This window comes from Pongo abelii, chromosome 3 (genome assembly GCF_028885655.2).
Source record: "Pongo abelii isolate AG06213 chromosome 3, NHGRI_mPonAbe1-v2.0_pri, whole genome shotgun sequence".
NCBI classification, from domain to species: domain Eukaryota; kingdom Metazoa; phylum Chordata; class Mammalia; order Primates; family Hominidae; genus Pongo; species Pongo abelii.
The window spans coordinates 29574164-29718342 of NC_071988.2; positions in this window are offsets into that span (position 1 = coordinate 29574164).

Genomic DNA, 144179 nt, shown 5'->3' on the forward strand with positions numbered 1-144179 from the left:
TAGTGAGCTTCTTTACTTCATAAAGTTGTTAAATATTGTAGGTCTTTGGGCAGAGGGGTGTCTCACACCTGTAATCCCAGCATTTTGGGAGGCCGAGGCAGGCAGATCACTTGAGGTCAGGAGTTTGAGACCAGCCTAGCCAACATGGTGAAACCCCATCTCTACTAAAAAGACAAAAATTAGCTGGGCCTGGTGATGCACACCTGTAATCTCAGTTGCTCAGGAGCCTGAGGCATGAGAATTGCTTGAACTCGGGAAGCAGAGGTTACAGTGAGCTGAGATCATGCCACTGCATTTGGGCCTGGGAGACAGAACTAGACTCTGTCTCAATAAATAAATAAATAAATAAATAAATAAATGTGTAGATTTTTTAACACTCTATTTAGATTAGGAAGGTAAATAGGATTATTTCAATACATCAAATATATATATTAAATACTATGATATATATGAATGTTATCACATATATGTACTCCTTTAATAATTAAAAAATAAAAATAATGGGAAACACATAATTACATTTATTTTAGAAAAAAATGTATGTGTGGATAAATGTTACATATGTAGACATTAAGATATAATAATTTATTAACAGGAATTTTTGCTTGAACAAATCATGCAATCATACTACTGGTAAGACATTTGAATGCTACAAAGAGAATCAAATAAAAATGTCCATTGCCCAGATGATAATACAATAATAAATAGAATAAGATCCTGACATTTCAAATGAATGTGTTACTCAGAAATATCAAGCCAAATGCTTAGTTTTTTATTTTTTTGTGTTTTCATATTTGGCTTAAGATTTTTTAAATTTTCGTTTTACTTACTTCTTTGACCCATTGGTTATTCAGGAGAGGGTTAATTTCCACATATTTGTAAATTGCCCAATTTTCCTCCTGTGATAGACTTCTAGTTTCATATTATTGTAGTTAGAAAATATGCTTGATATGATTTTAATCTTTTTAAATTTATTAAGTATTGTGTTTTACCTAACATATATGATTTATCCTGAAGAAAGTCTCATGCGTACTTGAGAAGAATGTGTATTCTGTTGCTATCAGATGGAATGTTCTGTATAGGACTGTTAGGCCCATCTATTTGATCTATATTGTTGTTCAGGTTTGCTGTTTTCTTATTGATTTTCTGTCTGCATGGTCTATAGATTGTTGAAACTGGGCTATTGAAGTTTCCTACCATTATTGTTTTGCTATCTATTTCTTCCTTCAGTTCCTTTAATACTTATAGATTTAGCTGCTCCAATGTTGGTGCATTTATGTTTACAATTAGTATATCTTCTTGACGAATTAACCCTTTATCATTATATAATAACTTTCTTTGTCTCTGTGACAGTTTTTGACTTTCAATTTATTTTGTCTCCTGTAAGTATAGCCATCCCTGCTCTCTGTGGTTTACTATTGGAATGGAATATCTTTAACTATCCTTTCACTTTCATAGCCAATGTGTATCCTTAAAGCTAAAGTGAATCTCCTATAGGCAGCATAGAGTTGGGTCTTGTTTTTGAAAATCCATTCAAATAGTCTATGTCTTTTGATGGTCTGGAGGGCAGCAAAAGCAGTTCTAACAGAGAATTGTATAGTGATAACTGCCTATATCTAGAATAAGGAAAGATCCTAACTTTACATCTCAAGGAACTAGCAAAAAAGCAACAAAATAAGCCCAAAGTTAGCAGAAGGAAAGAAATAATAAAGATCAAAATAGAAATAAGGGAAGCAGAGCTTCTTAAAAATAGAGAAGATACATGAAACTAAGAGTTTGTTTTGTAAAAAGATAAACAAAATTAGCAAACTCTTAGAAAGACTACCTGAAAAAGGCAGAAGACACAAATAAAATTGCAAATCAAAGAGGGGACATTAAAGCTGATACCACAGAAATATAAAGGATTATAAGAGGCTATTATGAAGAACTATATACCAACCAATTGGATAATCTAGAAAAAAACTGATTTCTAAAATAAAAAACCTCACCAAGACTGAATTATAAAGAAATAGTCAGTGTGGCGATTCCTCAGGGATCTAGAACTAGAAATTCCATTTGACCCAGCCATCCCATTACTAGGTATATACCCAAAGGACTATAAATCATGCTGCTATAAAGACACATGCACACGTATGTTTATTGCGGCATTATTCACAATAGCAAAGACTTGGAACCAACCCAAATGTCCAACAATGATAGACTGGATTAAGAAAATGTGGCACATATACACTATGGAATACTATGCAGCCATAAAAAATGATGAGTTCACGTCCTTTGTAGGGACATGGATGAAATTGGAAATCATCATTCTCAGTAAACTATCGCAAGAACAAAAAACCAAACACCGCATATTCTCACTCATAGGTGGGAATTGAACAATGAGAATACATGGACACAGGAAGGGGAACATCACACTTCGGGGACTGTTGTGGGGTGGGGGGAGGGGGGAGGGATAGCATTGGGAGATATACCTAATGCTAGATGACGAGTTGGTGGGTGCAGCGCACCAGCATGGCACATGTATACATATGTAACTTACCTGCACGTTGCGCACATGTACCATAGAGCCTAAAGTAGAATAATAATAATAATAATAATAATAATAATAAAAAGAAAAAAAAATTAAAAAATAAATAAATTAATTAATTTAAAAAAAAAGAAAAAAATAATCTGAATGTAGTAAAGAGTCCATATTAGAGACTGATGAGAGTGAGGGATAGAGTTATTTCTTACTTTGATGTTTTGCACCTACTCACATTTTACAATTATATTGTATATATTTCCTATAATTTGTCTGTATTCCCATGTATAAAAAGTGAAATTAAAAAAAAAAAAAAAGAAATAGAAAATCTGAACAGAACAATAACAGTAATCAAAAACCTCCCAGCAAATACCAGTCCCAGGATCAAATGGCTTCACTGGTGAATTCTACCAAATATTTAAAGAAGTAGTAGCGATACTTTTCAAAATCTTCTAAAAGAAAAAAAAATAAAAACAAGGAAACTCTTCCAAACTCATTTTACAAAACCAGTGTTATCTCAAAGCCAAAAGATAATCATTGTTTGCAATGATGTGGAGAAAAGGGAACCCTTGTTCACCGATGGTGGGAATGTAAATTAGCACAGCAATTATGACAAACACTATGAAGATTCTGCAGAGTTGAAAATGGAACTACCATATGATCTAGCAATCCCACTGCTAGGTATATATCCAAAGGAAGTGAAATTAGCATCTCAAAGAGATATCTTTATCCTTATGTTTATTGTAGCATTATTCAAAATAGACAAGATATGAAATCAATCTAAGTGTCTATTGTTGGAGGAATGGATAATGAAACTGTGATATACATACATAGATAGATGGATGGATAGCTAGATAGATTAAATAGATTGATAGATGCTAGATAGATAGATAGATGAGTAGGTAGATACACACACAATGGAATATTATTCAGCATTAAATAAATTTAAAAAACCTATCATTTGTGACAATGTAGATGAATCTGGAGGACATTATGCTAAGTGAAATAAGTCAGAGAAAAAATTGAAGGATCTCACTTATTTGAGGAATCTAACAAAGTGAAACTATAGAAGCAGATGGTAGACTGGTAGTTGTGAGGGGCTGCAGATTGGGGAAAAAATGGAAAAATACTGGTCGAAGTGTATAAAGTTCCAGTTATATAGGATTAATAAGTTCTGAAGATCTAACATACAGCATGGTGACTGTAGTTGATAATACTGTATTGTATACTTGCTATGACAATCGATCTTAAATATTCTCTCCACAAACATTAAAAAATGGTAACTATGTGAGGGGATGGATATGTTACTTAGCTTGATTATGCTAATCATTTCACAATGTATACATATAATAAAACATAATGTTGTATACCTTATGTGTAAGCAATTTTTGTTGATACATCTGTAAAGCTGGAAAAAATTAAAAATAAAAATTAAATTACAAATTATTTTTATTAAGCAACTTATATATATTTCCTTTTCAATGTAGTGGTTTAAAAATATATAAGAGAAAGCAGGACATCTTTAAGAAATCATCAATTATTTTTGTCTAGTAAACTATCTTGAAAACTAATATTTTGCTATGCCATTAACAGCCTCAGTAACATTGAAAATATGCATGAACCAAAGAAAATAGAGTATCTCTCCTTTCATAAAACACAATAGATTCAAAGGCTAAAAACTATATCCTGAGCAATGTTATTGAATTTTTTTGTTTTTGGCAAGTTTAATCATATTTAAGGAATGGATTTTCTCAGTAATATCATCTTCTCTTAAACTGAAACTGGCTAAGCGTGGAAAATTTCAGGCCAAGTACCATGTTTCTGGCATTAGAAGGCCTCCATTTGGAAAACAATGTCATAGGCTTCATGTAGACAGATGGATAAATGAACAAAAGCAAAATAACGTCTTAAGTTTTCTTCTTCTTCTTCTTCTTCTTCCTGCTTGGTCTTCTGCCAAATGGAACTATAATTCTGTAGAAAACTGAAAAAAATATATATTCTAGCACAAATTTAACTCTTCCTATGTCAATTTTCTCTCTGAATTTTATCTTCTCTGGCATATCTCCATTTTATAGAATTAATATATTAGCAACTTGCTCAGAGAGAATATTTAAGCAAGTTCTCAGTATATAAATTATTCCTTGGGAGAAAGTTACATCTATATTTAACTACTTAATTGTCTGTTGTTGTGGGCTGAATTGGGTCTTCCTGAAATTCATATATTGAAGTCCTAACCTCCAGTATCTTAGAATCTGGAGACAGATGTATTAAAGAGGTAATTGAGTTAAAATGTGGTCATTAGAGCAGATCTTAATCAAGTATAAGTGATGTCCTTCTTAACCAATAAATGAAAAAAACAAGAGGGAAATATTATCATTAGAATTTCTTATTAGTACATTCACTGTACAATAACCTAGAAAAATGGACTAGAGGGGGATAATACCAGAATCTGAATGTATGACAAAGACAATGTTCTTAATAAAAACAGTTAGTTATAAAGGGAAGGATATTATTATTATGTCTAGGGAACAATCAAGAGACTTGACTTCCTATACTGGAAACCACATGTTGGATAGCATTAGAACCTTTTGATTAGATAGTTAGAGGTTAGATTACGGAGGCAGAAGTAGAAGGATTTAGAAATGATAGAGGAGAAAACATGAAGGCTCCAGTGAAGAGAAATAGCATGATCAAAGTAGTGTCTAGAAAAAATTCACCAATCCAGGCTGTGCCTTTCCTCTACATTTTAGTTTTATGCTTGTAAATCAAGGATAATGAAATATGATTTATGGAGAAATTGGGAGGATTAATTATACAAACTAATGTTTGTAAAAAGCTTTAAGAAATGCTCAATTTAATGCCTTCTTGCATCAAAGCTCAGAGAATTTGCATTCATTCTTTGATAAATTTCTATTCATTTTCTCAATTTACTTTAGATTGCGCTCTAATGAAAGTGGTTTCTGAGAACATTTTCTGAAAGTGAAGCACCTGAGAAGAGCAACCAGCAGAGCCAGACCATCTCAGAGGTATAAGAAAAGACAAATTCCCATGATGCAAGGTCACTAGTTTCGTTTCTTTTCTTTTTCTTTTTCTTTTTCTTTTTTTTTTTTTTTCACAGAGTTTCCCTTTTGTTGCCCAGGCCGGAGTGCAATGGCACGATCTCTGCTCACCGCAACCTCTGCCTCCCAGGTTCAAGCAATTCTCCTGCCTCAGCCTTCTGAGTAGCTGGGATTACAGGCATGTGCCACCACACCCAGCTAATTTTGTATTTTTAGTAGAGACGGGGTTTCTCCATGTTGGTCAGGCTGGTCTCGAACTCCCGAGATCCCTCTGGTGTTCCGCCTGCCTTGGCCTCCTAAAGTGCTGGAATTACAGGTGTGAGCCACCATGCCTGGCCACTAGGAAGAGTTTCTAAGAGAAATAGAGATCCTCCAACTATTTTTCTCACCAGGTGTTCAGCCGCTCATGTTTTCATTCTCAGATTCCAGAGTAATAGTTCAAGTCACCCCATATGAAAATTAACAGTCATAGGGCTAATCCAAAACTGATTAAGAGATTAAAACTGTCTATTAAAGTTTTTCTATAAATTTGATTATAATTAAAATTACACATTATTTTGGAATAACCAAAAAAGGTTTAAAAGAGAAGTTAGAAATGTGAGATTAAGCTGTCTACATGTACAAGCTATCCACATGTAAAATTCTTCTTATACAAAATACATTAGACCCTAGAAAATTACTACTTATTTTTCCATAGATTTTTGTTTCACTGTCATGGATCATATTTACCTAAAAAATGTCCTCACAGAGTACCAAAGCTTTAATACCTGCTATGATATGGTTTAAAATAATTATTCATTCATGGCACTTGTTGCGGTCGGTAGTGAAGACTTTATTGTATGGGGGAAAAATCAAAATAGGTTTGGGTACTACTGCCCTGGACTGTTGCAGTGAGGAAGAAATATTGGGTTCAACTTCAAATACAGCAAGTAAAAGTGGGGATTTATAGCCAAGAAACATGGTGGAGGTCAATGGGTGAGAAACTACTAAGAACAAACATTAAGGGTAAAGGGGAATTCTGGCTTAACCAACCAACCATGATTCTTGCTGAAGGCAGGCAAGGATGATCAGGCATCACCGGAGGATGGTGGAGTATGAGGAGCCTTATCAGATAACGAGGATAATGTGATATCTAGGATGGCCAAACTGACTTGGCAGGATTCTTGCTAATAGTGGACAATGCAGAAATGAACACAAAAGTCTAAAAGTCAAGACAAACCTGAAAAAGATTTTAGGGGAAATTGGCTAGAGTTTGGTCAAAGAATCCTTGCTACCATTTAGTCACAGTTATTGTCAATCAGAGATACTCAGAGGAGTACCTGGAAAATACTGTATCTCAAATATATAAACAAATACTTATTTGTTGAACAAAAGCATTGTATTATTGGTAGTAGTATTATGAGTAAGTGGGACTAAAATGGAGGTTTTTTTCAAAATTTTATTTATACATATCTATTTTTTAATAAGTGGGTATTACATGTATGACCAAAGGTATTAAATACTATTATCCTTGTTTGTAAGTCATTTTTCTCAGCAATATTGCCTTCTATTCTCATCTTGGGCTCTTCCAATTAAACCATATATTCACTCTCTTAACAATGCTTACCTTTTCATCATTAGCAAGTGTTAGAAATTTACCCTTTGCATTCTATCCCTACCCCTACTATTGTAATCAAGCCTCTAAATTATATGGTCCGAAACTGTATTAAATGGCTTTCTGATAGAGCTTCCAAATCTACTTTTTCTTCTTTTCTCCCTCATGATATTCAGTCTGTGTCACTGTGCTGTTTGCTAAATATAAAGAACAATGGCATGGTTGTCTGGAGATTTGGTTCCAAGTTTCATTTCTATCATATTTCATCAGTTTGTTAGTGTCACTTAAAGCACTAGATCTTATTGCATCAACTTGAATGGATGGAGACAGTACCAGGATATTGCTGTCTTCCCTACTTTCCGTAAACATTTTTGATGCTGATACTTTTAACTATCTAGTTGACTATTTCCTCATTCCCTGCTACCTAATATTTTAGTTTTTCATCTCTATTATCCCACTGTTATGTGTTTTGCTTTAAATAGGTTAACACACTACAAAAGCTTCTTCTTCGTTAAGTCTTTCCTCTATTTCTCTAATTAAACCTATTTTTAACCTCAAGATCCAATATAATTCTTTTCTTTCTTAGAGTCTTCTACAACTATTCAGACCATTCCTCTTTTCCTTGTTTTAGCTGCAATAGCAACTATAATCAGTTCTGAAAACTCCTATAATCATCTTTTAGTTGCTTTATGTGAATCATTAATAGAGAATTTGGTTTTAGTTTTTTCTTTCAATAATATGTAGTTCAACATCGGACATACAGTGGAGGCTCATTAATAATTATGGATTATAAGAAAAGATAATTGAAAATTAACTGTTTTGTGCACTTGGTGGAATACTTGGCATTAAAAAGTGAGGACTATTTATTTTCTCTTATTGTTCTGAGATGGTAGTCGGAGCTTTGTCTCCTGGGGGATTGGATTTTCTGCCTTTTATTCTGTCCACCTACCAAATTCAGGTGCACAGAAACTAGGAAATGACATTGGGGATTAATGGATAACTGACAGTGGGTTTAGGCTCTGGATGAGGTTCAGAGATATCTGCAGAATGTGTATCGTTTTTGTTATTGTCAAATAAAGCATATTTAGCTTTACTTCTTTTGTGATAATTAGTGTCCCTTTATAAACTTACTTTATTTTTTTCTTATAAGAAATGTGTGTAGATACCACACAAATCAGCAAAACAAAACAAAACAAAACAGAAACAACTTGTGTGAAGTATATGTGTTGAATTTAAACATTAAACCAAAGCAATGAGGCACACCAGAATAAACAAGAGATATTTTTCTTCTCTCCCTGTAACTCACCATATTATGTCATGTTTCAGTTGCCTATCTCAAAATGCTAGAAAATGTAACTAAAAGTGGCTTAAACAGTAAATGGATTCATAAGCTCAGACCTTCTCACATTCTGAAAATTTGTCAGTTTAAGTCTATTCTTTCAGCAACTTGAAGTGGTCAGAAATCAAGGAAGTTCCCACATGCAGATCGGACTCATGACAATTTGGCCTTGGTCATCATGCTTCCCCCTCATTATTATAAGATTGATCATGAACTCCAAACATCATCTACTTGACCCCAATAATGTTAGAAGCCACAAGCCAGAATATGATATGTTTGTGTGATCCTTTTTAAGTGCAATAATTTCTTCTTCAAATCTCTCCTTAGAAATCAACCAGTAATCAAAATTGTATTATATTCTCATTTCAAAACTACTAAGACGAAGAATGGAATCATTTTGCTGTCAATACTTAGCTTGATTCACTACATGAGGTAAAGGAGAGACACAGATTCCACTAAAGCACAGGACTATTTGGTACCTAAAAAGCAAGTCAGATTCTGTACCAAGGATGAAGGTGAGAGGGTTTAGAAGTGAAATAATATATTATGTTTAGCATGTTCCCAAACTCTTTATCAACAATTTTGAAAGATAGAAGAGGAGAAATATAATTTACATTGGCATAATTGCTTAGTGAAAATAGAATTGGGCTGGATATTGAAGTAATAGAATTTTGTTTCTGACTTATTTTGTAATTCCTGTATGTGATATTATTGTATTTCATTTGAAGTCAGTTTCTTTATGTATTAACTTAAGTTTTGCAGAAAGGGTTCAGTAAACCACAGGTTTCTGGTTAGGGCATTTCTATGGGAATACCTAGGACTCATAGTTTTGGAGGTTTTATATAATTCCATTATATATATATATATTTTTTTTCCTTCTTTTTTTTTTTTTTTTTTTTTTTTGAGACGGAGTCTTGCTGTGTCTCCCATGCTGGAGTGCAGTGGCGCGATCTCGGCTCACTGCAAGCTCCACCTCCCGGGTTCATGCCATTCTCCTGCCTCAGCCTCCTGAGTAGCTGGGACTACAGGCACCCACCACAACACCCGGCTATTTTTCTTGTATTTTCAGTAGAGACAGTGTTTCAACGTGTGAGCCAGGATGGTCTCGATCTCCTGACCTCGTGATCCACCTGCCTCGGCTTCCCAAAATGCTGGGGTTACAGGTGTGAGCCACCTCACCCGGCCCAATCCCATATTTCTCAAAGCTTAGTTTACTGTTTTAATTATTTATTTATTTTGTTATTTTTGTCTGATGTGGTTAATTTGAAAGACCTGTCTTCGAACTCTGATATTCTTCCTTCTGCTTGGTCTAGTTGTTAAAGCTTTTGTCTATATTTTGTAATTCCTTCAATGATTTTTTTATTTCCAGAAGTTTTGTTTAATGCTTATCTCCTTAGTGAATTTTCATTCATATTCTAGATTGTTTTTCTGATTTTTTGTGTGTGTTTGTTTTCAACTTTCTCTTGGATCTCAATGAGCATCTTTAACATCAATATTTTAAATTCTTTATCTGATATTTCAAATATTTCATTTTGGTTAGGATTTATTGCTGGAGTTAATACCATCCTTTGGGAGTGTAATAACTGTTTTTTGTTTGTTTGTTTGTTTGTATGTTTTTCATATTACCAGAACTGTTTCTCTAGTTCCTTCTCATCTGACTAAACTATCTTTTCTTCTTATTTTTGAATTTACTTTCATGTGGATGAGTTTTTTGTTTTTGATTTTGTTTTCTTCCTTTGAGGATGTGACTATGCTGTATGTTGTGTATTGTTGTTTGGTTTCAGTCCTGGGTGCTTTCAGTGGCAATGACTCCACATTTGTTCCTTGGTTATAAATGACCTCTGTGCAGTGGCTTTCTTAAATGCTGATTGTAATAGCGATGTATGGGATGTGTGATCAGGCTCATTGCCTTCTGCGGGACTGGGATGGCAGAGATCTCAGGAAGGTTGTTTCATTCCCTAAGGCTGCACTTGTCAGCAGATTTTGCATTGGGCTGTGCAGTTCAACCTCTAGGCCACTAGGTGGTGCTTACAAGTAAGAGCCAGCTGTAACTTTGCTTCTTTCTGATGACAGGCTTCTGATGTCTCTAATCAGCCATCTTGGAAAACCAGAAGAGAATAGTTGGAAGTTATTTATAAAAATATGTAATATTTGAAGACATTGGGCAAAGATAAATTATTATTCCAGAGAGATCGAATTTAGAATTTCAAATAACACCAACGTGGAGACATGGGCATAGTTAATGAAGACTTTGCAGACTATATATAAATTTTTAGTATCAAAAGTAGGTCACATAAAAACTATTTGGGGATTTTTAACTGTGTTTTGGTATTTTTTTGTTTCATTCATTACTTGACAAGTGTACAAAACTGATAGTTTGAGAAATGTTTTCTTTAATGAATGCTAGAAATATGTTTTGGAAAAATTTATGAGTCAACAATTTTTATTATAGTTTTGTTATGGTAAGAAATACATAATTTAAAATTACCATCTTAACCATTTTAAGTAGTGTTAATTATATTCAGATTATTGTACAACTTTTTCAATTTGCAACACTGAAACTCCATACCCATTACACAGTAATTCCTGCTTCCACTCCCCCCAAACTTGGGGATCACCTCTCTTCTTTCTGTTTCTTTTATTTTGCACATGTTACTGATTTTACTAATCACATTTCTTAATTTAAAGAATTTTAATTGTAGAAAATATTTCCTGGCTTTTTATTTCTGATTTCAGCATTCTTTGTTTGTTTGTTTTTTTCTCAGCTGCAAAATGTAATAAATCCAGGAGTTAATTTTATTTTCACTAAATAATTTGTCTGTAAAACGCATAAAATTAGAAAGATAAATGAAAAGATAGTGATCATTGCAAATCAGATAGTAAAATTATGAATGTCTGTATGGCTCCAACAAGATTTCAAAAATCTCTGACACTAAATTTTGTGAGGACTAAATAATGAGTTATGAGGTAATTGTTTCATGTTTAATTTGAGCTTTCCTGTCATTACTCATTTATGACTTTGCACACATGACATTTTGTTAAAGAAAATAAAATTATTTTTTTTTATTTTTAATAATGATTTAAAAACCTCTTTATTGATTCAGAAAGATACTGCAGGGGTGGACATTTATTGATTCATCCATCCATCTTTCCAGACATTCATTAAAAAATATTATTACAACTTTACAAGTATTAGAAAGACAAACATGTTTCTCTTTTTCTTTTCTTAAGAATTTTCCAGCAGACTACCTAACAAATAATTCGTACAATAAATGCTTATAGAATAAAAGAACAAATTAAAGTGATAATTAAGAGTAAACATGGACTTGCACTATAAACTATAATGTAGTATGAAAGTTCTATAACAAATGTCTGAAAATATTGCTATGAAAGCACTGCATAGGCATAAGGAGGCTTTGGAGGAACAGATGACCACTGAAAGATCAAAAAGTAACTCATGCAAGGCACATATTTAGAATTTAAAGATGAGAGTAAGAGTAAATATGACAAATTAATGATTGAATATAGTTTATACTTGATCTGAAATGGCTTGTAAAAGAAGCTTTGTTTACTGTATCCATTAATTTTTTTTTAAATGTGTATCTGCTTTAATTTCACAGGTCTTGCATTTCAAGGAGTGATTGTGACTTAGTCAATAAACTCACTTGGAGACAGACATGCAGCAAATGTAAGAGATTTCATTAAAGCATAAAGGATCCAATACACTTTTCTGACAATACAAAGCACTTTGTAAAGTATGGAAATGCATAAATGTGAAATAGCATTAAATATTTGGAAAATAAACATTTGGAAAATGTTACTACTGGAGGGAGGAAAAACTCTTACTTCATGAATATACAATTTATTCTCACTGATTGCAGATATTAAGCAGACTTTTTGACACTGGGTACTGATGTGCAGACTTTTCCTTTCTTTTCCTTCCTTGTAAAAGGCTGTGTTCGTATGCATCTGTGTCATGAAATACTAAACATATCAACGCACCAAACTATGCTTGAGTATCATTAAGTAGATTAAAATGAATGATAAAAGCTCCCTCTAATAAAATGAACACTGGTTTTTTTCTTGTTAATTGTATTAAGCAAAATCCTCTCTCGGGACAGAGTCATTAAATTTATTTTCTCAATCTATAAAATAGAGCCATTAGATATTCAACTTGATCAATATAAATGTCCAATTAAGGCAATTCAGATCTAAATACATTTCCTACTCCAACGCTATTTTGTTTATTTAATCTACCAAGACTGCTTTAATAAGAAAGAAAGCATATTTTCTTCTTTTCTACATGCTGGAATAAGAAGCAAAATGAAACCCATGACTATTTCTCAAGCATATTTGCATCTGTTTCTGCAAGAATCCCAAATATGGATAAATTGAATGCCTAATGCCCAAGACATTAAATACTATTGAATGATGATATGAAGAAACACAAATATCTATAATCGAGGCAGGTAGAATGAAACATTATAATGGCCTCTGGTGGATCAAAGTAGACTTTTCGTTTTCTTTTTTCTTTTTTTCTGTAGTGGGACAGGAAAATCGAAGGCAATCGCTAAATAAACTCATAATAAACATTACAATAAAATTAATCTTTACAAAGTATAACTACTAAAATATAATCCTCTTCCAAATATTTAAGAATTCTTTATTTTCTTTCCATTAATCTCAGAATTGAATGAAAAAAATTTTGAAAATTCAAAAAATCAGCGAAAAGGAATCTTAGGCAGGAAGATCTTCCAAAAAAAAAAAAAAAAGAAGAATCAGAAATGCAGAACATATTGAATGAATTTTATGGAATTTCAAGGGTGAGTCAAAGTGCTTGAAATAATGTTTTAATGTTATACCGCTTCATGTATAGGAACCTCACAAAAGTGTTCTCATTAGATTGATCTTTCGAAGATATGTTTTTGTAGATCTAAAATAGCTTCTAATACTCAGGTTAGGTCTAGTTAAACTTTACTCCTACTCTTAGTTTTATTGGTATATCTACTGAATACATTAGCTGATACTTAAAGACTTCCATTCTCGTCAATCAGAAATAAAATGTCTCTTAACCTTGTGCCAGCTCCTCAGTAGATGTTATTTCCCTGGAAGTTATATTTGTTCTGAGCCTTGTGGAATCTGATTCTCTACAGCACATCTTGGCATTCAGTCAAGGACACAAAAGCAAAACTTAAACAGATTCTTGGTTTTTTTCTGAATCAATTTATTTTCTCTAGAGCGCTACTCCACAAATTCTGGCCATGTCAACCTCTCAATCTTATATATCTTTGCTTAGTTCTGGAAGGTAATTCTGGGTTTTAACTCCCCTCCTGATGCTATGATGTGGTTAATACCTCCAAGTAAAAATCCTGGACAATTGTGGGGGCTCACCTCATCTGTTTCTCTCTTTCAGGAATCACTTCTTTGTAGCCAGTTGTCCAAAAATGAAAAAACTTGTTTTCTTCTTTTCTCCAGTTTGCTAGTTGTTTACAATGGAAAAACTAGCTGGTAGCTGTCATGACCAGAGACAAAAACTTAGATTTTATGACTAAAAGTAAAGTAAATGTTTTATTTAAATATAAAGCCTCAAATAACTGCATTGGTTGGACAATTTGGAAGGAAAATTTTGTTGCTATAATTTTGGTAGGAATTTTATATAATATGGGTCACCACACAGTATGTTATTATTACTAAGTTACAGTATAAAAGATGTTCACATAACTAGACCTTTCAAATGGAGTCACGCAAGCCAGCAATACAGTTACACGAAGGGATAGGCGAGAGAGCTGTGTTTGTAAAGACAGTGAAGAAATTGATAGAAAAAGCGATATCACAATTCCACTTAATAACAAGCGTAACAACAACAAAAGTAAAGAATAATATTATCATCGACGTGACCCATGTCATAAAAAAATGAAATAATGCAATTATTTTGAAAATCAGTTTGAACATCTATTTCAATTGCAGTATGGACAAATCCATAAAGTGGAAGAATTACCATAATAACAAGACATGAGTAAAAGGATATTCTCTTGTTTACTTAGATAAAAAAGAGGAACCACAGGAAAAGGAGAAATAGGAGCAGAAAAAGATAAGAGTGCATAAGAGGAAAAGGAAGTGATTGTCAATGGCACATAAAGCAGGTACTTCAAGCAGGTGAAGGCATGTACCACATACATTGTTTTGGACAATGAGGAACTGTATATATGACAGTGTTCTCATAGGATTATAATGGAGGTGAGAAATTCCTATCACCTAATAACATGTTAGAACTTCCAGTGGGAAAAGATGCGGAGTTGGAAAACAAGTGATATTTATATTCCTTACCCTGTGTAAGCCTAGGCTAATGTTTGTGTTTGTGTCTTCTTTTTTAACAAACAAACAAACAAAAAGCGTAAAAAGTAAAAAAAAAAAAAAAAAACATTAAATGAATAGAAAAAATATTATAGACTAAAGATATAAAATATATACAAATATATGTTTGTACAGCTGTACGATGTGTTTGTATTTTAAGCTTATTACAACAGAGTCAAAAAGTTAAAAAATATTTAAAAGCTTATAAGAGTTATGGTAAGCTAATGTTAATTTATTATCGAAGAAAGAAATTTTTAAAAATAAATTTTAGTTTGGCCTGAGTATACAGTGTTTATAAAGTCTACAGTAGTGTACAGTAATGTCCTAAGCCTTCACACTCACTCACCACTCACTCACTCACTCATCCAGAGCAACTTCCAGTTCTGCAAGCTCCATTCATAGTAAGTGCCCTATACAGGCATATCATTTTTTAAATATTTTATGCCACATTTCTACTGTACTTTTTCTATGTTTAGATACAAAAACATAATTATGTTCCAATTACTTACAGTATTCACTACAGTAAAATACTGTACAGGTTTGCAGCCTAAGAGCATAATAGGCTATACCACATGTTTAGGTGTGTAGTAGGCTATGCTCTCTAGGTTTGGGTAAGTACACTCATGACCTTTGCACAAGGTTGAAATTGCCTAACGATGAATGCTTCTCAGAATGTATCCCCATCATTAAGTAATACATGATTGTACATTAGTTTGCTAAGGCTGCCATAACAAAATACTGGATGGCTTAAACAAGATAAATTTATTTTCTTACTATTTTGTACCTACAAGTCTGAAACCGAGGTTTCAGTAGGATTGGTTTCTATTTTTTTTTTTTTTTCAGATGGAGTCTCACTGTGTCACCAGGCCGGAGTGCCTACAGAAATAACCTATTTTTATTTAACATAGATGAAAGTAGAAGGTAATTATTCACTTAATTCATTTTTGAAAAATAAGCAATGATGATTTATAAAACAATATACTATTTCAATCCCAAGAATTATTGCAAATTTTGCATGCTTTAAGATATGTTTATTGAACTTAATATAAGCAGCTCAGTTTAAGGTTTGTAGGTCAGTGATAGACAAAGATAGGAGGAAAGTAAGTTGCAGAGAAAATTAGCAGAGTTATCTATTCAAAACTTTCCAAAGTGTTTATGGTGGTTTTGGTTTCTTTAAAAGATGTTAATGGATTAATCAATAATTTTTCATGTACACGTTCAAAACAATAACCTCAAATTTTCTAAATTCAACTTAATTTAGAGAATAAAATATGAATTACCCTTAAATATTTTAATATTAATATTTTTACTCTTACATAATTTTATGATGATTAACTTGAAAGATTTCTGTGATTGTGATGTACACTCTTCCAAATTAATATAATATTTAAAATTCTATATACTGTGCTAAAATTAGGTGAAGCATGTTTGTCATTCTTAAGATACATGCTAAAGGAAAATTGCAATTTAATCCAACTTTTATTTTTGATATTTTACAGCTAAGAGTAAAGACTCAGAACATTTGAGCTGCTTATGTCATATTCATCCGTTAATAAGTGAAAGTCCTTTTAAGCCAAAGCTAGTATTCTTTTCTCCATTTATTTCCACAAAAGTATTTAGATAAGAAAGTTGGGATCCTTTTATACTAAGTACTTTTATTTATTATTCTTAATAGGAAAAGTATTTCCAGTTTAGGTTTGTCTAGCTTAACAATATTCAAACTGTTCCAGATACATCATCTCATGTTTTCAATATTCACAAGCACACATTTTAGTTATATTTATTATTTATTTATTTAACAAACACATACTATTGATGCCAACTGATGAGATACATATTATTATTTTTCACATTTTAAAGAAGCAGAAATTGAGGCATGAAGCTTTATATATTTGCCCAAAGCACGTGGTAGTTGATGAAATTAGCATTTGAATCCAGCCGGTCTGCCTCCAGAGTAAATAAGCTTACCTACACAATATTCAGGTATAAATGTCAATCAGCCAAAGTATGTTGGGTACATAGACACAACCTGCCTATGCTAACATATGGAAAAGAAAGATGAATAGCAAAGTGGATGAGCAATGCTCTCAAAACTTTTCCTAGATTGGACATTTGTGTTGTCCATTCAAGGATGGTTTCACAGGCCTATTGCAGTATCTTTTGAATGATAAGTTCAAACCTTCTTTTATTTCTTGAGTTGTATTGAATTATACCTGTAAAGATATTTTCTCTTCCATGACTTTTTTCTTTACCGCTCCAAGGACTACAAATATTTGTACCTAGAATTTACTTTGCCTATATTCTATATTACCACTTTATCTCTAGATGTTTATTGAACACATTTAGTTTTTTTTCCTCTCTCTTGGCATGGTTTACATATTCATTGTTTTGGGGCAAGGTTAGGCTCTTAAAATGGGTTTTACTGTTTATTTCCCTACCAGCTGTCATTTATCTTATTTATTAACAGTAAAGTAAAGTATTTCACACATTTAAATCTCACAGCTCTCATTTTGGGGCAATTAAAATTTAATAAAACAAATATTGAAGTACATGACAACTTAGGAGAAGATATATTTGAATATCTTATTTATATTTTGGAAGGATAATACATGCTCCTATATTATATTGTTTAAAATTTTGATTCTTGGTTTATATGATTATGAATTAGTGTTTACCCTTTTTCTTATATAAAAAAAGAATGAAATAGTATAATGTTTGAGGTGTGATATTCAAGATAAATACTACTCCTTGGTTCGTTTTATTAGTTTAAAAAATTTTTCAATGATAAATTATAGTTACTTTTTCTTAGAGTATGTTATTCAAATTCACAGAAACTTCTCTGATTTCTACCTTGTTTTTCACCAGTATTTTCATATGTGCATTAAATTTTAATTTTCTCTAATTAATCTGTTATTTGAAATTCTTAATCATTTATGTTGCTTATTGCTTCATCCAATTTGTCATCAATCTTCTGATATTTCTTATCAGTGTGTTATCTAAAGTGGTGAATTTTTAGGAAAAAATATAGAAAGGTGTAAAAATGAGTTTAAGTTTCTGCGATGTAATTTTGTTGATTTATTTATTCTTGTAAATGTGTAAATTCTTTGTGTGTAAATTTTTTTTTACTAATTTAAAAGAAATATGTTTCAATTCCTATTCCTATTTAAATTGTAGAACCATTGATATTCTTTGAAACATTAATTCTGATAACATTGGAATTTTCAAAAAATATTTTTAAACAATTCCTATTCTTATTTAAATTGTAGAATCACTGATATTCTTTAAAACATTAATTCTGATAACACTGGGATTTTCAAAAAAAATTTAGACAATTTCTATTCCTATTTAAATTGTAGAACCATTGATATTCTTTAAAATATTAATTCCGATAACATTGGAATTTTCAAAATTTTTAAAAATTTATTAACATAATATAAAATGGGAGCAATAAAACACACAATTATGTGCAAAAGGCTTAAAATTATTATGTATGGAGCTTATAAAAGAAAAATTGATGTCACATGTGAAAGTAAATAGCAGAATTAACAAGTTTCATCAGAAATATAAAAAAGAATCTCCATGTTAGAAGTCTCACAGTCTCCTAGTCAAAACATGCCACTAGTTCTGTCTCTGCTGAGAGACTGCTTGTAATGGGATGCTCATTGCCTCTCCTTCCCACTTTTCTGTGACGACATTTGAAGAAAATTTTTCATGGAGCAGGGCTGTCAAAAGTCGAGAAGCTGACTTTTACCTCTCAGTATCAGTTATTAATTAGCAAATGTACCTGACAACATCCCTTCACTGGATAAAGCTTTTAAGTGACATTTTTCTGCCAGCCACTTCTTATTGTCTGTTTCTTATAGTTGCCCATTCTCATCACTCCTAATTTATTTCTCTTGAAACAGTGATTTAAATCCTGTAGAAGAAACCTTGAGTTGTAAAATGCCTCTTTCACTTCAACTGATTATTTTCCGAAATGGACCCCAGACCACATTAGGCTAGGTTAACTACACTATCATACATACCAGGATGACAAGCCATACACATAGTTTGATATGATTGTGCACAAATATCAACTGTTATAGAAAAGCCTTATTTAAAACATTTTCTAACCAACCACCAAAAAGAATTTACAAGGATAATCTTGTAAAAATCTTTAGTGAGATCCTTTGTTATTATTAAACTCTCCAAATTAATCTAACAAAGTTACTTTTCCTTTGCTTTTATCTATCTCAACTTCCAATTATTTGTGACAAATCCTGATGGTATTTGACTTACTCTAATTTTTAACAAATCATTTTATCTTTTTAAATACATGGACTACAAAGAAAATATTCGGGAGAAAGTATGTTCACTAATGAATTCATTTAGCTAATTTCCCAGTATCAATATTTCTAGGAGTTGTTGGGTTTTCTTCTCATAATGTGGTTCGGTCATTGCACATCTAAATTGTCTGAAAATGTAATTCTATCTGAAGAATGGTAATGCTAAAATTAAAAAATATATATTTTTGCATGGAATTATGATCTTGAAATATCTTTAGTGATTATCAAGTGTCTATCTAGTTTACTGTACATAAATGTGTAGGAGTTTGTTGAAGATGACCCTGAAATACAATAACTGAAAATAAATGTTAAAAGGATGTGTTGTGGATATGGTGAGAGGAATAGAAGAGGAAAGGTAAGAACTACATGGATTCAGTCACAAGGAGCAATTAACACATCTCTAGTTGTCTTGTGGAAATGTGACATACTTTTACTTCTGTGGAAAAGAGGCGATAACCTGAATAATTGTCTTACTTTGCGTTACTTGCTTTAATGACCATGCTATGTATAACCTGCTAATTCCCACGCCTAAACAAAGGTTGTGATGAGGCAAAGGTATATATAACACACTTCTAACTAGAAAACATATTTGAAAACAGAACTGTTAGTAAGAGAGCAAAGTATCAGACAAATGCTTTATTTTAAATACCTTCAATCTCTTCTCTAATATTTCTACAACTTATATTTATCTAAGAAAAGTGAGAACAAAGAAATCTATATTTTCAATATGATTACATCTTAATTGTTGGCTAAAAAAATACTGTTGTTATATGGATGAGAGGAAAACATTTTCTGAAGAAAACAATTAAAATTAGTTTTGTATAAAAGAATCTAAATAAATGTTTGATTTAAAATTATATTTATTTAATAATCCAATAGAAAATATTTTCTTTGATCAATAGTTACAAAAGGTAGATTTTATCTAAGGTTCTTCTGAACACACCAGAAATATAAACAAACTAGAAGTCATTTTGAATTATGTTTTGATTGGACTAGATGTAGTGATAAAAGTTAAAATATGAGCTTTCCATTTATTTTTAACTGAGATGTTAAATATGCTCTATTTCTTACATTCCAAATAAAAGTTTTCAGTTGGGTTGAATACTTTATTTGAAAGACTATAATTGTAAAAATAATTAGACATATTGGTAGAAGTTTAAATAATATTATAATTATAGTTTATATTGCCACATCTATCCAGTGCAATCCTGTTTCATAGTAAATCATGCATTTAATAGGTTTTATTTATAATTAAAAGTTTTACATTTGAAATTTAATATTCATAATTATTTGTATTTTTCTTTATTTGCAATACCCTACATAAGTTTTTTACAGACTGAACTGTATTCTCCCCAAATGTATATGTTGAAATCCTAAACTCCAATGTGACTGTTTTAGGGCCTTTATACACGTTAAATAGGTCAGAAGGGTTGGGCACTAATCCAATATGAATGGTGTGATTATAAGAAGACGAAGAGATAAATACAGGGAAGGGCATACACAGAGGAAAGGCCAGGCGAGAACACAGTGAGAAGGTAGCTATATGCAAGCCAAGGAGAAAGGCCTCCCAATAAATCAAATCTGCCAACATCTTGATCTTGAACTTACAGTCTCCAGAATTGTGAGAAAATACATTTATGTTGTTTAAGCCACTCAATCTTTGATATTTTCTTATGGCATCCCTAGCAAAGTAATACAAAATCCTAAAACCAAGTTGGCAACTTTCCTTTTTTAGGACAAGGAAAATGCTACATATAGAAATCTATGATTTGTTACTTTTGCTTAAAAATTCAAAATACTTATATACCTGAAACCAAAAAGGTATTGAGTTTTAATCTCAGACAAATGACTGCCTAAGACAGGGCAGCCAGATGTTTTAGTTTCTTGTCTAAAAATAAAGCACAATAAGATATAGGAAATCTTGGGCAACCATAGATTTCTATACAGTGTTAGGGTTTGAATGTAGAATGCAAGAAAACTTAAAATCATGTGTAGTTTGATATATGTCCACTCCTATTAGGAAAATGGCTGGTTGTATATAAAGAGTATATCTGGTATTTGAAAATGTATGCAGCTAAGCAGGCTATTAGTAGTTTAGATAAACCAATCAGAACAGGATTTTAGAACTACACGTGCACTGGAGGAATTTCAAGAAGCTGTGTTGGATATAGTCCATTGAGCTGATCCACTTCTACCACCTCCTCAAGGCACTTTTCTGTATGGTGAGGGCAGAAAATTAAAGACTTCATTTCATAGATTCCCTTGCAGTATTGGATGTGAAGGAGGTTCTATCAATTAGATAGGTTCATATGAGAGTTTTGAAGGGAAAATTTGGGAGGCAGCCCTTTTTAAATTTTACAGAATTTTTGGCTGTTTGATGGCAAGCAAGTTATGAAAATACGATTATAGTGTGTTTGGATATGTTGGAGAGGTCAGTTTCCAGCTTCACTGGTATTTGTGTATAGTTCTGGGACATCAGCCACCTTCTGATTCATTAAGAACAGTATGCCAAACTCAGAGGTCCGGTGGTAGCCCCCAGATGATTTTCCACTTCCTTTGTTGGGTCAGAGGCTATAGCTCCTTTGGTTGGTCAATTTGACATATAGTATTCTAAAGTGTAGTTCGAAGCCTTCTTTTCCAATAATGCTTTGGTTTGAATCTCCTACTGCTCATAGTATTTAGTGTAATATCTGACTGTAAGAGAAACCAAGAAGTAAATTTCAATTTTATGTATAAAATGAATTCTATTGGCTTGTGGAAAAGTAATGTATTGTATATATTCTGACTTTTATTTAATATAAAATGCATAATCAAGTATAAACCAATATATCTCCAAATGTATACATGAGTAGATAAGTATAACTTTTCCACAGACATGAATATGACTCTAATTTGACACAGTTTCTTTTTTCCTTAATCTACAGATACGTTCTTATTCTACCCTTCATATGTGACATACATCTACTTAATTGATGATCATATCAACAAAGAGATATCTCTGGTTTCATTGTCAGTTAGTCACAAATTTGCAACACAACATATCTATACACATACACCAAAGGCATTAAACCTAATCTTCCCAGGACCAGTGACAACAGAAAACGTTTATGAAAGGAAAAAAAAAGTTACATTATTGTTTCAGTCTTTTCTTCAATTCAATCACTTTCCCTCCTAGTTCCAAGACTAAAACTGCATTGAGGTACAAAACTGTTCTTTCATTGCCCTAAGAATATTTATTTGTTAAACCTGAAGGAAGCTTTTAAACAGAATTTTTAAAAAATTATTTTAATGAAAAAGATATTTTACAAGGAGGGGTAAAAGCATGAATTCCTATGTTTGTGCAGCCATTAACTAGAAAAGGGCACTTCATTAAATTCTGCTGGGACTTAAGTTCCACTACAATTAAAAATCAGAGGTGACCTAAATGATCTCTTCAAGTGCTTCTAGTTCTAAAATCCCAGGCTTGTCTTCTGGCTACACTGTACTAGGAAGGAATATTTAAAGAGAGTATTTGAAATGATCTGTTAGCTTATGGAAAGAAAATGCTAAATTAGAGCCCATTAATTAAACATGCATAGAAATAAGGGAGGAAATAAGACATTTTCCAAAAGAAAATCCATATACTAATGCAGATTTTTATTAAAATAGTATCACAAATTATCAATACATATTTTGAAACTTTCTCCATAGTGCTTTCTAATCTTGGACGTATCTCACTACAATCCTGTAGGAGAAATGCTGGTGCCTATCTCCATAGCACATTTAAAATATACTTATCTGCAAAGTTATGTGCATTTGTTTTTCTGTATTAAAAAAATGAAAATATCTTGAAGTCATTATTTTGTAGGTTATTATTAGAGAAGCACAATAGTGAGGAAATTCTGGCTGTTCAAAAGGTATGATATGATAGCAATTTACCCAGGCCATTTACTTTTATTAAGACCTGTGGCTTCACTTTCTTAATATCTTTAGGGCTGAAATTGTTTTAGGTATTAGGAGGAGATAGCAGTGGCAGCAACATTTTGGAATTTATCCTGAGTCTATCTAAAGTAGTTTTCTCGAGTTTATTGCCTACATAAAAAAGATAAAGTCCTCTGAAAAAAGCTTTGGAGTGCAGATTTTATTATAAAATTTACAAATTATGCCAGGCACAGTGGCTTATACCTGTAATCCCTGCACTTTGGGAGGCCAAGGTGTGGGCGGGTCACCTGAGGTCAGGGGTTTGAGACCAGCCTGGCCAACATGGCAAAACCTCGTCTCTACTAAAAATACAAAAGTTAGCTGAGTGTGGTGGCACTTGCCTGTAATCCCAGCTACTCCAGAGGCTGAAGCAAGAGAATCCCTTGAACCCGGGAGGCGGAAGTTGCAGTGAGCTGAGATCGTGCCACTGCACTCCAGCCTGGGGGATAGAGCGAGATTCTGTTTCCAAAAATAAAATAAAATAAAATAAAATTTTAAAAATAAAATTTACAAATTAGTTGAATTAGCAAAATCCATTCAATATTATAAATTGCTTCTCTCAAGTGCATGGTACAGTGCATCGTAAAGTGCATCGCCAGTGGGTTATGTGCAGTGTTTTCCATGGGCTGGGTTATACACAAATTTTTCAATTATCACAAAAGTTCTAGTAAGTTAAAACGTATTTGTAAGTCTCCAGAATTTGAGAAAAAATAGTCCTTTTAACAGTGTTTACATTAAACAATCAGTTTGGCCATTTGCCTTATTGTACTGGTCAGCGTGGACATCAAATATAGCTGATTAATGCAGTGAATTGACCAGCTGTGTGACTGAACTAACCAAAGAAGCTATCCATTTAATGTGAAATATGTGCAGTTTAACTGTCATGTAATTCATTAGTTCCATTATTTTGTTTATGCCCTGGGAGCTCTCTGACCTTCTCTGCTCTGAGAGATAGCACACTTGACAACTAAATAAGCTGGAGGCATCATGATTATAGAAGGCTTTAATACATAAATTCATTGTCAAAGCAAACAGGTAATTACAGAGAATCCAAATTGGTTTTCTCTTTCTCTTTCTTTTCCTTCTTTCTTTCTCTTTCTTTCTTTCTTTCTCTCTCTCTTTCTTTCTTTCTTTCTTTCTTTCTTTCATCCTTTTTTTTAAACTTTCTCCAGTGGAAGCAGGCAAATAGCTTATGGTGTTAATGATTCAGGTTACTAATTTTCTTTAGGCAAATATCGTTGACATGAAATAGTACTTTTGAATATTGGAGGGCAGAAAGACAGTTTCCAAGCCAAAAAGGTTTTTATATACAAGGATTATGGATATGACACTAGACAGCCTCATTGGTACTGGCCTTGTACTCAAATAGGCACATGAACACTGCAGAAAAGTAGGGATAAAAAACCACAGGCTTTGAGTCTGACAGAGCTAGTCCTCACATTTTAACCAATTTTATTTTATTTGACGCTAAACAAATGCTGTGAAGTGTAAAAGTAAGGTGTCTTCCTCACATGAGATAAGGAAACTCATATTCAGAATGAATATGTGGCTTGCTAATAATCATATAAATAATAAATATCAGAGCCATATCTAGTATCCAGATGTTTTTATTATTAATTTATTGCTCTTTCCTTCCACTAAACAATAAGAAATCTTTCATAATTCATTTGCAAATGATCAAAGTGCCAATTTAAACAAAAGTAATCCCTGTGCCCAAATAGTTGGCAAGTAGGAGGTTGACTGGTTTTATGTAATCAGGGAGTAGAAGTGATTTCTGGTATTGCTGGATCCAGAAATCCAAACAATAAGCAACTGGTTATGCAATCTCTTCCTCTCTCATCATACTTGTTTACTAGCACTTCCTCCTTTCCCTGTTTATCTCCATATGTTGGCCTCATTCTTTATTATTTCTGACAAATGCTTCTTACCTGGCAACAATTATGACAATTTCAAATCAATATTCTTTACAGGTTTATGCCCCTCCTCACTGCTGCCTCCCCACCCCTTTTTCTTTCTCCTCCTCCTTTGTCTTTGTCTCCAATTCCTGGCTTAGATCACAGGTCAATCTGCAGATTCATCAAGGATCCCAGAGAGGAGGTACCTTCATTGTTCAGACTTGAGTCATATTTAATACTCTAGCCAAAGAAAATTTGACCAGAAATCTTAGGAAAAGCACATGAAGAAGTGTGGTGATTTTGTCCAGACACAAACATAAAATGTTTCTCAATTATATCATGTTGTCCAATAAAGAACAGTCTTAAGAACTTTCAAGGAATTAACATGGCATACCAATGCATCAAATGCTGGCATTTTAACAGAAGTGAATATATTGGGACTAAAAGGACTTTTCCATATACATTTGACATCTAAAAAGAATAGTTGCTAACTAATTTCAATCACACCTGCAAGTGAGTGTGGAGCACTTTAACCGATACATTCTGTCAAGGGCAAGGAAATGTATTTTTCTGGTTAAAAGGAGCTTTGGGTAAAGCATGGTCCTTTAAATACAGATTCTCAGACTCAGAGGAACAGCAGAATTCCATTCGTAGCTTCACACTACAAGTAAAGTTATCAAAAGAAAGGTGGTATTTTGAGTTCGGTCTGCCTTTTTTCTGTCTTCTTGATTTAAAACTGGAACAGGAAAATAGAGCTCTGTTATTCATTAGGCTCCTGTAAATCCGCAAGAAGATCATTGATTCTTGTCTTTAAAATTTAAAATTATTAAGTCATAACTGGATTGAGATATACTAGTTTCTCATATTATTTGGTAGTTTTTCTTGCTTTTTCTTTTTAAGTTCAAAAGTGATTTTGAAAGCTTCCTTCTACGTAGAAACTACGATTGTTGTCTCAGTATTTTCCTTACTCAGTTGAAATAGAGGCCTTTAAGAAGGAAAAGTAAGCAGGAAAGGCATAGCATTTCATCCTAAGCAACCATCCATCAAAGCTGCTCTTAGTTTTACAGGCTTGTTCTCCCAAGGTAGAATGGTGGTTAAGATTATAATTGTGCAGTGTCCCTGAAGACACAGCCTGAATAAATTAAGTTTTCAAGCATAAAGAAGATATTTTATTCTCCCAAAGGACACAGGCTTTTCACCACTCCCAAGAGAAATCTAGCTGTTAACTACAGTGCTCACAAATTACTTAAATAAAAGAGTCTTCCTTAGTAACCAAAGTTAAGTCCTAGCAACATTCATATTTACAGGCAAACCATTAACAAAAACAGATTCTCACGTATTATTAATTTTATAAGAGCATTTATACTATCTTTGGATTGGTATAGCTTCATTCCTGTTCAGGAAGTAAGCGGTGATATTGCCAGGAGAAATAATACATTTTAAAAGAAAATAAATTCTTTCTCTATGCATACATTTTATGTTTTCACAAAGTGCCACTGACATAATGATCTTTGATAAGCACTAAGAAAACACTGAAAATAATAAATAATGGATTCTTGCTACAGATTAGCTTACTTATATTGATAAAATTTACCAGTAGTTTTAAAAACTAGCCAGAGACTTCTTTCATACATGGTGCTAAATGCTGAGGGAAAAGACAGTTATTGAAAGACATCTGCTTTAAATAAAAACAAATTTGAGCCCTAAATATTACTTTCGGGCAAATTTTAGTCATGGGTAAGTTTACATTGCTTTAAGGAAAAATCTGGGTAAAACTTGCTACATTTTATATTGCACATTTTAAAATGCTTGGCTTTAATATTGCTAAAATAAAATCTTGAATTCTTATTTCCAACAACATTTTTTCTTGCATTCACAAATGCATTTATGTTATTTTACAATTACAATACAGTACTCAGGTGTTGCAAATCAAACTATTTTTTCTAGAACTTTATTCAAATGAACCGAACATATAAGCCTTCATTTCTTCCTATAGAGAAAAATCTCTAAAACTTTATCTTGCCAAGGTCATGAAAGCAATTCCAATTTTAAGTGTGATCAATTCAGATATCAAATTGATTCAACTCAAGTTTATTCATTTTTAATTTCTCCTGGCTTCCTTGGGGTTTTCTAAGTCTGTGGTCAGGAGTGGTACATATGTATTATTCTGGCATTAAAGAGTTGTACAGTTGTACCACGACTGAGTCTTACCCACTGACCTCTACCATAGTTCATTTTTGTTTTATCTGCTCTGATTTATTAGACAGTATGACAACTGTGGTTTGTGTTCATGGATCGACCAGTGGCCATCAGCTTCAAAGTCAGCCACACACTCTGAATCCTTGTCTCAAATGATACCTTCTGGATCTACCAGCTCACAGCAACTTTTCATTTACTCCTTCTTACCCCATAGGGATATATGAGACTCTGAGCTTTGCCTGACACACATCTACCTACATACCTTTCACGTGGAGTGTCAATGTTCAGCTTGTATTATCCTGAGCTGTACTCAGAGTGACTAGTCACAAATAGGACTGTTATCAGATTGCCTAATTAACCTATCACAGACATAGATTCTCTCCTTGATCAAACATTAGCTCTCTGAGCCCTCTGTTTCACTAGCCCTCAACCTTGACCCTCATCCTGTCTTTGGCCTGCCCAGCTCAGTCTTCACAAAGAATCCCAATTATTCATACCCTGACACCACTCTTTATATCTTATCAAGTTCTTCATCCCCTACCTTTGATGTCTAAGTCTTTGGCCTGGCTTTAGCAAGAATCTTGTTAGACAAGTTTAGCAAAAATTACCCTACCCTTAATGTCTCTTCTCTGTAATTTTTTATCCACTGACCATCCTCTCAGTCTTTGGCTACATACGTCCCTATTTGTCCTTGCTTTTTTCAGAGTTGGACCCAATCTCCTGTTTATTGCAGTAGAGTTGACCCCTATTGTAATCATTTTGAATAAAGCCTTCTTTACCATTTTAACAAGTATATGAATATTTTTCCTTTAACGTCATCCTACCCACTCTCCCCACCAACCCCACAGCAACCTTAAGTAATAGTTAGGTCTTCAAAATGATTTGCATTTCTCTGATGGCCAGTGATGGTGAGCATTTTTTCATGTGTCTTTTGGCTGCATAAATGTCTTCTTTTGAGAAGTGTCTGTTCATGTCCTTCGCCCACTTTTTGATGGGGTTGTTAAAACAGACGTCTTTCAATAGCTCTCTTTTTCTATAAATTTTGCTTCTGTTTACCTCTCTTATTACACAGTCTTCCAGGGTAAAGGCAGGACTTTGAACTTCAGTCTACATGCTTTGTGAAACTATTGGTATTAGTGTTGGCTTGATGAAACCTCTGTGTTCAGTGTGCTACGCTGGCTCATTTGTGGCAGACAATTTGAGTGAGACCAAGAAACAAAAAAGGGAGTATTTTCTACCTTCTACTGAAGAGTAGAGTGACTATAGTTAACACAAATGTACATTTCAAAGTAGCCAGAAGAGAGAACTTGAATTGTTCCCAACACATAGAAATGATAAATACTCAAAGTGATGAACAACTCAAATACCCTTGATCATTACAGATTCTATGCTTGTAACTAATTAGCATACGTCCCCTATGAATATGTAAAATGTGTCATTTTTTTTTTATAGAGAAAGAGTAGTTTGAAAGGGAGAGCTCTACTCAGATAGTTACTGGAATACTGCAGGCTAGAAAGGATAGTGACATGCACTAGAGAAGTAGCATTGGGGTAGATAAACAAGGTCAAAGTCAAGATTTTTTAAATGCAGAAACAATAATATTTATTGGCAGATTGGATGAGGGGCATGAACAGATTTTGGAGTTTAATGTGATTCCAGGTTGTGGTCTGAATAACTCAATGTAATGTAACCTCACTACAATGGTGAAAACTAGAAGAGGAACACATTTTGAAAAAATGAATCAAAATTAAGAAAACACAAAAGGATAAGTTATCGTCTTTCAAACACTGGTTTCATAGCTCCTTTGTGTGAATTACAAACAGCAACACTGGACATCTTCTATAAATATTCAGTCCTCACACCAGGGCTCTGAAAATTCTAACAGTTGACTCGTTTATCTGAGCTTCCGGAGACTCCTTTATCTGAGCTCCTTCATGTGGCACACAAACAGCACAACCATACAAAACAGAAGACCTGTGGGTTTGTAGCTAAAATTAAATAAATAAGATCTCCTATATGATAATTATGATTAATAAGGAATGAATCTTATTCTCCTATAAGGCAAATAATAAACTTAACAGATTAAGGTAGATATAAAATGTACCTAATCGATTGAAAAATTACACATTTCAAAGCCCAGGGTGTGTGGAACACTTGATAAAAACTGCTGATTTAGAAGGATTCTGTGCTAGTATTCTTGCCATTAATCCCTATTCTGTCCATTTTAATAACATTAAGTAGTGTGGAAAAAAGAACTATAACCTTTTATGTTTATTTGAACTATCACAGGACTCAAATACCTCCCTGATTCTACTTTGCTCAGTCAAATAAATTTGAGTCGTGTGTAGTCACTTTGGGGGAGTATTATTTTTGTTGAAAATAAAGTTTTAAAAATGTTAAGGTCATATATAGTTAATGTAATGTTCAACTTAGAGAAATTGAAATATGCATAATATCTAGAGACAAGAAGAAAATCCTTCTTTTGCGTCCCCAATAATAGAAATATGTTTTCCATTTGGAAAGTTACCAATTAGAGTAAATTTATTATTTCACCTAAATCATTAGAGGGGGTAACAAGATGAATTTTTGCTAACATAACATCCAGGTTTCTGTGGTCTTAGAAAATAAGGAAACCTATTAAGGTTTAAGCATTTCTATATACCATAACTAAATGTAGCATTACTCCAGGCTACAATTGCTAACTACAAAAATATCTTAGTTTTTTCTAGTTTTGCTATATTTTTGCTGCATTAGTATGAGAACAGCTTATTCACTTCTGATGTGCCAATTTGGGGTATAATAAACTACTGTAAAGCAAGATTTATTTCTGAAGAAAGAATTAAAAAATTACAAAATTATATCTAATCTCAATGTTGTTCAAATGAACATGCTTTCAGAGGCAACTTGATTCTTAAGTTTCTCTGAATCAAGATAGATGAATAGATAGAAATTAGCCAAAGGCCCAGCCATTCCTCCGAAAGAAACTACTAAGCTAGGCTACTAAAAAAATATAAAAAATAAATGAATAAAAAGCTGAACTCATTTGTTTTAAAGAGAAAGTTCAAACAACTTTGGACTTGGGCCTCCTGCCTGAGGCCCAAGGTGGATGGGACAATAGGTAAAAAGTGCTGGTCAGAAAGGATGGTGTGTGAGTATTGTTGTCATTAATCCCTACTCTGTCAATTTCAATAAATAGATTTCTTGTCTAAGGAAGTATTTGTTAATAGCTTTTCAAGTGAACTGCTCACTTGGATAGAAGAGAAATCCATTTACCACATCCACTCATTGCCTTTATTTTTCCAGCCAACTCAGAAAGTACTTTTAGCAGCAAGTATCAGCACATTTTGAAATACAGGCATGACTGAGTCATATTTCCAGAACTTACTGGCTATAAGATCTCAGGCAAATCACTTAACCTCTCCAAACCTCAAGCTATGTTCCCGTAAACTCTTAAACTCCGTAAACTCCAGTTAACTCTTAAGTAACATGGGTTTAAAATGCATAGAACACTTAAATGCAGCTTTTTTAATAAACATATTAGAAACTTTTTGGAGATTCGTAATAATTTGAAAATATTTGCAGGCAAACAACATAGCCTAGAAATATTTTTAAAAATTAATGAAAGGGTATGTCATGAAGGCATGAAATATGTATGCATAGTAGCCTATTTTATTATTTATTACCACACAAATTCATTACAAAAAGTTAACATTGATCAAAACTTAGACACATAAATGCAGACTGTACATGGTGCCATTTACTAGTAGAGAGAAATGTAAACAAATATAAAGATAGAGTATTAAATAATAACTGCTTTAAAATAACTATAGTACCTATTATACTACTGTAATAATTTCATAGTCGCCTCCTGTGAGCCCAAGTATTGCAAGTATTCGCTAATCATCTTCACATGAGCAGTTCGTCTCTCCAGTAAATTGCATGTTGCAGTAAAAAGTGACCTCTCATAGTTCTCACATATTTTTAAATCATATTTAGTGCAATAACATAGACCTTGAATAATACAATGAGACCCACATGAAGTGCCACTACTGATGTTGGAAGTTGTTGGAAGAAGCAGAGAAAGGTCTTAACTTCACAAGAAAAAGTTGAATTGCTTGATACATACCATAGACTGAAATCTGCAGTTGCAATTGCCTGCCATTGCAAGATAAATGAATCTAGCATAAGAATTATTGTAAAAAAGTAAAAAAAAAAAATTTGTTAAGCCATCATTGCAGCTATATCAGTGGGTGTAAAAACCTTGTACTTTATGTGATATACCTTTTTATCTAGTATTGAAATTCAGTTTTTATATGAGTGAAAGATGGCTGTAAGAAACAAATACCTATAGACTTTAATACATTTCAAGTAAAACAGAACTATTATATGATAACTTAAAGCAAAAAAATAAAGTGAAGGCTCTGAAGCAGGATAATCCAATGCCAGCAAAGGATGGTTTGATAATTTTAGAAAGAGATTTGGCTTTAAAAATATCAAGATAACAGGAGAAGCTGTTTCTGGCAACCAACAGGCAGCAGATGATGATTCAGATGCTGTTAAGAAAATCATCGAAGAGAAAGGATATCTACCTGAACATTTTTTTTTTTAATGCAGATGAAAGTACCCTATTCTTTGAAAAAATACCACAAAGGACATTTATTAGTAAGGAGGAAAAACAAGAACCGGGATTTAAGGCAGGAAGCCATAGGCTAACTTTACTGTTTTGTGCAAATACAGTCCAGTTCATGATCAGGATTTCTCTTATAAATAAAGCTGCTTACCCTTGAGCTAATAGTCTTTTGGTGGTACAAGAAGGCCTGGACAATGAGAAAGTTTTTTTTCTGGATTGCTTACATCAATGTTTTGTCCTTGAAGTCAGGAAGTATCTTGCTAGTAAGGGACTTGCCTTTTAAAGCTCTTTTGGTATGGAACAATGCCCCTGGCAACCCAGAACTCCATGACTTCAACACCAAAGGTGTCAAAGTGGTCTACTTGCCCCCAAACACAACATCTCAAACTCAGCTTATAGAAGAGGAGCTCATAAAGGTTTTTACAGATTATTATATACAGTACTCTATGGAAAGGATTGCCAACCATAAGGAAGGGAACTCTGATAGATCATCATAAAAGTCTGGAAGAATTACACCATTGAAGATGCAATAAGTGTTACAAGAAGATGTGAAAATCATCAAGCCTGAAACGATAAATTCCTGCTAGAGAAAACTGGGTCCAGATGTTATGCATGTATTCACAGGATTTACAATAGAGCCAATCAAAGAAATTATGAAAGAGACTGTGGATATGACAAAAAGATTAAGGGTAGATATTAATCTTTAGAGATATTAATCCTAGAGAAATTCAAAATGAATTACATACCACGCTAGAGGAATTAGTAAAAGATGACTTGAGGGAAATTAGTGTTTCCTAACCAGTGCCAAACAATGAAGAAGAAGACATACTAGAAGCAGAGCTAGAAAAAAAATTGATATTAGACAACCTGCCAGAAGGGTTCTGATTAGCCAAGACTGTCTTCGACTTAGTTTATGACATGGACTCTTCTATGATACAGGCACTGAATCTAAAGCAAATGGTGGAGGAAGAATTGGTATCATATGGAAACACTTTTAGAGAAATGAAAAAGCCAAAATTTCAAACAGAAATTATGATGTATTTCCATAAAGTTACATCAAGTGTGGCTGCCTTTCCTGCCTTTCCCTCCACTTTATACCTCTGCTTCCCCTGAGACAGCAAGACTGGCTCCTCCTGTACTTCCTCCTCTTTAGCCTACTCAAGGAAATGAGGATGAAAACCTTTATGATGATCCACTAACACATAATTAATAAAAATATACTTTCTCTTCCTTATTATTTTAATAATTTTTCTTTAGCTTACTTTATTGTAAGAATACAGTATATAATACATACAGCACAAAAAAATATTTTAACACATTTTATGTTATCAGTAAGATTTCTGGTCAACAGTAGGCTATTCGAATTTTTGAGGAATCTAAACTTATATACAGATTTTTCAGTGTGCAAGAGGTCAGTGGCCTTAGCTTCTGCATTGTTCAATGGTCAACTGTAATTTTATTTCTTTATTATGGCACAATAATCTACATATAGAAGATATTCCATTAATTATTAAATAAAAGACAAAAATACTGTACAATAATACACTTTATTTCTATAAATTATTAAAGTAATTGATATAAAACATTTGATTGTTTGCATAAATATGATATTTCCCTCCACTATTTCAGCATTTCAACATAATGCCACAAGCATAGGATTTGGGATTAGACATACTAGAGATGAAATTGGATTCTGTTGCATACTCATCTTGTGATTAGTATCAACTGCTTAATCTGTCTTATTTTCTGAAATTGAATGCAAATGGTTCATTTCTTATTGTAGATATTAAAGACAGTATATATTAAGTGTTTGAACTATGTCCTGACACATAGTAAGCATTCCATAAGTTAAAGATTCCATAAGTTAAAGATTTTTGTTATTGCTACTAATTATAAAACACCTATTCACCATTCTGGCATCCCAGAGACATCATTGTAAGACTTCCAGATAAAGGATTGATGAATTAAGGATTCACTCAACATTTCACAATAGTAATATTTTTATAGTTTTATATTTATATTTTTATATTTTTATAGTTATAAATAGTAATATTTTTATAGTTATATAATATAAAATATAAAATTCATTCTATTCTGTGTTAATAGCTTTGTAACCAACAAGGAATTTTACTATGCTAAGTGAACCACTAGTTAGTTCATCAACAATTAGTTACAGAAATTTGAATTTGTTTTCAAGCTTATTAGCCAAATCTTCAATAACCTAAGTAGTTCATCAAGGTAGCAGTTAATCATAGGTGGGTGAATTGCTAATTCTTGATGGATTAATAGAAGGCGGTCTAATAAATATTCACAATAGCAAAGACTTGGAACAAACCCAAATGTCCAACAATGATAGACTGGATTAAGAAAATGTGGCACATATACACCATGGAATACTATGCACCCGTAAAAAATGATGAGTTCATGTCCTTTGTAGGGACATGGATGAAACTGGAAATCATCATTCTCAGTAAACTATCACAAGGACAAAAATCAAACACTGCATGTTCTCACTCATAGATGGGAATTGAACAGTGAGAACACATGGACACAGGAAGGGGAACATCACAATCTGGGGACTGTTGTGGGGTGGGGGGAGGGGGGAGGGATAGCTTTAGGAGATATACCTAATACTAAATGATAAGTTAATGGGTGCAGCACACCAGCATGGCACATGTATACATATGTAACTAACCTGCACATTGTGCACATGTACCCTAAAACTTAAAGTATAATAATAATAAAAATAAATAAATAAATAAATATATTGTTAAATTATTAATATTTCTTCCAACTGAAAAATTTGTCAAGAGTGAATAAAATATCAAAGTCAAGTTAGAGTCTCCAGGAGAGCTTACGTGTTTCTTCTTTGTTCTGAAAAATTTCCCAAATGGGAAATACACATAATGCATTTTGCTGATCAGAAATGATTCTAACTTTTAAAAGTACAAATAAAACTTTGGGACCCATGGGAAAATGACAACACCTGATTCAAAAATCACCACTTGATCAAGATTGTCTGGGAGCCAAGAGAAACCCCAATACAGGCAAAGGGTGAGAGAGCCTCAGTGAGCTTCGTTCTCACTCCTGGAATCTTAGCCACTGAAAAGTCCCTTGGCCCTCATGGGCCTTGCAACTAACATAGGAAGCTACTGGAAGATTCTTTGATGGCACTGCCCCAGGGAGAAAGCTCAGGCTGAGACTGTCACATTCTCTGAGACCTTAACAACTATAGAAAAAGAACATTTTTAAACTCTACAACCAAAAGACTGTGCATTATTAAAGATTCCAGTGGTACTGGGGCTGAGGTTTAAAAGAAGCATGAGCTGCTGCCGCCAAGGTTTAGATATAAACAGCCACAGGCTACCACACCAGGGGTGGAAGCACACCACAGGCCTTTGCACCACCTTTAAGATTGAGGAATGAGTAAGATGCCATTCTAGAGCTCTGCCACCAACAAATAGTGCACTGTCCTGGAGCCCTGCCTCATTGGGGCTGAGGCACAAGAGAAGAGCTGGCTGCTGACTCTAGGGCTTAGGCATGAGTAAAATCAGGCTACTGCACCCAGGACTGAGGCACAAGCACCACTGGGTCTGAGGTATGACTAGTGTGTGTGTTCCCTACCCACCAGTTTAGGCTGCTGTCCCTGAAGGTGGCATCACCCCTTACCCAGTGTTAGAATAGCAGCAATACCACTGCCATCCCCAGCCTAAGCATTCTGCTGGTGGCCTGAGGATCACCTTGCCACTGCCTAAGATGGCTAGTACCTGTACATACCATTGGCGTGGATGAGGACAAGCCAGCCCAGCCTGGCTTCACCCTTCCTCAACGTGCCAGGGCACACAGTCCAGGGACCCAGGGATTGCCCAGGCCAGATCAGCACCATTGGTACCTGAACACTTCTCCTGGGGACCTGAGGTTTTGCTGTTATTTCCATAGCTGGCATCTGCCTGCATGCACCACCTGCATGCCTGGAGACTGACCTGCCTAGCCTATTACAGCCACTGCCAACACAAGCATGCACCACTCAGGACTCAGAAAGTCATCCTGCCACTGCCACTGTGATTATCTATGCTACATTGACTGCTCAGGGGACAAAGGACCTGCCCACCTACTATTCCCATAGCTACCACTATCTGAGCCACCTAGAGCTCCAAGAATCAGCTTTCCAGAAACTACTAACACTGGTGACAGTGTATGACACTTGGGGCCTAAGGACAGGCACACAGCCTCCAGTAAACACTGGAGTTTACCTACCTGGTGTCCCAGTCCCCAATAAATCTGTACCACAGCCTTTACTAATAACTGCACCTTAAGCCACTGAGAAAATCTCAGATGCCAATGATGCTATTCACACACAAATAAATGATCAGACACTACACTGTGGAATTCGCCTAGAATCAAGACCAAAGTGCTGTACTCAACCAACACCATACATTCATCCTCAGGAAAAATCCCTTCCCTACAAAAGCAAATTCAAAAATTTTGATACTAATACATCAGATGTACAGATATTAATCTAAGGATACAATAAACATGAAAAAAATTATTACAAACAGGAACACAATAATTCTCCAGAAACAGATCCCAATATTAAAAATTAGTAAAAACCCAGAAAAAGAATATAAATTATTGATTCTAAACAAGGTCAGTGAGATACAAAAGAATTTCTAAAAACAATACAAATAAATCAGAAAAAATTCAGGATGTGAATGAGAAATTTACCAGAGATATAGATATTATTTAAAAAAAGAACCAGTAAACTATCGCAAGAACAAAAAACCAAACACCGCATATTCTCACTCATAGGTGGGAATTGAACAATGAGAACACATGGACACAGGAAGGGGAACATCACACTCTGGGGACTGTTGTGGGGTGGGGGGAGGGGGGAGGGATAGCATTGGGAGATATACCTAATGCTAGATGACGAGTTGGTGGGTGCAGCGCACCAGCATGGCACATGTATACATATGTAACTTACCTGCACATTGCGCACATGTACCATAAAACCTAAAGTATAATAATAATAATAATAATAATAATAATAAAAGAAAAAAAAATAACCAATAATAAAATTAAAATGACAAAAAAAAAAAAAAGAACCAACACAAAATCTGGAACTGAATAATTTATTAAATAAATTGCAAAATCCATTAAAAAACATGAACAACCATCCAAATCAAGCAAAAGAAAGAATCTCAGAACCTGAAGGTAGGTCTTTTGAAATAAGACAGTCAGGTCTTCCCATGGCATATTATAGTAAAAAGGTCTTCCCATGGCACATTATAGTAAAAAGGTCTTCCCATGGCACATTATAGTAAAAAGGTCTTCCCATGGCACATTATAGTAAAAAGGTCTTCCCATGGCACATTATAGTGAAAAGGTCTTCCCATGGCACATTATAGTAAAAAGGTCTTCCCATGGCACATTATAGTAAAAATGTCTAGAGTTAATGACAAAGAGAGAATTGTAAGAACAGCAAGAAAAAAGTGTCTAATCACCTATAAAGGAACCACCAATGGACTCATAGTGAATTTCTCAGCCAGGAACTTACAGTCCAGGAGAAGACGGTGTGATTTATTTAAAGTGCTCAAAGGAAAAATAACTGTCAGCCAAGGATACTTCATGCATAAATATTGTACTTTATGTGATGGAGAAATAAAGTATTTCCCAGACAAGCAAAAGCTGAGGGAATTTGTCACCACTGGACCAATCCTACAAGAAATGTCCTAGAATGTCCTAAACATGGAAGCAAAAAGAAAACAATCAGAATCACGAAAATACACAAAAGAATCAAACTCAATGGTTAGACAAACACACAAAAAAGAAAGAGAAAGGAATAAAATGGTGCCACTATAAACAACCAAAAAACCACAATTACAAACAATAAGAGAAAAAAAAGAAACAAAAAATATGTCCCCAAAACCAGAAAACAATAATATGACATAAATAAAACCTCACATATCAATAGTAACCTTGAATATAAGTTAATTCTCCACTTAAGAGATATAGATAGCCTGAATGAATTTAAAAATATGATTCAACTATATGCTGCCTATAAGAAACTGACTTCACCTGTAAAGACACGATTAGACTGAAAGTAAAGGGAGGAGAAAATATATTCTATGAAAATGGAAATCAAAGTGAGCAAATGTAGCTATTAGATTGGTGCAGAAGTAATTGTGGTTTTTGCCATAATATATTTACATCAGATAAAACAGACTTTAAGCTAAAATCAGTAAAAAAAAAATAGGCAAAGAAGGTCATTATAATAATGACAAAAAATCAACCCAGTAAGAGGAGATAACAATTCTAAATATATATGTACCAACACTGGAGCACCCAGATTTATAATTCAAATATTCCAAGATCTAAAGAGAGAGATAGACCACAATAAAATAATAGTAATAGTGGGGAATTTCCATACTCCATTCTTAGCATTAGACAGATCATCAAGACAGAAAATGAAGAAGAAAACATTGGGTTTGAACTAGACTATAAGCCAAATGGACCTAATAGACCTTTACAGAACATTTTACCCCACAACTGCAGAATACACATTCTTTTCATCAGCACATGAAATATTCTGCAGGATAAATACTATATTAGGTCACAGAAAAAGTCTCAATAGTTTTTTTAAAAATCCAAATTACATCAAGTGTCTTTTCAGACAATTGAATAACACTAATAATCAATACCAAAAGGAATTTTGGGAAATACTCAAATCCATGAAAAATAAACAACATGCTCTTGAATAACCAATGAGTCAATGAAGAAATGAAGAACGACCAACGGGTCAATGAAGAAATGAAGAATGACCAATGAGTCAATGAAGAAATGAAGAATGACCAATGGGTCAATGAAGAAATTAAGATTGAAAATATTCAAATACATGAAAAATAAACAGCATGTTCCTGAATGACTATTGGGTCAATGAAGACATTAAGATGGGTAAATGATGAAATATAAGATTACAAAATTAAGAAATTTGGCCAGGCATGGTGGTTCACATGTGTAATCCCAGCACTTTGGGAGGCTGAGACGGGCAGGTTGCTTCAGTCCAGGTGTTTGAGACCAGCCTGGGCAACATGGTGAAACCCCATCTCTACCAAAAATATACAAATTAGCCAAGTGTGGTGGTACCCACCTGTAGTCCCAGCTACTCAGGAGGCTGATGTGGAAGGATGGCTTAAGCCCAGGAAGTCAAAGCTGGAGTGAGCCAAGATCATGCCCCTGCACATCAGCCTGGGTGACAAAGTGAGACCCTGTCTCAAAAAAAAAGTAATTAAGAAATTAAATTTTAAAAATTCTTAAAACAAATGAAATGGAAACAAAACATATCAAAACCTGTGGGATACAAGAGAAGCAGTAGTAAGAAAGAAGTATATAGCAATAAATGCCTACATCAAAAGAGTGGAAAGTTCCTAATAAATAATCTAATCATGTACCTCAGAGAAAACTAGAGGCCTATATCCTTGAGAAACATAGAAGCAAAAATCTTCAGCGAAGTACTAGCAAACTGAATTCAATAGCACCTCAAAAGACATTACAGCAAGATTAAGTGACACTTTTAGTAGGGATACAAGGATGATTTAACATACACAAAACAATAAACGTGATAAATCAAATAAAGATAATTAAAGACAAAAACTATATAATCATTTCAATTGAGGCAGGAAAAGTATTTGATAAGCACCCCTTCATAATAAAAACTCAACAAACTAGGCATATAAAGAAAATATACCATAAAGGCCACATATGACAAACTGACAGCTAGCATCATATTGAATGAGAAAAAGTTGAAAGTCCTTCCTCAAAGTAACTTGGTTAGTTCTATACTTCCCCACATTCTTCAATATGGTTATATTATTCATATGTAGCCCAGGTGCTTTCCTATGTGACATTTTAGCTTCCTCTCACATACTGCTTGAGTTTTCATCCTGAGATAGTGCAGTTCATACAAATGCCAATTTACGTTTGTAGAGCAAATGGATGGGTGGAAAGATGGATGGATGGATGGGCAGATGGATGTAAAAATATTTTCAAGAAAGCTTCTCTATCATGTCTCTCAGATCATATGCTTATTTTGGTGATTAACAGATATGTTTTAACACAGACTTTAAAGATTATTGTGCATAAATGATCTCTCAGTAGTGTGTGTGTGTGTTTGTGTGTGTGCTTGTGTTTGTGTGAGAGAGGGAGATGGGTGGGGGGGGAGTGAGAGAGAGGAGAATGCAAAAGATGGAGAGAGAAGAATACTTCAGATTCTGGTGTTTTTCTTTTTTATTGTATCCTCTGGCCAAGTGCACCTAGGCCTTTTTTATTGCCCATGTCTTGAGAACATGAAAGTATTTTTCACATAGCATACCAATTCATTTGCCCTTTTGGAATGAGTCAAGCTCTGAGAGAGAGTTGACTGTTGCTATGTTCCTGGCTTAGTTCTCCGTATTAAACTTCCTACTAACATAATAAAATACATTTTTTCCTGAATATAAATGGCAACATTCAATAACTTCAGTTGCCAGCAAAGACAAATTTTGAATGTGAAATGCTGGCTGAGCAAATAGATTAATTTTGCTGCTTCATGGCCTAGACACTCAAAGTTTGTCAGGAGAGTAAAAATTCAGATACAGCAAGAGGAATGTGAGGGGAGTGAGGCACTTGCCTCAGTCATGAGATTTGAAAAAGGAAAAGTATACTTAGTAATTGATGTAAATAATATTTTAATTTAATAACACTGAATGTTCCATTTACCCAAGGCTCAAACATAGTTAATCAAGTTCCTGTTGTGGATCTAATCAGGGTCTAAATTTTTAATATTTTTTCATTATGAATTATTGTAAATTAATTTTAATGTTTAAAATATTGCATTAAATGTAATTTATCTTGAATGCTGAGTTTTCAAGGTAGCCCCTTAAATTTTGCCCCAGAGGTAATTTTCTCATCTACCTCACTCACCTGACTAGCACAGCCCTGCCAGGAGCCTTCCTTTTTTACATACTTGATAATTATAAGATAATCCAGAGTGTGTGTGTGTTTGTATGTGTGTTTGTGTGTGTGTGCGTGTACACACATACACATGTAAGACTAAAGGAGAATATCAACACAAACTAACGTTTGTCTCCTAATAAACTATTTCTTCTTACAGAATATGTCAGAATATCAAACATTTACAAAATATTTGAGTCAATTCTTTCAATAACAAATAGCATAAATCACAGTACCCAAAATCAAATAAAAATTATAAAAGAAAATTTTTTAGGCTTTTGTAACTTTTTTGGCAGAAACATATGAGAATTCTATTATAGAAGTGAAGACATTAATTATAGATTTCTTGTCAGGAGAGATGAATGCATGTCTAACAATGATGTAAGAGGGGTTCCGCATTAGCCAATTCTCTTATCCTATTCTGCAGCAATTTTCTTTTAAGTTTTACATTATTAATGATAAAAAGAATACAAATCCCTGGCTGCCCAGATTGCTAAATCTTACTTTAAATACCACCTAGATACTTTGAAATCTCAAGTGTCTTATGATTAATATCATTTTCTGTTACAGTAAATTAAGAAGTTGATACTGATCCATTCTGCTTCATTCTGCCCCAGCTTCCCACCTTGTGATCCAACAATCTTGCCTTAAATAAAATTATGTTTACCCCTACTAAATTGGCTACAACTAAATATGTAGAGAAAAAAGTCATTTTCTTATAGGCCTATTGTTGATCAATTTTATGTAACTGAGACAGAATTTCCTCTGATTCATTCCAATACTTAAGACCTTTAATTTCCATTTTAAAACAAAATGAAAATAAAGTGCTTCCCTTAAAAAAGTGTTTTCTAAATTGTTATTAAATGGGAATAGTACAATATCAACATCACATGACACCTGAACATCACAGAAAGTGGCAGTTTTGAAGCTCAAGAAGTTGTTCCCTCTACTGAGACAACTACTGAGCTGGTAAGAACTGTGAAGTAACCATTCTGGAATTCTAGAGTATAATTGAATACTTGCAGGATGCCAGGGATTGCTTGATGAAGAACACTCAGAAATATCAGTGAATTTTGAGCTTCCTATTCTGGCTACCATACCCCATCTCCAGCCCTATGGAGATGTCAGGCCACACTGTAGCGTGACACGCTGGTGTCAGGGTTAGAAAAGGAATTTATCCTCCAAGAGTTGAGGTTTTGAATTTTGATTGCTGCTATTGATTGTGAAGATGCTGATACAGATGCAGACCACTAGTTTTTCATATGGGTTGAAGGAGTCATTGGCGGGAGGGAATTTAAAGAGACAGACACTATTATTTAAATTTTTCTTTTTCTTACTTGATAAGTATTTAAAGAAATCAGGTTATTTGCTGAATGAGGACACAGCACAACTGAGGCTTCAGTGGACCACACACAAGAGAAGCATAGCCTTTCCAAAAGTGGTTTAGAAAAGTCAATAAACAAATTGACAATTTGAGCATTCATCAGTTAACAAGAGTGATCCTAGGAGAGGGGGAAAATTCTGATGTCCAGTGTTACCACATTACAATATTCAAAATGTTCAGTTCTCAATACAAAAATTATAATGCATACAAAAATCATGAAATTATGAAATTATGACTCCTTCTAGTGGAAAAACAAATAAACCACCCATGAGAAGTTCAGACATTGAATCTACTAGACAAAAACTTTAAATTATCTGTCTTAAGTATGCTCAAAGGTATGAAGGAAATCACAGACAGAGAAGCAAAGGAAATTAAGAGAAAAATAAATAGGCATCTAGGGAATGTTAATAGATAGATGATATTATAAAAAGGAGCAAAATAATACTTCTGGAACTGAAGAGTACACTATTCAGATAAATTTTCACTGGACTCGTTCAAAAACAGTTTTAAGCAGGCAGAAGACAGAAGCAGAGGATTTACATGTAAGACAAATGAAATGATCAGTATAAGAAGAATTCAAAAAAGAAGAATAAAAGAAAAAAGAATTAAAAAAAACTTAGCCTAAGGAACTTATGGGACACTATCAAGTGTACCAACATACATATTGTGGAATTTCCAGAATGAGATTAGAAATAGAAAGTGTAGGAAAGAATATTTGAAGAAATAATGGATGGGAAATTCACAAATTGTATGATGGATGCCAATCTGCACATGCAAGAAGCTCAAAAAATTCCTAGGATAAACTCAAAGAGATCCACACCAAGACACACTGTCAAAATTCAAGCACAAAGAGAATTTTGAAAGCAATGAGACAGAAGCAATGCTTCATAGGCAAGGGACTCTCAATTAGATTAACAGCTGATATATCATCAGAAACAATGGAAGAGAGAGGGCAGTGGGATGATACACTTAAAGTGATAATTAAAAAAAAAAAACCTGTCAAACAAGAACTATATATCTGGTAAAATGGTCCTTCAGAAGTAAAAGAGAAATTAATATATTCCAAGTAAAAGATAAGAAAATTTACCATTAGAAATGCCCTACAGAGAATGCTTCAGGCTGAAATGAAGTAACTCAAACCAATATGAAGAAATTATAAGATTAGGGATATAGTTAACTGCACATGTAAATATAAAACTAGCTTCATTGTATTTTTGTATACAACTTTTTTTTTTTGCTATATGTTTCAACAGACCTACAGATGAAATGACAATGGCCAATCTATATTAATGGACACAAAATGTGTAAAGATGTAATTTGTGACAATAATAGTGCTAAGGAAGGAATGATGTTAGACAGAAGGAAAGTTAATGTATGTTATTAAAGTTAAATTATTATAATTCAAACTAGATTGTTATAAATGTAGGATATTAGCAGTAATCTCCATGGTAATCTCTACAAAAATAACTAAAATTATGCCAAAAGGAAATAAAGAGGGAATCAAAATGGTACAGTAGAAAACATCAATAAAATAAAAATGATAATATTAGAGAAATTGAGGAACCAGAAAATGTATAAGAAATATAAAAGACAAATACTAAAATGACAGAAGCAAGTTCTTCATTATCATTATTCATTTAAATCTAATTGTATTAAACTCATGAGTTAAAAGAGAGATTAACGAAAGGATAAAGAATATACTTCAACAATGTGTAGCTTACAAGAGATTCACTTTTGATTGAGAAACACAAATAGGCTGAAAGTCAATGAATGGAAAATATATTTATGCAAATGATAACTAAAAGAGTTAGGGCTATATTGATATCAAAAAAAGTAGTTTTTAAATAAAAAATTGTAATGGTTTTAACTAAAAATGACATTTTTATTTATAAAAGATTCAATTCATCAATAAGATATGACAATTGTATACATCTACATACCAAACTATAGAAATATGAAGTAAACATTTAGAATGGGAGCCCAATAAACATTCAGACAGAATTGAGGGAAGAAATAGAAGTCTCTTTAATAATGGCTGGGGCCTTCAATACCCTCACTGTTAATGATTTACAGATAATCTGGACAGAAGATCAATAAGGAAATAAAAGATTTAAACAACCCTATAAACCAATCTGATCAAATGTACATTAGGCCCATCTGCAAGGAGATTGGATCAGTTATCAAACCTCCCAAAAATCAAAAATCCAGGACCAAATAACTTTGTAGGTGAATTTTCCCAAACATTCTAAAAAGTATTAACAACAGTTCTACTCAAACTCTTTCAATAATTAAAGAGGAGGAAACACTTTCTACCACATTCTCTGAGGCCAGAATTACCCAGATGCCAGAGCCAGATGAAAACATCTTAAGAAAACTACAGAAGATCAATATCCCTTATAAATATAGACAAAAACATTATAAGAAAACTCCATAAGATCCGAATCCCTTATAAATATAGACAAAAAAATTTTCAACAAAATATAAGCAAACTGAATCAAACAAAATATTACCTTGATTACACACTATGACCAAATGGGATTTACCAAAAAATGTAATGTTATTTCAATAAAATAAAATCCTTTATTGTATGCCCATAATTCCCATGTGTTTTGGAAGGGACCTGGTGGGAGGTAATTGAATCATGGGAGCAGTTTTTCCCATACTGTTCTTGTGATAGTGAATAAGGTTCACAAGATCTGATGGTTTTAAAAAGGGGAGTTTCCCTGCACAAGCTATCTTCTCTTGTCTGCTGCCATATGAGAGGTGCCTTTCGCCTTCTACTACAATTGTGAGGCTTCCCAGCCATGTGGAACTGTATGTCCAATAAACCTCTTTCTTTTGTAAACTGCCCAGTCTTGAGTATATCTTTATCAGCAGCATGAAAATGGACTAATACAGTAAATTGGTACCAGGAGTGGGATGCTGCTGAAAAGATACCCCAAAATGTGGAAGCAACTTTGGAACGGGGTAACAAGCAGAGGTTGGAACAGTTTGGAGGGCTCAGAAGAAGACAGGAAAATGTGGAAAAGTTTGGAACTCCTTAGAGACTTGTTGAATGGCTTTGATCAAAATGTTGATAATGATATGGACAATTAAATCCAGGCTGAGCTCATCTCAGATGGAGATGAGGAACTTGTTGGGAACTGGAGCAAATGTGACTCTTGTTATGTTTTAGCAAAGAGACTGGCAGCGTTTTGCCCCTGACCTAAAGATGTATGAAACTTCAAACTTGAGAGAGATGATTTAGGGTATCAGGTGGAAGAAATTTCTAAGCAGTGAAGCACCCAAGAGGTGACTTGGATGTTGTTAAAGGTATTCAGTTTTATATGGGAAGGACAGCATAAAAGTTCAGAAAATTTGCAGACTGACAATGTGATGGAAAGAAAATCCCATTTTTGGAGGAGAAATTCAAGCCAGCTATAGAAATTTGCATAAGTAATGAGGATTCGAATGTTAATCTTCAAGACAATGGGGCAAATGTCTTCAGGGAACCTCAGAAGGCTTCATGGCAGCCCCCCCATCACAGGCCCAGAGGCCTAGGAGGAAAAAATGGTTTCATAGGCCAGGCCCAAGGTCCCCCTATTGTGCACAGCCTAGAGACTTGGTACTCTGCATCCCAGCCACTCCAGCCATGATTAAAAGGGGCCAAGGTACAGCTCAGGCTGTTGCTTTAGAGGATGGAAGCCCCAAGCCTTGGCAGCTTCCACATGGTATTGAGTCTGTGGGTGCATAGAAGTCAAGAATTAGAGTTTGGGAATATCCATCTAGATTTCAGAGGATTTATCGAAAAGCCTAGATGCCCAGGCAGAAGTTTGCTACAGGAACAGGGCCCTAATGGAGAACCTCTGCAAGGGCCATTCAGAAGGGAGATGTGGGGTCAGAGCCCCCACACAGAGTCTCTACTGGGGCACTGCCTAGTGGAGCTATGAGAAGAGGGCCACCATCCTCCAGACGCCAGAATGGCAGATCCACTGGCAGCTGGCACTGTGCACCTGGAAAAGCCACAGCCACTCAACACCAGCCAGTGAGCGCAGCTAGCAAAGCCACAGGTGTGGCTCTGCCCAAGGCCATGGGAGCCCACCCCTTGCATCAGTGTGACCTGGAGGTAAAACATGGAGTCAAAGGAGATCATTTTGGAGCTTTAAGATCTGACTGCCTTGCTGGATTTCAGACTTGCATTGGGCCTGTAGACTTTTTGTTTAGGCCAATTTCTCTTATTTGGAATGGCTGTATTTGCCCAGTGCATGTACCCCCATTGTACCCACGAAGTAGCTAACTTGCTTTTGATTTCACAGACTCGTAGGCAGAAGAGACTTGCCTTGTCTCAGGTGAGACTTTGGACTATGAACTTTTGAGTTAATGCTGAAATGAGTTAAGACTTTGAGGGACTGTTGGGAAATTGTGATTGGTTTTGAAATGTGAGGACATGAGATTTGGGAGGGTCCAGGGGTGACATGGTATGGTTTGGCTCTGTGTCCCCTCCCAAATCTCATCTTGAATTGTAATCCCATAATTCCCATGAGTTGTGGAAAGGACTCAGTAGGAGAATCATGGGGGCAGTTTCTCCCACACATTTCTTGTGATAGTGAATAAATCTCATTAAATCTAATGGTTTTAAAAAGGGGAGCTTCCCTGCACAAGCTATCTTCTTGTGTCTGCTGCCATGTGAGATATGCCTTTCACCTTCTGCCATGATTGTGAGGCCTCCCTAGCCATGTGGAACTGTAAGTCCAATAAATCTCTTTTTTTATAAACTGCCTAGTCTTGGGTATGTCTTTATCAGCAGCATGAAAACAGACTAATATACCTTTATTAATAGAAAGAAGAAAAATTAAACAAGTGATAATCCCAGTCAATGTAGAAAAAGAATTTGACAAAATTCAACTCCACTTAATAAAATAGTCTGCAAACTAGTAATGGATGGAAACTTCTTTAACATGATAAAAAAATTTTAAAAATTATAAAAAATTCACAGTTAACATTGTAGTTAACCATAATAATTTGAAACTTTTCCTTTAAAATTAGGCACATTTTACTTACTGCTATTCAACATTGTAATTGAAGTACCAGCAGAGAAATTAGACAAGAGAAATAAATAAAAGTTACCCAGATTGGAAACAAAGAGAAAAAATTATCTCTAATTATAGATGGCATAACTAATAGAATACACAAAAAACTACTAGAGCTAATAGTCAAATTGAGAAAATTTGCATGGTTCAAGATTAACATACAAAAATCAGCCATGCTTCTAAATAGCAACAATATACAAGCCAAAAGAGAAATTAACAAAGCATCCCGTTTATAATAGCATACAAAAGAACAAAATGCTTACTAATAAATTTAACCAAGGAAGTGAAAGACACAATGAAAACTACAATCATTGCTGAAAGAAATTCTCAGTTCTAGAAATGGAACAATATTTTATGTTCATAGATTGGAAGATGATATTAATAAAATGTGTGATAGTTAATTTTATGTGTCACTTTGACAAGGTTAAAAGATGGTAAAACATTATTTTGGGTGTGTCTGTGAGGATATCTCTGGAAAATGTAAACATCCTAAGATGCCCTCTTATCAATATGGGTATCAGAATGTGAACCCTCATTAAATCTGTTGAGATAGAACGGAAAGGTGGAGGAAGGGCAACTTCTTTCTCTCTCTCCTTGAACTGAAACATTCATCTTCTCCTGCCTATGACATCAGAGCTTCCAGTGCTCAGGCCTTTGGACTCTGTGAATTACATTAGCACACCCCATCCCCATTCTCAGGAGTTTGACCCTCGGCTGAAACTTAAATCAGCTTCCCTGGTGCTCAGGTCCTTGGACTCAGATGACATTACCCCACCAGATTTACTGGCTCTCCAGCTCTCACATGATTGTGTTTTCTTGGAGAACTCCAACTAATAGAGATTTTCATACTCCTCAAGGCAATTTATAACTTCAATGTAATATCTATTGACTTTCCAATGGCCTTTTTTGCCAATATTGAAAAGCAAATCTTCAAATTTATGTGAAAATTCAATGAGTCCCAAATAGCCAAAAAAACCTTGAAAAAGAATAAAGAAGAAGGACTTACACTTCATTTTTTCCAGATTTGTAACAAGGATGAAGTAATCAAAACAGTATAGTACTGGCTTAAGGGATGTCGTATGGACCAATGGAATAAGGTTGAGAGTCCAGAAATCAACCCAAACTGATTCTCGAGAAGAATGCTAAGACCATTTATAGAGAATAAAGTTTCCTCAATAAATGTTGCTGAGACAGCTAGATTTCCACATGCAAAAGAATCAGTCTTGATCCTACCTAACTTGATGTCTTAGTCCATACTGGGTGCTCCAATGAAATATTGTAGACTGTGTGATTTATAAACAACAAAATTTATTTCTCATGGTTCTAGAGACTGGGGCATCTAAGATCAAGACACCAGCAGATTTTGTGTCTGATGAGAGCCCAATTCCTCATAGACAGCTGTCTTTTTACTCTAATGTCACATAACAAAAGGGGTAAGAAGTTTCTCACAGACATTTTTAATAAGAGAATGAATACCATTTATGAGAGCTCTGCCCCCATGGTCTATTAATCTCCCAAAGCCACCACCTCCTAATACCATCACCCTGAGGGTAAGGATTTCAGCTATGAATTTTAGGGCAACGTACATATTCAGACCATAGCACACAACATACAAAAATAAACTCAAAATTGATCAAAAACATATATAGATGCTAAAACTATAAAACTGTTAGAAGAAAACACAAGTGTTTTCACTAACCTTGGATTTGGCAGTGGATTCTTAGTTTTAACACCAAAAGCACATGCCAAAAAGGAAATAAAAATAAATTGCACTTTAAAAATCTCAAAGCTTTCAATCAATAAAAGCCATTAGCAAGATTTTGAAAAAGAAACACACAGGAATGGATAAAATATCTGTAAATCAGATATCTGGTAAGGGTTTAGTATCCAGAATATAGAAAGAGCTCTTACATTTAAACAACAAAAGACAAACAACCCAATGGACAATGGAATTGAATAAGGATTTCTCCAAAGAAGTTATACAGATGGCCAACAAACACATGAAAAGGGCAACCATTGATCATTAAGGTAGTACATATTAAAACTAAAATGAAATACCACCTCACACAACTCATATGGCTTTAATGAAGAGTGTGAAAAGAAAAAAAAAATGATTGGTGGTGATTTCAAGAAACAGGCACATTCTGGTGGGAATGTAAAATCATGTAGCCACTGTGCAAAATAGTTTGATGATCCCCTAAAAAGTGCAACAGAATACTCGGCGCATTATACTTGTAGATACATACCTGAGAGACATAAAAACATATGTCTACACAGAAATTTGTTTACAAATGTATATAGCAGCATTATTCATTAGCCAACAGGTGAAAATAACTCAAATATCTATCAATGAACAAATGAATAAAGCACGGTTTTCTCAGACAACAAAATATTCAGTCAGAAAAAGGAATAAAGTACTAATAAAGTAATAATACCTGTTACAACTTGGATAAACATTAAAAGCAGAAGTTTCTTTTTTTTTTTCCTTTTTCCCTTTTTTTTTTTTTTTTTTTTTGAGATGGAATCTTGCTCTGTCGCCCAGGCTGGAGTGCAGTGGCGTGATCTCCGCTCACTGCAAGCTCCGCCTCCCGGGTTCATGCCATTCTCCTGCCTCAGCCTCCCGAGTAGCTGGGACTAAAGGTGCCTGCCACCATGCCGGGCTAATTTTTTGTTATTTTTAGTGGAGACGGGGTTTCACGGTATTAGCCAGGGTGGTCTCAATATCCTGACCTCGTGATCCGCCCACCTCGGCCTCCCAAAGTTCTGGGATTACAGGCGTGAGCCCCCGCGCCCGGCCCAAAACCATGTGTTAAGGAAAGAAACGCATTATAAAAAGTCACATATTTGTATGATTTCTTTTATATGACAACACAAATTCCTAGAGACAGAGAAAAAAATTATAGGTTACTAGGGCTAAAAGGAATGGAGAATAGGAAATAATTACTCAATAGGTATGGGGTGCTTTTACAGGTATGGGGTGCTTTTACGGGATGATGAAAAATTTCTAAAATTAGAGAGATCTGGTGTTTTCAGAACATTATAAATACACTACTGCTGAATGGTACACTAAAAACTGCTGAATCACAACTTTAAAATAGCTTGTTGTAATATGAATTTGACCTCGATTTAAAAAAAATTAAAAGTCCCATGATACACAGTATTTTTTGATATAATCTCCACTAAGCTTAGGAGCAATTTTATGAGAAGAAATTGGATATGTGTTTTACCAATTATTTTTATTCCTCTGTCTCAATTGTTTAATTGGCAATGGAATCAACTCCAAAGCTTCCAGTAAATTTATTTTGCTGAGAAGCAGAATTTTCAAAAGATAATGTCAATTCTGAAGGCTGTTTTCTTTATTAATTCTATGTGTAGCAGTAATTATATTCCTGAGATACCAAATGCAATAGAAAGCAATGCTGGTCACTGAATAACATTTATCAGAGATTATTTAAAGACGAGCTTCCTAAAATTCCTATCTTACTCTTTATTAGCTGACAAACACATTCAAAATTATAATTCTGTTAACTTGTTTTCAAATCAAAATAGAATTAAGTACATTGCCTCCATTTTTGTATATTTAACACATTTTACAAAAGATTTTAAGTTTTATTGAGTTGACACTAGGAAAGGGAGCAGTCAGAGAAATTCATTTGTTATTTAGAACTCATTTTAAATGTTCTATGAAAAATAATCTAAGAACAGTATGTGTTTAATTAGAAAAAATCAATGTTATCTACTTCTTAAAACGCATTTTAAAAATCATAACTTATTAAGCACTACTAAAACTTAGATACTAATATAAGTGCTACTCTATTTTTTCCTAATAATTAGTTTAAATGGTACCATTTTATGAATACTATATATTCCATGGAATACTATGCAAACATAACAGAAAGAGATCCTGTCCTTGGCAGCAACATAGATAGAGCTGGAAACCATTAGTTTATTCCCAGGTGAACTACTGAAGAACAGAAAACCATGTACCACTGTTCTCACTTATAAGTGGGAAATAAACATTGAATACACATAGACACAATGAAGGGAACAGTAGTCACCAGGACCTGTTTGAGGATGGAGGCTGGGTGGAGGGTGAAGATCAAAAAACTATTGGATACTATGCTTACTACCTGGGTGACAAAACCATCTGTACACAAAAACCTCACAACGCAAAATTTACCTGTATAACAAACATGCATCTATACACTTGAACTGAAAATAAAAGTTTTTTAATAAAGAATACTGTGTAATGAAAACACACCAGGTGTGTGTATATATAAAAAATTAATATGTAGATAGATCTAATTTTTGAATCAAAAGGTACCATTACAGGTTTCATTATTAACATTTCTTATGTTATTTAAAGAAATTTCAACAGATTTAAGATTATTTTCTAGTAAAATAATTTGTACATTGGAGAGATAATGTTAATAGAAAAAGGAGACTAGAATGAATTAACTAAATATTCAAATAGTTTTTAAAGTCTCCAACTGAAGTAATTTGTAAGTGCTGGTAAATGAGACTCAAGGCAGAAAATTGGAAAAAAACACTTCGGATACAAATCTCAGTTCTGTCCCTAATAAGATCACATCGGACAAATAACTTTAAAAGGGGGACATTAGATTAGATTAACTTTAACATCAATCCTCTTTCATAACGTTTTCCAAAATATTTTATATCACAACAAATTATTTCAAGAAATTATAATTTACTAGACAAAATTTATCTTTTTGCTGTGACATGCTTTTTAAGAATTTTAGAAATTGATACTAAGACATCTATAAGGTTTGCCAATCAGATTTCAATAGTTTTTTGATCTTCACCCTCTGCCCACCCTCTATCCTCAAATACTTGTACAGTTTTCCTGACTATTGTATGTCTCCAAATACGGAGTTTTCACTTAAAAAGTTAAGAATAACCAATATTGAAAGTTTGCTGTATTTCAAATGTAGCTCTAAGTACTTTATGCTTCTCAGCTTATTTAATCAATAAAACAACTAATTAGAAAGGTATGTAGTAAATACACCTTAATAATTTTCCTGCATAGTATAGGGTCATATATAATACTTACACTACGTGAATATGTGAAAAGTAAAAGAGACTAAATATGCAAAGTACTTATCACATTGCTATGGTACAAAATAAAGCACTTCAAACTATTATTGCTATTATTATTATTTGAGATGGAGTCTCACTCTGTCGCCCAGGCTAGAGTGCAGTGGCAGGATCTCAACTGACTGCAACATCTGCCTCCCAAGTTCAAGTAATTCTTCTGCCTCAGCCTCCCGATTAGCTGGGATTACAGGTGTGCGAGACCACACCCAGCTAATTTTTGTATTTTTAGTAGAGATGGGGTCTTGCCATGTTGGTCAAGATGGTTGTCTCAAACTCCTGATCTCAAATGATCCATCCACCTCAGCCTCCCAAAGTGTGGGGATTACAGACATGAGCTACCATGCCCGGCTTATTGCTGTTATTGAAGTTATTTTAATATACTTTCAGATTGTAAGAGAAGAAGGAGAAAAGTCTGGGAAATGGCAAGGTGAGAGAATGTGACATTTAAGGCTACCACAATTAACCACAGGTAGAGATTAGGTAATCTGCCAATAGGCAGTCCTAGATTTACACATGACAGAAGCCATATTATATAACAGTTTAAGATGTTGCCCCAATATGCCATGGTATTTATGACATTAATCACAAATCTATCTGTACATCATATGTATTAAACTATATACTGTGAAGTTATTAATAATTAATAAAAAATATAATCCTTCAAAAGATAAAATAACATTAAAGGAATTTTAAATTAACATGATAATGGTGAGAAGAAAGTTGGTGATGATTTCTTTGTTTTGTTTTACTTTAAGTTTCAGGATACATGTGCAGAATGCGCAGGTTTGTTACATAAGTATACATATGCCATGATGGTTTGCTGCATATATCAACCGTCATTAGGTTTTAAGTCCCCCATGCATTACGTATTTGTACTATTGCTCTCCCTCCTTTTGCCCCACAGCCCCCAGCAGGCCCATGTGTGTTGTTCCACTTTCTGTGTCCGTGTGTTCTCATTGTTCAACTCCCATTTATGAGTGAGAACATGCAGTGTTTGTTTTTCTGTTCCTGTGGCAGTTTGCTGAAGATGATGACTTCCAGCTTCACCCATGACCCTGCAAAGGACATGATCTCATTCTTAATCGGAAGTAAAACACACCTCAGCAAATGCAAAAGAACTGAAATCATAACAAACAGTCTCTCAGACCACACCACGGTGCAATCAAATTAGAACTCAGGATTAAGAAACTCACTCAAAACCGCACAACTACATGGAAATTAAACAACTGACTCCTGAATGACTCGTGGGTAAATAATGAAATTAAGGCAGAAATAAAGAAGTTCTTTGGAACCAATGAGAACAAAGACACAATGTACCAGAATCTCTGGGACACAGCTAAAGCAGTGTTAAGAGGCAAATTTATAGCACTAAATGCCCACATCAGAAAGCTAGAAAGATCTCAAATCAAAACCCTGACATCATAATTAAAAGATCTAGAGAAGCAAGAGCAAACAAATCCAAAAGCTAGCAGAACACAAGAAATAACTAAAATCAGAGCAGAAATGAAGGAGATAGAGACACTAAAAATCCTTCAAAAAATCAATGAATCCAGGAGCTGGTTTTTTGAAAAAAATGGCAAAATAGGTAGAATGCTAGCTAGACTAATAAAGAAGAAAAGAGAGAAGAATCAAATAGACACAATAAAAAATGGTAAAGGGGATATCACCCCTGAGCCCACAAAAATACAAACTACCATCAGAGAATACTATAAACACCTGTATGCAAGTCAACTAGAAAATCTAGAAGAAATGGAAAAATTCCTGAACACATACACCCTCCCAAGACTAAAGCAGGAAGAAGTCAAATCCCTGAATAGACTGATAACAAGTTCTGAAATTGAGGCAGTAATTAATAGCCTACCAACCAACAAAAGCCCAGGACCAGACGGATTCATGGATTCACAGCTGAATTTTACCAGAGGTACAAAGAGGATCTGGTAACACTCCTTCTGAAACTATGCCAAACCATTGAAAAGGAGGGACTCCTCCCTAACTCATTTTATGAAGCCAGCATCATCCTGAGACCAAATCGGGAAGAGACACAACAAAAAAAAGAAAACTTTAGGCCAATATCCCTGGTGAACATCGATGCAATAATCCTCAATAAAATACTGGCAAACTGAATGCAGCAGCACATCAAAAAGCTTATCCACCACGATCAAGTCGAAAGTTGGTGATGACTTTGATTGTGAATCTTGAGAAAGCTAAAATTTGAGAGGGGAGCAAGAAAAAGAGAAAAACAAGGAAAGAGGAGGAGAGAAGTCAGAGCAAGGAAATAAAATGAAAGGAAGGACAGGTGGAAGGGAGAAAGAGATGCAGGGAGGTAAGAACATGAAGCATTAACTTCAATTTGAGATAGGAGGGCAATGGTTAGATTATGGTTCTGGTTGTAAAAAGATGTAAGATTATATTTCTGGCTTGGCTACTGACTTACATTGCCCTTAGCCTCCTGTACCTTGAACATATCTTGAGATGTCTTTAATGGACTTTGATCTTATCTGAGAATAGGTGATGAAGGAGACATCATTTTCCTTGGTTCTAGCAGACACTTGACAGCAAGAGCTATCAATTTCTCATATGAAGTACTGAATTATTCTTTTCTGGGAATCTTAACAATTGACTGGTCAAATTATAAGAAAATATTGTAAGAAAAAATGAAAGAAATAGTTCCCTGCCTTTGAGAAATAGACTGACAGCAAAGGTCTCAGGCAGACCTTTGAGATTTATTACATTCTTTGTTTTAGTAGTGCTACAATTTTTAACACGCTTTTTTCTTTAAAAAATGTGTATACCATTTTAAAATAATTTGAAAGAAACAGCATCTGTTACTTTCCTCAGAAACTTATCTTTCCAAATTTATAGCACACATTGATTTTTTTTCTTTATGAACAGCCACTTTCTTTAGATTCTTGTAAGCTTTTATGAGCATCACCAGTTCAGTTTCCTTGGGGTTCAGATCTAAGTGTTTTCATTTCTGTACTATACTGGATATGATAACCTCAACTTATACAATGTAGGGTATATGTGTGTGATATCGAATGTATTACATCACAATTTCTATATATTTTGTGATGCCAAATAACATATTACCAAATGGAATGGCACATATATTTTAACATTAATCCAAAATTAACACTCTAGAAGGATTATTAGTGAATATTATACAGGAGACCTGTATTTTGTGGATAAACATGACATTTATCATAGCTCAAACAAATTTCTGTGCCTATTTTTAGGAAATTAAATCCTTATTTCAGATTACCTGTAAATAAATTAACGAAAAATTTTCAAAATAGTCTCCATTTATTTGTCAGGGTTTCAATGAATAACATCTCCTGGTTGTAATTTCAACATCATCAGACATAAAACCTGTGAGGGATTGAAGAAACGTAAATGCTCATTTGGAGGCCAGGTGTGGTGGCTCATGCCTATAATCCCTGAACTTTGGGAGGCCGAGGTGGGCAGATCACCTGAGGTCAGGAGTTCAAGACCAGCCTGGGCAATGTGGTGAAACCACAACTCTATTTTTAAAAAAAAGCACAAAAATTAGCTGGGCATGGTGGCAGGTGCCTGTAATCCCAGCTACCCAGGAGGCTGAGGCAGGAGAATCTCTTGAACCTGGGAAGAGGAGGTTGCAGTGAGCTGAGATCACGCCATTGCACTCCAGCCTGAGCAACAAGAACAAAACTCCATCTCAAACAAACAAAACAAAACAAAACAAAAACTCATTTGAAAATATTTTATAGTAAGATTATAAAGAAATGTATTTTTTATGAAAGAAACTATTTTCTAGTATAAAAACTATTAAAGATGCTTAATGTCTCCACCTTGAATTTACATGATTTTTAAATATTCTTGTGAGTAGTTATTTTTAAACTAAAAAACCTCTCAATTTTAAAAATATGATCATTTAAAGAGCTACTAAAATTTACTGATTATTTTTATGAAAGGGTATATTAGTCTGTTTTTATGCTGCCAATAAAGACATACACAAGACTGGGTAATCTGTAAAGAAAAAGAGATTTAATGGACTTACAGTTTCATGTGCCTGGGAAGGCCTCACAATCATGGCAGAAGGCAAAGAGGGAACAAAGGCATGTCTTACATGGCTGCAGGCAAGACAGCTTATATAGGGGAACTCCCCTTTATAAAGCCATCAAATCTTGTGAGACTTATTCACTATCGTGAGAACAAGGGAAAGACCCGCTTCCATGATTCAATTACCTCTCACCAGGTCCGTCCCATGACAGGTGGGAATTATGGGAGCTACAATTCAAGATGAGATTTGGGTGGGGACACAGTCAAACCATATCAAGGGTTATGAAATCTTGTGAGTTTTTTGTTTAAATAACAGCCATTTTAATGCTGTGCCATTGATGCTACATATAGAAAAGAAAGATCTGGATTTTATAACAACACAAATTTTGTACCTAAATTATTAAATATTCTATTTTAAAATATTTCCAATATACAAGCATAAAATCTGAGAATTTAGATGCAATTAGTAGAAAAAAACATTAAAGCAGTGCAACTAAATAGTATGAACTTTTTGGTATCATCTCAATGTATTAGGGTGTGACAATGGCAAATACGTAGAATCTTTATATTTACAAATTCTATATTTGCAAACCCAGAAATAGTTCTTGAGTGATGCACTCATTAATTTTATGTGTCAACTTGAAGGGTGGGTAAAGCAAATTGCCTCCATAATATTTGTGGGTGTTATGCAATCCATTGAAGGCCTAAATGGTACAAAAAGACACTGCTTCCCCAAGCAAAAGGGAATTCCCCAGCAGACTTCAGCTGCATCATCAGCTTTCCTGAGTCTCCAGCCTTCTAGCCTTTGGACCAGAGCTAAAATGATAGCTTTTCTGGGTCTCTAGGCTGCTGGTCCACACTGCAGATTTGGGACTCCAGGCTCCTTCGTCATGTGAGTCAATTCCGCAGAGATAGATGATAGATAGATGATAGATGATATATGATAGATAGATAGATAGATGATAGGTAGATGGATGATAGATAGATAGATAGATGATAGATAGATGATAGATGATAGATAGATGATAGATGGATTATAGATAGATAGATAGATAGATGATAGATGATAGATAGATGATAGATAGATAGATAGATAGATAGATAGATAGATAGATAGATAGATAGATAGATACATAGATACATAGATACATAGATATTCCATTGGTTCTGTTTCTCTGGAGAACATGGACTAAAACAGCCATTTATTCCATCCAACACTATTTTAAGTGCTGTTAGGTATCCTAGAAGATTGGTCAGGGAGAGACTTGAGAAGCAACATCCTGCCTATGCTTTGAATATGGCATACACTGTTGTGATTTTTTAATGAAAGAAAAATTTTGTTGCTAGATTCAGACACAAAGAAAGAATCTGAGAAATTGTTAGAAATATATGTCAGCCCTGCTTTTTTTTTTTTTTTTGTACTACAACCATTGTTAACAGTGAGTAGAATATTCTCTCCCACCCTCCACCACTTTGCTCCTTTAGATATGATTCCTGTGAGCCTTTCAGGGCTTCTGGGTCAGTAGAACTCTGCTAATCAATGAGCTACTGAAGCCTCCATTGTGAAGATGAGCACAAAATTATAGCAGAAACCCATCTCTCTATTACTCTTGAATGTAGCAGCTCCGGAATTCCAGTGCCCAGAGCTCATATTTGGAGTACCTTTGAACATATTTTAGTTCATCAGAAGTCTTCTTTTGTATTGTTAGTTTAGATGAATTGGTAAAACTGAAAGTGTATGAAATTGTAATATTTTGCTTCTTATACCATCATTTATCTTCATTCCCAAATTCTAAAACACTTATCTTTCATGGGAAAAGTAGACTTTCATGCTAATTATTTTGAGATGTAAATGTGCAAGAGCACATGGGATCAAGTATATCCTGAGAGATGTTCCTTGATTCCTAGTAAGTAAAAGTCATACTTCTCTTGAACATGTTCATCCCCATTCTGCTTTATTTTTGTTTTTAGCATTCCCTGTTCATTGACATTACATATTTATCTATTTGTTTAATAGATAAGAGAGTTTAATTGTACCCTCCTTTACTATACTCCATGTTTTATAATGAAAGAGACTTTACTTGTTTTCTATCAAATTCTACTTCCTGCACAGCAGATAGTAGATGATCAATAAAAAGGTATTCCATATTCCTGAATGGATAAGTTAATTATTAAATGAATTAACTAGAAATTTTTGCCTAATTTATTTTTCTCCTGTTGACTACCTCAATTTCCAAGTGCATCTCCTCAGACAGCCATAAAAGAAGAATCTTCTTACATTTTTATTCAGATTAAAATAAGGTGCATTTGTCTTAATTAATGGATGTTCCTCTTTCCTTGTGAAATGGTCTCAGATAAATTGTAAATAATAAAATGTGCTAAAATTTCAAGTAAAGAACATTTTGCGTATAGTTATTTTAAATATAATTTTCTTATTCTGGTATCACCATTGCGTCCTACGCCAACAGTATATGTGCCTAGGATCGTTTATCCCAGACTGTTCTTAGGAAAGCCCTATGTGTCTGACAATTAAATATAATTAATCAAGAATTGAAGAATAGCTGCAGCTTAATCACTTAGAGCTGAACCAGTCAAAATCCAAAAAAGAAGTGACCATCTTCCTTCCACATAAGGTCTTTTCTACTTCATAAATAACCCTGACCCTCTTGTAATTCATCATCATTCATAATCTCAGCAATGAGCAATGGGTACTGTGTTCAGTGCGAAGGATTATACAAAGATGTATGAAATGTGTTTCCTGGCTTTAGAAGGTTAAAATTTGCATTATATATTTAAAGCATTAAAATAGTCATAGTGTATATAATAGCAAAAGATGCAAATAACTTTATTGATCTTAAAACACAGGTGTACTTAGAAATAGCTCAATTCATGGCTTGTCAAACCATTTCTGACTCTCCTTGATATTTTTCCAAAGTGTTGAGGTTCAGTTGGGGATTCCTTTTACATCAGTGCTGAATTTCTGCTCCAGATATATCATGTGTGACTCATCACTGCTAATATATGAGAAATCTCATGTTTTTGCTCTCCCTATTCAGGAAAAAGGGATTGTTTTTTCCTGCTGAGTTTGTTTCCATTCCCCTAATTTTTGAGAAAATACACTGCCAGACTAATTATTTTTTAGTTTAGTTTTTTTTTTTTTTTTTTTTTTTTGCTTTGTGGGATTTAAAACTTGGATAAAACAGAAATGAAGATAGGAAGGAATTGGATGGGTTCGGAGTTAAGGAGAAAAAATCTGAAAGCAGCTGAGAGAAACGGAAGAGCCATATGTACACTTCACAGTGTTTGAGAAATGCACACAATAAATTTGGGAGTACCTTTAAATTTTATTATGCACGGTGTTTCTTTTGTTATGACACTGCTCTGAGTTTAGAAGATGTTCAGGAAACCATATAGCCATTGCTATGTTTATTTTTCCTTTCTATAAGTATTTATTCAATGTTCATTCTCTTGGAAGCACAGTCTAATTGCATGTTCATTTATATGTAAAAAGCCAAGTGGAAACCTCAGCCATCCCTGAACTTATGTTCTAGGAATAGAAGACAGGCCAGAAGAACATGTTTATGTACATACTTGTTTTATAATTACATATATACACATATAGTTACATCTTATATGCCTATATAACATTTTATATATGTGTGTGTATTTATATAGTGATAATTGTGAAGAAAACAAACGATCAGGTAAGAATACTTGGACAAGAGTAGCTATCCCTGGGATATGAAAAAAATATATGGTCAACGATATTCCAGGCAGATAGACCTCTTAATGCAAAGGATTTCAGGCCAAAACAAGCATGGTGCGTTAAAGCCTCAGGAAGTAGGCCAATTCAGGAAGCAGAGGCATGGAGCGTAAGGAGAGCCTATTTAAGGTAAAAGTAGTAAGAAGAGACATATTGTCTAGAAATTTGTGGGTCACAGGAAAAGAAATAAGGTTTGTTTATATGTTTCTTTATTTGGATGATTGTTTCCTGGAAGTCACGTAAAACCTTTAGATTTCAGGGATGGTCTATCCAGGAGAGTCAAGTTTTAGTTGAGGCCAGAACGATAAGACTGCACCACTTATAAAGATATGGGGAAGAAAATTCCTGGAAAATATCCTGATGTAGAAATTATCTGTGTTTTTTGAGGGGCACAAAAAGTAAACCTTTACAGCTTGGATTTCAGTAGAATTGACAGAGTTAGGGACTTATAAACAAAATAAACACAGAAGCCAAAACCTTTAGAGGGATCTAAGCATGGTAATATAAATTTTTGGAAATTATTTGCCCAACGGTAGGTTAGTGTAAGTGTTCTAAACATGTTTAAGGTAGGCCAGCCTAAGTTGTGATATTCAGTAGGTTAATTATATTGAATTGGTTTCACTAATGAATCAGCAGATAACCTCACCATAAGTTGAGCAGCATCTGTATGGTATGCCACTGAATGTATACATCACAAAATATGTATCCATTCTAATGTTGTTGAAGGATATTTGGATTGTTTTAAGTTTCTGGCTGTTAATTATAATGCGACTGTGAAAATCTATGTACCTGTTGGTCTTTATGTGTACCGTTTTATGTTGCGTGTATACCTTGAGGTGAAGCTGCTGGGTCATAGAGAATGCAGATATACAGCAAAGCAGATATGGAAAAATGGCTATCCAAATAGTTGTATCATTTTACCTACCCAAAAGTAGCATATGAAAATTTTCATTCTTCATATGTTTCCAACACTTAAAATTGTCCATCTTTTAAAGTTTAGCCATGCTGGATGTGAAACAGCATAGTTTCATTCGTACAGCCTAAAAAAATGTTATTGGTCACTCTAGCTATTCTTTTTTGTGAAATGCCTGTTCAAATTATATTGCCCATTTTTAGAGTGGAGAAGGGGGGTTGAGTGTCTTTCCATTACTAATTTGAGTGAGTTCATTTTATATATTCTGGATATTAGTACTCTAGATAAAACAATTGCAATTTTTTAGAAGTTTCATCATTTTATATTTAGATAAATAATCCACCTGCGATTGATTTTTGGGAATGCTTTGAGGTAAGAGTCAAATTCACTCCTCCCATTGGTATGTCCAACTAGCCCACAATTTATCCAACTTAATTTACTGAAAACCTTTTCCCACTTCTCTGCCACATCATATTTTACTGATTTAGTATAACATTGCTTTTTCTGCAATGTAGGAAATGAATGGTAGGTGAGCCAAGAGTGGGGAAATGGGAAAATGTTGGGGAAGATAAGAACAAATTGAACGTGACAGAGTTTTAGCAGTAGAGATGGAGAGAATGAAATTCAAAAAATGTTTTGGAAGTTAAAGATATCCAGACATACTGAATATGGGTTTCTGGGGAAAGAGACAAATCAAGGATAACCTTGATTTTGGATTTTGAGTTGAGGAATGTAAACAATGCTTCACATGGATTTCAGCTTCACAATTGGGGATCTTAGTAAAGTTTTCCCTCAAGAAAAATAAAGTTATGATTTTCAAAACTTCTAAAATATTTCCATACTTTTAAACATCTAAATTAAAACTAATTAATTCTGTCTTTCTAGGGAGAACAGTTTTCTAGGTATTTTCAAAGCATTTGATTGCATGGGTAGTATAGTAATAATACCAAAGTACTTAGAAGGAAAGACTCATCAGTTGCAATTTTAATAATGTAGAAAATACTAAATGTTAAGTCAATATTATAATTTATCTTAAGAGTGCTCTATTTTCTAAGGATTACATTTATATTGTTAGACCCTACATCATTTTCATATTATAAAGAAAAATACATGTATAATGATAATATTTTGAGTAATTATTTTCACCTATTCAATACATTGCTTAAAGTCAAATTGAATTATATAAAGATTTTCTTAAATATCTCTATCTGTATTTAAAATTATCCTTTCACTTTTGTTTCTAATTTAACTGTAGTTGTGTAAAGACAAACACACAAAAGTTTAGAAAAATCTCTTGAGAAAAATCATAGAAATTTGAATACTGTCCTCTTTTATTTTGATTACAAAGTGCTTTCCAGCCATGATAATTGACCTTTACTCATAAAATTGATCGCTGGCACAGTAAATTGAGTCATTTATGTAAGAGTAGCTGTTTAAGTTAAGTAGGCTTTTAAGTCCACATATTTTCTAAATACCAGCCTGAGTTCAAGGTGCTTTAGAAGAATAAAAAAAGTATTTTCTTAAAAACAAAAAGCAGGTTTTTTGACCATTTTAGTGCTTAAGAAAGCTAAACACACTACAATTTCGACTTTGTGCACCGAAAGTTCCTTTTGCATGAAGCTTTTAAAAGAAATGAATTGGAAAATAAAGTTCCATCTGCTAACTCATCCCTTTGACATATAGAGTATTTGGTAGAATCCTGAAAAATAGATTCAAAACAACTTGTGTATAAAATGAAGGCAATAATATGAAACCAATTCTGTTTTTATTTCAAGAAAGATCAAAGGAAAGGAAGCATGTATCTTACATTGCAAAAAATCAGGATATAAGATGACCACTGTTTATAAATTTGATCATTTTGGGGAGACAGTCAAAGAAAGTAGTAATCTAGTCTCTTTTAGAAGTGGTCATTAGTATATGCTTGGATTACTTTCCCCTTAATATACTGAGGTTTTCATGAAAATGATTCGGAAGCTAAAGCATTGTATAGATAGTAAAGATATGACTAAGAAAGTGATAAAAAAAAAAACGTTTTTTTCAAATTATGAAAGCTCTCTTTACCCCAAGTAACATAAATACTAACCAAAGATGTCTTTATGGTATCTATTTTCTGTTTTGGTTTTTATTTATTCTTCTTTTTATTATTTAGTCAAGTGCATTTATTTATTTGTTTTTATTATTTTTTAATGAAACCGAAACCTAAATTTCCTGAGACTCAACATTTTCTCATTGTAGAGCTTCAAACATGTGAAACATATAGGTAAAGGATTAACAGAATGATTGTAGTATCAAAATTATGAATATTTTCATTGTGATCTACCAGAGAGGAGTGAGTGGCACACATATTCAGAAAGCATTTTGAGTTTTAGTTCAGGATAATTGCTAAAAGCAAAAATACTATTATGGGTGGGCATGGCAATATACTACAACATTCCAGGTCACATGTTTATTTTACAGAATTAATCTAAATATTAAAATATGGGCACAATTCATGATGATTATCAATAAACAGCCATCACCACCAAATTTATAAATATTGATTTGACTTTGTAACTCAGTCGTATCGTTAAATTTAGCGTCCTAAATCTTCTAGCGCAAACTTGGCTCCAAGGGAGGGTTACTAACTTGGGAGCCATAAAAAGTCCCTATTCCCCTCTCCAAATGATTCTGGCACCCTCTCTTGTGAAGGCTGAATGTAACTTTTCCATCCTTCTCCATGAAGTACCCTGTCAATCTGAGTTGGTAGGCAAGGTGAAAGTGTATGCCATCCAGGAGCAGAGCATGCCTCAACATCATCATTTCAAATAACTGCAAAATTAGTCTTCCAGAAATTATTTCTCTGGCTGCTTTCTACCAGTCATCCTGAAGATTATTATCTTGTCTCTCCTCATCTTCACAGTATGAACTCATAATTTTTCCGTGTGGTTGATGCTCCTTTTGATACAACTAAAGAGAAAAGAACAAGCTTATTTTGTCTCATGTAAAGCACCTAACAATACTGTCCTATTTAGAAGAGAGAAACTTTTTGCTCTCACTTAGATAAAGATAAATATTCTTTATCACAACGACACAAAGCAACAACAATAACAAAAAATTAGTGTTCCAGGTTTAGTAGTGTCCAAATGTAAATATAATGAGCCTTTTCTTGAAAGTGATTAGCATGTGGTCTTCACTGCAGAGAAAGCTCTCATTTGCACAAACCCATGTCTAAAATACACCTTCTCTCACTTGTGTAAACATGAATTTTGTTACTAAGTTTTTAGTTTTAGGTAAAAATCTATGTGAGAATAGTTTTCATTAAAAAAAACATTTTGAGTTAAGTGCTGCAAGAATTTTCAACAAAGATTTAAACAAATCAGCAGATCTTGTATGTATTTTTGACAGTGTTTTATCCTCAAAGTTATATTTTATTATATGCTAAAATTTAAATATACATCCTTAAGATACCAATGCTTATTCATGATTTTTGGTATTGTGTAAAATGGAGGTCTGGACCACATTCTAGGAAGCAGTGGGTCTGGTCAATTAAATGTGGAGTAAAGCTTCAGGTCATTTCTAGTTCACTAGTAATCTAAGCAATCCTGAAAATACATATAATCCTCAATGTAGCATGATGTTTATTACACCCACATTTTTTAAAAAAATGTGAATCACTCTAACTGTGAGTGATGATGGCTTTAAAATACATCAGGTAAACTTTTGCATTGTAGTTACTTCCATACTTTTCAATTTACTATTAAAATCACTTTTTCATATCCTAAATATACATTAAATAGTGCAGGCAGGCAGAAGGACCAGAAATTCATGGAAGAAGCTTTCCCAGAATGAAAACCAGTTTAAAATAGATCATTTCAGCCAAATCCTCTCATGGTTAATTAAGAATGGACAGAATGTAAGCACACAGTAAAGAAAATTTACATAAGAAACTATGGACATTTGAATGAGTTGGTGTTTTCTCTCCTAATCGAAGGCAATAATGACGATGACAGTAATGCTAGTAGTAGTAATTATTCTATTAATGGCAACTACTACTAAATTGAATGGTTACTATGTGCCGAGTGTTAAGTGTCCCATTTTACAAATATTATCCCTTAATTCTCAGAAGCCTACATGGATGTATTATAATCCCTGTTCAAGATTAGAAAAATTCATTCTTAGGAATATTCTGATATGATTTTCCTATATAATACATTTAGTGTATGGTATAACTGGTATTCATACATGAGGTTCTCTGAGTCCAGAGTTTATACATTCAGTGACCTTACAAAAATAAGTGATGTTGAAATCCAGGGTTTTTGACAGCCTTTGGGTGATTTTTGCTATTATTGTTTGTTCCTCCGTGTATAATGCTGCAGAAGTATGCTGCATCTCTAGCAATTAAAGACTAAAATTTTAAAGTATTTTTTCCAGTTACCTCAGTGAGATGACTTTTGTAAAGATGCTGTATTATTTCATTTTAGCCTCTCAGAAAGGTACTGATCAAAAGATATTGCGTAAGTCCATATTGATGTTGAATTCATTCCCCTCATTCTCACTTATGAGTGAAGATGGGGACATGAGTAAGCTGTCATGGGTCTGGAATGGCAGACAGAATTATTCCAGTCAAGCATAAGCTACTCTGGAGTGACATCAATCTTAAATACACATTTACTGAGCCTGAATCTGTGGAAATTCTTAGAGTTTGGTCAATAACTAGGATATTTGGCAGTGTTCCACTCTGGCTTGCATTTACTTTGAAAACTGTTTTCTTAAACATATAATGATGTACTATTTGTATAATTCATATAGTATAAATAGGTACTATAGACATTTGGTGCAGCAGGAGTGACCTTTCTACAATATAGCAGTGGTTGTACTAAACCTCTGGTTAAAATACTTAAATGGCTTCCTGTCATTTGGAAAATATAATTGAAGACTGTTAACAATGAAAATGTGGCCTTTGGATTTGTTCAACAATTATTTATTGATACCTATGGTGTCGACTGTGGTAGTTTAAGGAGCAAATATTTATTGATTTCATATAAGGTCAGAACTACACTATTGAGAGGCTGCTGCAATGGTTTGATGACATCACAAGACACAAGTCCAGGTGCTTTTCATCTTTCAGCCCTGTTTTTCACAGTGTGCAGCCCTTCGTCCCCAAGCTTATCACCTCATGGTAACAAGATAACTGTACTTCTCCTGGCTCATGTCTTTGTAACAGTCAAAAAGAAGAAAAAGGAAAAGAAGAAAAAAGCTGATTAGGGAAACAATATAGCAGACTATATAGAAGAATCAAGATTATTTCATTAGCCATCTCCAGTGTTAAGTGGTCTGGAAATAGATATTTAGCTGGGCACCCTAGGAACAAAAAATAACCAAAGTTCTACCTTTAAGGAAGATTAGGAAAGCAGATATTCGCTTAGCATCTAGCAGTGCCTACCTAATAGCAAAAAAAATCTGTTGGTCATTGGGGTTACAAGTGATAACAATTGCCATTGCCTAAAGTACTTTATGCAATGTAGACTATATCAACTATCCTATCTCTTGTCCTGACATGCCACTATATTTACTCTGTACTTCAGTGTGACTGAACAACTATTTCCCTGAAAATTCTGTATACTTTCTCTATTGTCTTGCCTTCACAGTTGTAACTTTTACTTGCAATGCCCTGTCTTCTTGATATGTTTGCATAGTTTCTCCTTTTCAAACGTTTTCTCCTCTATCAAATATTCCTCTGTGTCACATTGGATTGTCAACATTCATATATACTTATATTATGATGAGCGAGTGATTACTATAACTGGGAATTTAAAATATATACAATTTGTGGCCACAAGGAAAGATTGATAAAAGTTGCTTTCAATGTTTAAGTAATATGTGACCAAAAAACTATATAATGATGTACAATGTGGTGCGTGAAAATAAATTCTTTGTCTTGGTTAAATTATTATCACATCAGTCACCATAGGAAAGGTAATAGTGAACATTTGAATATGTAGTCTTTAAAATGTCACATGCTTTCAATGATGACATGAAGTTACCAAGTGATGCTGGATAATTTTCTATGATTTTGAATATATTAATACAAGCCTGTAAGTAACATTAGTGTAACACTTCAGTGTTTCCAATTTGCTGTTATGCACTATCTTACTCAATCTTCAAAAGAATCAATTACGGCAATATGATAAACATCATTATCCCTCTTTTACAGATTAGAAATATGTGTAGTTCAGAGAATATCATGTATGTGGCAAGCACCAAACAATTAGTGAGTGGTAAATTAAGTATAGATCATTTGATTTTGAATACAATGTTCAGTTTACTAAATAATCCTCACTTTTGTTATGACTATTTCAATTTTTCTATAAAATTTTTTTTCTCCTGAGTGTTTTGGCTCCTTTTGTTTACTAATAAAGTGTTCATGAGTTACACTTACTCTTAAATGGCATGTAAACCCTAAATATCATTAACATAATTTGTTTACTATGTACTACTCATTATTAGAGGTCAAAATTGCTTATTCCTAAGTTGGATAACCAAATTGTTTTAGTTTGCGTAAGACTTTCTTGCTTTTAAAACTGAAGGTCCCATGTTTTAGGAGGCTCTCAGGCCTGAGAAAATCAGAGTATTTGATCATCTTGTCCATATTGTGAGAAACAGAACATGTTAAGCTTTATGTTCTTTTGTCTACTCTTAGTTGTGAATTAGTTAGAAACACAAATGCCTCAATCAGCAACTTAATTAAGAATCTTGAAAGAATGGGAACTTGTTGACACATTTTAAGAAAGAGCACAATTATTCATTTCATGTCATTAGACACATAAAATTTTCTTTTTTTTTTTAAAGATATTTCTTTTTTTTTTTTCTTTTATTATTATTATTATTATCATTATTATACTTTAGGTTTTATGGTACATGTGCGCAATGTGCAGGTAAGTTACATATGTATACATGTGCCATGCTGGTGCGCTGCACCCACCAACTTGTCATCTAGCATTAGGTATATCTCCCAATGCTATCCCTCCCTCCTCCCCCATAAAATTTAACAAATATTTATATTCCAGGAACTGTTGGACTTTAATTTTATTTATCTTCTATATCAAAGTATCATCAAATTAGTTTTCATTTATAGTGCTTATACAAAGGATAAAAAGGTTTCCTATGATTTTGAAAGAATTGTTATGACAGTTACAAGTACCACTGACTTTTAACCTTGAGAATAAAAGTATTTGGATTTAAGTGTTTTTGAAAGAAACTGCATCTGTTGAAGTGTTTACCACTTTATCATTTAAAGTGATAAACTATGTTTAATACAAGAAGTAAATTCTACTTATCACTATGAAATTATAAAGAATCATCACCTCACTTATAGAATTATTTTGAGCATAACAACACAAAATGAGACAGAACTGTAAAATAAACCGCATAAATAAAAACAAAAGTAATATTTTATTATAATAAATTGGACTATTTTGTTAGCATTTTTATTAACACATAGTAAAGAGAGAACTTTGCTTTTGGACAAGATGTAGTAGATCACAGTAGACCAGCGTTTCCTCTAAAATAGCTAGAAAAATATTTTGAAAGAAATGAAATAGCTATGGAAGCAATAAGAATAAAGTAAAATTCCAAAAAGAAGAAAATCCTCCTATTTTGAGTAAAAGATGGTCAGGCATTTCCTTCCTGGATTCAGATGCTGATTTTGTATGGAGACTGGGTACCAGACCTGACCCAGGAAAACTCTAAGACAGAAATAGAAATCAGCAGAAGATTGGTGGTGGAGTGGAGGTGAATTCTCAAATGTTAGGTTGAAACTAGAGAATTCCAAAACAAAGAGCTGTGTCCATGGAGTATTTGCTTCATTCTGAGCTGCAATGGAGATGGAGATTTTCTAAGTGGAGAATTAAAATAAACCAATCTCTTGACTTAAGAAACAAAGTCCTGATGGAATACTGAGGCATGTCTCAAAAATGTGGCCAGTTTCCCCTCAAATCATTTGCTGAATATTGAAAAGACGGGATGCAAGAAAGATAAAGAGATAAGATGAAAACATCCCGGGGGGAGCACTAAATTTCTCACAGGCTTCTGGGGCTAAGATGGTAGGGGACCACCAAATTTTCCATCGAATCCACGAGAAGGCCACACATCTGGCACGACGAAGAATCAGCAGTGGATTATCCCTAAGCTGCATCCCAGCTTAACTGAGCACAACTATTGGTTGAACCGATGATATTAAACAGCCTTCCATAATCTGACTCACACAGGGAAGGGGGATTCTTTCTGGTGAAATAAACCATTATCTGGATCTATATGGTAGATTCATGCATAAATGCAATTTAAAAATACATAAGCTATTTGAAGACATAAGAAAATGTGACTAAGCAGGAGCACTGATAAGAACAAATACACGGGTAAATGTAAAAGAACACTGTTAAAACAGCAAAAAAAAAAAAATCTTGTGGAGTTATGTGCTTAGAACACAGGCAAAAATAAAATACATGACAAGAAAGGTACAGATATGGGAAGGTGCAAATGGAGTTTTCAGTTTCCAGCAGTATATCCTTTAGTAACGCATTTAAATAGAAGACCTGGTTATAACCTTTCTGAGTACATTTATGATCACAATTGACTGACTTTATCTTCATAATTACTTGACAGTTTGGCAATGTATAGCTACATACATAGATAATAATTTCTTGAACCTTAAAAACATGAATCTAGACTTTTAATCAGAAATAAAAATATGATCCCTATGTAAATTTCTTTATACTGTGGATAATAATTTCTTAATTGTAAAATGTTTATAAAGTCCCCTTCGTAAGTTATGGTATGTCCTTGTATGTGTATGTGTGTATATATATTTCTATATAGTTGTGCGTCTATTTTTATACATCTATCATTCCTAAGGAAGTAGGACTTCATATCTGAAAACAAATGTCTGTATTTAAATTTCAGACATGTGTTAGTATTCACTTTCTTGTCCATGTAGAATATAATTAATTGAAATGTATTTTAAAGATGGGGATCCTTAGCAACTTTCTAGCAACATACCACTTTAAAATCTACTCCATGATTGAATTATTTGCCTAGTGCATGCTATGGTATTAACCAAATTCCAACTTGTGTCATAGTTATTTTCCTGTTTTGTTTTGTTTTATTTTGTTTTGTTTCTTGCTAATATATAGTGAACCTCTCAGGGACAAAGATTGTTTTTATTTCAGCTTGTGTTATCCCTGTAGGGTCTTCATCCAAATAATTACTCAATAAATACTTGCTGAATAAATGAAATTGTTTTCAAAAGGATAATATATCCCTAACAAGAGGAAACTAGAAGCCAAATTGTAGTTATCTGATGATGGGGATAAAAGAACATGCCACAAAATGTAGATAAAAGAAAGAGAACAAATGTGTTTGTACAAATGCTATTCTTATGGCAAGATCATGTGATCTATTTTGGCTGAACATAGAGACTTAGTTAAGAAGCCTTTGTTAAACTGCAATTATGAATTAATTCCGGAATTCTAGTAATTTAATGCACAAAAAAAGTGTTTTATGTCTTGTTTACAGTACATAGCTAATGTTGGTCAGGGAGGGAGGCAGGGTTTCTCACCATACAGTCATTCATGGAATCAGACTAATGAAACCTCTAACATCTGATAACACCATGTGGCCTTGTGACCTTCTCTTTCATTATAGCAAATGAAAAGAGGGCATAGTACACCTACTGTTCTATATGCAGTCCAAATATGACTGTGCTCTTTCTGCTTAGAGCTCTTTGGCCAAAAGAAGCTGCATTGCCTCTTCTGAATGCAGAGGCTGGAAAGTACAGGAGGATGTATACCTATTTAGATAATAGCAATTATCATTTCTATTGGAGTGGTGAATATGGCCCAGAAATCACTTATTGGGTACAATGTACATTATTCACACAATAGATACCTTAAAATCTCTGACTTCATCTATCATACTATGAAATCGATGTATGTAACACAACTGCACTTGTACTCCATAAATGTATACAAATATAAATAAAGCTAAAGTTGGGAAAAAACAATCAATACATTTTTATGATGTACGTATATTGTTGTGGGGGGAATATGTGCATCAAAAATATGTTCTGGAAATATTGTGTGCTCTGATTAGGAATATAGTAGATACTAAAATATATAAGGTGAGCTGCCTGCCTTCAAGGAATTTTAACTCTAATTGTAAAAAAAGTAAAGTTATTTAATACTATATTTTTGTTAATTACCTTGCCATTTAAGTAGTTCAGGATATTTGGGGGTCAAAACTCACTTTGTTTGGATTATATTAACTGTGCTAAATGTGTTAATTTGCAGATAATTTGTATTTTATGGTATTATTTCCTTCCCATATAAGAACACAGAATTACGTAAGTTCAGATTCTGATTTTCTTTGATGTGCTCTCATTTTCATTATGTATGGTCTCTACTTTCCTGTTAAATTTATGTATACATATTTCATTAAGTTTCTTCATTCTATTTTGTTCTTGCTTGTTATTTTGAATACAATAATTTTCTCTTATCTTTTTCTAGGCATTTATTACTAAATTTGAGACAATTTCTGATTTCTTTAATTGTTATTTTTATTTTCAGTCACTTTATCAAGTTATCTTATTTGTTTCAGTAGTTTAGATGAGAAGGTGGGGATTGTAGTTACAAATCATACCATCAATAAGAAAAATACTTTTATCTCTTTTTCCAATATTTATATTATTTATTTATTTATTGAGTTTCTATATTTGCTAACTACCCAAGAAAATGTTACATAATATAGTAAGAGTTCAGCTTCCATTGACTTCCTTATTTTAAATGGTTTTTAGAATTTTGTTCTGTAGAATAATGTTTATTCAAGGTTTTCGTAAATTGTTTTATTCATTTTCTTTATATTTCTCTGACACTCATACTTTTCACTGGGAATTAATTTTGATATTACCAAATGTTTTATTGGAATCTACCAACAGAATTTTTTACTTTTTTCTCCTCAAATGTCTGAAGGAAAAAAAGTGATAAAATTTCTAATATTAAATGATGCTTTGATTAATAAAATAATCCCTGCTCAGTAATTCTACATTAATCAGAGGGAAAGAAGCCGTGTACATATTGTCGTTTTCCTCTTCACAGTTTCTCACATCTACATAACTTCTTCATACAATTCTTCTCATCCTTCTGCATGGCCCTTTTAATTTATAGATCTCCATTTCTTTTGGTTGGTTATTGGAATATGATTGTGTTCCTTTTGTGGTGTCATTTTTCCTTGTTTTTTTTTGTGTGTGTGTGTGTACATGTGTGTTTCTTATTCTCTTGCATTGCTTTATTTGTATTTGAAGAAGCAGTCACCTCCTCCAGTCTTTACCGTTGGCTTTGAGAGAGAAATACCTTCACCAATCATCCCAGCTAGGGAATCTGAATTCTTTTCTATGAATTCTTCTCTATGAATTCTTTTCTACGAATTCTTCTTCCCTCGGGGATGAACGAGGAGCTTTTAAAATTTTATGTATTCCCTTGATCCTACAAAGCCAGGCTGGACACCGAAACCCTCCCATTTGTTTTCCCTAGGGTGATGCCCTAAAATGCTACAGTTTGTGTGCCTTCATTCAGTTCTGCAGAGTCGAGCTGCCTGGTTGCACAAGACACAAGGTTGCCAGCCTGGGGGAAGGAGTGGGTCAGCATGGGGAGCATTAGACATACCATTATATCAGTTAGTGGGGAATCCAAAGGCAAGACATTCCATGCAGCGCATGGGGGGTTCCTGATGAAGTCTGCAGAGTATTTAGCATAGTCTGTCCTCTCTTCTCTGTTCCCAGCTCTCCCAATAACTCAGCCATGGTGATCAGCTTAGTCTTCTAGGTGGAGCAAAAGACAAGTGGGCCCCTTGGGCAGGACCCTGCATGGTGGGGGAGCCAGGCGTTCACTTACTACATTGTCACTTTCACATGTCAGATAAGGTGTGGCTGAAGGTGGCCTCTCTTGTTACTTAGCTGTGTCACCCTGTGAGAGAAAGGGCAAGGGTAAGGTAAAACTGTTCTTCTCACCCTCTTCAATGCATGTGTTCTCAAAATTTTGCTCCAGTGATGAGCTGGAACTTCTTCCCTGGACTTTTATGTTCCCACAAAACTACTCTTGTTCATGGATTGTTGTCAAAGTAAATTCTTCTGCAGGAGGAAGATGGTAGAAAGTTTGTATTCTGTCATCATGTTGATGTCATTCAACCACGGCTGACTTAAGAAAATGGTTGTTAATTTCTGGAAGTTAAAACAATGTTTTAATCTGTATGCTTATATTAAAAACAGGGCAATGAAAATTATTTTTAATATTTTATGCATTTATTTTAATTAGTTCAATTTTCCATATTGGTAAGGATGATTTTTAAATAAAAAAGATGAGGATTATTTTCAGACATATCCTAACAAAAAATATTTTATTTCTCCAATCTGGATAAAAGCTACCTTACACCATCATTGAGAGGACTAAAAGAACATTTAAACATTTTTTAAAAATACATTGTATCATAAATTTATTATATTCATATTAATCTTGTGCAAACATGCTATTAAAATCATGTCTTTATATTACTCCTCATCATATTTCAACTAAACATGCACAAAAAACTGTTGCTTCTATTTCTAAAATTGTTTTATTGGCCAGGTGTGATGGCTCACACCTATAATCCCAGAACTTTGGGAGGCTGAGGTGGGCAGATCAATAGAGGCCAGGAGTTCGGGACCAGTCTGGCTAACATGGTGAAACCCCATCTCTACCAAAAATACTAAAAATTAGCCAGGCTCGGTGGTGCACGCCTGTGGTCCCAGCTCCTTGGGAGGATGAGGTGGGAGAATCACTTAAGACTGGGAGGTGGAGGTTGCCATGAGCTGTGAGTATGTCATTGCACTCCAGCCTGAGTGACAAAATGAGACTGAAAATAAATTAATTTCATAAAAATAAATTAAAAAATAAAATTGTTTTCTTGTCTCATACAATCTTATTACTTAGAAAATGCAGATTAGGTTAATGGCCAGTGTCGTCAAGTAATGGAAGTTTATTCAAAATTCTTTTCACATAAGTAAAAATCAACCACAGCTAAAATTTACTATCACTGTAAATCTATTGGAAAAAAAAAGTACTGCTGAGTAAGTAATCTAATAATTACAACTCTATTGCTTTAGAGTTTGTTTTATAAACTTGTTTAATTAACGTTTATAAGAAAAAGAGTATTTTCTTCAGAATCCTAATTTAGGAACGATAACATTCCAGAACCACATAACATTCCTGCCACCATTTTTTAAAGCTATTCTTACTATTACCCTTTCCACTGGATTTTATTAGTTAGATTCCCATGCTCTGTGATTATGTAAATAGGTTCTGAGACACACAGTGCTTATGGTTTATGGCCAAATGAAACTCTAAGCAGCATCTATCATTTGTGGAATAATAGTAATAATAATAGAGTAGATGCCAATTTGCTCTAACAATAAACAGGGCTCTCAAAAGCCCTGTGGTGGTATTTCCTTGGAAACTTACTTATTGCTTTATCAAGTTGGAGAAAAAGTTTAATATTACCAAATAATAATTTTCTATGCATCTAACATTTAATAGTAGATATATAACACCTATTATTCCCATTGGAAAAACTAATGAATTAATTATCAATTAGTTATATATTATTCTTTGAAACAATGTTTTAAAGCCCTATGTATTAAAATATTGATTATTAAAATTATTCCTTATGAGATAAAACTAAAAGATGCAAGGCATTCTAATGATATGAAATTCAAGTCCAACTTTAATATATTCATTCCCAAAATATGGAAGGTTGTCAGAGAAAGCTAGAAATTAATCAAAGCAGTCTTTGAGCTTTTAAACTTCATCAACTACAATATGAAATCAAAACATACTATTTTTGCACATTTTCTCAGTAAAAAAATGGATTATTTGGCTTTCACTTACAATCATGCATACATAATTTCAATCTGCTTATTGTTTTTATTTAGCACTTTGCACAAGAAAAGTAAAGACATTGCTGAGCTCTAAGAAGCATGTCAGCACAACCATCCATTTGCTCTTAGGACTACACTGCTATGCTAAGTTGATTTTTACTACTTTTGCATTTTAGAATATAAAAAACAATACTGCATTCCTAGTTTCAAAGCAACATTTAGCTGAAACAAGCAGCATGTTGAGACACTTCATTTGCATTTATTTAAAAAAGTAAAAATGCAGAATTATAAAAATCCAATTAATACTAATACAATTGCTGTCAGGAATGGAGAAGGAAAATACTGCAAACATTTTTATAAGAAGCTTGAATGGCAAGACAAATGCCACCAAAGAAGAAAAAAAATGTATTTAAACACACTCTAAATGGTTTATTGGATGATAAACAGATAGGAAAATTATTTTGTGTAAAATGAAATCTAAAGAATGTTTAATATCAAGGTGCATAGAATTATATACAAATTTTCCAAGATACTGTGAGAAATTTTGTGGTTTTGGTTTACATATCCAGAGGCATCATATCATGAAGCTGCAAGATAATAGATCTTTGCATCCAATTTAGTTGTATTGAACTGCAAAAAAAAAATGCATTCAATTTTAGGCACCTCATTTCTAACAAAATATAAACAGCCAGACAGATTTCTGAGAAGGCCAACAATAATGTTCAGGGATCTGGAGAGGGTATATTTAATAAGATAATGTTCACAGCAGTCTCTTTCTCACATCTCCAGAACATGATTAGATGTACACTCATCATAGATTCTGTATAAGCATACAGCTTTTTGATTTGTTTTAAAAAAAGGAAGTTTGCTTAAAATAGGATGGTTTTCATAGAATTTTCTAACCAGAAGGAAACAATAAGAATCACCTTATCCAACACCCTCATTTAAAAATGAGGCTTCAGGTCTGAAGTTGTCATCCTAATCTAGTCCCTAGAGCCTGTCAGTGTCAGAGCCAATATTAGAACACACATTCTTGACAATAAAAGCCTTTTTTCCAATTTGCCACACACTTCAAGTATCTGTAGCTAGTATCATTTTACTGAATTGGAAGTACCACATTAAATTTTCCCACTATATTTAGGATCTTCTTACTATTATTGTACACGGGTTTTGTGTAAAACATGCTGATTTTACTTTTTGCCCTATAACCTAGATGTTTGACCTTGTTCTAATTATTTAAGCTTTCATTTTCTGTAAAATGAGATTATTAATAGTAGCAACTTCTTGGGGTTGTCTTGAGTATCACAAGAGAAAATTAAAGTAACTTGTTTAACTCAGAACCTGGAGCATGGAACAGGTTTTATCATCATTGACTGTAATTATGAATTGTGAAGGAGAAGCATACACAGGAGGGTAAAAAGTACTTTTTACCTTCCAGAAATTCTCCTCACTGAATAACTTTACAAAATAAACCACAACTGGGCAATTCACAGCAAAGTCACTAAAAACCATGAACAAAAAATAATTTTATTAAATACTTTGCCTTCAAATGAGTGACAAGAAGAAGACTAGCAACTGACTTCTCAAGAGACATCACAGAAGCTAGTTGACACTGAGATGACATTTTCAAATACTGAAATAATGGCTAGTTATTGGAATTCTACATCCAATAAAATATTCTTCAAAATAAAATTAAGTGTATTCATTTGCGAAAAAAGCAAAAACAAATACAGTAACCATCGGCAAACAAACAAATGGCAGGGGTGAGCAATAGGGTTTCAGAGGGCTTTTCAGGCAAAAGGAAAATAATTCCAGAAGGCTGAAATGTAAGCAACAAAGTATAACAGAATACTCAATTATTTTGCTTAATGTAAATTACTATTTACCTTTCAAATTTATAATAATAATAATTTTGTGATTTGAAATATATTGTAAATTGAAATGCATTACAATATTAAATATAAGTGAAGAAAAATAAATAAGGTTATTAATGTTTTATAGACTGTGAGAAAAGAGATAATTATTCAAAAAAGTATCTTGTAATATCCACACAATTACTAAAGGAATAATAAAAGTATGCATGCCTAGAAATTTGATGGAAAGGTAAAGAGAATAAAAGAAATAAAAAGCAAGAAACAGATAGCAAGCAATTAGTTAGATAAAAGATTTACAATCACCTAGAGCAATAATTAAATATCAAGTATAAATAAACTAAATAGTTCATGTAAAAATCAAAAATTAGCAAACTGTATACATTAAGCAAAAGTCAAGGATACACTCTTTATGTTAGGCAAAACTTACAAATATGAGGACAGAAAATTTGAAAGTAAAGGTAAGCAAAAATGTGTAACATGCAAAAGGCAATCAAGACAAAGTTATTAAAATATTTATCAGAAAACTAGATTTAAAGGCAAGATTTATTACTCTCATTGTAGATGAATATTTTGTAAAAATACAAATTGATTTATTCACTAGAAGTTACGTATAACCTAAATTTGTATACACATAAAAGGATAGCTTCAAAATATTTAAACACTGACATATAAAGAAGAGGTAGGCAAAACTATAGTGCAAACTGAAATTTTAACAGAATTTTCTCAGCAATGACAAAACAAGCAAAGCTATCAGTAGAGACATAGAAATTTTGAACACAATGATTAACCAGTTTAGATGAATTGAGAGTCATACATGTTTCACCCATATTCTTTATAAGCAGACACAAATCATTTTCCAAATTAAACATATTGAGTTGCAAAGTAAGTCCCAACAACTGTTAAGTGACTAAAAGTATTAAGAGTTTGTTCTCTGCCTACAGAAGAACTAGCTAGAAACCAGTAATAAGAAGATAGGTAGAAAAATCTCAGTGCTTGAAAATAAAGCATTACACTTCTCAATGGTCCATAATCAAAGTCATAATAACAAAGCTTTTTTTCTACTAAATGATAATGAAAATAAATGATATCAAGACATATTCTACGAAAGGAAAGCTGTGCTTTCAAGGAAATTTATATCCATAAAAACCTATATTAGAAGAGTGGAAATCAAGGATCCAAGTATCCATCTTAATTAACTAGAATAATAAAGGAATTAATAAGAATGGAAATCAATGAAATAGAGGGAAAAAAACAGAAAATCAATAAAGCTAGAAGTTGTTTGTTTGAAAAGATTAGGAAAAAATGCCTGTCATAACTGAATAAAAAAAATTACAAACTACAAATATGAATGTAAACAAGCAGCACTTCAGGGCCTATAGTTAGTATAAAGATACCAAAGAAAAACTACTAACAACTTTAAAAACTGATTTGAAATCTTAGATGAAATGGACAAAGATTTTGAAAAGCACAACTTCATAAAACATACAAGAATAAATAAAAAAACTAAATTCTCCTACATGTATTTAAAAAATTAAATTTGTAACTAAAAATCCAGTCAGAAAGAAATTTGCTGGCTCAAATAATTTCCCCTGTGAATTAGTTCAAACATTGCAGAAAACATTTCAGTAATCTTAAATATTTCCACTTATTAGGAAAAATTGGAAAAGTCACAACTCATGAGGCCAGCAGAAATTTAGTTTAAAAATCTGGCAATGGAAAACACAAGAAAAAATTTAAGGTATATCTATATGGGAAAAATAATATTTGAAGCATCTACATGACGCATAAAATACCAATTTCATATTCATTGATAAAACAATGAAACAGGAGAATATCTTCCTAACTTTGGAATTATTTGAGTTCTTAACCAAGACTTCTGTGTGTTAAACGATAAACTAATAGAGTAAAAAGGCAGTCGATACATCAATGAAAAACATTGACCAATTGCCAATGACAGACCCATAGCCAGAACATAAAAAGAATTCAACGTATCTTAGACAAGATATGTAGACAACTTAATTGAAAAAATAAACGACAACTTAGTTAAAAAAAAAAGTGGAGAAATACCTTCAACAGGTAAAAGAGGATGTTCAAATAGTCAACAAGCAAGTGAAATGGTATTCAACCTTATTAGTGATAAGGGAAATGGAAATTAAAACCAATGTGATACAAATACACATCAGCATCAGCAAAATGGTTAACATAAAACATCTGGCGTCACTTAGGCATAGTGAGAATGTAAGCAACTAGATTCCCATACACTTCTACAGGAAGTACCAATTGGCTTAACCATTTTGAAAGAATGAAAATACGGCAGCATTTACTGAAAGGAGATATAACCATTTTCTGTGAATCAGAAATTCTCATATTTGCATCATGGGACACATACAGTAGGATTTGTAGCAGTGTTATTCCTATAAGGTAGAAACTGAGAACATCTAAAAATGTCCAACAACAGCAGGGTGGATTGATTTTAATATATTTAATAAAATAGGATTATACACAAGAAAACACTAATCTCTTGCAACTGCAAAAACATGTTTGAATCACAGACATAATGGTGAAAGAAAGAAGACAGACACACAAAGAAATGCAAATAGTATCATTCTGTTTTTTTTTTTTGAGTGTGTGTGTGTGTGTGTGTGTGTGTGTGTGTGTGTGTTTAAGCTCTAAAACAGGGACGATTCTTGAACAGGATTCGGGATCATAATTACCTTTAGAGTGAAATATCAGGGGGCTTCTAGGTGTTGGCACTGTTCTAATTTTTGGCATGGGTAGTGGTTGCATGGTTGTGTTCATGTTTGGTATACTTAAAAGTTTTGTATTTTATAGTATTCATTTTATTATATGTAGGATACATTTTAACAAAAAAAACTGTAAAAATGTGAATGTAAGTGCATGTTATTCTCTTGAATGTTCTCTGGATTCTTGCTTCCTAAAACATTTGTCATTTTCAGCTTCTTTTGACCTTTTGATACCCCACTTCTCATAGTTTATAGTTTGGAGTCTTTTTCTGCCAACTTTCCAACAGGCACTTAAATTATGTGTTCAATGGCTACTGCCAGAGAATTTCTGCTCATGATATTCCCCTGAAAACATGACTCTTTTCATTTGCTTTGAAGAACACATCTCTCATCTCATCTGCTCAAAAGCTTTTTAAAAATGCTTTTCCAAGAAATTCATGACTACCATCATTATTTTGATGTGAAACAGCTAACATCTGTGGCTTGGGAAAAATAATGAAGCTTGCTTCTGAAAGAGCTTCTTCCATGTATTATACAAGTTCTGTTATCTCAATGCTTGTACTTAGAAATAATATGTTCTAATTATTTTCTTCTGATTTATGCCAAAAAGAGAGAGAAAGAAGGAAGCATTAACCCTCCTTTTTCATAGTTCACTCTTGTTAATGATGTCAACTGAACTTCAAAAGTTGGATATTGGTTTATTTGGGACTACCTATCACATATTTTTTAGGGTTTATGAAGCATCTGAGGTTTTTTTCAGCAAAATGTGAAACTCAAATCTTCCATATATTCTTTTGATGGATGGATGAATGGATGGGTAGATGGGTGGTTGAATAAATTCATTTCTGTACACATTTCTTAAAGAAATATGTAGCAAAGAAAAATCATTTGAAAAAAGCTTGGAATAAAATGTACAGAGACTACAGTGATAATTTAGTCTATTATCTTCTAAGATACATTTAATAGTTATTCAGCAACTGTTTTAAACATTCCTGCTAAAAAGAATTTTTACTATTTTGGAAGTACTATTAATAAATCAGAAAATTAGTAATTAGACATTTCTTTCCTACATTGAGCCCTAAATTTCTGCCTTTTCAGTGTTAAAAGATAAGCTCCAAATTACAGAACTTTCCTTCACTGATGTTCACTGATACATTCCAAATACCTAGATAGTCTTTGCCATATAGTAGGTCCTAAATAAATATTTTTGAATGAATAAATGTATCTCCAATAGACCTGCAAGTATTTGAGCACAGCTCTCTGTTCTTTTTTAGTGTTTGTGTGTATTTCATTGCAAATTTTAGATTTTTCAATCTTTTCTTAGAAAACATTCTTTTCATACCTCTCACCATCTTGTTCACTGTAATAGTACATATTTATGTCAACTTGGAGGGTGTTTTTAGAAGATATTAATATTTAAATTGGTGAATTTTAAGTAAGAACATTGCCCTCCATAATGGGGTGAGCTTTATCAGTCAGTTGAAGGCCGAAATAGAATAAAAATCTAGCCTCCCAGAGAAAGAGGAAATTCTTCATCAGACTGCCTTCAGATTTCATCTGCACCATTGGCTCTCTTGGTCTTGAGCCTGTTGGCCAAAACTGCAGATTCAGGCTTGCCAGCCTCCATAATTGTGTGAGCCAACTCTTTATAATAAATCTCCCTCTCCCTCTCTCTCCTCCTTCCTCTCTTTCCCCCTCCTTCCCCTTCTCCTCCCTTGCTCTTTCTCTCTCTCTCTCTAACAATAACTTCAGGTTGCACATCTGCAGGTCTAGCGTCCATTGTTTGAATCCAGATGCAGAAGCCATGGACATGGAAATCTGACTGTATATAACTATTGATCTCATCACTTGCTATTTTTACTGTCATTTACTTGTTCTTGTACAAGTTCCAAATATGTGCTGAGCATTGTTTTAGGGGTTAAAGAAACAAAAGCTACCCTGATGTACCTTACATTCCAGAAACTCATATCAAGCGGCATATCCTTTGTGCCTAGGTATCAAGGTCACCACTTAGACAAATACTATTTCCATTCTTTAATTTTCCATCATTTTCTGGTTTTATATGTCATTAAAATTCTAGGGACCTCCCTGACCTCTGAAACTCTAGAGTAAATATCTATAACCTGAGAAAATCATCAAGTCTCCTAATTGATTCTGCTCACTATGAGGAGGCTTAAGGTTTTCTGATCCTGTTTGCCTGTTAAGTACTGACATCTTTATATGCCATTTCAGTTAAAAATTTGATGTAACTCAGCACCTTCTTTCTTTTTCCAAAGTATATAATGTAGCCAAATGTTTAATATATTAATGTTTTGAAGAATCCCAGTTTCACATAATGCAGCTTATTGCCTTCTACTGTTTCTTTCTTCTCCATATCAGCCCTTCTGGATTACCAACAGAAGCTCCATTTCTAAAAATTTGTCTCCCTATCATGCACTTTGACATATCCCCTCAAGAAAATTCTTGAAATTTGCTGTGCCAAGAGCTTCTTAGGAGCAAAAGATCAGGATAGCTTTCAAAAATTATCGAAGTATTTTTCCCAATAAAGACTATTTTCTCCTTTGAATAAACTCTGGTTCAAATTACATAATTGATTCAGCTCATTAAATACATACTTATGCATTTTTTGTTTTTAAAGCTCTTACTAGGTTGAAGGCACTGTGAGTGTATAATCTGTATTTTAAACTACATTGAAGCAGTAATGTTTAATAGAAGATAAGTAGTAACACTATTATAACTGTTATAACAGAATTAATAACATTAAATTCTTAAAATTTCATTTTATTGTTTTTATGTTTACTCTATGGCATTTGATAAGGACTTTGAATATATATACAGTTTTTAAATTTTTTTTTAATTTTAAAACTGCCTTAAGAAACTATTATTTCTTCCAAAGTTCATTTGAAGTCAGTCTATTTTAATTATGTGTTGGGATTTGAGGGTACTATTTTATAAATAGAGATTATTTATATTATAGAATCTTATAAATGAATTATTTTGATTTTATTTTACTGCACAGATAGTATAAACATTATACTTTAGTTTAGTTAATTAATCCACCATAAGCATCTTGCATAAGCCGTATAAGCATTTTGCAGTTCAGGAAGTGGACACATCTGAAATTCAAATGGCTGTTTCTGTTTGCCAAGAACTATATTTACTACAGTTACAAGACAATCACTTAAATTTTACCTAAATTATTTACAGCTATTAATAACCCATCTACCAATTATGCTGAATAAAATGTATTCAGTCTTAAATATTATCATGTAAGCCACACTTTGCTTCCTGGGACGTATGTAAGAAGGAAGGCAGAATTAAGTAAGATCAACATTATTCCACCTCAGAAACCTCTTCAAAAAATGTGAAGAGAAAATTATTAAGAAGCTTTTCGTGTCCTGTTAAATGAAGATGCTTCATCAAATGTATGAGCCTAGAATGTCATGTCTTTTGACTGAACAGAGATCATTCTAATAAGATAGAATAGGATTGCAGAAAATAATGAGAAGCCTCTCAGTTAGGATCATGCTGGAAAGAGCTGAGACAAAAATCACTTGCCAGAGGACATGTATGGGAGACTAATTTCTATGGCACCCTCATTAAGGGAATAAAAACCAGAAAGGAATAATATATACAGAAATATTTTAACTTTTAATGGTCTCTTGAAATCCAAATCAAAATTATTTCAAAATTGAAATTTTAGATAGCCCAGTAAATTCACCAATAGCTGAATAACTACGTTTTTATTAGCCATGTCAGAGAATATGTAGTTTTAGTTCTGAATAGGCTCAAATACAAAGAAAGTCCTCACATCAAAGAATCCTGTTCTATGAATAATCATTATTAGTTATTTGGTCTCCTAGACACCAGGGATACAAAGGAATATAAACAGTGGTCACTGCAGCCAGAGACCTTGGAGTAAATTAGGAAAAAGAGGAAAAACATTACTTATGACAGCACAGCAGGATAAGGGAGATAATAAGGATGCAAAGAATACAATGGGCAATAGCAGGGGAAAAAACTATATGATTAATTTAATAACAATTAGTTTTTTACAGGTGAAGAAAAAAATGTCATATAGAGGAAAATCTGTATGCAAGAATAGCAAGATGGTAAACATCAATTTAAAGAATTATAAACACATCAATCAACTGAGCATGTGTTGCATGTGTTACACAGGGAAAATGTGAAAGATGGATTTTGAGAAGGAATTAAAGAGGACATAAAAGATCTTTATAAGTATAGTAAGGAGCATGGATTTACTCCTGTTTGTAAAAGAAGGAGACTTTGAAGAAATTCAGGAAGAGTGATTCATGCCAACTTTTACATTAGTAAGATCACTTGGGCCACAATGCAGAACATGAACTGGATGACAATAGAAACAGGGTAGTAAGGCAGCTGTTCAGAAAATCAAGTGAGAAATCACCAAAGCCTGGACTAAAGTAGTGGTAATGGGAATAGAGAGAAATATGATGATTGCTCACAGTAAAGAATTAGAATGGCAGGATTTAGTAATTATTTGGATACGTGTGGAAGGGGAGAGACAAAAGCTATGGATAATCCTAAGTTAATAGCATTGACAAGCCAGTTGAAGTGTAATGCTAATGTCCAAAAGAAAGAAAAATTACAATAAGGAATGTATTGGGAGAAAAATATGTTACTTTGGACATGCTGAGATTGAGATGCAAGTGGTAATGTTCAGTAGACAGTGGCCGTAGTTTCTGGAACTCAAAAAAAACGATGTGGACTACAGATAATAATTTATGAGTCCTCCATACATTGCTCATTGTTGACATCATTGAAGTTAAGTGCTTTTATTAGAGGAAGCAGGTAGAAATGAAAGCGTTTTAGAACCTTGGTGAATGCTACAATTTAAGAGATGTCAATTGGAAAAAAAAAAAATTTATAAGGGATCTAAAGAAAAACATGGAATGAAAACATAATGGTATCACAGAATCCCGGGAAGGAAAGAGTTTAGGTCAAAACATTCAATAAAATCATGCTGCATCTCAATGAATAAGATATAGGCTAAAATACCTCCATTGAATTTAACCATAATCAGTTTTTGACGAGGTTCATGAACCAATTTTATTGCTGAGGAAGTATTAAAAGCCAGACTGCAATGGAATTATGAAAAATAGTGAATATTTAGAAGTAACACATATAAATTGCATTTTTCAAAACATGTCATGGAAAGAAATGCATAGGGTAATAAAATAGCAGTCAAAATGTGCTGAGTTACGCTGCAATAACAAAGAACCCTGATATCACTCTGCTTAAAACAACTAAAGTGGCCGGGCGCGGTGGCTCACGCCTGTAATCCCAGCACTTTGGGTGGCCGAGGCTGGCGGATCACAAGGTCAGGAGATCGAGACCATCCTGGCTAACACGGTGAAACCCCGTCTCTACTAAAAATACAAAAAATTAGCTGGGCGAGGTGGCGGGCGCCTGTAGTCCCAGCTATGCGGGAGGCTGAGGCAGGAGAACGGCGTGAACCCCGGGGGGGTGGAGCCTGCAGTGAGCCGAGATCACGCCACTGCACTCCAGCGTGGGTGAAAGAGCCAGACTCTGCCTCAAAAAAAAACAAACAAACAAACAAACAAACAAAAAAAACAACTAAAGTTTATTTCTTGTTTAGGTTTCATGTCCATCTCAGGTCAGCATAGGATTCTGATCCACATAGTCCTCCCTCAGAATTGTCTTCCTCCACGCCAACAGAACCTTCAAAATTCGGAAATCTATATGGAAGAAAAAAGAACATAAAAACTGTGTACTAAATACTAAAGGCTTCTGCCCAGAAGTGACAAACGTCACCTCTACTCTTGTATCATGACCAAAGTTGGTGATATGTTCATGCCTGCATTTGAGGAGATGGAAGTTCAGTTTACACACTTCCGAGAATGAAATTAAAAATTGGAACATTTAAGAAAACTACAGAAACTATTGTGGTTTATTCTGGTAGGAAAAAATATTTTATTTACTCTCTTTCCTTAATTTATGAGGCCTAATCACTTCACAAGTCCAATTTAATCGTGGCATCAAAATAAATACTAGTTTTCTGGATGAAAGATCTTTTTTCTTAAAACGATAAATGAGAGCATTTAGATCGGCCATGGCTGTGTCTACTCTTGTTTTGGAGATCTATGAATTTAGAAAGACACGTTATCTGCCCCAGAAACATAATCCAATAAACAAGGGAGGAACAGGACTTGAATAACCACAATAAACAATAAACTACAAACTCATTTGGAAAACGGAAGAATGCAACATGCATCAGAAATCAATTCTTCTTTGGCACTATCTTCCATGGCCACAACTGAAATGGGCATCAGAAAATATTCTCTCCTTAGATGCTGAAAATTGTTCTCTGATTACTTTCTATTCATAGATAGTTGGGGCCAAGAGTGATTGTACATCTCAAACAGCAATAGTCATTTATAGTCCAGACTGATTGTTCTTTTGACAGTATGTTCTCTTTACAAACTTAGTTGGCTTCTTATCAATTTGATTCAGTCAAATTTATGTGTTCATATTCACAAATACCTTGAGCTTATCAGACTTTGTAGGTGCACATTCTTATTCTCTGTGCCCTGAGGCATGATTCCCATTTGAAATATTCACTGGATGTCATAATCTTCCTTAGGCTTTTTTTTTTTTTTTCGTGATGTACTTCATCCAGTCAGTAATTTGAAGTATGACTGTCAATGTCATTTTTAAAAATTTTATTTTTGTCCTGAGGCAATACAATGGATTGAAAATGGTTAGTATTTTTTTAACCTGTAAGTCTTAGTTTTTATCTACATTTCATTTGTTTGTTTTTTTTTTAAAGTCTCTCAATATTTTCCCCTACTGTTTAGTATCTCAAAACAGTTGTCTTTTTAACATTACAAAGCTCCACATTTCTGGATATGGTTTATTTCTTTTTATTTGTGCTTGAAAACTGGCCAATGTATTTTGAGGTCTTACTTTTTTTGTAATACTTTGCTAAATGTAGTGAAAAGTAACCAACACACTCTATTTCCTTCTGTTTTCAACCTTTTACTTTAGCACTACACATCCATTAGTTATATGGTCTGCCTTCCAAGTTAAAACTAGCAATTTTTTATCAAAAGTTTTGCCACTGTGTAATGTGGAGCATATCTTTTCAGTCTTAAATAACAGCTTTCTCTTAGCTGACCATATGGATAATGAGAGAGTATATGGTATGTTAGTTTTATTATTTAGCACCCAAATTCTAAAACTTCACTTTTATATTAAACAGGATGAAAGAAGTTAGGCTTTGTAAAAGCAAACCCAAAACTTCAGAGCTTAAAAATAAAGATTTATTTTCCATTCACATCACATTATTTTCATCTCAAGTCAGCAGAGATGTCTATTCAATATCTTCAAGGTTAATGGATCCAGGCTGGCAAACATCTACTTTTTAGACTACCTGTTGCATTGCAGCAGTATCAAAAATTGGGAAGTCTTGCGCTGGCACATACAGGCTTCTGTACAAAAGTGAGATACATCATATTTCTCATTTTTCTTCTTTTTAAAAAAGAGTTTTTGTTTGATTTAATTTTAGATTTATAAAATTGTTGCAAAAATAGTACAGAGTTTCCATATCCCTTACCTAACATCTCCTGATAATAACATATTACATAACTACAGTGCAATGATAAAAAAGATACATTATATTTTATTGGCAATACTACTGCATGCCTGGAATGAGGAGAATCTTACCATTGGTGAACCACCCTATTGGCTACCACAGGCAGTATCTAGAGGCATTGGTGGATTAGAACACCATTTTTACTGTTATTCTTAAGATAGAAGTGACTGAATATGTCTGTTTCCAGAGAGGAATTATCCACAAGTGTGAGAAATTATAAACACCAGGAAGAATGATATTAATTTTGTTGGAGCATTGTTGCTGAGGAGAATAAAGAAGATAGAACCTATGCAGAGGCAAAGCCATTATCCTTGAAAAATAAATGGGATATTTTTATCTCTTTTGTCAAGGGAAAAATAAAGTGATACTGGTATAGATAAGGTTAAATCTGAAAGTGAGGAATATCATATCTGAGAACCAGGACTTTCTCAGAGAAGCTGAAAGTCGTTGCAAAGATACCAGTGTGCATACAATATATTCAAAATGTCTTCTGCAGTTTAGGTTAACCCAAAATTGTAATAGGAGAAACTATTACTTGAAATCATTTATGTTTCATAATACAAGCAGTTGTTTCATCTCACAGCAAAAACTGAGAAGGTAAAAATACATATAGTATAAAAACTTTTAGCCAAAACAGACTTTAATTTTTCAGAGAATCTGTTTACAAAGTGTTTTTCACTTTACTGCTAGACTCCCTGAGAGAGATACCACTATAGTTATTCTAAGTTTTATATTAAAGATTGAGGAAGAGAGAAGAAAATGGCAAACAAAAGAGAGAACAAAATTTGTACTGAGAAAAAGAATTCCTGAGTGATTCTTCTCTACTGTTATGAGTATAGTGCTTATAAAAAATTTTATAAATCCACAGAGCAGCAAAAATTGCATAGTATTTTATTATTTATTATGTTTTAGGTGATAGATAGCTTTTATTTTCTAAACATTTTATCCTTAGTTTTTATTTTAGTGAGGAAAATTATCATCTTGGATCACTTTAAAGTTTCATAGCACGTAAACGTTTTATAAGATTTGCAAGATCCGAATGATAATGATTAAAAGCTTGGAACTCACTTCCTACTTTATTTATCATTTACAATGTCACTTTCTTGACAAGTGTTTTTAAGTGCCAAATATGGGACTTTGGTAAAATGCTAGTCTTCTTTGTAGCATTTACACTCCAGAAGGGAGGATAAAGCATGCACTTATATACTTTACCACTTGCACCTCAAATTTGGAATATAGAAACACAGTTACATATTTCACATACATGTTTTACATGTCTGGAGTAGCAGAAGTCCAATACATCTCTTCCTGAATATCCTACTCATTTTCCCTCCTCTTGCAAATAAGTTATCCAAAAACAACATGGATTATTCAATCCAAATGTCCATTTTTGCTTTCAAGTTCTCCCCAAAAATAAATAAATAAATAAAATTAAAAAAAAAAAACATGAAGGATCTGCTAACTTCACTAGGTGGCTTTCATTCTACTGCACTTTTTCTGCCATTCACATGGTTTCCAAGTTGCAAGCAGATAATTTCTACTTCTTGGAATGATGAGCCTACTTCTGGAATAGTAATACACTCTTTGAATATAGTGAAGAGAGGCAAAGAGTTTTCATCCTGGTATTCTCAGCTGTTGTCACTTTCAATAGTTCCATCAATTACAACTATTTAATCACTGGTGATAGTACAATCACCTATTATTATAATTTGTGAGAATTATCTCACTCATTCAGTCAAAAGAACTTCCTATGTACTCTTTAGCTTACACTTATATGTTCAGAAATTATTCAGAAGCACACATTCTTCCATGGCCACAGCCTTTATTTAGAACTATTTCAAACTATCAGGATGGTTCTGATCACACTAAAGCTCAAAGAGAAATAGGTCATCAGTTTAAATTGAATTTGCTCCCAGGAAACTTTTTGGCTTCAAATGTCCCATAGCTTCCTCTGAGGGAAAGCTCATATTTCAAGTCTTACTAGAAACGGAATTCTTCAGTAGGCCACCAACAATAAACGTGTTACTCTATTTTTTTCAGTAAAATTGGTGACTACTTATAAATACACGATGAGAAGGATTCAATTAAATGATTCTTCCAAGAAGAAAAATATCTTTCAAGGTTATTTATTATGGTTTCCACCTATGTAATTTTAAAATGGAAACTGAGCTAGTTAAAATAAATAAATTAGATGATGACGATGATGGTAAAGATAGAGACATGATAGATAGATAGATAGATAGATAGATAGATAGATAGATATAGATAGATGAACAGATAGATAATAGAGAGAGTAATAGAGAGCATGGCTCTATTTTTTTATATTCCACTAGTGACAACTTTTAAGTCTCACCTCTCTTCCCTTCTGTCTCACATCCAGGCAAACTAATAAGAAAATCCAGGTGATCCCTCCCTTGTTAGGTCCAAATCACACAAGCCCCTTCCCACATGTGAGAACTTTCACCTCTGCCCCACTTAACCTTAATAAAAAATGCCAAGCAATGTCTTGTGTGTGATCTGTCAAGCCATTTTCATATCTACTTGCTAGCTTCCCTGCTCTTCCCAGAAAGTCTCATTACATGAGTAATCAATCTTTTCATACTTTATTGCTGTTTGAGTGTGTCAGCATCAGTCTTGACATTTAAGTCAAATTTGGGGTGGGAGTCCACCTTGCTCTGCAGAGTAACCCAAGCAGTTGGTACTGTGAGCAGGATTTCTAAAAGATAATCACCACCCAAGAAGAAATCATTCTTTTCTTGCTTTTGTTTGCTAACTGACACTGCTGTGTTCAGGTTAGCTTGTACTTTGAACTGTGCAGCTTAGAGCTGCATTTGCTAAATGCTACTAAGCATTGCTTATAGATGTCACTGACCTGTGTTTTAATAGTTGGCATTTAGGGACAAGAGTATGAGAATAGGGCCCTCCTTTAAAGTGGCCTCAGTTCATGTGTCTTCACCTGCTAAAGCTTCAGTATAAGGCTTCATCGAGACGTTCCTTATCTGATTCATAGTACTAGATATCACTGATAGTAACCAAAGCAACCATTTATTTCACTTCTCAGAATACACAGTACTGGGCCCTTGCTCAAGGTATTCAGCAGAACTTTCACTTCTCTTACTCGCCTCAGGCTGCTTCCCTTACAAAGCACCACAATCGCTTACTTAAGTTCAAATTCAATTAAATGGAAAAAAAAAAAAAAGGCAAACTTAGGTCACCAAACATGAGAAGTAAATTGTAATAAAGAGTAACTCCATCTTTTGACATTTATTTGTCGATAGCTTTTAAGCCTCACCCTTCCCTTTTCCCCTTCTGCCCCACATTTAGGAAAGCTAACAAGAGAAAGCCCTGGTATGCCCTCCTTTGGCACCAGTGGGAGGCTCAAAGCACAAAAGCTCCTTCCATTGCATGGGGTCCCTCACTCCAGCCCATCCCCCGACCACAGTGAAAACCCCAAACCTGCTCTCTCAAGCTATTTTCAGATCTAGCTGGGAACTCCCCTGCTTTCCCTAGAAAGTTTCATTATGTGACTCATAAAACTTTTCATACCGTCCAGGTGTGTGTGGTGGGGGGGTGTTGTCAGTCTCAAAATCTAAGCCAGTTTTCAGTAGGGTTCCATAGTGCTTTTGAAGGATGGTCACTATATATATATATATATATCACACACACACACACACACACACACACACACACACACACACACGTGGATAGGGGGCCAGATAGACAGATTGATGACAGAGACTAAAGTCAAAGAAAATCCACACCTCTTTAAAGATTATGAGAATATCAGCCTGAACTTCACAGCATTTGTTATATAATTTAGGAAATACAATATATATTGGTGTGCTCTAGACCAGTGTCAATGGTAATGTGCCTATGAATCACCTAGGAATCTTGTTAAAATGTAGATTTTAAATCAGGAGAGCTATGGTTGGGACTAAAATTCTGCATACAAGATTACAGTGGGTTTTCATACCTTGATTAAGGAGGGTTCATGGGAGGTGTCTGATTCACAGCCTGATCAATATCACATACATTGGCAGATAAGTAACTTCCTCCTAAAAGGTTGGGAATTGAAAGAAAGTTAAAAAAATGAGGTGGATGGGGAGACATAAGAATAAATGCTGTGCACAAAATAACTAATGCACATTCCACTTGGAGAGTAAATGTCTTCAGCTGAATAATACCTTGGTGAACTGATTTATTTCTTGCTGAAACTTCATTTTCCTCACACACTAGCAGTTATCTTTCCAAAAACTCAAAGCCCAGCTTATGACTACTATCGTTGAGAAAAACTACGCCATAATATCCAGACTGTCCAATGTGAGAAAGCTTTTTTCTTCTGTCATGCCACACAGCCAAGCCAAGAAATAATGTCTGCAAGCTGGGAGCAGAAACCTGTGGGTGATTGTTTTGGTGTCTGTCAGCTTTAGTCTTCCTTTCATTGTGATGTCTCCTTAAAAATTTCAATTCTTATTTGCCTCAGCCTATGTTTCTTGTTAAACTCTTTAATATCCCAAAGTCGGATATTCAGGATCTTCCTGAAAATGATCACGGATATATGTACAAGATAGCATAGATGTATAAAATCTATTTTATTTGCAACCTTATGTGCAACCAGCATACAAACCATATGATTTTGCTGATGTTCACATAATTTTTGCTTGTAGTATTAGCTACGAAACTTCTGCAACATTGTGTGGGGTCTTTTCCCAATGTTTATTTCTATGCAACTCGCCACATTACTTTTTCTGCTACTGTTAGTGCTTTCATTATTGTTTGCTTAGGTTTCCCATTTCAACCCACAGTAGGAACAAGTTGTCGATTCCTAGATTGGGTTTTTGGTCTCTGCTGTGCACAGATTGGGAGTGTAGAATTTCTAATGAAGTGTCTTTATGTTTACTTTTACTGTATGCCAAATGATGGGGCTTTATTATAGCAATTCCCTTGCTCGCTTTAAATCCTGTCATCCTGCACAGCTCAAATGTCTGTTGGACTACAAGGCCTTCACCAATTGTTACAAATTTGAAATTAGATGATTTGTTTATTAAAGGCATTGGGTCACAGCTAATCATTGAAGCTGTTTCTGGGTATTTACATTATTTATTCTGTTGGAGCTCTTCATATACACATATTTTTAAGTGTATGTTTCTGGGATTATCCTTAACACAATGATATTGAGTAAACATCATTTCCATTTACTTTATTCACCTTCACTTTCTCATTTAAGCATATCTTCTCTCTGCTGCACAGGGTTCATGTCAAGCAAGTCAGTCTTACTTGATGACATAACTGGATGTGGACATACTGGGAGGCTTGCTATTATTTAGACTTGGCTAAGTGCCTATAACTCTGTCACTTCAAAATTACATGCATACTTAATGGCACTCATTTTTCTTATTGTACCTATTACAAAGGATCCTTGTAATTTTTCTGTCATTAAAGAGGGAGCTCTTTGTTGTACACAAACATAAGGGATATGGTATTTCATTGATAATCCCATCTTAACTGAACATTATGCATTTGCCTATAGATATTTCCTTAATAATATTCTTCGTATTAAATATTCTTTCCAGGTCATCAGAACTCATCCTGTACAATAAAAACACCCTAGTCTAGGATTTTATCTTTGTTTCTTTAACACATTTTTATTCCTGGCATTTAATTTACTTCTATTGCATTTTAGAAGCCTATTTAATGTTAAAACTTAATCAGTGAAGCAAGTGAAATCAGAGTACAGAGATGTGGCTTGAGAATAGATATTGGTTACATATCTATTACAGAATGGTTACAGAATGTTATCTTTCCATTCTGATGCCATAAGTGATCATAGAGCTTTCCTTGTTATATGTCTTCAGAGAAGAGACAATACAATAGAAGAATGTGAGGGAAAATAGTCTTTCAAGCAATGTCCTCCTGATAGTCCTTTTCTCTAAACAAAAGAGAATAAATCTCTATATTTTTAAGTTAGAAAGAAAATTCACTACAGCAACTTGACTTTTCCCAGTGGCCCTATTTGTGGAAATACAGTGAATATTTCTCATAGCTATGATTCCAAATTGAGGCCTCAGACATTAAAAAAAAAATGTTAAAAGCTTTGAATGTCTTCTCTTCAAGGATCTAACAGTTGTAAAATTCAAATACGGAGCCACATAATCAAAATATCAGCCTGATTAATAGCATCCGATTAGTAGCCAATATTTAGACCTCCCTGAAAATATTTGGTTGGAAGAACACTGCTTAGCCCCTTATCTCTCGCACTATACTGAATATAACCAGGAATCCAAGAGGCAGTCTCATTTTACCTACCCAGGTAAAGCAGGAAAGTTTCTCCTGCTGAAATAATACCTGTCTCATGGGCTTTTTACAGAATTTGCAAGCATTCATAGTGCTTGGGCTCAGGCAAGTCTAGCAAAAAACAGGGGTAAAGCAGTAGAGGGTTAAAGTCAATACAGCATGTCAATGCGTGAATACTGACCTTTCCTTTATAAACCAAGCTGAGTAGAGAAAGACAGCCAAGAATGTGTCAGTTTTCCAACAATTAGAAAAAAAAATCATTACTTTTCCCTTTATGACCTATAAAAATATAAGTTGGTCAAATATTGAAAAATGTTTTATTCTCTCTTCATCAGGTGAAAGACATCAGTGAAGAAAGAGAATATAGTTCGCCCTAATAACACTCCTTTCTCTGTATCTAAAGGTACAACTCAAAGATTATTTTCCATTGAAGTTTTTTCTTATAGTTTCAATTGCAACTGCATAAAGCTCACTATGCCAAAGACACTATCTTAGGTGGTGTTAGGGCTCCAGATCAGAAAAATATAAAGGTTGTGATATCAGAAATTATCAAATACAATTATTTAATTTAAAATATAAAGAAACCAGGCCATAAACCACTAGTTGAGTGCTTTCTTCTGTTCAATTTCTTTTTAATTGTTACTTATTCTAAAAGTCTGGCAACTTCAAGGACTTTGGTCCTGAGTCTTTATTCTGCAAAATCCCCAAGGCAGTCAGTAGCAGCTCACAGTACACTAATTACGTTCATATAAGAGTGGTATGAATCAGCTTTCCAATCCAAATGGAATTATCTCTTAGGTCATGGCATTACTGTTGGTTCTTGGACCCACTTTAAGTACTAACAAGACTTTCAAGTTCAAATAAAGGCATTGGTCTTTCACAGGAAGAAGAATATTGTGGGATGAAGAAAGAGGAAAAAGCTGGATACAGATGAAATCTGGACCATAGATTTGGTGATGGAAAGATGGAGAATTTCTAATTCTGGAATTTGTCTTCTAATTTGTCAATACATGTGACACAGAACCACATGTAAGGAGAAAGAGAGTGAAGATTTAAGATTGGGGTTAGTGGGAAAGTTAGCAGATAAAAGCCTGTATTTTCTAGGCAGAAGATTCCATTTGCAGTTGATTTTCACTAATTTTCAGTACAGTCCATCACTTCAGTTGTGTGACTTTCTCCAACAGTTTTCTAGTGCTTCCTTTCGGGAATGGAGAAGTAGATTCTTATTTTAAATGAGTTAAGTTCTTCCAAGTGTATGTGATACTGGAAGAACGAGGATAGTGAGGGAATACTATTAGGAAAAGAATAAATAATAATAATGAATCATGGAGTCCAAGTGGCATATGGAAGCAAATGTAGACAAGTGGGCTACAGGGTTCTCAAGAAGTCATATAATTGAGGGAGTGAAAGTACTATAGCAATAAAACAGTAAGAATAAAAGTTTGAGGCAAAAACCGTGTTTTACTTTGTACACTTATCTATTGTTTATGGCATAGTGCAAAGTATTTAGAAGATTTTTTAAAATGCTACATATCAACTACTATTTTTCTAATAAAAAGCTTAAAAATTGTGAATCCTAAATCACATCTATATTATTATTATAGATAAACAGTTGATGGGCACAAATTACTACTTCTACTACTATTATTACACTACTGAAAATAGCTAATTTATGATAATTAGTCAATGTTCTCCAGGGAGGTAGAATCAATGGGATATAGATAGATATATAGAAAGAGATTTCTTGTAAGGGATTGGCCCACAATATTGCAGAGGCTGAGAAGTCCCACAACCTGCCATCTGCAAGGTGGAGGCTCAAGAACACTGGTGGTATAATTCCAGTCCAAGACCAAAGCCTGAACAATCAAGGAAGCCAATAGTGTAAGTCCCAGCCCAAGTCCAAAAGTACAACAACAAGGACCACCAATGTCCAAGGGCAGGAGAAGATGGTGCCAGATCAAGCAGAGAGAAAATTTACCCTTCCTCTATCTTTTGTTCTATTCAGACCATTAACAGGTTGAATGATGCCTGTCTATGTTGGTGAGAGTGATCTGCTTTACACAATCTGCAGATTCAAAAGCTAACCTCTTCCAGAAACAGCCTCACAGATGTATTCAGACATAATGTTTCGCCAGCTATAGGAGTATTTCTTTACCCAGTCAGACTGACACATAACATTAACCATCACATGTAGTAACAGCTAATAGTTTATAAGTATCTGATTTGGGGATTCCTGACTCAATACATCATCTTCATTAGTTACATATATTCATTAAACAACAAATATTTATCAAGCATCTAATCTGTCAGATACAGTTGTTGGCACTAGCATTATAATCTCATTTTATTTTTGTATAAAAACAGAAACCCAGAGGATTTTAAGTTTTGATTTGAAGTACATATTCATGTGGTTTTTATCATGCCATGCTAGAACCACTGGAGAGCAACAATTGTTTCTCATGATATTAATGTGCTTGCCATAACTCAGGTAGTTCATACATTTATGTATTCTATGGTCTTTATTCTTTAAAAAATGTTACTTGAGCATTTTCATGTACACCTTATTTTGCTTTATATCACAGACAAATGTACTAACATGAAGGAGATATAAGTAAAATAATAAAGTGGCCTTCTTTCTTTGTAATAAGCCTTCAGCAATACACACCATTCTTTAAAGTATGTGCTTACAGTCTTATTTTTCCTGCCTATGTTTCTACTTCAGATTTCTCCTTCATAGAATCTGAGGAGGAAAGAAGCAAGCTATACCAAAATCAGCTCATTTGAATTGCAAACATGCTAAGGGAGTAAAAGTCTGGTCAAAAAAATTGTGCAAATAGTTCTGAGAAAAAGTGCTGGCATTCTTCAATAATGATATATGAACCAAGGTTTTGTTACCACAGTATTTGCAATAACCAAAAAATTTGGAAGTATTCATTAATAAATGATGGTTTGAATTAAAATATTATATTCAAATAGGAAAAACTATTAGAATTTAAAAATAATTAGGTATAGTTCTATATGTTATTAGTGGATAATTCCTATGACAGGTAATTAATTGGAGAAAAAACCAAGATACAAAATAAAATGTAATTGTGTACAGGTCAAGTATTAGTTATGGTGGGTAGAGTGAAGGAGAAATCCTTCTGTCAGTCATTCTGTCAGTCAATAAATAAATATTATATTCTGAGTTCCTGGTGCCACTGTTTAAAGTGCATACATTGTTATCAAGGAACAACTTAGGCTAAAAAACAAACAAAAAGAAAAACACATACACAACAATACCTTCCCAAACTGTGTCTGTGGATAACCTTTAATTTAAACACGATCATATTGTTTACATATATTACTTATATAAATCACGTCACTGAAGTGGTCTACAGGACCCAAATGTGTATGTAGTTCAATCACATTGATTGATCATATTCATCGTAAAGCTACGTGCCTAACTTAAATTAACAGGAGTAACAGAAGATGACACATGACAAAGAATACAAAGTTGAATACCTCTTCATATGCCCAGATTAGAGTCTTAAACAATTGACTCTAGAAATAATTCCAGTAATGTGTCTTTGATTGGGTTACATTTAGCTAATCTCAGAGAAATTTTGGTTTACAGATTTTAGTTTTCAAATTGAACCAAAATGATGTATACTTTACAGTAGCAAAAGGTTTTAAATGGAAAGGCCTCCTCAATATCTGTTCCTTATCATTTTTCCTCTTCAAAACGCCAGCAGCTAAGGAAACATTTTTTTCACAGTAAAGTCAAAACTACTGAATAAATGTTAATATGCCATCTGATGATATAACTTTGATCTGCTACACCTCATTGGTTAAGTGACAATCAACGGCATGTCCGGCATGTCAGAGGTTTAACTTGGTCAATTATTTGAGAAATTAGATACCGAGGTTATTGTGATCAAGTGGCAAGTTGACTTTCAAATTGATAAGATGTATGTGAGTTAGTGTGTTCCCTAGGAAAGCAGATGAAATCATTTCAGAAAATAGCATTCTTTTAAAAATTCATTTTTCTAAAGCCTCTAAAAGAAAGAAATGCTTATCAAGTAAAGCCTTAAACTATAGATATCATGTGAAGGAATTTAATATTTACTGGGGTGTTACACCCCAGTAATAATTCCATGCTTATTTTAGAGTAATTCGGAACATTGTATAAAGTGGATTTATTATTTAATCTTAGAATACAGTAAAAAACATTTTGTTCTATTGATCAGAAAATTACTGAGTTCAAAAGAAAAGGGTGAGGACTTATTGTTTTTAAAAAGTATAGTCACAAAACCCTAAATGCTCACATTTGAAATCAGGCAGTCTATAATCTGAATTTAGATTCTACCTCTATTCTAATGATGGTGTGACTTTGCCCAAATCACTTAACTAGCTTCAGCTTTGATTCCCTCATCTGTAAAATGAGTAGATTAAAGTACATGAGATTAAACATGTAATGTACTTAGGGTGAAGCCTGAAACATAGTAATAAAAATCACTAACAAATACAGATTGCTGACTTGTGCCAAGCAACATTCTAAGGATTTTGTATGTGTTGCCCTGGGAATAGATATAATTATGATTCTCATTTTACAGTTGTGGAAACCCAGACACAGATTAGTTAAATAATTTAGCCAAGGTTACAAAACTAAGAAATAGAAAAATCGGTACTGACTTTATGGTGCCAGGCAATAAGAACTCAATGATCAGCAAAGAAAACAGTCAACAAAATAAAACGGTAACCTATAGAATGGGAGAAAATATTTGTAAATAATATATTTGATAACAGGTTAATATTTAAAATATATAAGGAACTCACACAACTCAATATCAAAACAAAGGAAGACAAAACATGGGCAAAGGATCCAAATAGACATTTCTCAAAAGAAGACATACAAATGAACATCAGGCATATGAAAATGTGCTCAATATCACTAATGATTCGGAAAATGCAAATCAAAACTGCCATAAGGTGTCACCTCACACCTATTAGGATGACTATTATCAAAAAGATGAAAGATAACAACTGTTGATGAGGGTGTAGAGAAAAGGAAAAACGTGAACACTATTTTGGGGAATATAAATTAGTACAGCCGTTATGAAAAATCATATAGAGGTAAAGGAAACACGTAAACACTATTTTGGGGAATATAAATTAGTACAGCCATTACGAAAAATCATATAGAGGTTCCTCAAAAAATAAAAATAGAACTATCATATGATCCAGCGATCCCACTTCTGGGCATATATCCAAAGGAATATAGATGTAGATATCTGCACCCCCATGTTCATTGCAGTATTATCCACAATAACCAAGATATGAATAAAACCTAAGTGTCCTAAGTGTAGAATATATGTACAATGAAACAATATTCAGCTGTGAAAAATAAAAAAATTCCTGCCATTTGTGACAAAATGGGTGAACCTGAAGGACATTATGCTAAGTGAAATAAGCCAGACACAGAAAGACAAATATTGTATAATCTCTCACTTATATGTGAAATACAAAATAGTTGAACTCATAGAAACAGAGTAGAAGGGTAGTTGCCAGAGGGTAGGGGCTGGGAGAGACGGGAATTTTGATCAGAGGGCACACACTTTCATTGTATAAAATGAACAAGTTCTATGTATTTAACATACAGCATAGGTAGTAATGGGGGTGTTAATTAATTTGATTGTGATAATCATTATACAATGTATATGTATATCATTACACATTGTGTATGTATAGCGAATCATCACATTTTACCCCTTGAATATATACAATCGTTATCTGTCAATTAAATATATTTAAATAACTCAATTATTAGTAGCTATTATCATTTACTTTGTTACACCAAAATAATGTTTTATGAATTAATCACTGAATTATCATATTAAAAATCCATTTCTCACTTCCTTTGTTAGATAACACAATCCTGGGTATATAGAGATGTCAAATCCAGACAACATTTTTTTAATCCCCAACACAGAAACCAATACTTGGCAGTTGTTTGCGAAAATTCTGAAACACAAGGTGGAAGGAGGGAAAAACAAAGTAGATAGTAATAATTTCTTTGAATACCTTTGTTTTATTAATCCTTAAGTTCACCACCATCTTTTATATATAAATGCTAACATTTTTATACCTTTCAAAATGCCACTTTAATTAACATTACTAACACTATTTTCTACTCAGCACAAAGAACTATTTTCCTAATTCTAGTGTCTGAACCCATAACGACCATTAATTAACTACCCTACAGCCTTCTCTTTTTCAAAGTCTCTAATTCCTCTTACTTCTATCTTTTCTCCAATTCCCATTATAAGGGCATTTAATTAATTTCATGCCATTCCTTTGATTCTTTTCCAAGTCATTTCCAGTTTTCATTATTCGTTATGTTCCAGAATGGATGGTGAACAATGGAAAAGAATGCCCTTGATGCAGATAATCAAGGGATGATTTCAAGAAGCAAATTTGATTTAATTATTAAAAGATAAATCTTCTCTAAACTATAAATATCCTCATCTCCATCTATCATCTCTGCCACAATGTTTCAAGCTTCAAAGTTTTGACATTTAACAAATATTTATTCGTAAACGTATCTATTCACCAACATATTACTCAGAGCAGATAGAGATTACTTATTGTATTTCTAGCACTGTATTAGATTTGGAGTGACAAAGAAGTAACTGAAGAGATTCTTGACTTTGAAAGAATTAGAAGTCACTGGAAGAAAAAGATGGGTTAAAAACTGTGTTTTGTTTGATAACATATAAGCCTACATGTCCCCATCTATAATACCCCAAGGGAGTTCATATTTGTTTTCTAATTGCAAATACTCAATGCAAAATAAAGTGAGTTATAAACAAACACCAACAGGAAAAAAATAAAACAACCATCTCAAAGGAGTTCACATTGAATTCAAAAAAATGCTTTCTGATCCTCTCTCATAGAGCAGTTTATAGTGATGTTGCTGTTCTGTTGATAGTATTTTTTGTTGTCCTATTAAATTGAAGTTTATGGCTGTTTTTTAAAAAATCACTCTAATAAATCCTAACCAAATGATATATCTATTTTTTATTATTTGCCTTAATATTTATGATAAACAGGTTTATGACATAAATTTTGATAACTTCATGATATATGAAATTTATAATTGTTTGCTTTTCTTTTTTGAATTATAAATATTGTGAACAAAACATTATAATTTATATAAATTTGCCAAGCAAAAGTTTTAGCAATTAGAATATCTGAGTATGTTTTTAAAAACAAATAATTTACCTTTATTCTGACTATAAGATAAAATTTTCTCAGTGAGAATAATATAGAAATGTAATGTAATATAAATTTAAATCCATATCCCCACTATCTAAAACTAAATTACTGAACTATCTGCATTTTTAGTCCAAGAAAAGTCCATGAATATACAGAGTCCCTTTTAAAATATAAATGTGAACATACTCTGAACACTTTTATTTTTTATTTTTTTTCATGTCATGCTGCTTTATTTATTTAGTTTTTTTTTAGTTTTTATAAATAGGTAATTTGCACTTCCTATGGCATATTTTCGTTTTTATTTATTTATTTATTTATTTATTTTTATTATTATACTTTAAGTTTTATGGTACATGTGCGCAATGTGCAGGTAAGTTACATATGTATACATGTGCCATCCTGGTGCGCTGCACCCACTAACTCGTCATCTAGCATTAGGTATATCTCCCAATGTTATCCCTCCCCCCTCCCCCCACCCCACAACAGTCCCCGAAGTGTGACGTTCTCCTTCCTGTGTCCATGTGTTCTCATTGTTCAATTCCCACCTATGAGTGAGAATATGCGGTGTTTGGTTTTTTGTTCTTGCGATAGTTTACTGAGAATGATGATTTCCAATTTCATCCATGTCCCTACAAAGGACATGAACTCATCATTTTTTATGGCTGCATAGTATTCCATAGTGTATATGTGCCACATTTTCTTAATCCAGTCTATCATTGTTGGACATTTGGGTTGGTTCCAAGTCTTTGCTATTGTGAATAATGCCACAATAAACATATGTGTGCATGTGTCTTTATAGCAGCATGATTTATAGTCCTTTGGGTATATACCCAGTAATGGGATGGCTGGGTCGAATGGAATTTCTAGTTCTAGATCCCTGAGGAATCGCCACACTGACTTCCACAAGGGTTGAACTAGTTTGCAGTCCCACCAACAGTGTAATAGTGTTCCTATTTCTCCACATCCTCTCCAGCACCTGTTGTTTCCAGCAACTGTTGTTTCCAGCACCTGTTGTATAAATGTGAACATACTCTGAACACTTTTAAATTAACTTGCTTTTTTCATTAAACTATATATAGTTGATATATTTTCCTTAATAATGAAATATCAATAGTAAAAATAAAGGCTTTATTATGTAATATCCTATAATACAAATATATGTAATTTATTTAACCAATCCTCAAATGATTTGCAATTAATTTATTTTCAGAGGTTTCCTGTGCATAAATAACACTATGATAAGTATTTTCCAAAAGGGCAACTAACTCCTAATAGTATAATTGCTTTTGAAATCATTATTATGCATATTGATAAATTGTTCTCTTAAACAGTCATATCAATTTATAGTTAAAACTGTAGATTTCTTATTGTTCTTTTGTGGGACTAATTAATAACTATTTATGAACAGATACATAGATATATCAGTAGATATAGATACACATGCTTATGTATTCAGCAATTACATATAAAAGTGTTTATTTTAATGAGTAATAAAATCTTCTAGCACCATATTTAATAAGCAATATTTTTTTCTTGGTTGATACTCTACACTAGACAATAGAATAAAATGCATAAGGTATACGAAGTTATTAAAAATGTGTGTTGCTTTTAAAAACCTGTGTCATACTATTGATCTGAAATTTAAACAAAGCATAAGTAAAAATATAAGAATTCCAATGCAAGAATTATTTTATTGTTTTTATATCAAATAACATTCAATAACTCTTTGATGTGTCTTTCAGACGCTCCAATTTTTTAAAAAATCCATTTGTTTTTCTACAAGAAAATGGAAGTTAACATGCCCATCATAAGTTTGCTGTTTGATCTAAAACATAGACACTATTTCAAATCCCTTTTTATCCATATATTTTATGTAATTTTATTCATGGTTGCAAGAACGTATAGAAAGTCCTTGTAAACAAAAACAAATTCATTAAAGTTGCCAACAGTGTAGGTACTGTTGTTAGGGCAACTGAACTTCTTAAAAATTCATGAGAGAAAAGGATACCACCTTAAGTGATGATTTAGGTAGTCATAGCAACTACTATTTTAAAACCAACTATTGGTGCCCAGTATTTTTTTCTCCTTCCTGACTTAAGATTTGTAAAATATTGTTGCCCTCTTTCTGCAAGTTTTATTTTTATATCTCAAAAATAAAAATTTCAGATGTACCAAGCTGTCTTCAGCAGTTTTTTTTTTCTGTCAGTAGATAGATATCAGCAAACGTGAGGGTAGTGTTGATTGCATTATTTCCTCACAGACTTTGCAACCATTACCTTTGATATCCATCTGAAACTGAAAGGATGCTTTGGAAACATCAGCAACAATAGCTATAGTAAAGTATCTTTCAGAAGCTCAAAATGGTTCACAGTTAGATCTTGTTTTTTTAAAAGCTAGATTTATCTCTAGTAATAACAATTTCATTCTTTGCTTTTCTGAAATTTCTTGTATATTTCTTCTCTTCTTTTTTTTCTTTTTTCCAGTTTGGCCTTAAGTAAAATATTTTAGGTCTTCTCTAGGTTTTTATTTCTAGTCTTGAAACTATAGTTGTCTGTTAGTTGCACACTGTATTCTCTCTAGGGAAATCTTAGTCCCATTCCTTACTTCCGACTCATCACACCACTTTAAGAAGTGAAGTCCAGGACTAAAGGTACAATTTCAATACTCTAAAATGAAAACTTAAAGGGAAGAGGTAAAAACAAGTTAAAATATATTTTGTCATTTCTTTGTCTCTGGACTTTTGATATCTTCTTTAGTTAGCATTTCATTGGCCTTATCTCCTAAAGCTCTATGCTTTTCAATTTTGGGTCTCCTTCATCCGTCATAGGACCGTGAGGAACAGGGTAACTTCTGGGAGAAAAAGGACATGAAGTAGATAAATCAGTGTAAATCTTCTTGGCATTAGGGAGAGGGATTTTCCCATAATGCCCTCTCTGAAGATGTGTATTTGTATATACACTGTTAAGTGTAATAGAGTGAATAAGAAGGGCACTTTTCACTCAGAAACAGATTCCCTTTCTTCCATAGCCTCCTCTTTTTTGCAGGGAGGTACGATTTAAGTATTGTAAAGAGAAGTTCCCGTGTAGACACTCTACTGTGCTCCAGCAAAGTCATAGGACATAGACATCCCTCTTGTTAGAAAACCACTGGATGATGACATCTAAAGGGGACAAGCAGTATTCGTTGTACACACAGAAGGCAACAGATGGCCTGAGGCATTGGCTGGGTCCCTTTCCTGATTCCTAGTAGTAACATCAACTACAACAGGCATAGTCCACAGCACAGCGCTGTCTCCGGGCAACTGAATATGGTTCCCTAAGACTAAATTTCTCATGTCAGGTCCCAGTGAACTAATTTTGGGTTCTAGCAACTACTCTATTAAACTCTTTTCCTCTGTTTTCCCAGGTAAAGTCATCCTCTCTAGTCTTCCCTGGGAATGAGATAATCTGGATCTTTCTCTATGTGATTGCAATGATTGCAGTAGTTTGTTGTGACATGAACTCCATTCTCTACTTCATTGAGGGCTTTGCCTTTTTTTTTTTGAGCCTTTTATTTTCACTCAAAGTTTAATACAAAGCAAATATTTTGGCTTTAAACAATTCTGTGTCTGGAGAGGGATTCAAGAGGCTATTGTAGAAATATCCTCATTCTTCATGATGTAATACAGATGCCTTCATCTGACAAGGGGAACAGTCACTGACAGGGACATGAGAAAAGAAAACAAATAAATATAATAATTTGAAATATTATCAGTATATTGTCGCTGAGGTGACAGGAGTCAAGAAGCCTCTTTGTTGAGAGAGGTAAGTGCAATCTTTGCAACTGAGTTAATCTAGCTCCATTCATTGAGATGGGACAGCACTGAGTTCAAAGACCTAGATTAGTGCTTTCTCAAACACTTGTTCCTCAGAATATTGATGCAATTTTCAAGTAAAATGAAATAAAATAAAAAGGGATGGTATTGTTTTATGAACCAACATTTAAGAAACACAATGTTAGCCGGGCGCAGTGGCTCACGCCTGTAATCCCAGCACTTTGGGAGGCTGAGGCTGGCTGATCACTAAGGTCAGGAGTTCAAGACCTGGCCAACATGGTGAAACCACATCTCTACTAAAAATACAAAAATTAGCTGTGCGTAGTGGTGGGTGCCTGTCGTCCCAGCTACTCAGGAGGCCGAGCCAGGAGAATTGTGTGGGCCCAGGAGTCAGAGGTTGCAGTGAGCCGAGATCGCACCACTACACTCTATCTTGGGTGACAGAGCGAGACTCCATCTCAAAACAAAACCAAAACCAAACCAAAACAAAAGAAATACAATGTTAAACAGGCCTTAACACATTCCAGTATCTAAGGACAATTAAGATTTTAATACAATTACATGCAATGTAAATGTCCATTTATATTAGAGATTTAATGGGATTTCCCAAATGTATGTTTTCAAAGGAGTCTATTGTTCAGGGTCTGTGCTTCTACTGTAACCACCACTAACTTCATACTTACGTTGAAGAAAATTTAGACATTAGAGATAAAAAAAAACTGTCAATTTAAGACATTTTGCTAAAAACTAATAAATGAAGGATCATTTCTAGATCATTTCTTTGTGCATGTCCCCCTCAGTAATATGTATTCAAGATCTCCTGGTCAAGGTTACAGAGATGTGGAATCTCTGCCATCTCTTAATCTCTCTACTTATCCCACCACCAATTACTTAATGCTTATGTGGGAGAAAAATTTTGGTATTATATGGTGATAAACTTGAAACACTGAGTAATTTTAATTGTTATTTAACCTGAGAGTTACATGAAAATTATATAAATAGATGTATAAGTTTAATTTATCTGTCTTGATAAGCTAAACCAAAATCTATAGTCTAGCATATAATAAGCACTATCTGAATAAGCTATACAAAATATTCCATTCTCGTTCTCCACCTTCTTAAAGACAATGGTTTTTCTGTTTAATATGAGTTTTTCATTTGTATGCATTATTGTAAAATGGTTATGTGTATACACACTTTTTTATATGTATAATATATATGTAATAGATACATAATATCATATCTTAATTCCAAAATTGCTCTCCTATCTGAAAAGAGTTGCCTGATTTGGACTATCTCTTAAAATATTTTTAAGCTTTTCTTATTTCCTCTTTTGTAAATTGCCTATTGTCAACCTTTTCTATTTGTCCATTGAGGGTGATGTATTTTTACCTTTTATTTGAAGGAATAAACTAAAGATTTTAGATATTTACTCTTTCTTGGCTTCAAACATTGCAGATATTTTTTCTTGTTCTTTAATCTACCTATGACCTCTGACCATTGTTTTCTTCATTTTGCAAAAATACTTAATTTTATGAGATAGATTTAATCATTTTTTGCTTTATGGTATTTGAGAATTTAAAAAATATTTTCACCCCTAGATCACAAAGATATTCTGTAACATTTCTTCTATTAAATAAGCATTTTATCTTTCACCTCATCTTTAATTCATCTAGATTCCACCTTTGTATAAAATATTATATAGTGATTAAAATAAAAAATTTGCACGTGAACCCGGGAGGTGGAGCTTGCAGTGAGCCGAGATCGCATCACTGCACTCCAACCTGGGTGACAGAGCAAGACTCCATCTCAAAGAAACAAAACAAAACAAAACAAAACAAAAAAATTTGCATTTAACTGACACTAAGATTCCATTATAAAGTGGTGTTTCTCTCCGCACCTTTTTAATTTCATTCATAGCCTTGAGACAATATAGTGTGTTTTGTATATTTGACACCCAGAGATCATTTTTAAAATCCCTTTCTTTCAAATAATAAAGTTATTTTCTCTAATATACTAACCAAGAGCAATAACAATTTTCTTGATTCATTTATTAATTTAAACAATAATTTTAAAAGATAAATCCCAATTTAATGATGTTATTCAAATTTTATAAAATAATTCATACAAGAACTACAATCTGACTGTCAAACAAAAATACTATACCTTACATTTTGTACTCCATTGCTGAGTTAAAATTGAAACACAAATAAAAACTCAAAGTGGTCACATAGAACAACAGAAGTGAAGAACATAATCTTCTGTTTCTTCATCATAACATTCACTGTGATATCACTATTTATTTTGAATTTGCTGTTTAAACACACGATTTGGAATAGCACAGGGACCAGAGACAAGAGTTGTACTGGAAGCAAGCATGAAGCATTACAAGTTGTTACTTAGTTTTCAAATAAATGTATGTAACTGGGTCCAAGTGTGTCAGGAGCCAACTCTGTAACTGAAGTTTCCCTGAATTAATGTCCATGGATGGCGCAATGTTGATTAGAGTAAGTAATTAAACATAGGCTAATTCAATGTTTACATATATATCTTAACATTCCCAATAACCAAAGCAATGTTTAAAACTCAGATCAAGAAAAATATCTTTTAGAAGACATAGTTAGCACTGATGTTATTTAGAATAGCTGGTACATGGTGATGATGAAAAGCAGGAAAACCTTTAGAGACTTTGACTCTAGTTCAGGAATTCTCTATAGATAATGCACCTACGTGTTTTCGGCCTTTATGATCCATATCCCTTGCCATGCTTTGAAATAAGAACCTAAAGATCTAGTTCCAGCCAAAGTATCCTGTGTATGTTTGCATTGTCTCTAAGTTGGATCACATGTCTCTTGTGGCAGTGTTTGATCAATAGTAATTTCTATCTGTGACTCCAGTAGGAAGCTCCCTACTTCAGGGGACTGTGACATCAGATGATCTGTACATTGGGAAGAGTCAGGGAAAGTGAACACTCCATTCATCTCCTTCTGGACAGCTGAAATATACACCCGAAAGCAGAAGTGTCCTTTCGACTCGTGATGATACTGAAGCCTATATTTGCTGCCAAATAAGTTGAAGTGCCCCCTAGAGTATGGTAGGATTTCACAAGTTACAAAGCAACAACCCATCTGCATTGGCTTGGGCACGAACAAGCAAAGGGAGCCCTGTGTAATGGAATGATTAAAAGTTGAAAATGTTATTTTAATTCAATCAATTAAAAGCATAAACAGCAGGGTTTGATTGAATCAATTTAAAGAATTACACAGTAGTCAATGTGATTGTCAGCAGGAGTGAAATATTCATGTATCACCTACACACAGCTTGAAATCTGTACCCTTTAATTAGATATAACAAACAACATTTACCACATCACAGAAAGGTGACTTCTTTTGCAGAAGAAAGAATATTGCTATAGTAGAGACAGATGCTATTAGTGACAACAAACACATCTGACATCCAGTTTGAAATATTTAACAAATACCATATCTTGGTTATGAATAATTTTGTATCTTCTATATTACTCCAGGTTTGGTCCTAAGTATGAAAATTTACTTTTCCTTTCCTTTATTACAAAAATTGTTTGAATATTATTACGATGTAGTCTTAAAATACAATAGTATTAAATGATAAGTGGGTTAAAAGCAATGATGGTTTAAGATAATCATGAAATTATTGTGATAATTATTGTGTGTCTTTATATCACAGTAAGAAGTTACTAAGATAGACATTTACTGCTGCAGCCAAATGAAGCTAATGAAAATAGTGATACATTTTAACTTGCTTTAAAAGTTAATAAATATCCCCAAATTTGTACCATACTCCCTTTCTATCATTTCTGGGGACTGACTATAATAAAATTGTTTTGAGGAGAATGGATTTTCTATACAATTTCCACCATTGTAATTGAGCCAAAAAAATTGTATGTTGGGAGAGAGAAGGAGATAAACCAATATAGCAAGTATATTATTATGAAATAAAAAATAAAAATAAATAAATACCATTAACCTGAGTGTTTCCATTTTACCATCATAAAACTTTACACATTTTGATTCCGAAAATTATAAGTCTGTGTTCCATTTACCACATCGGGCTCAGAAAGCTTTAGAATTTAGGTATAAATAAAACAAATGTTGGATTCTTCTCTCCCTATGTCATCTAAAGTGGCATTATTTCAGTCTTCACTCTCATATCTATTTAGAATATGTATGGAAACCAGAGTCCCATAGGCTAGGTTGCCATGAAAGGAGACTGACCTAGAATAAGTGCTTGGCAAATGTTAGAATAGTATCTTCTTGACTTTTGCCTAATTAATTTATGATCATTAATTTGATTATTGTAAATTCACAGTAATTTATTCCAAACTCCAGGGCTCTGGATTTTAGAAATTTTAGATTTTAGAAGGGAGATATATACATATATATAAACACACACGCATATATGTATATGTGCATATGTGTACATACATGTGCATGTGTGTATATATATATACACATTCACACCCACACATATACTATGTATATATACTCAGAGAGAGAGACAGTGTGTGTGTGAACCATAATGCCAATTCCTTATGCAAGGGTAGGGAGTGACAGCTTGTAATTAAACACGATGATACTTCTGAAATGAGACATGTTAATAGTCATGCCACTTAAAAGGAATGAATTTAGTTTTTGTCACCAAGTAACTTAAAATATATATATATATTCTAATTTGGAGAGCTTTTTGGATTCTAGAGACGTTATCTATATTTATGACATCTCTTTAAGTTACAGCTATTTTACACCTGTTTGAGATAGAGAAAGAAGTCTGCAGGGATTAAGTAACTTACCTATTATAAAATCACAAAGATAAAAAGTAATAAAGCCAGGATACAAGTCTACTCCAACTGACTTCAAAGCCCACATATTTATCCCTTCTCTATCCTTCCCTCTGTGTTTACAGTAAACAATTCATATTGTGAAGAGTTTCATTTTATATTCACCAAACCTCAGGGTTTTCTAACCCCAAGAAAAGGAAATGTTTCACAAGATAAGAATAAGCAATAAAAAGTTTTGCATTGTTTCATATGTTTGTTGGCTACTTGTAATGTCTTCTTTTGAGAAGCGTCTGTTCACATGCATTTGCCAATGTTTTAAATTGAATTATTTTTTTTTTTGCTTGTTGGTTTAGTTTCTTATAAATTCTGGAAGTTATACCTTTGTCAGATGCATAGTATGTAAATATTTTCCCCCATTTTTTAGGCTGCCTTTTTATACTGTTGGTATTTTTTTTCTGTACAGAAGCTTTTTAGTTTAATCAGGTTTCACTAATTAATTGTTGTTGTCATTGCAATTGCTCTTGGGGACCTAGCCATAAATTATTTGCCAAAACTAATATTGAGAAGGGTATTTCTAAGGTTTTTTTCCAGTATTTTTATAGTTTGAGGTCTCACATTTAAATATTTACTTCATCTTGAGTTAATTTTTGTATATAGTAAGAGGTAGGGATCCAGTTCCAGTCTTCTACATATGGCTAGCCAGTTATCCCAGTACCATTTATTGAATAGGGAGTCCTTTTCCTCAAAGCTTTTTTTTCTATTTTGTCAAAGATCAAATGGTTTTAGGTGTGTGGGTTTACATCCGGGTTCTCCATTATGTTCCATTGATCTATGTGTCTATTTTTGTACCAGTACCATGCTGTTTCTGTTACTGTAGCCTTATAGTATAGCTTAAGTCAGATAATGTGAAGCTTCCAGATTTGTTCTTTTTGTTTAAATTTGCTTTGGCTATTTGTACTCTTTTTTGGTTCCATATGAGCACAAATCATCTGAGAAATGCACATCAAAACCAAAGTGAGATATCATCTCACACCAGTCAGAATGACTATTATTAAAAAGTAAAAAAATAACAGATGCTGGCAAGACTGCAAAGAAAAGGCAATACACTGTTGGTGAGAATGCAAACGAGTTCAGCCATTGTAGAAAGCAGTTTGCTTATTTCTCAAAAAAACTTAAATCAGAGCTACCATTTGACCCACCAAACCCTTTACTGGGTATATACCCAAAGGAATATAAAATGTTCCACCATAAAGACATATGCACGTGCATGTTAATTGCAGCACTATTCACAATAACTAAGTTATGGAATCAAATTCAATGCCCATCAATGGTAGACTGGATAAAGAAAACAGGGTACATATACACCACAGAATATGATGTTGCCACAAGAAAGAATTAAATCATGTCCTCTGCAGCAACATGGATGGAGCTGGAGGCCATTATCCTAAGTGAATTAATGCAAGAACAGAAAACCAAATACTGCATGTTCTCACTTACAAGTGGGAGACAAATATTGAATGCACATAGACACAAAGATGGGAACAATAGACACTGGGGACTGCTAGTCAGGGGAAGGAGAGAGGGGGACAGGTGTGAAAAACCACCTATTGGGAGCTGTGCTGACTACCAGGGTGATGGGATCATTTTTATCCCTTCTCTGTCCTTCCCTCTGGGTTTGCAGTAAACAATTAGTATTCTGAAGAGTTTCATTTTATATTCACCAAACCTCAGGGTTTTCTAACCCCAAGAGGAGGAAATGTTTCACAAGATAAGAAATAAACAATAAAAAGTTTTGCATTGTTTTATATGTTTGTTGGCTACTTGTAATGTCTTCTTTTGAGAAATATCTGTTCACATGCATTTGCCAATGTTTTAAATTGAATTACTTATTTTTTTGCTTGTTGGTTTAAGTTTCTTATAAGTTCTGGAAGTTATACCTTTGTCAGATGCATAATTTGCAAATATTTCCCCCATTCTTCAGGCTGTCTTTTTACACTGTTGGTATTTTTTTTTTTTGGCTGTACAGAAGCTTTTTAGTTTAATGATGTTCTGACTTATTAATACAATGTGAAATAATTGAATCAAACTAATATATCCATCACCTCAAACCTGCACATGTATGTAACAAACCTGCCCATGTATCCCTTAATCTATAATAAAAGTTGAAATTATATAAAAAATAGTTTTTCATATGTTTGCATCATGTGTTCCAGAACAGTGCTTAGCCTTAGCACTGATGCTATGGTTTAAAGGGGTTTTTATATGGATCTGTAACCTTCACCTCCCACATATGCTTTACCACAGCTGCAACCAATTGCTAACTATGGGTTAAATTTGTTATTTGTGCCAGAAATGAATGTCATATTTAAAACACAGATGCTAGGTTAATGTGTTCATGTCTCATTTAAATCAACATCCATTGACCTGGATGTGCCCAGGACACACACTAAAGGGCACATCTGGGTGCGTACCAATCAACAGTAAGAGGGGCCGGGTGTGGTGACTCATGGCTGTAATCCCAGCTACTTGGGAGGCTGAGACAGGTGAATCACTTGAACCTGGGAGGCGGAGGGTGCAGTGAGCCAAGATCATGCCATTGCACTCCAGCCTGGGCAAAAGAGCAAGACTTCTTCGTCTCAAAAAAAAACAACAACAACAACAACAACAACAGTAAGAGGCAAGTAGGTGAGCTCTATCAATCCATGACTTTGCTATGTAAAGTTGTTTATTTGTGTGATCTACTCACAAATCAGTTCTCCTGTAGAAGATTACAAATCAACAATTTTTATCTCTGACACTGCTGAAATTTGCTGTTTATTCATGGTAAAGGCCAAAAAAACTACTGGAAATAATGTCAAGTAATTTGGAAGTATTTCACATGTCGGCACTTGGGATATTTTGAATGTCCCAATGTTACAAATGAGAATTAGATAGGATGAAGCCAGTAAAACAGTTTTATGTAAGCTAAATACCACTATCACACTTGTAACAGCAAGAGTCCCTCTCATCAAAGACAAAAACATAAAAAAACATAAAACAGTCACACATATTGAAGCATTCTAATCAAGTTATTTAGAGCAACGATCATTGCTGATATTTGAAAATTTTTTAATTTAAGTAATTTTTTAATCAAATGCAATTTTTAATAAATAGAACACACATTTCTAAAACACTTCACTATAAAGAAGTTTAATTAATGAGAGTCTATAAGTAAGCGTCTTTACAATTTTGAACAAACATTTCTCAAAAGCACTGTGACTCACAGTTTTCACTTGATGTGCTTTTTTCTGTAAAGCTTCTTTAACTTAAGAAGTGTTCCTAATGTAAGCATGTCTTATCAGAGTGGGCCAGAAGAATCTGTAAATGTTTCAGTGAGGATCATGATCTGATTTTTACAGAAAAACAGGTGATGAAAAATAATATTTTCAATGCATAAACATGATAATGTGGACTGGAACTTTTAATATTCTGTTTTACATACCTTTTTTAAATTTATGTGCACAAATTTGGTTCTGTTTGACAAAATGAACAGTTGTTATAGATAAATTCTATCACCTGTGGAAATGCTTCTCTTTTGGTTTCAAACAACAATCCGTTTGCTATTCCTAGATTCCTTCCACAAGATAACTTTATACCATTCAATGCCTATTAAAAGAATAACAAAAAGTGACAGCCGTAATGGAGATAAGAACAAATCAATGGTAAGACATTTACCATTGGCAAGTAGTTGAATCCTTTATGTTTTTCTCTTTTCAGATTCACCAAGGAGCTTTTTATGTCTCACAAAATAGCATGTTGCTAATAAGAAGAATAAAACGAAACCAAGGTACAAAATGATGTTCTGAGTTATGAATACAATGTGAAATAATTAAATCAAACTAACTAATATATCCATCACCTCAAATATTTAGCATTTTTTGTGGTGAGGCCATTTGAAATATACTTCCTAAGGAATTTTGAAATGTAAAATATGCAGTTATTAACTGTACTCACCAAGCCGTGCAATAGATTTCAAAAGAAATTTTATTTCTCCTGTCTAACTGGATTTTTGGGCATCATGTCCCCATATTCCTCCCCTGCTAGCCTCTGTAACCCCGATTTTACTCTCTGCTTCTATGAGTTTGACTGTTTTTGACTTAACATATAGGTAAGATCATACTATATTTGTCTTCCTGTGTCTGGCTCATTTCACTTAGCAAAGAGTTCCCTAATCTCATCCATGTTGTCACAAATGACAGAATTTCCTTCTTTTAAAGGCTGAATAGTATCCCATTGTATATATGTACTATATTTACTTATCCATTCATCCATTGATAGACACCTAGGTTAATTCTATAACTTAACTATTGTCCATAGCGCTGCAATGAACATGAGAGTACAAACATCTCTTTGACATACTGATTTCAAATATTTTGGGTAAATACCCCAAAGGGGGACTGCAGGATCACATGGCAATTCTAGTTTTAGTTTTTGAGGAACCTTTATACAGTCTTTCATAAAAGCTGTACTAATTTAAAATCCCACCAACAGTGTACACAGGTTCTTTTTTTCCACATCCTTGCCAACATTTGTTACCTTTTGTCTTTCTGATAATAGCCATTCTTGATTAGTGGTTCTGAGCATTTTTTGATATATCTGTTGGCCATTTGTTTGTCTTCTGTGGAGAAATGTCTATTCAGAAAACTTGCCCAATTTTAAATTGGGTTATCTGTTTTCTTGCTATTGAGTTATTTGAGTTCCTTATATATTTTGAACATTAACCCTTTATGAGACATATGGCTAGAAAATATTTTCACCGAATCCATAGGTTGACTCTTCACACATTAATTGTTTTCTTCATTGCACAGAAGCTTTTTAGTTTAATATATTCCCCTTTGTCTATTTTTGTTTTTGTTGCCTACACTTTGGGGATCAAATCCAAAAAATCATTGCCCTCACCAACGTCACGTAGTTTTTTCCTTCATTTTCTCTTAATCGTTTATGGTTTCTGGTCCTATATTTAAATCTTGAATTCAATTTGAGTTGATTTTTGTATGTGGTGGGAGATGAGTCCAGTTTCATTCTTCTAAATGTGAATATCCAGGTTTTCCAAAACAATTTCTTGAAGACACTATTTTTTTTCCGTGATGTATTCTTGGCACCTTTGTCAAAAATCAATGGATCACACTTACACGGGTTCATTTTTGGACTCTCTATTCTGTGTTATTAATAAATGTGTCTACTTCTATGCCAGCACCCTGCTGTTTTAATTACTATAGCTTTGTAGTATAGCTTGAAATCAGATCATATAACGCTTCTCCCTTTGTTGTCCTTTTGTTCATGATTGCCTTGGCTATTTAGGGCACTATATTCATTTTAATTATTTTTTGTGACATTATTTTAATAAAACAAAACCACTTAATGTCTTGTTAATCATATTGGAACATACTCTTTCAGGTCATATAAATATCTGACCATTGACCTCAACAACTTTTTCTCCATGACCAACTTTACTCACCATTAAAATGAGAATTGCTGTTTCTCTGAAAAATGAAGAAGAAATATGTATGTTAATTACCGGATTTAATACACTTTTTATTAATCTGTTCAGTAGATAATTTGACAAATATTTTTTTGAGCATCTATGTTATGCTAAATGTCAAGAAAACATGATGAGTAATACAGACCTAGGCTTTTCCTAGGAGAGGCCTAACTTAAAGGGAAAGACAAATAGCAACTTTGCCTGGCAAGTGTGAAATACATAAAAGGATACATAAAAGGAGAGCTAACTTAGTTCCTTTCTGAGACCGATTCAGGAGAAATGATCCAGGAGATGTAGAGAGCGCATGGGGAAAAAATTTCTAGGGAGAAGGAATGGTCTGTTTCAAGAAACAATTTGAAGTCAATAAAAACATAGTCAAGTTACCCAATTCCTAATTTCCAGTTCCTTATCTGTAAGTAATCATGCCCAATTCCTAGCTAGGGCGTGTGGTTGAAATTTACATATAGTAAACACCTAGAGGAGGACCTGTAAGTAATGAACAGACCACCTATCATGACTATGATATGGTCCCAAGTGAGCAGAGAAGAGGAAGCAGAGAGAAAGCAGGAGATGAAAGTGTGGGAGTACAAGGGCCAGGTTATGCAGTGTCTTGCAAACTATGTTATGGATACTTGACTTTATACTAAATTTTAAGAAAAATAGTGACATGCTATGATTAATTTATTTAAACATTATTTGACCACTGTATAGGGAATGGATTGAAGGAAAGAAAGAGTGGATGAAGAGAACCCAGTACGAGGGTGTTATGAACAGAATATTTGTGTCCCCCCAAAATTTTTATGTTTAAACCCTAACCTCCAATTTGATTGTTTTAGCAGGTGGGGTACTTCGGACATAATTAAATTTAGATGTGGTCATGAGAGGGGGTCACTATAATGGGATGAATGTCCTGATAAGAAGAGAAGACAGACCAGAAGTTAATTTCTCTCCATCATATGGAGGACACAACAAATGGTGCCCCCCCGTAAACCCGAAAGAGGGCCCTCACCAAGAACTAAAGCTGCTGGCACATTGACCTTGGACTTCCCAGCCTCCAGAACTTTAATAAATAAATATCTGTTGTTTAAGTCCCTCAGTCTACTGTATTTTGTTATAGCAGCCTGAGCTGAATAAGGAAGCTTCAGCAGAATTGTTTTTGAAGCAGAATATGTGGTAAACCTGGACTATAACAATAATGATGGCAAAAGGTGATTGGATTGCAGAGATGTTTGAGAGTAACATCCATAATACCTAAAAATCAGAGCACTATAGTTAAGTTCCTGGACCTGTGAACCATTCCAGCTGTGTTCAAGTCTTGACCAGGCTATGTACAAACAATAAAAGTTTCCACAGTAATCTACCTCTATATTCTTTATATCAGTATGTTGGGAGTCGTGCAAGTATTTACTTTATGTAGTTATTACAGAAAGTAAAGTAATTAATATATGCAAAGTGCATGGATCCCTGTCTAGCACTTATTAAATATTGCTTACATTTATTGGTGACTAATGGGATATGAATGGTTAAAGAGAGAAAGCCATGAAGCAAGACTCGTAGTTTTATAAACCATATGATGTAAAATAGAGATGAATGTTAAGATCTTCATGTAAAAACTAATTAATCCATGTTGAATTAATTGAATACCCTGAATTTTTGAACACGTCAAATGCTATGGTTTTTCTTTGTTTCAAAAGATAAAATTTAACCATAAAAATAATAGTTTTCCCTTTACATATTAAAAAAATGCTATTGGTAAGGCAATCTTGAATTTAAAAAAATGCTTTTCATTTAAAAAGAAGATAAGTTAACATAGTTTCTAACCAAAAGTTGAATATTTAACAAAAAATGTAAAAGCCACTGATTTCTTTCTAATTTGCTTAAACTTCTCTTTTAAAGAAGGTATTTTTTTAAATTGCAAAATGACCACAATATCATAAACATAATAAATGTATATAATTAAGGGGGAATAAACTCAATTATACAGTAAAATGTGCATGAGATGCCTAATCACTAGAATTGAGACATTAATACATAATTATATTTTCACAAAACCTTTAAGATTATTTTATGTTTGCAAGAATACATCAACAAAAATTAATGGATAAATGGTATTCTTTTCATCTTTTCCTTGCCTATGAGGATATTATAATCAAACAAGCTTTAGTCTTGCATAGAAGTTAGGCTTATCTTCATCCCATAAAACAAAATGGACTTCTAAAATGTGACAAGCAATTTTTCTAGAATGTATGTATTACAGAAAGAATGTATTTTAACCTGTTGTGTTCTTTATATTTTTCTGTTTAAAGAATTAGTAATCTCTTCCAAAACTATAATAGTTTGGTTTACCAATGAAAAAATCATAGTTTTGTACTCCCTAAAACTTTAAAAAGAAACATAAAATTACAATTATCTAAAAGAATATCAATTTAGAGTGAAAAAATAAATTGTATGATACACAGTTTAGTAAACTAAAAACTATCACAAACATCAGATAAGTCTAGAAAGAGAACATATTACTTTAATCAATTAACTCCCAGGCACAACTGCATTTTTGTATCCATATTTTTTATCACCTATTTACACAACAATAACCTTTATTATTTCATTTTTCTTAGAGAAAATTAGAAAATAATTCTTTCTACATGGCTAGTAGAAATATTTCTTCTTATTATTAATAGTTTAGAAGGTTTCAGCTTTGCAATTTATTGCTAATAAGAGGAATTCCAGGGGAAACTCTTTCAACTTTCATACATGAGCTATAATGTTTAGAAGAGTTTTCCAAAGGTGATCTTTTGGCTTCATGCTTTTTAAACCTTGGGTCTTCTCACCTATTCACATACTCCCAGTTCAAATGGCAATGTGAATCCAGTTTCTACATTTCTGTGTGCAGATACCAATTGAGCTGACATAATGAATTGTAGGATAATTTCAGATGTCACACTTTCACTCAGATAGACAACAATAATTTAATTATTATTCTGTCACTCTGGAGTCATAGAAATATTTATCCTACTAAGCACAGACTAAATGTATGCTTAACTCAGTTCCCATTCACATGCTCTCAGAAATGCTGGTGTTGCAGAAAGAGAAGCTGGAATAAAAATAGGCTAGGCTCTGAATTAATTATACTTAGTATCTTACTTTTTCAAATTGTGAAAAATACTATGACCCTATGAACACTCTGCATGGCCTTCTTTGAGGTCCTTAAAAGGTTTCTGTGAAAATGAACGACACTGAATCCTCAGCTTCCTAAGCTTCATTACTGGTCCTATCTTGCCAGCAGAACTTTTAAAAATATAAAACTATTCCCCATGAATAAAAAATGAGCTACCATTTCTTTAAAAGTCTGCTGAGTTTAATACGATTGGGACAGGATAGGATGGATTGTCGGACAAGTTGGAAATCCTACCGTAAGATAATGTCATCCAAAGATAATTTCATCTCTCCACAGTGGAACACAGTATTTCCATGTTATTTCTTGAAGATAATAACAATAAATCCCTCAAAATATCAATGCAGTATGTCTTGGAGCCTTTAACTCCAAAACTTCTTAAAGAATACCAGTAAAAATTTAAAAAGTCACTATCTATGCATGCTCGTTAGCATGGAATGATCAATAGGGATTAACAGTTTTTCTGGTCAAGCACACATAAACGCTTGTCTAGGTTTGCAGTAATTGCTCACTACTACAAAGACTGTTTATGAATACAACTGCACCAGCCAAAAGAGTGCATAAAAAATACATGTATAAATATATACATATAATAGAGACAGAGAGAGAGAAAGAGAACATTTGTTCACTTCTTTATTAAATAATTATTAATTTAGCAATCATGATTCACCACAGTACTTTTCCAAAAACTAGAGATAGAGTAATGAAATTCAATACAATTATTGACATTATATTTAATGGAGGATAATACTATAAAAAATGAACACATATATGGAAAATTTACTGCATGTGATATCTTTTTGCTTTTTGAATTGTGAATGGCAGTTCATAAGACTTATCTCTACAATAAACTATATCCCTTGAATACAAGGTTCTATGCATAGGAGTCTGTACATTTAATATTTAATGACTCTTTGATGATTGTACTGATAAAATATATTAATTTTATATTCCAAGCTGGATTATAAGCTTTTTTTATTACCACTATGTTGGACTTTTCATATACTTACTGGTTAATTGATTATTAAATGAAATTATATTTTCAGCATAGATGACTTTTTGCTCAATAATCTGTCATAACATCGAAGAGTGGAAAGCTAGGCTATTCAAGGATAATTAAGAACTTACTATAAATTGAATACAGTATATAATTCCACATGGGGTTATGAAACTTTTTACACTGCAGTATAGAATGATCAGAATGAATTAACTGGTTTGCTGAAGTGTATTTCTTTATCGCTTACATAAAATCCAACACAAAGAAGTTTTATTTTCAGCTTGGGGTATATTTATTTTATTTTGTAATCAAAGGGAATTATTATTATTATTATTATTATTATCATTATTTGAGACAGAATCTCGCTGTGTTGCCCAGTCTAGAGTACAGTGGCATGATCTCAGCTCACCACAACCCCTGCCTCCCAGTTTCAAGTGAGTCTCCTGCCTCAGCCTCCCAAGTAGCTGGGACTAAAGGCATTTGCCACCACACCTGGCAAATTTTTTGTATTTTTAGTAGAGACAGGGTTTCACTATGTTGGCCAGGCTGGTTTCAAACACCTGATCTCGCCCGCCTCGGCATCCCAAAATGCTAGGATTACCGGCGTGAGCCACCATTATATCATGATATATTCAGAGGCCTGTAGACAGGTTCATTGAATAAATTAATAAATTAATTATTGTCTTCATTTACTATTGCTGCAAACTGACCTGAACCTATTTATTCATGATAGCTCTTAATTTTTATAGATAACTGTCAAAGAAGTGTTAGATAATGACAATTACCAACTTTTCTCAAATTTAACACCATAATATAATGAAAGCACAAGCATATTATGTGCTATTTAGCATGCAAAATAGTGAAGTATTAGTAGTTGTTGGATATATGCATAACAGGAGGATTTTTAGTAGCTGCTGTTGAACTGGTGCCTTTCTGATAGGATGTCCGCTGGCAACACTTTGACTGCTTTTTCTTGATTGGGACTCAGTTTTAACTGAACACAAATAATGCACATAATATTTTTAACTGAACACAAATAATGCACATAATATTTTACTTTATATACTAAAGTAATTTAAAGAAAATTGCAGACATGGCGACACCCTCATTTTATTCTCTTTAATAAAGCCTATAATATGTACCTAAATAGGTGAAATGCTTCCACATGATGTTGTGAAGTGTTCCATGAACCTGCTCCCCAGCAAATCAACCATTACTCAGGATAAATATAAAAATCCACCATTTAAAGTCTCTGGTAACCACCCTAAGGGCATACAGCAAAGAAAGAAACATTTATTCAAGAAATCTACTAATCTTTGTAGAAATAATGACAGTTCACAGCATTTGAGCTATTACTCTCTCCCTCCACCATCCGCCTCAGCTTAGTGTGGTGAAAGTTCTACTTTGGGCAGTGAGGCCAAGTAGATAGGGATTCCTCTCCTCCACTCCCAGCCTAAAGTGACAGTTGTCACTCCAAGAAAAGCAGGCCTTTGTTCAGTCCTCCAGGTCTAGAAAATTGGCACAGAGTGTCTGTCCATGGAAAGAAACAAGTAGTAAGAACAGAGAACTTTATAGCCCTTCCCAAGGGGACTGACTTCATTTGGACCAGAGAATGGAAAGTTGCAGCCTAAGAGATCTCTCAAAAACAATGGAGATTTGGGTGGTGAGCAATTAAGAGGAGATTGTTGGTTCCAAGATAGTAAGAAGTAAAAATAGTCGCCCAAAAAGAAGTTTACTAGAAGCAGGAAAAGATATAGCTAAAGACAAACCTTCTGTGGTCAGAGAAAGCTTCAAAGACTAGCCTCAAGGTCCACTCCTGCAAAGGGCCCTGACTAATTGGATCATACTGTGGAGCAATTTATGCCTCAGCTCATTGCTGAAAACAATAAAGCAATCAGCTATTAATTAGTGTATAATATCCACTAAGGCTGACAAGCCACAAACATAGTAGACAAGTAGGAGAAAGAGAAAATCAGAGAGCTCATCTGAAATCTCTCACTCTCTTGGAGTGAGGGTGAGGAGAGGTGGTCAGGCTGACTGTGTCCAGGCCCAGGGAAATGCTCTCTGAAACAGAAGCTTCACACTGGCAGAGAAATCGACTGTACTGAACAATTCTGGCCAAGTCACTAAACGAAAGACAAGAAAGTGAACAAACAACATCAAATTCAAGCCCCAGTGGGGGAACCAATATCCAGAGTTGATATAATATCTCAAATGTCCATTTTAAACAAAATTATAAATGTAGGGGTAAAAAAGAAATAAGGAACCCATAAACAAGAAGAAAAACCTGCAACAGAAACTGTCTAAATTTAAGATGACCCCAGTATAAACTGATCAAATAAAGACTTCAAATTAGCTAATATAATTGTGTTCAAATAACTAACAGAAATAATGCTTCAAAAATTAAAAAGAGATATAATAATAGGATCTCATCACATAAAGAATATGAATAAAATAAAATTAATTATTTATAAAAGCAAATAAAATTCTGGAAATGAAAAGTAAAATAAATGAAATGAAAAACTAAGGAGAGGATTCAACTCAAGGAGACCTGAATCTCCTTGAGATTCAACTAACTAAGATTCAAACTAAGGAGAGGCTCAACAGTGGATTCAAATTGGTAGATAAAAATTGGCAAATTTTAAAATAGAGTTGATACAGATGATGCAATATGATAAACAGAGAAAGAAGAAGAAAAACAAGACTCAGAGAATTGGGGGACACAATTAACTTCACAAACATATATGTAAGGGGGTTAGTAGAACAAGAGAAAGGAAAATAAATAGAAAATATATTTTTGAAAATAATTGCCAAAAAAATTCCCAAATTTGATTAAAAAAACACATTAGTCTAAACATCCAAACAGCACAATCAACTCCAAGTAGGCTAAATATGAGGAGATCCATACCCAGCCACCTCATAGTCAAAATGTTGAAAGACAAAGGCAAACATAAAATCTTGACAGCAGCAAGAGGGCAATGACTCATTCTTTTAATTTAAAAGTAAAAGGATGGCAAAAGATTCACCATGCAAACTGGAACCATAACGTTGGAGTGGCTACACTAATATCAAACAAAATAGAATTTAAAACAATAAATGTTGGTACAGATAAAGAGAAACATCTATAATGAAAAAAGGATAAATCCATCAGACAGACTGAACAACTATAAACATACATACACCTAGCTCCAAAAGTCTGAAATATGTGAAGCAAAATTTATAGAATTAAAAGGAGAAGTAGACAATTCAAAATAATAGTCAGGCCGGGCACGTTGGCTCACGCCTGTAATCCCAGCACTTTGAGAGGCTGAGGCAGATGGATCACTTGAGGTCAGGAGTTTGAGACCAGCCTGACCAACATAGTGAAACCCTGTCTCTTCTAAAAAGAATACAAAAATTAGCTGGGCGTGGTGGCATGCACCTGTAATCCCAGCTACTGAGGAGGCTGGGGCAGGAGAATCGCTTGAACCTGGGAGCCGGAGGTTGCAGTGAGCCAATATCATGCCATTGCACTCCAGCCTGGGCGAAAGAGAGAGACTTTGTCTCAAAAAAAAAAAAAAAAAAAAAAAAAAAAAAAAAAAAAAAAAAAAAGATTTATGGTACTTTTATTTAATATAGTTTTTTTTAGCAGTTTTAATTTTATGGAAAAATTGAGTAAAAAGAAGGTTTCCATATACCCGCTCTTCCCCAGAACAGTTTGTTCTATTAATAACATCTTGCATTCCTGTGGTATGTTTGTTACAATTGGTAAGCCAACACTGATAAGTTATACTTAACTAAAGTCCACAGTTTTTTTTGTATTGCACATTCTATGTGTTTTGAAAAATGTATACTAATATCCATTATCATAATATCACACAGAATAGTTTCACTGCCTTAAAAATCACCTGTGCCCTACTTATTCACCCTTCTCTCCCTCTCTCCAGCTCTCCAGCAACCACTGACATTTTTACTGTCTTCATAGTTTTGCCTTTTCTAGAATGTTCTGTAGTTGAAATCATGGTCTGTAGCCTTCTCAGTCTGGCTATTTTCACTAAACAGTATGATTTATGGCACTTCTATGTCTTTTTGTGGCTTGAAAACGTATTTTTGTGGTTGAATAACATTTCATTATATGGATGTTCCACACTCGGTTTATCCAGCAACCCACTGACAGCATCTGGGTTGCTTCTAACTTCTCGATATTATGAATGAAGCTGCTATAAACAAACGTGTACATGTTTTCATGTAAATATAAGTGTTTACTCATTTGGATAAAATACCAGTGAGTGCAATCCCTGGGTCTTATGATAAGTGTATGCTTAAGTTTGTAGGAAATCATCAAACTGTCTTCCAAATCAGCTCTATCCTTTTGCATTCCCACCAGCAATAAATGAGAGTTTGTGTTGTCCCATATCATCTTCAGCATTTGCTGTTGTCAATGTTTTGAATTTAGTCATCTAATAAGTGTGTCCATATGAGCTTCGTATCTTCACCAGTTGGTTTTTATGTCTTATTAGGCAGAAAATTATAAAATTCTAGGGAAAAGTAATTACTTGCTCTTTTTTTTTTAACCACTCAATTATTCCCAGGTCCTAGTTTATATGTTGAATAAATGAGAGTCTTTGCAGAATGTATCTGAAATTTTCCATGGTATTTTTTTCAGATGTTTATCAACACATTACAAGAAAAAATATTGGTATATAAAAATCTTGAAAATTTTTGTTTAAAGCAATGTTTTCTTCTCACACCTAAAGAAACAAAAGTATTGGCTTTATTCTTATTTTCCATGTGTTTTCTATGTTTAAAACCATTGAAGAGAATCTATAACATAAAAGTTGAGTATCTTCTACTCTACTATTTTTTTGAAGTATAATAAATACAAATGACTCCATCTCTTCTCTGAATATTTGCATTCTTAAATATGCCTTTCTTGGGACAAATCACAATTTGCATGGCCTTTCCAAAGGGTTTTTATGTGATACACAGATATTAGGTTGAGAAAAACCTCAGTCTGCGATTTCAAATTTATCACTGATAAATATGCAAGAATTACTGGGAGATATATATATATATACACACACATATATACATATATACACATATACATACATATATACATATACATATATACATATATACATATACATATATATATACATATACACATACATATATATACACATACATATGTAGTGTAAGTGTATATATTCTTTCTCTTCCAAAGCAAAACTTTCTTAAGTAGAGGGCATCTGAAAGTCTACAAAACCAAACCTAATTATTACCTAGATTCCAAAAAGATTTTCTACCAATAAATCATGAAAATTAAAGCAAACTATGACCTACCTTGCTTAAGCTATTGTTGTGCTCTAGTTTTGAGCAAAAGTAAAGGAATACATATTTCAGGGCTTTTTTTCAGTTCTCTTGAAAACTACAATGTTCCATAAATGTGGCATTTTTTATTTACGGTCATGATAAAACAAAATGATTTTGTGACTTCTCTTATGTAAGTATCATTCTTATATTTTTCCTAGACAGCAATAAACACACAGCTATTTATTTATCATTGTGACAGGTCAATTCTTAGACATCTGGGATAAGGTGAGGTTCTTTTGGTTTTGGTTTTGCTTTTTAAGCAAGCAACTAGACAATAGATATTGTGATATTTTACATGTGTTTTAAATTAATCTGGAGATATTAATTGTTCACGTATAAAATTTTGTATAATTGAAAATTATATGTACGTATTTACACAAGTGTATATATAAGTATTCATCAATATTAATATGGTCACATATATAAATTTATACATATACATATATAGATATATTCATCAAAAATAAGATATATATCTTTAACTTAATTGATTTTTAATTGCTATAAATTATAATTATCTATTTTAGTGAATGATTTTGCTTGTTATATTGATGTGTCCAATAGATCTGTAAGAAGATTACAGCTCCTGTCCTGAAAGGTGAGAGTTTGAGTACAAATGAAGAGATAGTCTTAAACTGATCAATTTAGTGATTAACTGAATTTTTAATACTGTAGTAAAATGAGAACAAGTATAATATATTTTTAAACTTTTAAAATTAAAGTGCTAAAATATTCAAACTGTTAAACCTTAAAATACCAAACCAAACAACTTCATGTACCACATCCTATGGTGAGGAAATTGACTCCGTCAGACTGTAGGAGCCACTTAAGATTACCAAATTAGATATGGACAGGTGTGAGCATGCCATTCTCACAGATGGAGGAATTCAGACACAGAAGGATTAAGGAACTTGTTCAGGATCCACAGCTGTTCAGGTTCACGCAGTCATGACTGGAACCCAGTGTGAATGGGATCTTATCCTGGGGTTTGTTCACTTCATTGACCTGCCTTTTATTAATTGCATTATATTCACATTTTTAATTTTTTTGTTACTACAGTGCTATAAACAATTTGGCACACTCATGTAAGATTTTAATTACGTTAATAAGTCAAATATCTATAAAAATCAAAATCTTTACTACATTCCTTTTTATATTCACAGGAAACTGACTACTAGGTTCCAAGATCAATTAATCTATTTAGATACAAAAAGGAAGAGTGCTTTTCTTTTTTATGTATGAATCCTCACCACATTACTCTGGTCATATAGCCAGTCCTGGAGTTGCTGTCTCCCAGATCCTGCCTCCCCCCAACTCTCAGGTGAACAGAAAGAGCATTTGAGGACCAGGAGAAGAGCATTTTTCTAATCCTGGGTGAGGACCCTGATCTTATGGTTCACAATGTACCAGTTTCCCCTGTTTCTCCTCCTTCTTCACCTCAGCTTATTATAAATCTAATTACTATATTCTAATTTGTTTAATAAATGTCCCTTCTGTTAAATGGACTGCAAGATCTGGGTCTTTGTGCAACAACTGACACAATACTTGGCATTAAGTTAACTGAAGTTTATTAGCTGAAGATGACCAGAATCTCCTTATAGCACCACTTTGTGCATCCATGCTGTTTCTATTTTGCCTTTCTCCAACTCCAACTGGAATTACTTAGGTTTTGTTGTAAAGGATTTATTAATGGGGGGAAGGGAATGGTAAAATTAAACTACGCAATTTGGGCTTTATTCCAAGAAATATAATGTTATTTATCAATTAATTACATGAGCCTTGCCAGGAGCTTCCTGAGAATAATAGATATCTGGACCAAGGAACAATGGAATATTTTTGTGAATAAAAATTTGAACATTTTGGGCTTGTCTCTGATTAAACTCTCCAAAGAAGTATAGATGACTTTACTGTCCTTTCACTACAAAATATATATTCCACTCATCTCCCACAGATAAGCCAGTGTGAACTATTTCCTCCCTTCGGACTTGAGAAAAGTTTTTCTCAAGTATCAGGGAATTTGCTCCAAACTAATGTTGGCATTTAATTTCACTGGAATTTCTTTCAGCCTGATTCAAAATATACATAATATTGAACTTAATTGAGTGATAGGTTTAAAATCCTTCCTTGAGTATAACACAGCGACTCTTGTAACCTTTATTTAATTGTGAAAATAAATTTATTGTTTTCATCCATGTTACTCTAAGGGACTTTCTAATGAATCTCTTCTTTGGAATTTGGTATTTCTCTGAAAATACTGATTGACATCACTTAACATTGCAGCGTAAACAACAACAACATAAAATCAAAAGTATACCTCCAAAATAGCTGAAAGAACATTGAAAAAACTTATAAGATTGGTGATGAGTTGATGGGTACAGCAAACCAACATGGCACATGTATACCTATGTATCAAACCTGCACGTTGTACACATGTACCCTAGAACTTAAAGTACAATAAAAAAATTAAAAAAAAGATTGGTCATATCTCCGGATAAGGAAATAGAATGGATAAATGTGGGGAAAGGGGATTTTTTTTTTTTTGCTGATGTACTTTGATGTATAACATTTTGAGTATTTGAAAATTCTAGATATATATGTGTTTACATATGTATGGATATGTTTGTGTGAGTAATACATATACACATATATACGTGTGTGTGTGTATATATATGTATATGTATACACGTATACTGTATTAGTCTACTTGGGCTGTGTATTAGTCAGTTTGGGCTGGTATTAGAACTATGACATGAACTGAGTAGTTTATCAAATGTTCATTTCTCACAGTTCTGAAAGCTGAGAAGTCCAAAATCAAAATGCCAGCAAATATGTTGTCTTGCGCAGGCCACTTCCTAATTTGCAGATGACCGTCTTCTCATTATATCCTCCCATGAGGAGATCAAAGAGCAAACATCTCTCTCATGTCTCTTATCATAAGGGCACGAATTCCTTTTATGGGGGCTCGACCCTCATTAATTAATTACCTCCCAAAGTACCCACCTACAAATCCTGTCACACTGAGGATTTAGGCTTTAACATAAGAATTTTGAGGAGCTATCAATATTCATTTCATAGCAGGCCACCCAATCCCCCTGAACCAGACATTCAGTTTCCTGGTGTCACCCCAGAATTTTGCTTACCCCCTCCAGCAGGACCCCTGCTGTCTGGGAAAAGCTGTCCAGAATTCAGTTCCAGTTGACAGGGTATGGCTATGAATCCACCACTCAGTAAAATGGCAGACAGGTGGAGCCGTGCTGCCACTGCCACACCCATTTCTGAGAAAATTTATATTGTAACTGATAAGTGTCATGGAGGAGTATGCCAGGAAAATAAAGTGCCTTCTAATTTTAAGATTCCTGGCTCCAATCACAGAATGGCTGAGCTAGAGAATTGCTTTCTGTTTTGCAAACAATCATAGGACTGTACCTTACAACCTACCTCAGCAGTAAGTAATACTACTTATAAGCGTTTTTGATTAACTACTCTCTGGAGCTCTTTACAACAATTGAGCTCTCAGCATAAATGTGAATCTTGTCGTAGAGTGATGTAATATCCAACTAAATTCTCTATTCTAAAAGTTCCTAGGATACGCAGTAGGCAGTATTTTGTTTTTGTTTTGTTAAATTTTGTTTTTCTGGCAAGATAAGAAAATAGGGAAAGAAGGGAAACAGTGTTTCCATGGCTAGTACAAAAATAATAAATCCTCTTTCCTAAACTGTTACTGAAGAAATTTGAGGATAGTCTGTTCTTGGGTCGAGAGGTAGGCTAGAAAGGCAATTGCATACACAGGACATCCCCTCAATTTCCAGAAGAGAGTAATTAAAGAGATTAAATATTTAAATAATTAGAAAGTAACAAAAACAGTTGCAAAGAGAAGTGATTATTTCAGGGAGAATGAGATTAAAAGATTCTCATCACTTTTTCCATGAATATTTAACCCACACATTATAGTCATCAAATCCAAGGCGAATCAAATTCAGAATCATAAAATGTAATGATTGTCATATTAATTGCTTCCTTAGTAAATTTGATTTAAAAGTACACAAACTGATGTTCTATTTAAGTTTAACTGATTCTTAGTAAGATTTGAAAGAAAAAGTAGTAGACTTTGGCATCTCAGCTGGGAAGAGAGTAGTTAGAAAGACTGTTTCTGCTTTTACATACTATGAGCTGCTTGCCATTAACGCTACTAGCTCTGGATAAAAAGGAGCAGTTTAGAAATGGGAAAAGGAAAACATTCTGGCACAAAAACTTGCTTCTCTTTCAAGCCAGTCAGTATGTCACCAGACCTCTGCAGAGAAATTATCCATCACTGTTTATCCTATTTAGGTAGGGTCAATAGCCCCACCCAATTCACGGAGGGGAAAGAACAGAAAAACAAGTGGTTTCCCCACGAGGAGGAAATCTCATTAGGACAAGTTCCCATTTGTTTTTTGTCATCATTGTATAACTCCCACCTTAAGTAAGGCCTGCACATAGTAGGATCTCACTAAATATTTGTTGAAGTTAATAGATTTATATAATTTGGTCATCCAAGTTTCCACAGTAGACTTGGATATGGTGTCAGTAGTAGATCCTTTACTTCCCAGGGTCCCTGGGTAACTCCTCTGCTTGTCAAGGCAGCAAAGCAAATGCTCCAGCTGCCTCTTGGCTGACAGTGTCTGCCCCACCTCGTTGGTTTGGCGGCAGCTCCCCTTGGCACTGGGCTTCTTGGCTATAAGAGTGGCTGAGGTTGAATTGATCCAGACTCTCTCTACAGATGTTGTCACTATTCCCCTATGCTATTGCTCATCAGAACCTATTACAAACGAAGTCCTCAGGAATTCAGAGACTAATATACTCACTATCCTCCTTCCCATCATGATTTGCACTTTGTACATGCCTACTTAACAAAAAGATTTCACATCTCATTTCCCACAGCCATGTGTTTCACATAATTGTCATTTTATAGATTAACAGCCTTTAGTGAAGTGATAACTAGTTAGTGAATAATTCCATTCCATAATTTCCAACTTCTAAATTCAGGGCTCTCTGTTATGTTATATTACTACTGTCTTTGTACAATCTCTAAAACTTGAGAGTAAGAATAATCCAAAATTTTTTAATTAAATTTAAAAAATAGTCAATGTGACATTAGCAATAAATATGAAATAAGACTCATACTTGCAAAATCAGGGAACCAGAAAAATCATACAGGCAGAAAGGGTGCCTAAATCAAGCCGTGAGAAGAAAGAGTGGTGCGCATGAGCCTAAATGGCCAATGAGAAGCACCCAAGAGTACTAAGAAGACTGAATTGTATCTTTAGCCTTAGGCTGACAAATGACATTTTAAAATACACAATATTTTGAGAGTAGAGATCATAGCTTCCGAAATTTCATTACCTAGCAAAATATTTGCCACAAAATCAATCCTAATGAAGGAGGGAGAAAACTTTAATTTTGAAAACAAAAAATACAGGTTGGTGTAGTTCAACATTTATGGAACCATCTGAGTTTTATAGTGTTGCATTTTGAGTTCCTTGGGAAGCAAATTCCAAAACAGAAATTAGTATGCAAGATCACTGCCAGGATCAGTACTTGAGGGAGAGGGTACAAGAAGCAAGACTGACAGATGGGATCGTCGAACTGCAGTGTGGTCACAATAAGGCCTCAGTTGTTCCTGCAGAAGAAGCTGTAACGGCCCTGTAGAATTGTCTCAAGTTGGAGTGACAGGACTGGGCTTATATACCCTCGCATGGCAGAGACTTTTGATGCAGTAATCCTGTGGAAAGGACATAGGGCTAATAAAAAACCAGCTATGACCCATGGCTGCTTGACAAAATCTTGTTTGTTTTTTTTTCTATTATGTGTCTCTAACTATTTAAGAGATTTTAAGACATAAAATTTTATTCAAATAGGTCACATAAAATTTTTGCAAAACAGCCAAATATTCCAGCCAAATGTACAAAGATTTGGAACATAGACTGTGCCCAGCTGAAATTAATGGCACATACCAAGCAGAAACACAGATAGAAGATATTAAGGTAAAGTGTTAGTTGTTTCAACAGTCTGTCTTCCTCACACTCTGCTGTATCCTTTAAAAGGAATTCTGTTGTACCAACTGTTTCTTTTTCTCTTCTTGACCTTCAATAAAAATTCTGTCTGTGTCACCTTTGTTTGCCGAGTGTGATGGTTAATTTCATGTGTCAATTTGAGAGGGCCACAGAGTACCGAGATTAAATATTGTTTCTGCATATGCCAGATGAGATTCACATTTGAATCAATAGACTCAGTAAACTAGATTGTCCTACACAATGTGATTGGGCATCATCCAATCCATTCAGGTCCTGAATAGAGTAAAAAGCAGGAAAAAGAGAAATTTTCCCTCCCACTCCCCACCCTTGCTTCACTGCATAAATTGGGACATGCCATTTCATCTTTCCCTGCCCTCAGACTGATTTGACATCATCGGCTCTTCTGGTTCTCAGGACTAGATTACAACACTAGCTTTCCTGAGTCTCTAGCAACTTACAGACTGAAAACTGAAGATCTTCTCAGCCTCCATAATCCATGAGCCAATTTCTCATATTTATATATTTCACTGGTTCTGTTTATCTGGAGAACCTTTACTAATAAATATTTTGGTAGCAAAAATGGATCTTGAGAAACAGACTTTAAGGATAAGTTTTCTGAATTGGTTCTTGGGTTTCTGGAACTAGCTTTCTAATATGATTAGATTTAAAGACACTAATGACTAATTCTAGTAGTAAGAGAGCATTGATAGTCCATGGTATTATGAACTCTTTACAGAGATATAAAAAATATCTGTATTACTTGCTCCTAATCAACCTCTTATAATAATGACTTATAAGAAGAAAGGAGCTAGGTGACTCTGCATATGCCTTTAAATATTTTTGGAACACTAACAAATATAATGGAATTGGTTGGTTGCTCCTAATATCCCTGGGCAAAGTGGAGAAAGAAAAAGAAGAGCTCAGGGATGCAAATTCCCAGCTGAAGAGCCCCATAAATGACACAAGAGATTCTATGTATGCCCTGAAGGAGACCTTTATCTCCTGTAGCTGCAGAGTTAAAATTCCTGAAAATGAAACACAGAACATCATCTTGTGACTGGCTGAATTACAATGCAAATGGAACTTCCAGCCTCTCAGAGTGTCTAATGTTAATTTGAGAGCATTGACTGGAAGGGAATGGGATTCTATCAGTTGAAATGGGGACATTTGGGAAGACCATGAATGAAGTTGAAGGCATTGAGCCCCCAAACTTGGATGAGTCTTCTTCACCAGTAAAGAAGTCTCCCTACCCCAGTGGAGTGACTCTCCCACCCTCAGCAGAATTGATCTCCCTATTCATCCCCAGTAGAAGTCTCCACCCACAGTAGTATCAGTCTTTCCACCTCATCTGGGAAGATTAATCCTGCATTGCCTGAGAAAAAATTTAATACCTTCCCACCAGAGGTAGCTGCCACGCAAGACAATGCTAATTCTCCTAGGGACTCACACCCCACACTACTTTCTTTCTAGACTTATAACTAGACTCAAGTCTTAGCAGGTCTTTAAAGGGGAGGTATGATGTTTGACCCATGAGAAAGTGCATTACACTCCAAAAGAACAAATTGAGTTTTCTAACTAATACAGATAGAAATCTAGGGAACATGTGTAGAAATGGATACAAAATGTGTGCAATAATGGTTGAAAAGTCATAAAGTTGGATCAGGTCTAACTTTATTGACATGGGCTCACTATGCACGTTTTGCACTTAATGTTATAGCTTGGAAGTTACAAAGAACTGGAGTAGTTTTATTTGTTGGTCGGTTGGTTAGCTGAAACATGGACCAAAAGATGGCCAACAGTGAGTAAACCAAATATTCAGGACATACCTTTGTTTAATATAGAGGGAGAAATTAAAAGCTTATGGAGATTGGAATGTTAGGGTAGATTGTCATTTAGGACATATTCATCCATACTGGGAAGGTCTAGAAAACATATCTTTTACCAATAACATGAGAAATAAATTAGTGAGGGGAGCCCCAGTATCCTTGAAGAACTCTGCGGTTACTCTTCTCTGAAGGGCAGACCTTACAGTGAGAACTATAGTCACTGAATTAGGAAACCTAAATGGAACAGAAGTAATTGGATCTGTGGGTGGCAGAGGCTTAGCAGTAGCATTCAAATACAAATAGTAAGATGGGTGTGGTTACCATAATACATCATAGAGTCAAAGTATCAATTAGAACAGTCAGACTCTTACAAACTCATGGCATTGGCTAATCGATCATGGTGTTCCTTAAAATGAAATACATAGGAAACCTAATAAACACTTACCTGATCTGTATAAGCAAAATTTCTAGGTCAAGTGAACAAAAGTCTAACTTAAATTATAAAAACAGTCATGGCCCCTCATTCAATTCTCAGACTTGAGTCAGTTTATAAACTCAGAGCTCTTTGAATGAAGATGAGGTAATATCCCTTTGAAGAAGAAGTCTCCAGGGCATGTCATAGATCTTCATGGCAGCCACTCCTATCACAGACCCAGAAGCCTAGGAGGAAAAAATGGTTTCACAGGCTGGGCCCAGGGTCCCCATGCTGTGTGCAACCTAGGGACTTGGTGCCCTTCACCCCAGCCACTCCAGCCATTGTTAAAAGGGGCCAAGGAACAGCTTGGCCCATGGTTTCAGAGGGTGCAAGCCCGAAACCTTGGCAGCTTCCATGTGGTTGAGCCTGTGGGTACACAGAAGTCAAGAATTGAGGTTTGGGAACCTCAGCCTAACATTTCAGAAGATGTATGGAAACGCATGGATGTCCAGGAGGAAGTTTGCTGCAGGGGTGGGGCTCTCATGGATAACTTCCGCTAGAGCAGTGCAGAAGGAAAATGTGGGGTCAGAGCCCCCATACAGGGTCCCTACTGGGCACCACCTAGTGGAGCTGTGAGAACAGGGCCAACAACCTCCAGACCCCAGAATGGTAGATCCATCAACAGCTTGCACCGTGCACCTGGAAAAACTGTAGACACTCAACGCCACCCTGTGAAAGCATCAGAGAGAGAGGGTGTACCCTGCAATGCCACAGTGGCGAAGCTGCCCAAGCCCATGGAAACCTGCTTCTTGCATCGGTGTGACCTGAATGTGAGACATGAAGTCAAAAGAGATCATTTTGGAGTTTTAAGATCTTGGAAGTTTTTGCTGGATTTTAGACTTGCATGGGGCCTATAGCCCCTTTGTTTTGGCCAATTTCTCCCATTAGGAATGGCTGTATTTAGCCAATGCCTGTACCCCCATTGTATCCAGATAGTAATTAACTTGCTTTTGATTTTACACGCTCATAGGCGGAAGGGACTTGCCTTGTCTTAGATGAGACTTTGGACTGTGGGCTTTTGAGTTAATGCTGAAATGAGTTGAGACTTTGGGGGATGGTTTGGAAGGCATGATTGGTTTTGAAATGTGAAAATATGAGATTTGGGAGGAGCCAGGGGAAGAATGATATGGTTTGGCTCTGTATCCCTACCCAAATCTCATCTTGTAGCTCCCATAATTCTCACATGTTGTAGTAGGGACCTGGTGGAGGATGATTGAATCATGGGGGTGGGTCTTTCCCATTCTGTTCTCATGATAGTGAATGTGTCTCATGAAATCTGATAGTTTTAAAAATGGGAGTTTCTCTGCATAAGTTCTCTCTTTGCCTCCTCCCATCCATGTATGGTGTGACTTGCTCCTCCTTGCCTTCTGCCATGATTGTGAGGCTACCCCAGCCATGTGGAACTGTAAGTCCAATAAAGCTCTTTCTTTTTTAAATTGCCCAGTATCAGGTATATCTTTATCAGCATGGAAACAGACTAATACATATCCTTTGCCAATTTTTAATGAGGTTACTTGTTTTTTACTTGTTGATTTTTCTAAGTTTCTTATAGATTCCAGGTATTAGGCCTTTATCAGATGTATAGTTTGCAAATACTTTCTCCCATTTGGTAGGTCGTCTGTTTACTCTGTTGATAGTTTCTTTTGCTGTGCAGAAGCTCTTTAGTTTAATTAAATCACCCTTGTCAAATATTGTTTATGTTGCAGTTGCTTTTGGGGACTTTGACAAAAATCATTTGCCAAGGCCAATGTCGAGCAGGGTACTTCAGGGGTTTTCTTCTAAGATGTTTATAGCTTGAGGTATTATATTTAAATCTGTAATGCAGTTCGAGTTGATTTTTGTATATGGTGAAAAGTAAGGGTCCACTTTCATTCCTTTGCATATGGTTAGCCAGTTATCCAGCACTTTTTATTGAATAGGGGGTCCTTTCCCCATTGCTTGTTTCTGTTGGCCATATAAAAGATTGTGTGGCTTTATTTCTGAGTTTTCTATTCTATTTCAATGGTCTATGTGCCAGTTTTTGTACTAGTACCATGCTGTTTTATTTACATAGCCTAATAATATACTTTGAAGTCAGGTAGTGTGATACCTCAAGCTTTGTTTTTTGTTGTTGTTGTTTTTTTGTTTTGTTTTGTTTTGTCTAGGATTACTTTAGGTATTTGGGCTCTTTTTTAGCTTCATATGTTTTTTTTGTAAAACATTATTCTAGTGGTTTCTAATTCTGTGAATAATGATGTTGGTAGTTTGAATAACAATGAATCTATAAGTTGCATTGCACAGTCTTTAGTGTTTTCTCCATATGGAATCACATCATTAGCAACAGAGTTAGTTTGAATTCTTGTTTTTCTATTTGGACGCCTTTTATTTCTTTCTCTTGTCTGATTGCTCTGGTGAAAGTCAAAATATCCATTATAAGAAAGAACTGAACTGAACTTCTGAAATGAAAAATTCTGTATAAGAATATCACAATACAATTGGAAGTATTAACAGCAGAATCAACCAAGATGAGGAAAGAATCCCAGAGCTCAAAGACCAGTTATTTGAATCAAATCAGTCAGACAAAAATAAAATATTTTTAAAAAATAAACAAAATCTTTGAGAAATATGGGATTACGTAGAGAGATCAAATCTATGACTAATCAGCATTCCTGAGACAGAAATAGAGAGTAAGCAAATTGGAAAACACATTTGAAGATACAGTACCTGAAAATTTTCCAATCTTGCTAGAGAGGTGGCTATGCAAATTCAAGGAATACAGAAAACCTTTGTAAGATACTATACAAGATGACCATCCCAAGGCATGCAGTAATAAGATTCACCAAGGTCAAGACAAATGAACAAATATTAAAGGCAGCTAGAGAGAAAGGTCAGGTCACTTACAAAGGGAGCTCCGTCAGACTAGCAGCTGACCTCTCAGCAGAAACCATAAAAGCCAGAACCTCTTATCAACATCCTCAAAGAAATGAAATTCCCACCAAGCATTTCATGTCCTGCCAAACTAAGCTTCATAAGCAAAGGAGAAATAAAATCTTTCTCAGAAAAGCAAACACTAAGAAAATTTGTTGCCACCAGATAAGCCTTACAAGAGGTCTTTAAGGGAGTGATAAACATGGAAACAAAAGATTGATACCTGCTACTACAAAAACACACTCAAGCATATAACCCGCAGACAATATAAAGCAATTATACAATAAAAGTGTGCAGGAATTTTTATTGCCTTTCATTTTCACAAGATATTATACTTATCCATTACATTGATGATTTTATACTGTCTGGATCTAGTGGACAAGAATTAGCAACTACTCTAGACGTATTGGTAAGACATTTCTGCGTCAGGGTATGGGGAATAAATCCGACTAAAGCTCACAGACCTATATCTCAGTGAAATTTTTAGGGATCGAGTGATATCAAGCATTTCTAGATATTCCTTCTAATATGAAGGATTAATTGCAGCTAGCTCCTCCTACAACCAAAAAAAACGCAGAATGCCTAGTGGGTCTCTTTCGATTTTTGAGGCAACATATTTCCCATTTGAGTGGGTTACTCTGGATCATTCTCCAAGTGCCCAGACCACTACTAATTTTGAGTGGGTTCCATAACAAGTGAAGTCTCTGCAACAGGTCCAGGCTGCTGTGCATGCTACTCTGCCTCTTGAGCCATATGATCTAGCAGATCCAACGGTGCTTAATGTGTCAGTGATAAATAGGGATAATGTATGGAGCCTTGGGCAGACCTCTATAAGTGAATCACAGGGCAGGCTTTTAGGATTTTGAACCAAGATGCTGCCATTCTCTGTAGATGATCACTCTCCTTTCTAGAAACAGCTCTTTGCCTGCTAGTAGGTCTTAGTAGAGACTGAATGCTCAATCATGGGCTACCAAGTAGCCATGCAACCTGAGCTACTTATCGTGAATTGGGTATTATTTGACTCACTAAATCATAAAGTTGGCTGTGCATAACAACCCTTCTTGATCTAATGGAAGTGTTATGTGACTGGACCTGAGGAGGCCCTGAAGGCACAAGTAAGTTACTTGAAGGTCTCGAATGCTCCTAGTTCCTCTATGCTGTTTTAACTCTTGCTATGCTGTTTTAACTCTCATAGCTTGTACCTGTAGTTTCATGTCAAGTTCTCTATGATCAACTGACAGAAGAGAAGACTTGAGCCTCGTTTACAGATGGCTGTGCATTATATGCAGGCACCACCTTAAAGGAGACAGTTGCAGTACTATAGACCCTCTCTGGGACACCTTTGAAAAATGGTTATAAAAGAAAATCCTCTTAGTGAGCAGAATTTTTAGTAATGTACCTAGTTGCTCATTTTCCTTAGGAGGAGAAATGACCAGACATGCAATTATATACCAACTTATGGGCTATTCCATTGATTTAGCTGAATGGGTGGGGGCTTGGAAGAAACATTATTCAAAAATTGACAATAAAGTAATTTTGGAGAGAGGTAAGTGGATAGATATTTCTGAGTGGGTTAAAAAAAGAAGATATTTATGTCCCCTGTGAAGGTACACCAAAGGCTGACTTCAGCAGAGGATGATTTTAATAATCAAGTTGATAAGATTACCCATTTTATGGATATAAGCAACATTCTTTCCACAGCCTGTCCTGTCATTGCCCAATAGGCTAATGCACAAAGCATCACAATGGCAGGGATGGAGGTTAAAACATGGGCTCAGAAACATTCACTTCCACTTAGTAAGACCTAGCTGTCTATGGCCATTGTTAAGTGCCCAATCTGTCAGCAGCAGAGACCATCACTTAGCCCTAAATATAACGCCATTCCTAAGGTTTATTAGCTATTTACCTGGTGGCAGGTAGATTACATTGGATTATTTCCATCACAGAAGGAACAGTGTTTTGTTTACATGAGAATAGACACTTACTCTGATTACAAATTTGCATTCACTCCATGCAGAGCTTCTACCAAAAAATACTACCTGTAGACTTACAGAATGTTTAATCCACCATCCTGATATTCTATACAGCATTGTTTCTGATCAAGAAACTGATATCACAGCAAAAGAAGTGAACAATGGATCCATGTTCATCCATTCATTGGTCTTACCATGTTCCTTACCTTCCTGAAACAACTGCCTTATTAAGAGGTCAAATGGCCTTTTGAAGATTCGGTTACAGTGCTAGCTAAATAGCAATACCTTGCAGGGTTGGAATAATGTTCTCCAGAAAGCTGCATATGCTCTGAATCAACATCCAATATATGTTGCTGTTACTCCCATAGCTAGGAGTCACAGGTCCAGGAATCAAAGAGTGGTAATGGGATTGGCACCACTCGGCTCTTACTTTGTGGCACTACTCACTATTTTTGCTTTCTGTTTCAACAACCTTATGCTCTGCTACACTAGAGGTCTTAGCTCCAAAGGAGCGAGTGCTTCTACTAGGAGACACAACAATCATTCAATTTAACTAGAGGTCTGTGTTTTCAGTAGTTCTACCTGGATTGGGTCCATATACTTTTCTGTTGCCCTTAATCACAGGGCATGTTTTCACTAAAAGATACCCTAAAGGATATCCTGTATTCCAGAAATACTCCTCCTTACCTCCACTGTGGAGTAGTAGTTCAATTTCCTCTTGATAGTCAGGATCAATTGCTTCAGCCATCCCAGTAATTCCCTACTTTGGTTGCTGATTCAGAAGTATGGAGAGTCCAAAATGCAGCAAACTACAACTGCCTGAGGTGTTTGCTGAAGGCAAAGGAACTACAGAATGAGTAGTGAACTAACATAGTTATAAGGACTAGCTGTAATATCAAGACCAATTAAAAAAAAAAAGACTGTAATTGTTAAGAGCATTTCTTCCTTCATTTGTGATGAATACTTTGTGTGTGTGTGTGTGTGTGTGTGTGTGTGTGTATGGGTGTGCATGAAATATCTTTTTTTCTTTTCTCTCTTATCATTTTTGTAACATAAAATGTATTAACTTATTTAAGTATTTAAATTTAACTATTTAAGTATTTTATATTACAGTCATTAATTATTTTACATCATAGTATTTAGTATTTATGTTACAGGATATTAAGAAGAGTAAACATCAGTCAAAGACTTTACCTCCTCTTCTTGGAAAAGGGTTAGTGCATTTTTTATTGTAAGCAGGGTAGTCGTATCATTTTAAGTGTAATCATGACCTTGTTAGTGCCTTTATTTGGATAGTAAGTGTGGTTTAAGGATTTGTGTATGGATACCAAGTTCATAAGTGGTGAACTTGTGATGGTTAATTGTATGTGTCAACTTCACTAGGCTACCATGTATCCAGATATCTGATCAAACATTATTTCTTGGTGTTTCTGTGAGGGTGTTTCTAGAAGAGATTAGTACTTGAATAATGGATATGGAGGGAGTAAAGCAGATGGCACTCCTCAGTATGAGTGGGCATCTTTTAACTTATTGAGGGCCTGAACAGAACAAAAGTGGAAAAAGTGCAAAATTGCTCTCCTCAGCCTACCTACTTGAGCTGGAACATTGATAATCTCCTGCCCTTAGCAGTCCAGGTTCTTAGATCTTCAGATATGGATTGGAGTCTATATCATCAGCCCTCTCTCTCTTAGGCCTTAGAACTATACTACTGGCCTTCCTGTGTCTCCAGCTTGCAAATGGCATATGGTGGGATTTCTTAGGCTCCATAATTGCATAAGCCAGTACCTTATTTTATATATATATGCATTTTTAACATATATGTAACTTCCTATTGGTTCTGTTTCTCTAGAGAATCCTGACTAATACATATGGAAAAGGGGAGAAACAAGAGGCCATATGTAGGCTACAAGAAATAGATCTTTTGGGTAGAAAATATAGAATGAAGGAGACAGTATGAGATACAACTGCCATCCCTGGGGAACATGTTAGAAGTAGTAAGAGACATTTTTTAATGTGTTTCATGATCCATTAAGCACATAGTATCCTCTTTAACTACCTTTACTTTATTTGGATAATTTGCTGAGTCTAGAAATTGTAATTGCTTATACATACACACACATTTTTTTTTCTTTATTGTAAGAAACATTATCATTTTTCAAGGAGAACACAGTTAATGGAACAGTTAGGCTTCCAATTACATTTGAGTGTAAATAGAAAACTTGAAAAGTAAATAGAACCTAACAATTCCAGAAATAAAAGTAATAACTTGATTAATATAAATATACATATGGAGTATAGTCTTATCTTTGTGTTTCCAGACACATTTTGTGTATATAAAGAAAGTATATATATTTTTCTCTTTTTTTGCATAAATGTTTGCATTTTGCATGTTCTTACACTTTGCACTTTTTTCAGTGAATGTAGCCTAGTAATCAGATCATATCTAGTTTGTAGCAAGCTTCTCTTTTTAATGGCTATTATTTTATTGTGTGTACCTACTTAATAAAATATGTCATATTTTTCCAGCTTTCTCTATATAACAGATAACTAGGTGTCTATCTAAATATTTGCTTTCCCATTCATAGTATAGATATATTACTTGGAAGCAGATGCTCAACCTGACACTATATGTCCAAGACGCTTTTTAATCTAGTGGTCATGTGATTAGATCTTATGAATAAAATGTGAAAATAAGTTATACGTCTCTTCTGGGGAAGTACTTTTAAGGAGTATGCAGGCTTACTCCATCTTCTTTTTCTCCCTACTGCCAGCTAGATGCAGAGGACAATGAATGACACTAAATACAGAACATTGTTCTGTCATTAGCCCCGATGTTAAGTGGAACAATGTGAATTCATTCATTGTCTTTTATGCTCTTCCACATCTTTCTGGAAAAGGGAATGTGGGAGGTAATTAAAAAAAAAATTCGCATGTTTAAGAAATGTGGGGTTTTTTTCAGTCTTCCTTATTGAATGATACTGTGACTTGGTATAAAATTTTAAGAAAGAAATAATTTTTGTTCCGAATTTTGAAGATGTTGCTACATTGTCTCTTAGTGCCTAGGATTGGTGTTAATAAATACGAAGTCATCCGGTTCTACTTCATTGCATGTAATCTGTAATTTGTTTGTTTTATTTTCTTCTACCTAAAAATGTTTCAGAATATTCTCTTTATACTTGAAAGTCTGACATTTAATGGGGTGATTTTTCGTCTCATGGACAGGGCATTTGATGGCACCTTTTAAACTACAAACTGAGAAATTTTCTTGAATTATTTAAATAATGAATTCTTTCTTTCCATTTGTTATTTTCTAGGGGTCTTATTCAAATGCTGCACCTTCTGGGAAATACCTCCCAGAAGATATGTATTTCATTCATTTCCTTTTGTGAACGATTCCTTCCATTATCTCCCATAGATTCTATACGTTTCAACAGGTATTTCACCATTACCATTGTTTTTAACCTCCAAGCAGCATTTTTTTTTTAATTTCTAGAGTGCGTATTTTCTTAGCACATCCTATATTACTTTATATATATAATATTCTCCCATTTCTCTCTGACAATATTCATAACAATAACTTTTCTTTTAGTTTTTTTCTATTTCTTTTTCCTCCAAGTTGATTTTTGTTTGTTTGTTTGTTTGCTTGTTTTGTATGCTAATCTTCACCTTAAATTTATACTACTTGTCTGTTGGTTGTTGCTAATGATAGAGGTTGTGGAGCTAGTTATAATTTGGAAGCTTTGCATGGGTGAGAGTTGTCAAATTTGAGCTTCCATATAGCATGACTCAGAAGGTAAGTTATTGGGGTACACCAGATAGCAAAATCTTTAATCTTTTTCCTTAATATGTTCAGGTTTCCAACACAGCAACATTCTAGCTTCTTGTCTGGAGGGCAGAAGTCAATATGTTAAACTTGGAAGAAAATGTAAGAAGCAAATGTGAGAAGAGAGAAGACAGTCTGTCATTCAGCATAAATGTGCATAAATTAATTTAAACTTCTGAATTCAGAATGGATACTCTTTCCAAAAATAAGTCTTCAGACTTTTGCTCTAAGAAGTGAGAATCAGCATCCAGATGCATGGAGAGGAGAGGAAACCCAGGAATCTTGTTTTTCCCTTTTGTCCTCCTTATTTTAACTTCCCCAGTTTCTCATCCTGACCTAATGCCCTCTTGGGGGTCCCTGGGACAGGAATTATTGGATAAGGATTAGGCTCCATTCGAGCCACGATCTGCTAAGTCAGCTCGCTCATCCACCTACTTGTATTGTTTTAGTTTCCTCTACTTCTCAACCCTTGAATGTTGTATTTCTTTTTGTTTAGTTTTAGTGGTTTTAGTACAATTAGATGTATATATTGCATCCGATGTGATAATATAGATCTCCTGTATAAGTTTCTACCTACTACATTGTAGAACTATGAGGAATAAATTTTAAAAAAATAGTAAGCCTAGCACTTTATATGTAGTAAGTGCTGAATGTATTTGATAATTACTACAATTCCACTAGACTCAGACTTCAACGAGAGAAAAAGCTATGTCAATCTCTTTTTTATCCAAGCACATAGCACAACTTGGCACATTGAAAAAGACCACAGACTCAATATTTATTTAATCACGTATTGAATAAGTGAATGAATAAATTAAAAGTAAAAATTATCAAACATGAATGAACCTGAAAGACACCTTGGTCATGAGTTTTGGGCCTTGCAGTAGGCAGTGGATATTTGTAGCAGCTGGGAGCCCTGGAGGAGAGTTTTAAACTCAGATCTTTTTTTTATTATAGTTCCAACTTCGTTATCAAATAAGCTGGAGAAGGCAATGAACATGTTCTTTTCTTCCTTTCTTTTACATGGTCATAATATTGCCAATCTATCTCATAAGTTTGTTTCATCCAGTGAGATAATATACATGAAAATACAGTGACAGTTATAAAGTTCTTAATTTATTAATTAATAAATGGTAGTATCAGTGAGTCTATGCATTGCATATTGCCTATTCATTACTTATTGATTTATGAAAATGTCAGTATTGTGTCTTCTTCATCTGAGAGGGAACTTACTGTGATGTTAAAAGCTTGAACTCTGGAACAGACTGCCTGCACCCAAATCTTATAGTAAGGTTTCCTTAGGCAAGCTACTTAACGTCTCTATGCCTGTTTCTTTTGTTTTATAATGAAGAATTGCCTCATGAAGTTGTTTAATAAATCAAGTATATGTAAAGTTCAATAAATTAGACATATGTAAAAAACCTAGTGTTCGGTTTATAATATATGACCTCAATACATGTTAGCTATTATTTACATATTACCTATCATATATTCAATATATAGAGGCTCTAGCCAACACTTTGGATATATAAAATTTCACGCTTAGATTGTTATTTATCATACTTACATTTTCATATGCTAACTCTCTTGAACTCTTTTTTTATTTCCTTAAATTTTATTTGTTTATTTATTTTTAAAGATAGAATCTCACTATTTGCCCAGGATGATCTTGAACTTCTAGACCCAAGAAGTCTTTCTGCCTCAATCTCCCAAGTAGCTGAGATTATAGGCACAAGCCAATATGCCCAGCTCATTGAATGCTCTCAAAACACAACTTTTGGCTGGAAAAATACCTGTCGTGTATGTCCTTCCTATTTCTGCTTTTTGAACATTGTTACAGAGTTTCTTGCATAAAGCTGTTCAGAATATATGATGTCCAGTTGTTAATTTAACCCTAAAGAGAATAGAAAAATTAGGACGTGAAAAAATTAACATGATAAAACATTATATACAATAAACATTAGAAGGTATAAATAACCAATTTATTGGAAAACACAAATTTTCTTACAAGAAAAAAGCACAATTGTCTATGTTTTTCATTTGGTTTAAATTCAATTAAAACTTACACACTTAAGTTGTAAATTGAAGGTATTATTTGATAAAGCCATTTTTTCTACTTAAATTATCAACATACTTCCAACATTTGAAAACACATGTTTTTACGGCAGAATTTTAGTTTTCAGAATTTTTACTTGGGACTGACCTGAGTTGTATTAAAAATTTATAATATGCCTTACTTTTAAACTTTCTTAACTTTCTTATCTTTTCTATACAATGTAAATCTAATCTATAGCTATTCTGAATGCAATTGGCTTTGGAATTAAGGTTTTGTTTTAGTTAAAAATGTTAATTCCTAGTTAATAAATCATTTGAATTTTAAGGAACAAGTTTAATTCCCCAATTACAACTATGGGAGAAAATTGCTGTTCTAACATATCAAATACTTTTAAGAGAGTCATTTTCCAAGTAGAATACATTCTATTCTATGACTAGCACTGAATTAAGTTTTCAGAATTCACAGATTACGACATGTAGT